This window comes from Loxodonta africana, chromosome 24, assembly GCF_030014295.1.
Source record: "Loxodonta africana isolate mLoxAfr1 chromosome 24, mLoxAfr1.hap2, whole genome shotgun sequence".
Lineage (NCBI taxonomy): Eukaryota > Metazoa > Chordata > Mammalia > Proboscidea > Elephantidae > Loxodonta > Loxodonta africana.
Window position 1 is genome coordinate 52,928,007 of NC_087365.1, and position 144,179 is coordinate 53,072,185.

The 144,179-nt window shown below is 43.5% G+C and overlaps 1 protein-coding gene across 1 annotated transcript; it reads right to left on the bottom strand.

Moving 5' to 3' along the window:
- Positions 1-5,289: 5,289 nt before the first annotated feature.
- On the bottom strand, positions 5,290-112,943 carry BCAS1 (brain enriched myelin associated protein 1). Its single transcript, XM_064276230.1, has 12 exons — positions 112,244-112,943; positions 110,338-110,416; positions 84,681-85,252; positions 57,681-57,839; positions 56,684-56,728; positions 53,837-53,971; positions 45,278-45,490; positions 36,857-36,898; positions 29,268-29,441; positions 21,353-21,418; positions 16,213-16,476; positions 5,290-7,063 (listed from the first exon to the last, which is right to left on the bottom strand). The coding sequence occupies exons 1-12, from the start codon at positions 112,313-112,315 to the stop codon at positions 6,989-6,991; spliced, it is 1,896 nt and encodes a 631-aa protein (XP_064132300.1). The 5' UTR covers positions 112,316-112,943; the 3' UTR covers positions 5,290-6,988.
- Between the last annotated feature and the right edge of the window lie 31,236 nt (positions 112,944-144,179).

Here is a 144,179-nt window from a genome sequence, read left to right on the forward strand (position 1 = left end):
CTGTGGCCTCTGGGCCTTTGCACTTGCTGTTCTCCTAGGAACTGCTTTGGCCAGCTCTCCCTCACTCTTTGTGCGTCAGCTCACATGCCACCTCCTCAAATGGTCAGCCTCCATTCCCGGTAGTTTCGGGGCATTCGCTTCCTCTGAGGCCCACAATGCCCTCCATTCACTTGTCTCTGACATTCTGTTATCCTTCCTTTTTGCCTGCTGGCCTCTCCCACGGACAGGAAAGCGTATCTTTAAGAGCATAGGTTCAGGTTCAACTTCGTCTCTGTCATAGCTGCCCTTCGGCAAATTTGCTTTTCCTCTCTGAGCCCGTTTCCTCATCTGTAAAACTGGCCACAAGCAATGTAAGCCATGTGAAGCACAATACCTGGCATATATATATATATATATATATATATATATATAAACCAAAACTCACATCTGTTGCCATCAAGTTGATTCCGACTCATAGTGACCCTATAAGAAAGAGTAGAACTGCCCCACAGAGTTTCCAAGGAGCGCCTGGTGGATTCAAACTGCCGACCTTTTGGTTAGCAGCTGTAGCACTTAACCACTACACCACCAATGTTTCCACCTGGCATATAGTAAGATGCAATATTAGCTGTTAATATCTTTGCATCTCCACGCTTGGTCATTGGACCCCTTAGTTGATGCTCATTGAAGTGGTAGCTCTACCTAGACCAGTGGTTCTCACTTTTTTGTTTTTGGATACATCAGAGTCATCCGAAGAGCTTCCATCAAAGTTTTTGATTCAGTAGGTCTGGAGTGGGGTTTAAGAATTTCCATTTCTCATAAGTTCCCAAGTGCTGCTGCTGCTGCTGCTGGTCCTGAGTCCATACTTTTGAGAATCATTGGGCTGGTCTCCAGGGGACGGCGGGTGCCTGATTAGAACGATCAAACACTTGGAGCTAAAACAAGTTCATACTACACCATAAGGCAGCCCACTTCCCAATGGATGTGGTCACAGAATATTTATCCATCCAACCAATATTCATTGAGTTGCTGCCACGCGTGGGCATTTGCTAGACACTGGCGGTAGAGCAGTGGGTGGCACAGACAAGAAGGTCGCTGGTCTTGCCATGCTCACCATCTATGGACCTTCTGTGGAGGGCGGAGCATCATAATTGCACGAGTCTGTCAATCTGGATCCAAAGGGCGTGGTTACTTTGGGGAATAGCTAATCTTAAAAGCACTGACTTTAATAATTGCTTTACTGGCATTGCGTCATGGTAGTTGCCTTCTCAACATCCATTTCACCAAAATGGTAAATCGAAACTGATTATAGTAATCCCATAATCCCCTTGCCTGGAACTGCAGCCGTCACTTGTCCTCAGTCTGAAGACAAAGTACATGGAAAAGGCTCAGAGAACAGAGCCAGGGCTGTGACGTAACACCTGTTAGATGAAATGATCAAGTCTCTTTTTGTTGTTGTTAGCCAATGTGAGTAGGGGTTTTCTGTTACCTGGTGCTAAAATTTCCCTACCACGTCATACCAAAAAACCAAAACCAAACCTGTTGCGATAGAGTCGATTCTGACTCCTACGGACTCTATAGGATAGAGTGGAGCTTCCCCATGGAGTTTCCAAGGCTGCACCCTTTTGGGAAGCAGACTGACACATCTTCCTCCCTAGGACCTTTGGGTTAGCAGCCAAGTTCTTTAACCCCTGTACCACCAGGACTTCTCAAGTGCTTGCTGTACGCCAGCCACTATACTAAGTGTTTGACATGCAACATCCCGCTCCTTGCTCACAGCAACTGCACGGAGCAGGTGCTATTATGAGCCCATTGTCTAGGGAGGGAACTGAGAGGTTAAGCCGTTTGCCCTTCAGCTCAGCGTGGAAAGGGTGAAAGGTAAGCTGCTTGAGGAGCTTGATGGGACCAGTGGGGATGACCTAAATGTTTTGCAATGACACCATCCTTCCTTGAGCTTCTTCCAAGATGCAGCAGATAAAAAGGGAAAAGCAAACCAACCTTATCATGGTTTGGATGATTGGGAATCATAGAAGGCCGTTGACTTGCCCAGTTCTGCCTTCTCGTTCTAGTTTTCTTTATTAAACGTGACCACCTTCTAGAAGTTAATGAACGAACATGCTCCTAATAATATGCTTTGTCCCAACCTCCTGGTTAGGCAACCAGGGAAAGGGGCCTATGGTTAAGAGCTCTGCTGTTAACCAAAAGGTTGGCAGTTCGAATCCCCCAGCTGCTTCTTGAAAACCCTATTAAGGCAGTTCTACTCCGTCCTATAGGGCCACTGTGAGTCTGAATCAATTCCACGGCAACAGGTCAGAGATTGTAGAGGAGCCCTGGTGGCACAATAGTTAAGCACCGGGCTGCTAATTTAAAGGTCAGTGGTTCGAACCCACCCAGTGGCTCCATGGGAGAAAAGACCTGACAATCTATTCCCATAAATATTATAGCCTAGCAAACCCTGTGGGGTAGCTCTACGCTGTCCTATATAATCACTAGGAGTGGTATCAACTCGCAGCACACAACAGAAATGGTAGAACCCCAGGTCCTGGAGCGCCCCCATGTGGCCAGATTCAAACTAAACCGTGCTTCAGTGAGTATAAATCTTGAAAGGGCTCACTCAGGGCAATTGTCAGAAGCAATGGGGCTAGGGCCATTTTGTCTAGAAAAGCTCATTTCGGGGGAAAAAAAAGCCATCCACAAGCATTCCAGCCTCCCCTCCCCCCGCCAATGAAATGCTATAATGAGGCAATTAAGATCAGTTAGGAGTATACAGATTTAAATTAGAGGAAGTATTCAAAAAGCATTTTATAAACTGTAAAGTGTGATAATGTAAGGCATTATTATTATCCTTACTCCCACGAAATTGGATGGATTGTTATTTCTGCGGTGGCAACTTAAAGGGCCAGGGGACGCGAGGGACCGAAAGAGGGGCTTTCTGGGGAAGGCAGACAGAGGCAGAAGGGTTAAACTCCCCCCAGAAAACCAATTTATGCAAAGGGCTGGATCCTGACTGGCATCTAGGCTGTAGCTGAAGATCTGAATTACAAATTCACAGAATTTGCTGCTCTGTAAGTAATTTCTTTTCCTTCTAATGGAGTCAGTGATTTCCAGCGGGCCAGTGTCACTTTACTTCCGCTGACTGAGAGAACAGAATCTTGACCACAGAGGAGCCTAAATCTGCTCACCATGCAAACTGCCTTTTAGGCTTCGGGAGGGGCACTGGAAGAACGGTTACAACCAACCCCTGTAATCTTACATTTCTGCAAGGCACGCTCCCGGCCCCCCTTGGCGCCCCCGGCCTTGGCAACTTGGGCCAGTGAATAATTGAAGTCATTTTCCTTTTCTTCTCGTTACGGTGGCTCATGTAGCAGATTGTCTTTCTTTAAGGCATAAGATCAATTTGGGACCATTCGACCTAAAAAATGACATTGTACGGTCCAGGCTGTGGAAATCTGGTCCCTTCCAGGCACTTTGGGAAAGAGCCAGCAGGACCTGGATTCTGGCCTCTTGGAGACTGATTTAATGGGAACCAGGGGCTGTGGACTGTTTGCAAACAAGGACAATCCAGCTAGTGCGGTGCGTGCATGCGTGTGCGTGCTCAAGTGTTTAACCTTCTTAACAATTTGTTTAAACAGCAGAGGAGGAAAACAAAAACACAAAAACCTCACTTCCTTTCCCTTCTCCTTCCTTTTCTGGTATTTACTTTAGGTGTACGTCTCCCTTCCCTGATTTCATGAGGGACCTCCCATTCCTGGCCACTGGGATCAACTGCCCTTGTGACTGAAGTCTGTTTTGGGTCATCAATCAAAAACTCACTATCGGCTGGAAAGCAAGAGTTTTTGTTTGTTTGTTTTTGCCATGGCAGCCATTTCAGCTCCTTAGCTCAGTTCTTGGAAAGGCCACTTCTTCTTGATGTTGAAGAAGACAGATATCCCCGGGCACCTAAGAGTAAATAGATACATATGTAAATAAAAGAAAATAAAAGGCACCTTTGCCCTTTCCCCTCCCTTCAGGTCTTAATTTCTTTTTCTCTTTCAGGGCCTTTTTTTTTTTTCGTTGTTATTTAGGCTTGGCTGTGTGCAAGTTTTGCTTCGCCTCTTGCCCACATTGTTTCTTCTGTCCAAACAGCATCCCAGGCTCTGCATTTTGAGGAACTTGGTCCCTCTATTCGTGCCTGTCCAAAGGGCTTTCCTGAGCTGGAGCTGCCATAGGCGGCTCTGCTCCTTATCAGTCAGTCAGCAGTAGGCAGGGAAGTTAGTATTTACTGCGAATGCATCAGGAATGGTTCTCAACCCAAAAACAGGGTTTTCACTTGTTTCTTAGGCTACAACTCCCTTTAGAATCTTCCAACTAAGTCTTAGTTCCCACTGGCTTAAATGTTCGTGCCTTAATAAACAACAAACAAGCAATTTCATTAAAAAAAAATGTTCTCTCCTTTGGCCCAGGAGGATAGGAAACCGGTTTCAGAAACTGTCAGCATTCTATGCAGAGAGAGTCTCAGCAGAGAACTTCTCTTTCTCTCTTTTCTTTTTTCCTGGTTTGGGTGGGTGGGGGGAAGGCAGACACCCTATCTGTCTTGTCGAGGAGGCCAGAGAACCTCAGCCTGCTTCTTTCCCTTTCTGCCTGGGGCATTTGCTATCGGGGCAAAAAGTCCCTGTGCCCAGTGAGGTGAAACTTGCAAATGATACTGTCACCTTTCTCCCTGTACTGCTACCAGAAGCTCACCCAAGCTCACAGCAGGCAGCTCCCATGGTGTTTGGAGACAAAGGAATAGCCAGCTGCCTGGTTTCCTTGACTCATATCCCATGATCTTAGATGGTGATGGCAGCAGGAAAATCGCCAAGGCCTCCCCAAAGGGTGTCACCTCCAGGTTTGGTCAAGAGGTTGGAGGGAGCTAACCCAGCTGCCAGGGAAAAGATCTCTTGAAATCTGGAACTCAGCCAGTCCAAGCTGAGAGCTAGCAGGCCCCAGCAACAAAGGACCCCCCAAAATCTTAGAGAGATTTTTCTGAACATATTTTCCAAATGTCTTTGTGCCAAAGCCACGGTTTTATTTGCTTAAGATGCAGACATCTCTCTGTCCTCTATGCCTGTGTCAGGAGTAGAGCCAATGTTTATTTCATACCATGTGTGATAGGCTGCATATGGGGTGGATCTGCACATGTGTGCGCCTGTGGCAGTGACAGATGTGTACTTGGCAGGCGTGTGACTAGGAGTGTGTGTGTGCAGGCATGTGACTCTGCATACAATGCATATTTATAAATATGAATGTGTGCACATGTCAAATGGGGGTATAAATACATAGAGCCAAATATACAGGTGTGTCTCAGTAGTGGGCACTGCCAGTGCACCCACCCCCAGCTTTTGTGGGTGTTGGCTGCTAAGGGACCCCAGCTCTCCCCTGCTTCTGAGCTCAGTGGGAGTAGTTTGTCCAGGTCGGACCCCACCCACCTCCCAGGGGACCCCTTTTTTCGTCAACAGAAGGTGCAAGGGCTGGTCTCCTTGCCTCAAGGTGGAACCAACTCTTTGGTGCCAGTCATGCTTCCGAGGCCCCATGGGATCAAGATGAAGCTCAAGTCCCACTGAGACCAGCCCTTCCTCAGCTCCTTCCCTGCTCCATGTGTTTCCCTTGCTCTCTCCCTTTCTCTGGGAACCCTCCCTCAGTAAATCACAGGCCCCTGGATCCCGGTCTCAGGTTGGGCCCTACATATGCAACCCAGCTGGAGACATGTGCATGTGTGAGCACCTACTGTGTGCTGGTGTGTGTCTGCACTTGTATGTGTATGTGCCTCCGTGTGAGGACACCCAGGAAGGTTTGGGAGAGAAGATACAATGAGAAATAGCACTGACTTCATACTGTGACATTAAGGGCAACCCAGACATAGAGTAGGAGAGGCCTGCTTTAAATGTTGAAAATGAAAAGATACTTTAGAAGTAAATGCATGTATAGATACATTTTATTAAATCAGAAAAAGAAAGGCACAGTATACATGACTGTCAGTCAATCATATCGACTTTGAGTTACATTATAATAGATTCACTTTCCTATTTACTCCTCTGTACAAGTATTAAAAAAAAAAAACTCAGGTATTTGAATAATCTTCTGTAACTTTTATTAACTGGGGTTATGGGGAGGGTTTTATCAGAGCACATCCTGAGAACATTAGGAAATTACAGACAGGCTTGAGATAAGTGTCAGACAGAACAGATGAAGCAAGCCTCTCAGCCATCCGAGAAACATTAATAATGTAAGATTGCAGAAGACCAAATCTTTGTTAGTGATACAGGATGCGGGATCAAAATGGAGGCCTTGGCGCCCCCTGGTGTTGCAAAATAAACTTGCAACTTCATTTACTTTTTTTTTTTTTGAAGTTGTAATCCCCGCCCTTGCCCCGAGCCTCAAAAAGCAATTGTTTTCTAAAATCATTTCAAGCCCTCTCCAGCCAGTCTTTTCCCTCTCATCAGTAATATTCAAAGACCCTATTTGAAAAACCACTCTTATTCATTCCTTTGTCACTCCTCACACATTCCATTCCAGGAAGTTGGCAACCTCCCAACGCACAGCCCGTGTTCTCCCTCTTGGAAATACGGACTTAAACAAATCGATTTTATTTTCCCCTCTTCAAACTCAGAGGATGAGCATGTATTTACGACAAAGCTTAATTTCTCCTAGCAGCCAAATTAATTCTGCAACATACTGTCACTGACATTTTTCGTAACTAGAATTGCCTTCCTCCACTTCCTCCTTCCCCCTGCTTGGCCACCATCAACTCTTCTGACCTAACTAGTGAACCTGCTGAACCATCTTTACAGTTATTTACCAGGAAAGACTGGACCAGAGACGTAAAAATACACCTCAACATACAACAGCTCAGGCTTAATGGGTAGGCAGAATTTCGTTTGATGGTCACAAGAATCAGAAATATATACATGGAGCGAGTTTGGGGAGGTGGCTGAAGAGGGAGAAGGTATCTTGATGGCAGGAGGACTTGGTGGGAACTGTGATGGTTTGTTTACTTGGATTTGCCAACGGGTCCGATGGACACTGGGTCTGTTTGCACTTCAGCGTCCAACATCCGCTTTGGTCCCTGAAGAAAAATAAAAAGAAGTTGCACCCTATTGAAGATGTATAACATCATGGCAACAAGTGTCACTTATTTAGCACTTCCTCTGAGCCAGGAGTCATCCCCGGGTGGCATAAACAGTTAAGCACTAGACTGTTAACCAGAAGGTTGGCCATTTGAACCCATCCAGAGGCACCTCGGAAGACAGAGCTGGCGATCTGCTTTTGAAAGGTCACAGCCTTGAAAACCCTATGGAGTAGCTCTACTCTGCACACATGGAGTCATCATGAGTCAGGACCGACTCGATTGCAACTAACAACAACTGTGCTAGGTGCTAAAAAAATACAACTAGTCCCTGACTGATGCCTGTATTTGAGTTATAAGGAACTGTACTTACAGAGCCCTGACAGCACAGTGATTAACAGCTCAGCTGCTAACCAAAAGGTTGGCAGTTCAAATCCACCAGCTTCTCCTTGGAAACCGTATAGGACAATTCTACTCTGTTCTATAGGGTCGCCAAGAGTCGGAACTGACTGGATGGCAATGGGTATTTAGAAATGTCCTTTTGTTTTTTTGTACCTCTTATCATTAGTAATATGTACTACATACAATGTTGCAGTGTGTAATTTGCTGGCTATTCTTCTCAGATGTTCACTCACAGATGTTCAATTTTATGATTTACTGTTCAAAACACTGCCATATAGCAGGCTGTATATAACCTGGTCTACAGTGAAGTCAGTGTTGGTGTTGGGAGTCGTAACAGATGGAAAACTGGGCAGTGATCAACTCCAATGACGTACGACAATTGAACCATGCATGCTCCCAACTGCCTTTATTAGCATTGATTTATCACCATTGCACAGCCGTCATGTCAAAACATGATTTCAAACTCAGCACGGATTCCTCAGATAAACAACAACTGATTAGTACTGGTAACATCTGTCAACTCATCAAGAACCAAGGAAATCCACTTGAAATCCTTTGCCTTGTTTTTTAATTAACTGTTGGGGAAAAAAAAATCCCTCTGACTTCACTGTTACAACACTGAGGCTGCCTTCATCGTAGACCAGGCTCGTAGTGTGGTCTTCTTCAGCATTTCGTACCTTAGCATCAGTTGTTAATCTGAAATATTCGATTTAGAACAGACTTAAGATTTTCTTAAGAGAAAATCATTGGAATGGAACCCCGTCATAAATCAGGACTATATCTTATTCATGAGCCATGGATAAGAGATTGGTCTCTGGTCAGATGCCCAGGTTCAAAGCTCAGTTATATTACTTTCTAGCTTTGTGAAATCTTGGACAAAATACTTGACTCTGTGTGCTTCAAGTTCTTCATCTTTAAAATGGGGATGATAAAACTGACCTCGGAGGGTTGTTCTCAAAATTAAGTGAGTTCATATGTGTAATGGACTTAGAACCGTACCTGGGGTGCCATAGGACCTCCCCCTTCCATCTACAGCTCACTTCGGCCACTTCCTCCCCACTCACCCTCTAACCGCATCACTCTGTCTTATTTTCTTACAAATCATATCACTCCCTAAGGTGATATTATTATCATTTTATTTCCTTAACATCTGTCTCCTCCACCAGAATTTCAGCTCCATGGAGCCTGCTGTATACTTCATGCCTAGCAAGTGCCTGGCACACAGTAGATACAGCTTTCCCCCGCTATTGAAAATGAGAACATTCCTATGGAACATTTCGTAAGCTGAAACGGCGTAAAGCGAAGAAGCAATTACCATTAATTTATATGGGAAAAATTTTTGAGTGTTCCCAGACCCAAAAATGACCTGCTGAATCATGCCAAATAACATAAAACCTAAAAAAACACACTAACGTATAGTGAAACAGGAACAATAGGATAAATACAAAGCCCACATAAAGCAGATGCCCAGTGCAGTTCCCGGGGGAAGGAGCTTGGCAAATACCACTTATGCTCAGGCTGCGCGCTGCCTCCTAAGGGCTCGCTGCAAAACAAATGCTGAAAGCTATTTCCTCTTTTTGCCTTTTTTCTTAAAAGTGAAAACCCTCTTCTGATTTCTTTCAGTTAGGGAAAACAGGTACTAATGTGGGTCTTTCATTAAAATGAAGTGGCATAAAACGAACTGTAAACCAAACCCACTACCGTCGAGTCAATCGTGACTCAAAAAGACACTATAGGACAGAGTAGAACTGCCCCATAGGGTTTCCAAGGCTGTAAATCTTTATGGAAGCAGACTGCCTCATCTTTCTCCCACTGAGCAGCTGGGAATTGCAACTGCCAACCTTTCGGTTAGCAGCCAAGCACCTAGCCACTGTGCCACCAGAGTTCCTCAGGGATACTTATACTCTTTCAATATTCACTGAATGTGGATAAATGGGAGCCCCAGTGGTGCAATGGTTAAGAGCTATGGCTACTAACCAAAAGGCAAGCAGTTCGAATCCACCAGCTGCTCCTTGGAAGCCCTATGGGGCAGTTCTGCTCTGTCCTATAGAGTTGCTATGAGTCGGAATTGACTGACGGCAGTGGGTTTGGTTTGGTTTTGGTGGTTCAATGAGCTCTGTAAGTTAGGTACTATTGTTATTATTTTATCCTTTGTCAAGTGTAATGTATATATAGTAAAATTCACTCTCGTTAGTGTACAGTTCTATGAGTTTTGACCAATACGAATAGTCGTGTAACCACCACCACATTGAAGGTGTACAACAGTTCAATCGCTCCTCAAAATTCCCTTGTGCCAAATAAAACAGCCAGAATGCAATTAAAGAGAATGTTGACACATTGTGAAAAAATGTAACTAATGTCACTAAACAACTCCTATAGAAGCTGGTAAATGGGAACCTAATTTACTGTGTACACCTTCATGAAAACACAATAAAATATTATTAGAAAACAAAAGCTTTCTGCCTTCTTGTGGTCAACTCCTACCCCCATCCCAGGCCTTGGCAACCACTGATTTGTTCTTCACCCTGAGACACTATATCAACGACAAATATCTCTATCACTGTCCTTGTTGTTAGTTGCTGTTCAGTCAGCCCCAACTCATGGTCACCACATGTGCAACAAAACAAAACACTTCCTGGTCCTGCTCCATCTTCACAATTGTTGGTAGGTTTGAGTCCATTGTTGCTGCCACTGTTCATTTTGAGCGCCTTCCAACCTAGGGGGCTCATCTTCCAGCACTGTATCAGACAATATTCTGTTTTGACCCATAAGGTTGTCATTAGCTAACTTTCAGAAATAGACCTCCAGGCCTTTCTTCCTAGTCTTAGTCTGGAAGCTCCACTGAAACCCGTGCACCATGGGTGACCCTGCTGATATTTGAAATACTAGTGACATAGTTTCCAGCATCACAGCAACACACAAGCCACCACAGGACGACAGACTGACAGACCACTGGTGGATCCGTATTGGTAACCTGTGGTTCTATGAAATTTTATCTTGTAAAACATCTGGATTTTGTGAGCTCTAAGGGCTTGCTTACAGTTCTTTCCAGACTTTCCATACGATACTAGTGGTCTTTCTGTTAGAATCCAAGCACCCTGACGGGGAAGGAGGAAGAAAGAGCTGAGTGAGGAGGGCGCTGCCAAGGATGAGGACCCTGTAGGGCCGCAGAAGCTGCGATGGTCTCACTGGGTTGGCTGTGGCTACCAGATATCTCTGTCGGGAAAAAGGTCAGGCAACCTGTGGGATATGCCCAGCTTGGAGGTCTCCATGGTTTGGTCTTTAGAAAATGTCAGCAAAGCTTTAGCCCCTCTCCCCCTGCCACTGTTGGAAGTCTCCTGACAATGGAAAGGGTGTGGGATTTGGGGTCAAGGAGGCTGGGACCAACTCCTCCTCTGCCTCTAACACCAGTACCAGGAGGTCATCGAGTTGACCCCAATTCATGGTGACTCCACGTGTATCAGAGTGGAACTGTGCTCCATACCGCTTACGAGGGCTGATTTTTTGGAAGTAGACCGTCAGGCCTTTCTTCCGAGGTGCCTCTGGGTGTACTCAAACCTCCAACCTTTCGGTTAGCAGCCAAGCATGTTAACTGTGTGTACCACCTAGGGACTCCCTGCCTCTTACCAACCGTGTGATATTCCGCAAGAGACATGTTGCTGTAAAAAAAAAAAAAAAAAAAAAAAATTAGCACAGCGCTTATGAAAATTCCTCATGGGGGTGGGGTGTGGCTGGCAAAAAAAAAGCATAGAATGTGAATGTTATTTGTGTAACAACATGATAACTTCTCTGAGCCCTGGCTTCCTCATCTGTGAAGTGGGGGTAAGAATTCCTACCTTCAAGGGTTGTTGTGGCAATTAAAAGAGATAGTATATGTAAAGGAGTGTGGTCCCAAAGGAGGCGTTCAGTGAATAGAGCTGTAATTATTGTCTCAAACCCTCCACTTCTCGTCATCTCTGCGAGCATCACCAGCCCAAACCACCATCGGCTTTCCCTGATAATGCTGGATGTGCATTCACTGGGTGTCTAATTCTGCTCTTGCCCTTGTATAGACATTTCTGTACTACAATCACAAAAGGAAAGAAGGTTTTAAAAATTATAAACAGCCTTAAGACTTCCTAGAGTAACGCCCTTTAACACCTTCCTGATTTCTGTTGGATTCTGTCTAAATTCTGACATGGCCTGTACAGCCTACATGAGCTGGTCCCTGCCCACATCTCCAATCTTAGCTCCTTCTGTTACTCCCCTGCCCTGCTCATTACTCTACAGCAACTCCTTCCTCAGCCTCAAACACCCCAGGGCCTTTGCACATGCCGTTCCTGCCTCCGGGAATAGAGTGCCTTGCTCTCTTCCTGCCTATTGTTGTTACGTGCTGTCAAGCCCGTTCTGACTCATAGTGATCCCATGTGACAGAGTAGAACTGCCACATAGGGTTTCCAAGGCTGACCTTTCCCCGAACAGATTGCCAGGTCTTTTTTCCTGAGGAACTACTGGGTGGGTTCAAACCACCAACCTCTCAGTTAGCAGCTGAGTGCTTAACCATTGCACCATCTGGCTTCTTTCTTCCTGCCTGGTACCTTTTAATTCTTCCTGTCTCAGTTCAAGCATTGTCTCTTCAGAGATACTTTCTGGATCCACCAATCCAAAGTAGCACCTGCTCCCTTCTGCCCCCTATATATTCAGACAAATTCTCTCATGTTACCCTGTTTACTTTCCACGCTCACATTTTTATTTATTAATTTATCTACTTTTCAATTCCATGTTTCCCCACTAGAATGTAAGTTCCTCAAGTCAGTGGTCTTATTTCCTTTGTTCACTGAATATATTCTTGGCATTTAGCTCAGGGGTTGACACGCATTTTCTGTAAAGGGCCGGACAGTACACATCTTTGGCTTTGTAGTCCATACAGTCTCTGTTGCAACTACTTAACTCTGCCATCGTGGTGCAAAAGCAGCCACAGACAATACGTAAAGGAATGAGCATGGCTGTGTTTCAACAAAACTTTATTTACAAAAACACATCACAGGCCTGATTTGGCCTGCTGGTTGTAGTTTGCTGACCCCTGGAGTAGCTCAGTGCCAGGCATCTAGAAGGCATTCTACAATTACTTGTTAAATGAATGAATGAATGAATGAATGGGGGTACTCAAACTTTTCTACACTGTGGTCTTTTTCCAGCCTTCATAACCATTGCAGAGGCTGGCTTCGATAAAAATAGTTAAAAACCACAATGGAAATCATTCCCTGGGTGCTGCTAATTTTAAACAAATGATCCTCTAAGTCATAGGCTGGGAAAAAAAAAAAAACCAAAAGAATCTCAAGTAATTCTTCAAACATCTTTTCTAGCCCTTTAGCAACTTGCTTCTCAAAGTGTGGGGACTCGGACCAGCAGCTTTGGTATCACCTGGGAGCTTGTTAGACGTGTAGAATCCCAGGCCCCACCCCACAACGACTTAACCAGAATCTGCATTTTAACAAGATCCCTGAGTGATAGGTGTGCACAGTAAACTTCGAGAAGCCTGTGCTAGCAAACCCATCCTGTCCTCAGCTGGGCAACTGAAGGCATCTCCTTTAAGTAAATACTTGGGCCTTTGACAGCCACTGCAGGCACGAACTCTCGGCCGCACAGACATCTGGACACCCTACCTCAGTGAAAACACAGCAAGAGCTGCCTGATTAGTTTGAGGTCTGTGCCGTGTCCAGAGAGAGGAAGGCTAATAAGGAACACAACATGTGGCATAGGAGAGAAAAACTATGAGTGTGAGCATGCTTCAGAGTCGGTCCTGGGCCACCCTCTTTCATATAACTTATCTCTTTTAATTATCACAACATCCCTTCAAAGTAGGAATTCTCCCCACTTCACAGTGAGTAAACCAGGCCTCAGCCGCCATGTCATGAGGAGACTCAAGCCGTCTTCAGGTAGTGAGATCTGAGGCCTCCTGCCAACAGCCATGTGAGGGTGCCATCTTGGAATCAGATCCAGCCCTAGTCAAGCTTTCAGATGAAAGCAGCCTCAGACAACATCATGATTTGCAGTGTCACGAGAGACTCTGTGCCAGAACCATTCAGCTAAGCCCCTCCCAGATTCCTGGCTCTTAGCAACTGTGAGAAAATAAATATTGGATGTTTTAAACCAATGTGTTTGGAGGTTATTTATTAAGCAGCAATAGCTTCTAAAGTGCCTAGAATACTACCTGATACATAGTAAGACAAAAAAAAAAAAAAAAAACCAAACCCAGTGCCATCGAGTCGATTCTGACTCATAGCAACCCTATAGGACAGAGTAGAACTGCCCCATAGAGTTTCCAAGGAGCGCTTGGCAGATTCGAACTGCTGACCCTTTGGTTAGCAGCTGTAGCACTTAACCACTATGCCACAAAGGTTTCCATAGTAACAGCTTGTTAAATATTTGTTGAATAATGCTTGCTTGCTAACAAACATGTCAATGTCTGACAAAATTTGTTCTGGGACTTATTTTTATCATACCATCCCACTGGAGCAAGGTGGTGGGGTAGACCAGTGCTTCTCGAATTTAGTGTGCAAAAAAACCAACTTGGGAATGTTGTCCTAATGCAGACTACACTTAGTAGGTCTGATGTGGGGCCTGAGATTCTGAGTTTCTAACATGCTCCCCAGAGATGTTGTTTTCTGGGGACCACACTTGGGACAGGGGAACCATTGCTGTTATCAGGTGCCATTGAGTCAATTTTCAATTCAGAGCCACCCCATGGTTTGGAGTAGAACTGATTCACAGGGTTTTTTTTTTTTTTTTGGCTGTAATATTTACGGAAGCAGATCATCAGGTCTTTCTCCCTTGGAGTGGCTGGTAGGTTTGAATCCTCAAACTTTTGGTTAGCTGCCGGGTGCTTTACTGTTGTGCGACCAGGGCTGCTTAGGGAAACCATAGCACTGACCAACCTCTATGTGCTGATGGTCATCAGCATCTACGGATACCTAGAGAATGGAGTAATTTTGAATGATCCAATAGGTTGAGAACAGTTTGCTTCACTTAATTGCCCCATTTGTATTGCAACATGGAGGCAAACTCCAGTTCATGGACCCCCACTTCCGGTGTCAATGTTATTTCCTTACCCTCTTGGCTGAACTCCTATTCCCACGAGTCCTAGATAGGCCTCACTTATTTTTCTCCTTAGTTTATGCTTGATCATTTTGTTTCTAATTTGAGTAATGGTTTTCCAGACTCTCCTTCTTGTTTGCCAGAATTTACTTTATCCCAAATATAACTAAATATTTACTAGTGTCATATTTCAAGGAGCTCTGGTGGCCCAAAGGTTAAGCACTTGGCTGATAACCGAAAGGTGGGCAGTTTGAACCTACCAACTGCTCAAAGGGAGAAAAGACCTGGTGAAGATTACAGCCTAGGAAACCCTACAGGGCAGTTCTACCCTGCTATATAGGGTCAAAAAGAATTGGAATTGGCAAACAACAATAACGGCAACAGTGTTATACCACACTTCATTCACTTATTCACTCAACAAATGTTTACTGAGTGTCTACTATGTTCCAGACCCAGACAGACACAGTCACTGCTCTCCCAAAGCTAACAGTCTAGGGGCGGAGGCAAAGAAGAAACAAATAAGATACAAAGAATACAAAAGGTATTAACCGTTTAATGTCTGGTAACCCCACTGGGCTGTGAACTCCCGAAGGGCAGGAGCTAGGTTTTAATCACCCTGTATACCCTGCACCCAAGGTGTGGGTCAGGGAAGTCTCCCTGGTTTACAGCTCTTCAAGGCCACTGGCTGCAGAAGCACATTGATGCTTGTTACTGCCATGTATTCCCTGCCAATCCTCCCATCTTGTACTCTATATTCCAACCAGACTACTCCCGTCACTCCACCACACCTTTGTACCGGCTGTTCCCAACTTTGCACTCACTGTTCCCATCTCTGCACCTGCTGTTCACACCCCTGTACCCATTGTTCACACCTCTGTGCCCACTGTTCACACCTTTGCACTGCTTTTCACACCTCTGCACCTGCTTTTCACACCTTTACACTCATTTTCACATCTCTGTACCTGCCGTTCATATCTTTGCACTCACTATTCATACCTTTGTGCCTGCTGTTCTCACCTTTGCACCTGCTGTTCACACTTCTGCACCTGCTGTTCACAGCTCTGCATCTGTGTTCACACCTTTGCACCCACTGTTCCCACCTTTGCACTTGCTGTTCCCACCTTTGCGCCTGCTGTTCCCACCTTTGCACCTGCTGTTCCCACCTTGGTATCTGCTGTTCCCACCTTTGCGCCTGCTGTTCCCACCTTTGCACCTGCTGTCCACACGTTTGTGCCTGCTGTTCCCACCTTGGTATCTGCTGTTCACACTGCCCAGAACATGCTCTGCTTAACCTCCTCCACGGTCAGATCTGGGGTCTCCCCTTGAATGTGACCTCCTCCGGGAAGCCTTCCCTGATGTGCCTCTCAAACTTGAGGGCAAGCCAGGTCCTCAGTCCAGGCTCCCCCATGCCTCCCTCCCCCCTCCCCCAGCTCTTACCATACTCAGCACCCCACCCCCTCAATCCCGCACTGGCCTCTGGGCTCCAGGATGGCAATGGCCATGTCACTCTTGCCCTCTGTGCGTAGCTCAGTGCTGGGCACACAGTAGTTGCTCGATAAATATTTGACAAATGTCTGGCCAGGCCCCTCCCCAGTCTGTGCCTTTGTGAGTAGGAACCATATCCCTTGCTTGAAAGCCCAGAGAGAAGAAGAGGTGGCAAGCCCACCTACCAGGCCCTTCAGGAAGCCCCCAAGGGACTGCCGCCTCTTCTCAGGTCTCTTCTGGGGTTTGTCCCCGTTCTGCAGAGAGTTCATCTCCACCACAGACTGCTCCGCACACGGGGCCGGTTCTTTGGCTTCTTGCTTGCGGCTTTTCTGCTTCTCCATCTCGGCTGGTGACTTCTTGTCCTTCGAGGAGCCCTCTTTCCCCTTCTGGACTACTGTGGTCAGCTCTGGCTCCAGTGGTGTGGTGGCCTTCTCTGCAGAGTCTGATGTCTATAGCAATTATAAACAAAGTACATTTTTAGTGGCTGCAAGTCAACTCTTGGTAGGAGGTGAATAACTGTGTTAAAAGAGATGTTCAAATGTTGGATGGTGTCGGTGTTTTCATGAGTTCTTGGGGAAATGAAAAAAAAAAAAGAAATTTGCAAACACTTCTCATGATGCAAGATCCTGGTAGGGGACATTTATTTATTTACTTAATAATTAATGAATTTCAGGCTTTCCCAGCAAGCACTCTTTCCCCCTTCTTCTGGTACTAGGACTTGGATTACCTTGGGGAACCATCCTTCTCGATCATCTACTCCATGTGGTCTAGGCAAACAAATTCCACTCCAGGACAAGGGTATGTGACTCAATTTGGCCAATCAGAGCACTGTCAGCTCTGTGATCGGGTCAGGATGGCCAAATGTAGATAAAAACTGAGCTAATTTCAGAACTTGGCAAAAATAACCAAGAGAGAGAAGCTTGCTCCCTTTCCACTTGGATTTGAAGCTGTGTAGATGTAAGCCTGGAGCTTCAGGAGCAACTGTGGCTTCCAGGGAAAATCTACCTGAAAATGAAGCCAATGCAGAAGAAAGCAGAGTGGAGAGAGAGGGGGAAGGAGGTAGAGGGAAAGGGAGGGAAACAGAGTGAGAGAGACATCAGGGACTGATGACATTGTGTGTGCTCCTGGATTAATCTCTTCCTGAAGCCGTTTTGTGCTTAAGCCAGCTTTGAGAGGGTTCCCCTCACTTGCAACCAGATGTGACTCTTTTCTTAGGGATGCCTATTCTTTTCTTCATGATTACATTTTTCTTAATTTTTGCTGTCAAACGATCCTTTCACTCCATGAAATAATGATAAAAGAACACGACTGTCTCATTATTGGTTTTGAATGCATATCCTCCCATGCCAAAATGAAACATTTCTAATTCTACTTGGCTCCCACAGCTTGAAGGGATGAGGCTGTAAAATTCAAAATTCTGGAAAATGCTAGGTAAATTACAGGTTAAAGAAATCTGTCAGGAGTAGAAACCCTTTCCCCATAATTTACATAAACTCAAATGTCTGTGGGGCTAGAGAGATGGTGTAAAAAAAAAGAGGAGGCTAAGAGTAAGAATTATCGCAGAGTTCTTATTTTTCCAGTTGTAAAAGAAACATAGCTCTGAAGGAATGCTTCTCTAGTATAAGATAAACACCAGTGCAAGCAACACTGGCTTTGATGTTGGGGAGACAATTTGGAGTAGTGGCGACTGTGGCAAACTGCATGTGACATGCCCTATCTAAAGTGGCAATGGTGTTCAGACCCAGCTGAGAGATCCCATATGGAATGCAGCCTGTTAAATCTTCTGGGTTTTTTTTTTTTTTTTTCCAAACAGGAATTTGAATTTAAAAAAATGCAAAACATCTCAATTTTTAAAAATTGACTTGAAATGTTTTAAAGCCCTGTTCAGGACAAACCACCACCACAAAGTCCACCTATGGGCCACATTCAACCACCAGACACAGGTTTACAGCCTCTGACTCACAGGGTTATGTGCTGTCCCCAGCTCAAAAAGCTCTAGGACGAAGCTGCAATTTTGATCGAAAAGGTCAGAACTGTCATTTCGCGCCAGTGACTCAACCACACCCCTTAGAAATAAGAAATAACGGACAAAGCTCCCAGCCCAGAAGGCTCCCCAGGTGGCAACTCCCGAGAAGGCAGACATCCTGGAAGAAATAAGCATCAGACGTCCCGTGCACCTGGAAGCACTTCTGTAACTGCGTGTCCTGAATATTTCTGTCAGAGCCTGGCTGCCAAAGTGAGAGCAAAAGCTAAGATACAGCCATCCCAGAACCTCAGACAGCCCAGAGCAGATACTCGCTCGGGGCGAGACAGAAAATCCCACCATGGTGCTCTTCAGAGAGACAGAAACCAGCGGTCCCTGTTCAGACACCTCGTTAGCTGTTTTTGTTGCAGAGAACATTTTAAGGCACAGTGAGCAGCTAGGAACTCAGTGTCTGGAGCCTGAGGGACCTGGCTTGATCCGAGCTCTGTCGCAATCTTGCTGTGACCAGGAAGAAATGGCTTGACCTCTCAGTTTCCTCCTCTGAATAGAGTAATAATAGAAATTACAGCTCATAGGGTGGTAGTGAGGATTAAACGAGTGAATAATGCAAAATCTGCTTAGCACTGTGTCTGGCCCCTATGAAGTGCCATCCACAGGGTGACCAAGAGTCTTGGTTTGTCTGGGAATGACGGGGTTCCCTGGAAGTTAGACTTTCAGTTTTAAAAGTAGATAAATCGCAGGCCAACTGGGATGAGTTGGTGACCATAGCTTGTATTGCTCTTTTAAGAAAGACTGTACCAGTCCCTGGGTGGTGGAAACGGTTAATGAGCTCAGCTGCTAACCAAATGGTGGGGGGTTCGAGTCCACTCAGAGGCACCTCGGAAGAAAGGGCTAGTGATCTACTTCTGAGAAACCAGCTATTGAAAATGCTATGAAGCACAGCCCTATTGACACCATGAGTCGCAGCTGACTCGATGGAAATCTGCCCTGATTATGTGGATCTGAAAGGAGCCCTGGTGGCACAGTGGTTAAAGCACTCGGCTACTAACCAAAAGGTCGGTGGTGTGAACTCACCAGTGGCTCCAGGGTAGAAAGTCACGGCAGTCTGCTTCTGTAAAGATTGCAGCCTTGGAACCCTATGGGGCAGTTCTCCTTTGTCCTATAGCATTGCTATGAATCAGAATCAACTCGTTGGCGATAGGTTTGCTCTTTTGGTTTTTATGTGGGTCCGAGTCCCAGCTTTATTTCTGCATCCTCAGCCTTCATCACAGTGCCTGGTACAGAGGAGGTACTCGGTAACCACTTGCTGAATGTTACATGACGGAGTTCTCCTGGGTCTCTTCTACCTCTCCCCATGCTGCTCCTTCTGCTCCAGCCACAGGGCCCCCTTCTGTTCCTGAACAAGCTTGTTTCAGCACTAGGACTTCGTGTTTGCTGTTCTTTCTGCCTGCTGTGCTCCCAGAGCCTCAGAGAGCAGCTGCTTCTCTTCCACCAAGTCTCAGTTCCAATGTTACCCTGTGGAGATACAGTCCCTGGCTATCCTGTCTAAAGAAGCCTAACCTCCTCTCTTGGGTAACTGTGCTGTATTCTCTTTCTAGCATTCGTCACATGTGCGGTCATCCTGGGGATTTCCATGCTCGCTTGAGACTGGACAGTCTGTCTCCTTCCCATGGAAGGTGGGCTCCAGAGAACGACACCCTTCTCTGCTTCTTCCGCTGCCTTGTCCCAAATACCCAGGGTGGCAGACACATAGTGGGTCTCAATCAAAATGTGCCGAATGGCCAAACCAAAAAACCAAACCCACTGCCATCGATTCCGATTCATAGTGACCCTATAGGACAGAGTAGAACTGCCCCATAGAGTTTCCAAGGAGTGCTTGGTGGATTTGAACTGCCGACCTCTTGGTTAGCAGCTGTAGCGCTTAACCACTACACCACCAGGGTTTCCGCTGAATGGCCAGCAACCAATTATTGTAGAAATAGGAATACTATAAATTATTTAGAATCATCAGCTGCCATTTTTGAGTGTGCGATATGAGTAATATTACCCATTGCCGTCGAGTCGATTCTGACTCATAGCGACCCCATAGGACAGAGTAGAACTGCCCCATATGGTTTCCAAAGAGTGGCTGGTAAATTTGAAGTGCTGACCCTTGGTTAACAGCCAAGTACTTTAACCACTGCACCACCAGGGCTGTGACATGAAGAACATTAAACGAAAAAACCAAACCCATTGCTGTTGAGTTGATTCCGACTCATAGAGACCCTAAAGGACAGGGTAGAACTGCCCAGAGTTTCCAAGGAGTGCCAGGTGGATTCGAACCGCCGACCTTTTGGTTAGCAGCTGTAGCTCTTAACCACTGCACCACCAGGGTCAGGATAATAATTTCCTACTGGAAGTACAACAATAGCAAAAGTAACAAAACCATAGCAACGAGCCCTCTGTACCAGGCATGTGCCACCTAATCATGACAAGTCGGCCAGGCAGTACTGTGACTAGCTCCATTATACACATGAGGACACTGAGGCACTGAGAGGTTTGGTGATTGGCTTCAAGTCACGCAGATACACAATGGCTAAGCCAAGATTCAATCCCAGGCAATTTGAGTCTACAACTCATGTTCTTAGCCACTTCACCATACAGCCAAAATTGAGAAGAATATTTAAGGACATTTTCATGAAGGTATATTTTTCAGCTAAAAAAAAAAAAGAAGTACAGATTATAAAATAGGGTGCTGAGCATGACTTCATAAAGAAAGCACAATACAGTTATATAAATCTAATAGCTACATTTCCTTAGAAGAGAGAAAACACTGTAAACAAATCACAAGACCCTGAGTCTTTCACTCATCGATTCAAGAAATGGCTCCTACTGTATGCCAGGCACCCTCAATGTGATAGAAAAATACAAGAGGCTCCCTGGTCCATGACACCCCAGTCAGGGTAGGAGAGATTGACAGCTAACCAACCAGTGAATCTTTACAATTGGTGGCAAGTGCCATGAAGTAAGAGAACAAGACCCAGTGGTGACAGGCGGGCATGGAAGGTCTCTCTGAGGAGGTGATGTTCGTGCCAAGACTTGAACAAGGGAAGGGAATGTCCATGGAGAGAAGAGGGAAGGGCATACGTGAAAGTGTTGCAATCAGAAATAGCTGAGGAGCCCTAGCTTGTTCATGCTTCTATCTGCAGAGTGCAGTATAGTGCCTGGTATACAGTAGGTGCTTAATCTGGATTTTTTAAATGAGTTGGCTGTGGCTGAGAACTGCCTTGAAAACAAGGCTGGGAATTAAGGAGAACATGCCAGCTACCCCCACCACCAAACCGAGGTCACAGATCACTTACTTGGTAGTTCGAATCTTTCCCATTTATTTCTTCTGAATGGGTGTTCCCTCCTTCCCTTTTCACTGACTAAAATAACAAACAGACAATGGCCTTTCAGCTATAACAAGCATGGCAACACGGAGAATGCAAGGGAAGTTCTGAAATGGGTGGCCTCAGACATTTAGTATTGAGATTTGGGGTCAAAACAAACAGAAGACAGAGCAGGACATGTATTACTTATGAGATGTACGAATTTCCACGTGATCTGTAACCAAAGTCTGGTTACATTCAAGTCTTGTTCTCCAAAAACAACAACAAAAAAAAGTCATAAACTTAACAGTACTAAACTCAATTAGTATGATGAGAATTCTAATGTTGGAATAAAGAGGTGGTTGAACGTATCGAATGGATGAATAAATGAATGAACAAATGGGTCCATGAACAAATGAACCCTTAGTGGCCTTCCACTGGTAATATTTAGGTTTTGAGTGTTTTTCCTTGAGGCATTCTCCCCACCCCCGTAGTGAGATGGGTTATGTCAAACAATCCATTTTCCATCCTTTAGCCCCCCCCCGCCCCATGGCCAGTGGCATGCATGACAGGGCTGAATGGGGTTGAATTCACAGCTTTGGCCCCGTAAACTGAGCACTGGCTCCGTAATGCTCCAAACTATTGGCCCTCAAAGTCTTGGTTCCAGGTCAGCAGCATCAGCATCACCAGGAACTTGTCAGAAATGGAAATTCCCGAGACCCACTCCAGATACACAGAATCAGAAACTCCGCAGGTGGGCCCAGCAATCTGTTTTAAAAAGCCTTGCAGGTGATTCTGATGCATGCTGGAGTTTGAGCCTCACAGCTCTAAGCTCACAGAACACAGACAAATTCAGATCCATACAGGAATCTGTAGTTTTAACTGTGTGCTTAGTAAAGCCCTATGCTTGATGGGAGCCCTGGTGGTGCAGTGGTTAAGAGCTTGGCTGCTAACCAAAAAGTTGGCAGTTGGAATTCACCAGCAGATCCTTGGAAACCCTATGGGGCAGTTCTACTCTGTCCTGTAGGGTCACTATGAGTCAGAATCGACTCAACAGCAATGGGTTTGGTTTTAGTTTTATGCTTGATGCTTGGAAAAATACCCAAGAAATCTGGAAACAACTTTCTTAGTTCTCATCAATAATATCGACTCAGGTTTAATCCCTGCAGACCTGCACATGTACTTGCTCATTGCTTACTGTCTCCTCTGCCCTGCTCTGAGGGAGTGTAGGGATCAGGGGTTAAGCGATGTGGGGCTGGGAGAAAGATTCCAGATTCTTCCGCCGTTCTTATCTTCCTTCCTCCCTCCCTCCCTCTCTTCCTTCCTGTGTTCCCTCCTTTCTTTCTCCCTCCTTCTCTCCCTCCCTTTCCTCCTTGCAAAGCCCTTGTTCAGAGACAAACAAGGATAATTCATGTTGGGTCTTGTTATTTAAAGGACCATAACCACAAAAGCTTATTTTCCAGTTGTCAAAAATAGCAGAGTTACTGTTTAAAGAGGCTGAAGTTCTTTTAGAGACTATTTAATACTTTAAAGAGTGGTTTTTGAAGGCTATTAAGTATTTTCAGAGATCTTGCAGTGTGATACTGAGCAATTTTCTTTAGGGAGTTGATTTTTATTCATGAGAGCCAAAGGTGAACTGTCTTGGGGTATTCCTGTAGAGTTTTAAGAGGGGATCTTGTTGTGGCATCCATGCTTGTCATGGTAATGAAGTCACTTCTATTTCTTTCATGTGTCACCCATTTCTAAGGCTTGATACTCTGAGAAGGTTGAAGCACCTTCAACATACATTATTGTGTGCCATCAAGTTGATTCTGACTCTTAGCGACCCCATGTGACCAAGTAGAACTGCCCCATAGGGTTTTCGCAGATCGCCAGGTCTTTTCTCCGGTGGAGCCACTGGGGGGTTTGAACCACTGACCTTTCAGTTAGCAGCCACGCTCGCTTAACCATAGTGCCACCAGGGTTCCTTCTCTAAAACCTACCACTTAGATATTGAAAATTCTAGTAGAAATGTTAGGTGGTCAGTTCACACTTCTTTGAAAGTAATGCAAATGCATTTATTTGATGTTATCTTCTCATTCCGCCCCAGTTGAGATTTAAAAGAACTGGAATGAAATTTTAATATAGTGTGAGCGTGCCAGCAAACTTACTAGAGCAACCTCATTACAACAAACCTAAGGAAGTCGATCTACTGGGAATTTCCAGGATAACCAAAAGCTATGAGTCCAAGTTTTACGTTTTACCAAGATCCTTACTTGAAATGGAATTGGACTATTAAGACAAAATTATGCAGCCAAGGTAAATCTCATTTTAGTGACAAGTCTATTCAGAAAACCTGGGTCTATGATTTATGGAAACCAGGCATTCATTTTCCTCTCTTTTTGTCTTCCTGTAAGTTCAGAGAAGTGTAACAGCCCAATAAATAAAAGCGACGTTTCCACCAAAAACATGACTGAGGGGATCCCAAGCATGGAGCTTGTGGCTGGTCCACCTCCACGGCTCGTGTTCTCAGAGAGAACTGGTGGCCAGAAGCCCAGGAAGCAGCAAAGGCACAGAAGTAAAAGGACGGGCTTTAGGACCAACAGGTTTGCCACCTATCAGTTCTGGGGTCTTGGGACCTTGGGCAAATCGTCTAAACACTCTAAGCTTCCTTTCCGTGGCCTACACAGTGGGGCAGTGACAGTACTGATCTCAGAGGGCTTTTATATTCATAAATGAGAAAGACATGCAATATGCTTAGCACAGAGCTGGCCATGTCAGAAACCTGAATTAAATAAGCGGTAGCAATTATTTTTATTAGAGTCCCTCAGTGGTCCCTATGGTTAGCACACTCAGCTGCCAACCAGAAGGTTGGAGGTTCGAGTCCACCCAGAGACGCCATGGAAGGAAGGCCTGGTGATCTACTTCTAAAAAATTCACCGATTGAAAACCGTACGGAGCACAGCTCTGCTCTGACATACTTGAGCACATCGTGTGTTGCGACTCAGTGGCAACTGGTTTGGTTTGGTTTATTATTGTCATTACTACTAATAGCTAAGGAGAGCCAAATGACTAGAGAATCCTCTTTAAAGGTAGCAAGGAAAGCAAGGTATCGGTGGAGACAGGAATTGCCCAAATAAATGCTTCCTTTTTTTTTTAAATTGTACTTTAGATGAAGGCTTACAGAACAAACCAGCTTCTCATTAAACAGTACGCAGATTGTTTATGACATTGATTAGCATGTCAACACTCTCCCTTCTCAGCCTTGGGTTCCCTATTAAATGCTTCTTTAGGAAGCTTTTCCTTACAGAGTAAATCAGTATTGATATTTTAAGTGTCAGGGAAGAATGCAAGATCAAGACCTTTGGCTAGAAGACTTCTGTTTTTTTATTTTATAAATACCATTACAAACCACCCTCTTTTTCCCTCCAGATAGTAAATTTCAAAGGTCTTACTAGACTTACTGGATTGAATGTAATAAAGAAAACACTATACTTCCGTGGCTGTCTTCTCATGTGGGCCTTTGGTTTGCTCAACATTAAGGCTGTCAGTCTTTCTCTAAGCCTGAGAAAGTTCTTCCAGCAAACGGTATCTTATAAAACTAATGGTCCAAAGAAAAAGTAAAAGACACTGGGAGGGTTGAATGAAATGAAGTATGTGCAAATAGTTTGGAGGAGGAAAGCACTTTTCAAGTGCAAGGTGTTAACAACCTTGGCAGATTCTAAATCTGCATCATATACTTCTATCTACCACCTTTAAGGTTCACCTGCCTACCTGGTTTGTGAGTACATGAATACAGTAATCTACCTACTCACTTTTTAAAAATACACCAGCACTTCAAACATCCAATTTTCTGACATACAGTTGAATTGATACATACGAAGATCTTTTTCTATTTAGGGCGTGGCAGATGTCTTAGATATTCTTTGTGATTATTTTAAATTCCTGTAGGTGCCCATAGGGTTTTTGTGAAGTGGTACATCTATCTGTGTAGAAGACAAAGCTAGGACTTACAAGACTCTTTTTTGCCCCCCCCCCGAAATTGTAGCTATTTTTAAAAATGATATTGTTTTTATTTTTATAAGAGGTTAATTTCTGGAAAGAAAAGGTCTCTTTAGGAATGGACTGGGCAATGCATTTTATTAGTTACTTCAATGAAAAATATTCAGCCAAGTACAGTAAAACCTGTGAAAGCCAGAACCGGTGTGAGGTAGAAAACTGGCAAGGAAGGAAAACGCAAATATTTTCCACAAAAATGAGCAAGAGAAAAGTGGTCAGGCTGTACCCTGCCAAAGGCGGAAAACTTGCGAGACCCAGAAAAACAAGGCAGTTCCGTCGAGTTCTGGCTCTCATAGGTTTCACTGTAGTTCTTTTGCCATCAGGTGGTAAAATGAGTTATCTGAAAGGCCCTTGAGGGAGAGCAAAGGATACCAGAACCAAACCAAACCCATTGCCGTCTAGTCAATTCCAACTCATAGCGACCCTATAGGATGGTACAGAACTCCCCCACAGGGTTTCCTAGGCAGTAAACTTTACAGAAGCAGACTGCTGCATCTCTCTCCTGAGGAGTGGCTGGTAGGTTCGAACCACCAACCTTTGGGTTAGCGGCCAAGTGCTTAATCACCGTACGTCCAGGCCCTCTTTGGCAAAGGGTAGAAGTTGGAAAAATTAATGATTTGATTAACGGAGAAAGTGAATACAAAATAGAGGTGACACGTTTGAAACTGAGTTTCCTCTTCTACAAAATCAATTGTTTAAAAAAAAAAACAACATTATTTTGCTAATAAGATCTAAAATCAGTTCAAAGCATTCACTTATATGGCTCAAATAACCCCGCAGTGATGGTCCAGATGCTGTCTAGATTTTCAAGCCCTTAGATAGTAGTGGAGCAGTTTTTTTTTTCCCCCTGCATAAACCCAAAGAGTTTAAATCAGCTCAAAAGCCGTGAAAATGTTACCAAAAAGCATTTCCTGAAAAGAACCACTGGAGTTGACTTCCAAGAATCTATGCTAGGGAGATATTAACAGACATGCATAAAAGTAGGTATACAGGCCATTTCAAAGCAGGCTAGTGAAGCAGTTGAGATAATGCCTGTAAGGCACAGAGCACGTGCTCCCTGAAGGCTAGGACAAAGTTAAAAAGCAAACCTCTCTTTTCCGCCTTAGGCTTATTCTGTTTATGCTCATTGTTGTATCTGTAGTGCCTGAAATTTAAACCCACCACAAAAAATCAAGCCCATCGCCAGAGTCGGTTCTGACTCCGCAACTCGATAGGATAGAGTAGAACTGCCCCGTTGGGTTTCCTAGGCTGTAATCTCTATGGAAGCAGACTGGCACATCTTTCTCCTGCAGAGCACCTGGTGGGTTCAAACTGCCAACGTTTTGGTTAGCAGCTGAGCGCTTACCCACGGCACCGCCAGAGCTTCTCACACCTGGAATTTAGTGGCTACTCAATAATTATTTGTTGGAAAAGTGAATGAATGAATTATGAAAAGTTGCAAGCAACCCAAATGTCCGGCAACAGGGCAATAGTTAAGCAGATGGATCCAAAGACGTTATTATAAACAATGAGGTCGTTCTGTACCAGGGGTTGCAAACTCAAATATCCGTGGGGACCAGGCCAGTAACATAAATGAGGGAGCCGGGCTGGATATGACAATAGGGAGTGGTGGGGAGTGTGTTAAACTGGAAAGCCCAGGTCTTCTGTGTATTCGAATTAATTACAACAGCACTGTAATATTCTAGTGAAAACAAAACAGAATAAAAGACAAGGATAATTAAGATATCTGGAATCTTCAGGGGAAATTCTATCATCGAAGTTTTGGAGCAATGTTTAAACACCGAAAAGGAAGAATAATGTTAGGTTCCCAGGTCTTGCCTTTGTCATGGGCAATAGGTAACAATAAAAATGGAAATGATCAGATCTGGTGATTCGAATGCATCGAGGATTTTGAAAACTGTGTCTTCTCCCACCTCTATCCCTATCCTATGGACCATCAATTCCAAAGGACTCTTCTATTTCCACTTTGCTACCCAAACAATTCAGTCTTTCCCAGTTTCTACTGCTAGGAAATCTCCCCCAAGGATGTGTAACGAAAAGCTTGGGGGGATGAATTTCAGTAACATGGGACCTCATTCGAATGTAAGGATTTGTCACGTGTGGGTGCAGGGCGTGGTTTAGAGGTTTTTTTCATGCTTTATTTGAAGTTTCTGGCTATTTCCTCCTCTTTCAAATGAAGAAAGCTTCATGTTGATTTTTGGAAGACAACATCATTCTATCTTTTTTTTTTTTTTCCTGTATTTCTCAACTGCACTCAGAAACAGGAAAGTTGGATCACCCTCAATATCATGGCAAGCTATTTGGGGATCCCATTTGTCATTCAGATGAGTTGCCAGAAACAGGCCAAACATTCTTTTCTTTCCTGACATTGTGTAAAAATTGGTTTAAAAGCCACAAATTCTGATAGCCATTCTCAGCTCCGCATTGCAGAGCAAATGACCAGCAATTCAGGTGGTGTTCTAGCTGCATGAACTGCCCACTCTTACTCTACACTTCTTATTCCATGAGAATCTAACAAGAAAAGAAAATGATTCCGGTCAACAATTCCTAATAGTGATTTCTAATAGGCCTCAACTCCCACTGGCAAGGATTTTGTTTGTTTGGTTTGGTTTGGTGGACAAGAAAGAATCTGCGAACAGGGTGAGCCTGCGAAATTCAAGAGTTGCTTTCTCAAAGGATTAAACCTCCAAATACTCTTGAAAATAAAAGCACGCTATAATGAAATTCTTATTTTTCATTAAAAGGGAATTAAACCAATGACCTCATACATGTTTCTCTTTTTCTCTCCCTCCAACTGATCTGAGTTTGCTATGTTATATTATTGAAGTTCCTGACTCTTTAGATACTTAATGTACATGACTCTTAATTAAAAAAAAAAAAAAACCAAAAAAAAAACCCAAATCAGACCTATTACCGTTGAGTTGATTCCGACTCATAGTGACCCTACAGAACAGAGTAGAACTGCCCATAGAGTTTACAGAGGAAACCCTGGTGGTGTAGTGGTTAAGAGCTATGGGTGCTAACCAAAAGGTCAGCAGTTTGAATCCACCAGGCACTCCTTGGAAACTCTATGGGGCAGTTCTACCCTGTCCTCTAGGAACTGACTTGACGGCAATGGGTTTGGTTTTGGGTTTTAATCTTTACGGAAGCTGACTGCCATGTCTTTCTCCTGTGGATTGGCTGGTGAGTTTGAACTGCCAGTTTTTCGGCTAACACTCCAGCGCTTAACGCTCCACACCACCAGGACTCCTTCTTTCTACTTTACACAAATTAAAAGCAAGGCCATTTCACCAGCTAAGCTATACCTATTCACTATTAGAAAACTATTTTGTCATTTTTCTTATTTGAATTATCTACAAGTCTGCTTTGCCCAAATCTTCGCCTCTCACAGATCACCTTCAAAATTGTTGCCACGTTAGCATGTAACTTGAACTATTGATGAGTTTTTAATCCCTGAGAAAATTACCCCATGTACTTTATATAAATAATTGTATTTTCAAAGGAAGCTTCATGTCATTAACATAATAAGAAAAACAGTATCATTGGCCATAAACAAAAGGAAACTTTAAAAATAAGTAAGAAAGTTAATGCTAATATTAACTTCTAGGGGATGCTGTGGTCTGCCAAAAGTCTTGAGCCAACGTCAGCTCCTTGTTAAAGAGGGGGATTAGCCGGGGTTAAAGAAGGCTTAAAGACTATTGGCAATCAAGTGAGGCTTTCTCTGTGACTGAATCAGAGGATGGAGAGGAATTATCCCATATATACCACCCGCAATTACGTCTCCTGCCACCTGTGGCCTATGTCCTCTGTTCAGGGAAGCCCTGAGCTATGTATTTCAGTTTTGCAAAACTGAAGGCAGGTGGCTTACCATTTGCCTGAAAAATGCCATCAGGGTGGTTCTTGGTGGTTTGCTGTCTTCTGTTTTGGGTTTTACTTCTGCAGGTTCAGGTGTCGCATCTCCATCCTCGTTGAGATCCACTGTTTGTAAGGCCGAGTCTACCTCCTTGGACTTTGTAATCTCTACTGGGGATTCACACACCACCTGGATCTATTTTGCCAGGTAATAAGACAGTGAAGAAAACAGCACTCTTCTGGAAGACGTTTTATAGAGTGGGGTCCTGGTTGTCCCCTTGTCCACAGGGTCACTGTGGGTTGGAATCTACAGCCATTTCTACGCAAGCACATTTGTGAGCAGTAACATTCACTTCAGCTAAAGTGCTCCCAAACAGCTGGATTTCCAACAACCGACTTGGAAGTGCTCCCAAACAGCTGGATTTCCAACAACTGACTTGGAAGTGGCAAAATTTCTTCCCCATGAAGGTACCAAGCTTAGATAAGAGGTCCCAGCATTTTGGGGCAAATTCCCTCCAAGGAGGTCCCACCATTTTGGGGAGACTTCCCTCCACAGCATACCCAGTACTTCTTACATTCCAGTAGGCCCACCTCTTTGGGCTGCCACAAAGGTGAAGTACACCTGGCCCATGTGGAGCCTGCGAATAGCCGTTTCCCTAGGAGTCCAACCTCAGAGAGTGACCAGGATACCTTCCATTCCTAGCCTCCTTCCCCTGAAACTGTGGAGAAGCTGCTCCTTTTGTAGAAAGGACAGTGTAAAAGTCACTCAATTAGCAGACTTAACTTCCTCATTAATTAACTGATCCCAACTCCCACCCCAGACCCGTCATTCCCAATTATTACTTAACCGAAGTTTAGGCTTTAGGAAGAAAAATGAACCTGGCAAAGAAAACAATGGCTAAATTGTTTCCTGCCTAGTGAGCTTCCGAAAATCTGTTGCTGTTGAGTTGATTCCGACTCATAGTGACCCTACAGGACAGAGTAGAACTACCCCACAGGGTTTCCAAGGCTGTAATTTTTACAGAAGCAGACTGCCATATCTTTTTCCCACAGAGCGGCTGGTGGGTTCAAATTGCCAATCTTTCAGTTAGCAGTTGAGTGTTTAACCACTGCACCACCAGTGCTCCTTCCTAGTGAGCTCACTACCTATTACAGTGGCTATGAGGGAGAAACGGTAGCCAGCGTGGGGGTTAGATGGAAAGTCCCATTTACCCCAAGTCTGATTCCAAGCCAGGTGTCTTTGCACTCCCTCCCCCTACTTGTCCTGTGCCCAGTCACATCTGGGATGGTTTCTGCACTTGCCTTTGTCTCTGGAACAGGACAGAATTAATTGACCCGAAGAGGAGTTTACATTTTGTTGTTGTTGCTATTTCCTCAGGCAGAGGTCAGCAAACTACTGCACCTGGCCAAATCCAGCCCCCTGCCTCTGTCTAAGAATGGTTTTTACACTTTTAATGAGTTTAAAAGCAAACAAACAAAATCCAAGAAGATGAAGAATACTCAACAGAGACTTTATGTGGCCTGCAAAGCCCTTTACCACCTGGCCCTTTACAGAAGGAGTTTGCCAGCCCCTGCTTCAGAGGAAAGCACTACATAGCCAAAGGCATCCTTCCATTTGCCTTTGCTGGTGCCAGACCCCCAGCTTCCTTGGAGCCTTGCTTTTACTGTTAGGGGCAAGAAAAGAGGCTTAGTTAGGACCTTAGCTATTTCCCAAAACGGTAGGTTTATGGAAAACAATCTTCCCTTCCTTAGTAAAGAATATACCACTGGCTTGCAAATGCACCAAGTATCCTGAATTGGGAAGACTCTTTAATCTCTGTATTGTCACCTGAAGCAGAGATGAGGCCATCAAGAAATCAGCACCCAGGAACACCCCCAAAATACGACAATTATAGTCAGCGATCTCTCTTCCCCTTACTGCTCTTTAAGACATTGACAGGGCTTCTAGAATTTTCCACTTGTAAATAAAGATCTAGGTTGGGGAGTCACAAACTCAAAGGTCCCCAGGGGGCAAGACAGATAATATCAGCATGGACTGACCAAATGTAAAAAGGAGCTGTGGGGGTTATGGGGAACAAAAGTCAAGTTGCCCCATCTAAAGGCCTTACAAGAATAAAAACCCTGGACTGGCCAAACAACACATATTTGTGAGTGGGCTTCTGCTGCTGGGCTGCTGGTTTTTGACACTGGCCTATCTCTAGGAAACCAGGCTGAGACTGGAGCCAAACAAGAGAGGGAGGTTAGAGGTTGAACGTGGACATGGATTTCCAAATCCAGGCCTGATTTAAGCCAATTGCATTTCCGCAAAATAAGCTTCGGCCAGAAAAGCCCTTGGGTTAAGCGTGCAATGTAGGTAGTCTGTGGAGTGGTTATACTCAGAGCCAGACTGCCTGAGCCTCAATCCTGACTCTACCCATTTCTGGGGCTCTACAAGGATTGGTAAAGTAGAGGGTCAGCGAAAAAGAGGAAGATCTTCAATGAGATGGATTGACACAGTGGCTGCAAGAATGGGCTCAAGCATAATGACGGTCATGATGGTACAGGACCAGGCTGTATTTCGTTCTGATGTACACGGGGTCACTATGAGTCAGAACTGACTGGATGGCACCTAATAGCAACAATAAAAATACAAGGTCAAGACTCAGTGTCCCTGTGTCTTTGTTTTCTCCTTTCTCAATGGAACTAGTACACACTTCAGGAAGTTGCTTTGAGGAATAAATGAGGCAATACATGTAATGTTCTTAGAACAGCGCTTGGCACATGATATGCCCTCAGTTAAGGCTAGCGACTATTATTTGTGTTAGTGCTAGAGCTATTTACCCCACGGGCATGAATTTTCTGAAATCACCCACCATGTACAGGTCTAATATTTACCCATACCCAATGCCATTGAGTCGATGCTGACTCATAGTGAACCTATAGGACAGAGTAGAAATGTCCGTATAGAGTTTCCGAGGCTGTAAATCTTTACAGAAGCAGGCTGCCATGTCCAATAGAGATGATTATATTAATATCTACCTCTTACTGTGCCAGCATCATGCAAGGTATTTTTTATATATTAACTCAATAAATAGTTACAAAAACAGCTCGGGGTAGATAACATCATCCCGATTCTACAGATGAAGAATCTGAATGGTTGAATGACCTGGCCAAAGTCACATCATAGGTAAGTAACCATTTCAATGAGGATGGAGTTGTTTGCCAGTAGCTGAATATTTAAGAGTGGCTTAACCAATGAAAACAAGAAACAAGAAGTTTGAAATTAGGAAGTTCTGGAGTTGGTTGAGTAACTCCACAATGTCTCCCAGAACCCTGGCTTTCTCTTCTTTGGCTCAGTCATCCTGGCATACTGAATTCCCATTTTTTACTTTTGCCACCTCATGGTCATAAAATAGCTGCTGCAGTTCCAGGCATCACTTCCTCAATCTAATGTCCTAAGAAGGAAGGAATGGTGTAGAAAAAGATTTGCTCTAAATGAACTTCTGTATTTTGATCCCCTAAGTCAGGGTAAGTTTTCTATGCCAGAACTGGGTCACATCCTTACCCCTAGACTAATTGCTGGTGAAGTGAACAGGATTACTGGTTTAGGTGAATCACAAATACTTTAGGGGTGTGGTAGCTGCCAACTTGCATAAGATCCAAAGAAGACGGCTGGAGGGGTTGGAAATAGCCTTTCTTGTAGGTAACGAACAGGGTCTACCTGACCCTAGATTCTGAACTATTCCGTCTTTGAAGCTGGCTCATTTATTGTGTGCAAGGGACTGGAAGGAAAATTATGTAATAGAATGGTGAGATTTCATGGCAATAGCTTTGCAAATCGACATTATTTGAATGCTAACGGTTCCCTTCCCGGGCCTTTCCATTTCTAGAAATGTCAACTCACAAATCCTAGGCCTCTAGTCCATTCTCCAAAACACAACTATTTCAGCAGGCCAAAAAAAAAAAAAAAAAAAAGGGACTTCTAGAGACTCACACTGGCTTTGAAGTCAGGCCAAGAAGTTGGCTTTTGGCAGCCAAGGAAAATCCATTGGCATCCGGAGTGGAAAACCCAGAACAGCTCGGGGTAAGTGTTGATCTAATTTGCATACACAGACAAATGAATTCTATTTTTATTTGGATCATTTTCCAATTTCCTTTCAGGCTAGAGCTTTGGAAGAAGCCGTACCTTATTAAAAATATATTACTGCATCTGCACATTTTAATCTGGGGTATGATGGACACTATGAACACCAGATTTGTGCTGTATTTTAGAATTAAATCCCCACTGTTTGGGTTTAATAGGGGATATGGTATACACAGCAGGAAGATGGCTGGTATATTTAGTAGAAAAAAACAGAAAAAAAAAAAAAAAAAACCCTGTTGTGGTCAAGTTGATTCTGACTCATACCAACCCTGTAGGACAGAGTAGAACTCCGCCATTGAGTTTCTAAGGAGCACCTGGTGGATTTGAACTATTGACCTTCTGGTTAGCAGCCATAGCACTTAGCCACTACACCACCAGAGTGTCTGTGTTTAATAGAGACAATATAAATTTCAGGAAAGGGTTTTACTTTTTGCTTTATATTTTGTATCATACTGACTTGGTAAACATAGGTCTTGCATCGGTAAGTAGGTGTGTTTTAGAAAGTTGCAGGTGGAAAAATTCAATAAAATGAACTCAGCCATAATTAAGCTATGAGACCTTATTAGTTAAAGAATTCTTGCAATATGCTTATGGTTGTTGCTGTTAGCTGCCGTTGAGTCAGCTTGCAACTCAAGCAACCCCGTGCACAACGAGATTGGATGGTTGTGACCTACGGGGTTTTCACTGGCTGATTTTTCAGAGGTAGATTGCCAGGCCCTTCTTCCTACTCTGTCTTTGTCTGGAAGCTCCACTGAAACCTGTTTAGCGTCATAGCAACACACAGGCCTCCACTGACAGACAGGTAGTGGCTGAGCTTGAACACAGGTCTCCTGCAGAGAAAGCGAGAATCCTGCCACTAAACCACCACTATCCCTGTTACGTCCTTAATCACACCTGTTTAATTGTCTTGTTCTGAATGTTTGACTAATCTCTCTCTCTCTTTTTGAGAGGAGGACATTAAAAAACTCTGTTTTGGATATGCCTTCCCTCCGTGTGGGCTCCGGGTCAACTGTGAGAGCTACCATTTTACAAGGAAATGTGATCACTGATGACTAGGAAGCACTCGGTCGTTATGGACCGTCTCCTGCTCACTAAGGATTCTGCAGCGGTCAGCAAGCTGTTTCCTGCAAATGGCCCCGCCGATCATAGAGTCTCTGCCGCAACTACTCAACTCTGCGATGGAAGCATGAAAGCAACCACAAACAATAGGTAATATTGTAATACGTGGCTGTGTCCTGATAAAACTTTATTTATGGGCATTGATATTTGAATTTCATATCATACTTACAAGTCACGAAATATTCTTCTTTTGATTTTTTCCCCCAACTATTAAAAAATGTAAAAACCATTCTGAGCTTATGAGATAGACAGAACCAGGTGGTGGGCCAGATGTGGCTGTGGGCAGTGGTTTCCCTTCTCCTGGGTGAGTGATTTCTATGCTTCAGGCACTGAACCAAGCACAACACGCATTATCTCGTTTAATTCTCACAATAACCCTAAGGGGTAGTTAGCATTATTGTTGCCATTTAATAGATGAGTAAACTGAGGCTGAAGAGGTGGCACAGCCTGGAGTTGATGGGACCAAGATCACAACTTTTTAGCCTCATTCCACCCAAATGGTAAGTTGTTAGGAGATGAAATATCAATACTTAGAAGCATCATGTGTAGGGCTAAGCAATTTAAAGCAATAATTACAATGTTTCTTTATTTTCCTCAAAAAATACTTTTCTGTCTACCGTATCCCTATCCTCTTTGTGTTATCTTTCACTCTCAATTCAGGCTTTTATTTCTGTTTTAAATTTCACACTGGAAATGAAATAGCTTCCATGTGCCTGTTAGAAAGCCACTCTGTATTTTAGAATGGGAGCTGTAGGAGACACAGTTTTCTTCAGAAGACCAACTACGTGCTAACATCCAAAAAGAAGTTTCTCTTCAAAGAACTCAGGACCTCAAAGCTAACTGACACTCTGGATTTAACCTGCAACTTTTTAATTAAAAAAGGGCAGGAGATTCGTGGAGTTCCTCTTTGCAGGTTGCTGAAATAACTAGAGATTCTGAGTCTCTAGAAAATGGCTAGTAAATTCACGAGAACGTTCTGGAATTGAGAGGCCTGTGCTTTGCTGAACTCTTAGGTTTGAGTTCCAGTTGCTCCAAAAAAAAAAAAAAAATAAATAAATGGAAAGATAACATTAACAATTTTTAAAAAAGCAGATTTCAAAGATCTTTCTCCTATAAAGGATCATACTCAGCACCTCCGTTTTAATTTCCATCCCACTTGACGGGTAACATTTCTGGAACGTGTTTAGATTTTCAGTATCTGTTTAGTTTCAGAGGGATAAAAAGGAAAACACAAGCCCCACTTCTCGCCAAGTTACCGAGAAACACTCAGAAAGAGCGAAAACAAATTTTGCTTTGACAAAACGGTAACGATCAGTGTCTATCTTGAGGGGCTGTGAATTCACTTATTCCCACTTAAATTTTTTTCCAAAGACTGCACTTTAGGGCGGAGGGCTGCTATTTTGGGTCTGAAACTCACAAGGCCAATTTTTTAATCGCCCTGAAAGATTTTCTGGGAAGATACATTTTTGTGGGTTTTCATCTGGAACCATCTCCTTCAGATACAGACATTGTTTCTTGAAGTTTCAGACCATCTTTACAGAAGGTCAAAGACCAAAAAGATGATGAGGCTCAACCTATCTGTCTCAGACACAGACCCATGGTTTTCAGCTCTCCAGTCTGAGACCAACAGCCTCAGCATCTCTGGCCGCAAGATGCTCTCCTGCCGGACTCCGCTGCCTGCCCCGGATACCTCCCAAAGTTAGTAGAGGATCTGGGTCGCCATGGAAATAAAGATGAAAGAAGCAGTCAAGGTAGAATGAAGGAAAGGATGTGGTATCATTGTCTAGGAAGAAGTGCAAAGCTGTTCTTACATTTAATAGACTCTTTCAGCCCCTTAATGATAACAAATTATTAAATGCTCTGATTTTCCTTTTGTTTTCCACGGGCCCAACGGGAGTTAAGGAGCACTGGCAGTGCAACCGTTAAGCGCTCGGCTGCTAACCGAAAGGTTGGCGGTTCAAACCCACCCAGCAGCTCCATGAGAGAAAGACCTGGTGATATGCTCCCATAAAGATTAAAAAAGAGCAGGAGATTCGTGGAGTTCCTCTTTGCAGGAATGGGACAGCTTAGGAAACCCTATGGAGCAGTTCCACCGTGCCACACGGGGTTGCTATGCGTTGAAAATAGACTTGATGGCACCAAACAGCAACAATAATGAGAGTTACAAATATTCATTCTATGTCATTCCCCAGGGACCCCTAATTACATGAAAGGATGAAAGAGTCCACAGCAGATGGATAACGCTTGAATCATGGTAACAGTTGGATCATGCAAGGACACAGGACCCCAGAGCTGGAAGGACCATGGGCCCAGCACACCAAAGATGAGAATGGAATGATTCTGTCATTTAACACGTAACTTACATTCTCCTCTGAACCTGTGGGGACTGATTCCTCTTTAATTGACTAAAGGGAAGATAAAAACAAAAGCAAGAGTCAGGATGTTGGCAAAAAAAAAAAAAAAAAGCAGAATGTTACAAAAAGTGAAGGGTTAGTTAAGCTAGCATTACCTCCTGGTGCAACTCTTTGACATTGAATTGTTTACATGTATACTTTGTTCTAAACAGAACTTGAAGGAGGTTTACAGAAATGTAAACAGTATAGAAGATGATATAAATTAAAATATGTATTCTTAAAATGCAACGAAGGGAAAACAAACCTACAAATGCAATGGAGTCAGGAGTGGGTTATGGCAAAAACACAAACCACAGAGCCTTAGCTGGTGTGGGTAAGACTCACATTTGCCTGTATGTTTTCTAGACATCTATGAAAAGAGGAAAATAATGATCCATCACTCAATATACCAAGACTGTTGGGTAAACACAAATGAGCCGCTCAGGAAAATCCTGTAACAGACTAGAGAAATTCATTCCACGGTCCCCATGGAGCAGGCAGGCAGGCCCTGTAACGTCAGCCTTATTCTAATTACAGCACAGTGACCAGCATAGGGCTGTTTCTCACATCAGCCCTCGCTCGGCGCCAATTTCATCAGGCCAAAGTTCAATTTGGCTAAAACGCTTCTATGGAAGGCCAAGAGCTGGGCTCCAACACATCCAACTTCAAATGTGTTACTCCCTACAGTAATTCTGGCATCTACAGTCCTGCCCCAATTCTATCAAAGGTCAACGCCACAGTCAACACTTCAGCTGACCAAGTCTCAGCTTTGGAGTTCCTCTTTGTGTTTTTTTCTTCAGCGGTTCTTAAATTTTTTTTTTTGGAGTGGAGGGGTGGGTCACAGACACTTTGAGACTCTTTTGAGAGATGTGGACTCTCCTCCCAGAAAAATGAACATAAAATATCATGCAAATGATTTCAGGGTGCTCACGGACCCTTTGAATCTCATCTCTTGGATTCCAGATTAAGAGTTTGTGATGGTTAATTTTATACACCAACTTGGCTAGGCTATGGTGCCCAGTTGTTCAGCCAAACACTAGTTCAGATTCAGTAATGAAGCAGTTATAAGAGATTAAATCAGTTAGCCTTAAGTAAGGCAGATTGCCCTCCATAATGTGGGTGGGTCTCAACTAATCGGTTGAAGGCCTTAAGAGCAAAAAGGGAGTTTTCCCTAGGACATGATGTATTCTGTCTCCAGACTACAAACAGACATTTCCCCCCAGAGCCCTTACTCTTCACTCTTCCCGTCACCTGATCTGTGAGGTTTGAGACACAAGGCAGCAGGAATCTCTAGCCTGTCATCTTACCACGATTTTGGACTCACCAGCGTCCCACAATCGCATAAGCCAATGCCTTAAAATAAATCTCTCTCTCTCTCTCTAAATATGAAACCAAACCAGTTGTTGTTGAGTTGATTCTGACTCAGGGAGACCCCCTATGTTTCAGAGTAGAACTGCAACTCATGGAGTTTTCAATGGCTGAGTTTTCAGAAGTAGATCACCAGGTCTTTCTTCCAAGGTGCCTCTGGGTGAACTCAAACCACAAACGTTTTGGTTAGTAGCCTAGCACGTTAACCAATGGCACTGCCCAAGGACTCCATCTATGTCCGTCAGTCTATGAAACTTGCTGAATATTTGATATGTGAAGGAGCCCTCGTGGGCAATGGTTAAAGAGCTTAGCTGCTAACCAAAAGGTTGGCGATCTGAACTCACCAGTCGCTCTGTGGAAAAAAGATGTGGCAGTCTGCTTCTGTAAAGATTACAGCCTTGGAAACCCTATGGGGCAGTTCTACTCTGTCCTGTAGGGTCGCTATGAGTCGGAATCGAATCAACCGCCATGGGTTTGGTTTGGCTTTTTATATATGTAAAATATTTTGCACAGTGCCTGCACATAGTAAGCATTCAATTAACAACAGCAATTTTTATGAATGCTGGGAAGAAGAGTTAAAGGCTAATTGTATTAGACCTATTTAAGACTCTTCTTAAACTCTTTCATATTGATTTTGAAATCTCTTTAAGTCTGCTCAGGTCAAATATATGTTTTCTCCCAAACCCATTATAAACAGATGTTTTTAACACCATCCTCAGGCTATATTAGGTTCCAAGGGCAGGATGGGGTAGGGAGATGCAGGTCTCAGTTAAAATCCCGAGGACCTGTTCCCTTACAGTACAGTGTCATGTTGACCTTTGTAAAACAAAGATTCTGGAACATACTAATTTTCATATGTTGTGATAGTAGTTTGAGGTCTTTATCCTTTTGACTGCACTGATGAACCTGCCCAGTGTGTAAACTTGATAGGTGTGCCTCTTATGCCATTGCTCAAGTGACTGATAAAAACTTCAAATCAACAGGGCCAAGGCCATGTTCCAGAGGCCTTCCAGGAAAGAGCTTCTTGCCATGTGGTTTTATTCCTTTAATAAATATTCTTGGGGGCTTGTACCACTCCATCTCGTTGACATGCATTAGATGCAACTCTACAGAACTAAAAGGTTAATACTTACAAAGGTAATAATAATGTCGCAACCCACGTTGTTGGGCTGTGTCTGGTGGTAGATTTAAAGCTTTACATTAGTATTCCAAGTCGGTGTTCAAAATGGAAGCAGATCATCCCTAATTTCTAGGGTTCTGCTCCAACATCTATTGAACTTTTGATGCACTCTAAACCATTCCTCCCTTGAGGGTTAGAGGTGTGTCCCTATCCCCCTTGAAAGCTGACTTGTACACCACAGCGTCCTCATTGAGCCAGTTCTTTCAGTCAAGCATTTGGTCTGTGTTTGTACTTAGCAAAGTTTCCACGCTCAGTGGTGGTGTTCTTGTCGTTAGTTGCCATCGAGTTGGCCCCCAATTCATGATGACCCCATGCACAATGCAGCCCAGTTCTGCACCATTTCTGTGATTGGTTATGGATTGGACCATTGTGATCCACAGGATTTTTACAGGTTGATTTTCGGAAGTAGATTTCCAGGCCTTTCTTCCTAGTCTGTCTTAGTCTGGGAGCTCTGCTGAAACCTGTTCAGCAGTATAGAACACACAAGCCTCCGCTGACAGAAGGGTGGTGGCAGCGCGTGAGGTACATTGGCCAAGAGTCAAACTCAGGTCTCCTGCATGGAAGGTGATAATGTGTCCAGTGTCTCAGCTCAGTACACAATGGTAAATGAAAGCCTCATGCACCTTCTTCCTTTCCTCTTTGTTTCCCACACGGCAGTGGGCCTATCAATTCAGGAACCAGGGACCATCAGAATCCAATTCACCACTTTCTGCTGCCAATAAGGTGTGTGTTACGGTGGATAATCTTTAAAGCAGGACTCCGAACTGGTTTGTTCCCCTTCGAACCCCTGATGAGAATTGGTATTTCACCCCAGATATACTGAATCAGAATCTACATTTCAACAAGATCCTCAGGTCATTCTTTTGTATAACACATTTCGAGAACAACTGATCTACTAGCAAGGCAATAGGTTTGGTTTTGGTTTGATCTCTTAGTGGTTCTCAGAACTGGTCCCTAACCAGCCGCATTCGCATTGCCTTGCTATGAATGCAAAACCTCAACAGGGGCTCAAGCCTGCAGGAACCAGTTCCAAGCCCTGCTTCAAAGACGAGAAAAGATGACTTAGTTTTCCCACACGGGGAATGTAATGCTTAGAGAGAGAACAAGAATGATTTCAAAGTTCAATTTCTGTAAACCAAGAGGCATTTATCAGGTTAACAAGATCCCAGTCAAAGGAACATAATATGTGAGGCTCATCAGGAAACAGAGTGTGAGATTCTCATTCACAGAAAAAAAAAAAAAAAAAAACGGAAATAATTTTGTCTTCTTCAACGAACTGGGCAACTGGTTATTATCTGGTAAATATAAAGACAGTCCAACCGCGTCAACAATGGTTCAGTTTGTAATCTGAAGGGCCCAGCCTGGACACTTCTGTTCCTGAGCACAAGGAGCTGAATGGCACATAAACTTCTCAGTATGAACTTGAATAAAATGCTCTCTTCTCCTTTAAAGAGGCAGCACTTTAAAAAGCTCAGCTGTTAACCAAAAGGTCAGCAGTTCGAGTCCACCAGCCACTCCTTGGAAACCCTATGGCCCAGTTCTACTCTGTCCTATCAGAATCGACTCGACAGCACTGGGTTTGGTTTTTGGTTTGTCCTTTAAAGAGCACATTCAATTCCTAAAAGAAAGTTTCTTTTACTTGCTCTCATGTGGTAGCACTTCAGCCAACAGATGGCCTGCAGCCAGTGGGCCTTCCGGAAGCTTCGCTGTGATCCTGGGATAGCTCTCCTGCACTCTTGGATTTCACAGAAGCCGTAACATCTCTACGCTTAAGCCCAGATTTTCCAGCCCATCTTTCAGGTGTTTTCATACAGCCCAGACCTTCTTAACGGGAATCCCGGTAGGAGGGAGGGTGTAAAAATCTGTCTTTTAAGCAAATACCCCAGACGATTCAGAGAAAAGTTAACGTCCTCTTTATCTATTTGGACCTTCAATGCTTGCTCCCTCTTCTCAACACCCATAGTATTTGTCACCTGCGCCCATAAATTAACGCTGTTGTTATTGGTTGCCCTCAGGGCGATTCCAACTCATGGTGACCCCATGTATTACAGAGTAGAGCTCCCCCACAGGGTTTTCTTGGCTGTAATCTTTACAGATGCAGGTCACCATGTCTTTCTCCCACAGAGTTGCTTGGTGGGTTTGAACCGCCAACCTTTAGGTTAGCAGCCGAGTGTTTAGCTGCTCGCGCCACCAGGGTTCCTTCCTTGGCTATAATCTTGATGGAAGCAGATCACCACGCCTTTTCTTCTGCCACTAGGTGGGTTGAAACCACCAACCTTTAGGTTTGCAGTTCAGGGCACACCGAATACTGGATTGCAAACTTCATTGTTTTGGGATGGGATGATCACTAACTGAATGCCAGTCACTTTGCATTCATTGTCTTACTCAGTCCTACCAATAACCTGGAAGGCAGGTATCACTGGCCAGTTTTACAGCCAAGGAAACAGACTGGCAGGGTTTATGTGGTCCATGCCGATTCACACAGCCAGTGACTATCAGAGCTGAGATCTGATTATGTGTCTCTTTAGCTTCAGAGCTCATATTCTTTTTCTACCCCTCATTTGACTCCTCCAAAGGAAAGCAGGAAAAAGGCAATTTCAGGCAATATTCCAAATACATTATTTTCTAATTGCTTGCATGCACGTGAGTGTGCGTGTGCACATGTGTGCATATTTTGTGCCTCCAAGTGGATTTCAAGTCTTTTGATGATAGAGCAAAGGGGTCTCATACTTGTTTGCACCAGGGTGGTAGTACTGCCACCAGAAGCCACACTTGGACATCAAGATCATGACCAGCCATTGTTCATACTTGGAGATATTATGAGGACACCATTCACTGTGTCTCAGAGAGTTCTCCGTAGAATTATTTTATTCTCATAACAATGCTGTTAGATAAACATATTCCCTACATTGTTGTTGTTAGGTACCACCGAGTTGGTTCCAACTCATAGTGACCCTACATACAACCAAACGAAACATTGCCAGCGCCTGCACCATTCTCACAATTGTTGCTAAGTTCGTGCCCATTGATGCAGCCATGGTGTCAATCCATCTTGTTGAGGTTCTTCCTCTTTTTCGCTGACCTCCTACTTTACCAAGCATGATGTCCTTCTCCAGGGACTGGTCTCTCCTGATAACATGTCCAGAGGAAGCAAGACAAAGTCTTGCTTCTAAGGAGCATTCTGGCTGGACTTCCTCCAAGACAGATTTGTTCATTTTTCTGGAGTCCATACTAGTCAATATTCTGCTACAGATGAGAAAATAGGGGTTCCAAGGTTGTCCAAAGTCACACAACCCCGTCTTTCTGATGCCGGCTGCTATGTAAGACTTGCCCTACACAAGATTTTGCAAGATCATCTGTCCCAACCCTTTCATTCAACAGATGAGGAAAGAGAAACCCAAACAGGGCAAGTAAATTTTGCAGGGTCACACAGAGCCAGTGGCAGCCCAATTAACCCAGAACTGTAAAGCACAGGTTTAATTCAGTAACTGGGTTCTAACCATTTTTTGACAAGTACGCCGTAACGTGAAGTTGATTTCTTCAAAGGTTATTGTTGTTAATTTTTATATCTATATAATAAAAATTATTTCACTAGTCAAGACCATACCTTCAAATGACTTAGAGTTTCATATTCAAAGCCTGTTGTGGGAAAAATCCATTTCTGATGTTCTTCATTATAGACTTTTAGACTCCAAAGTCAGCTTACTTAAAAGCTTCTCAATCAAAAGAAAGAGAAGAAAGAGTGCGCAGCGTTAGTTATCAGTAAAAAGATAAGAATTTCTTAGTGTTCCTCCCCATTTTTTAAAATTTTTACAAGTGTGATTTTTATAGTTAGAATTTGTTCCACTTCAAGGAAAAGCAAACAAAGGTCCTCATTTTGTGTTCCACTTGAACATAAGCTGCCCCACAAGAATATCAGCTATGGGTGTGCAGGGTCTGGGACACTTCAGCAGAAAGGATTTAGCACAAAGAAAGTGAGTATGAACACAGCAGAATGAGTGGATCGTCCCTATTTTACTGCCATGTGGAGCTACATTTTTCTGACTGGGAGAAAGAAGGAAAGACAAGATTTACAGGTGATTTGGTGTTTACTTTCTCTTAATGTCATTATTTTTACAATCTGCTAAAGAAATAAAGTTGGATAATGATGCAAAAAACACCCAAAACAACGGGACTGAAATCAATGGCTTCTGCCGTTAGGGCGATGAATGAACGTCAAGCTATCCCCATTGAAAAGTAAGGATCACTTGAATGAACATATCCCTTATAAACCCCAAAGATGAGGAAAGAGAAAGCCCTGGAGGCAATGGTTCAGTAGCTTCCAAAAACTGGACAGAACAACAGGTGATGAAGCGGACGTGGTCAGCGCCTCAACCTTCCCCAGCACAGTGGAAATAAATTGGGTAGTTAACAGCCAACACTCATCGGCCACTTTTAGAGTTCAAAGGTGGTCACCTAAGCCATCTCTCCTGGCCACCGATATACACAAATAACTCACTGGGAAACGCTTCCCTACATTATATTGCTGATAAAAGATTTTAAAAAATAAATAACTGGTGGTTGTTGAGGAAGGAGTATCAGAACAGAATGCCAACCAACACCCACCAAGGCTTTCATTAAATAGTGGAGTTTGCGTTCTGGGCAGAAGGGAGAAGGAAGGTTTCTGAACAACAGGAAACAAACACGGAAGAAGCGCAGGAAACCACCTGGATTCTGGACAAGAAAATACAGCTAACACCGCAGTGCCATCTGTATTTGTTGCCTGCCTTCCTTGAGCTAAGTGGCATGGATGTTTAGATGAAATTACTGGGTTGGATTTTCCAGCGCTATGAATTCACCCCAATCCTCCCCACACATACGTCTTGCTTGTCCTTTGGCCAAATATGAAACAGGCAAAAGTTTGAAACATGTGTGGCACTATGATTTACTCAGCAAGAGTAATTAGGCAATAGCTCTCAGAATCACTCAGCCCATCTCCCCCGTTTCCTTGTACAGCACATGCCACAGACTCTTTAATTCTAGGGGGGTGGCGGGAAATAATCAGTGATTTGCATTTTCCTATAGCCCACCACGTGACGTGGTTGCCCAGGTGGTGAACTGGTGGACACCCTCCCTGGCTTTTCCAAAGGAGAGTGACACCTAGTGGCTCATGATGATTGTGCCTGTCTGGGGAACAGAGAAGATTAAAAACAGGGCTTCCAACCTGTTCCTTCCAGTTCAAAGCCTGGCTGAGAATCGGCATTTCTAATAAGCTCCCAGGCGATGCTCAGGCGGCTGGTTAGGGACCAATTCTGAGAACCACTAGTACAGCAGTGGGTCTCAGAATTTATTATACATAAGAATCACCTGATGATCTTGTTACACTGTAGATTCTGATTCAGTATATCTGAGGTGGAAATGCAAATTCATAGCAGGGGTTCAAACTGGTTTGTCTGGATAAAAAACCCAGAGGCGGTTCATCTTGCTAGGTAAGAGCTCTCAGAAGACACCAGGAGGAAGCCATCAGTAAAACAAACCATTTCAGAAAAACAAAGCAAACGAAATCATGCTATACCACGGCCCTGTGTCAAGAACCGGAATCATTCTAAGAATGAAAAATTCTACTTGTCCATTTCCCTTTCTTTTGCATGAAACCCATGTGTTTAACATGACAGGCATTTCATTTTTCCTGGGAGTAAATCAGAAGTCTTCAACCTAATGGCAAGTTGAATCATTGCTGGAGCAGAAAAAGAAATCCCACGCCTGGTTGAATACACTGATAGACCCAACAGTAGTAATTTCTCAAGCCATCCCAGCTCAAAAGGACTCTGTAAATCTTGGAGAGTCTTGAAAACAAGACTTACCTTTTTCCAGAACAGTTTGCCCAGAGGTGAAGAGGTGGGTCCTGCTTTCTCCTTGCCACCTTCCTTTGCTGTCTCAGCCGATGCTGCAGACGGCACGTGACCCGGGGGGTTGCAGCTTTTAGGATTCCTGGCTGCCCCTTGGGCCTCCTGAGGTATGAAGTTGGCCTTGTCTGACTTGGGGTCAGCCAAAGCAGGGGGTGACTTTTCAGCACCCTACAGTGTTAGATATATATGAAGGAAAAAAATTCAAAATGATCTCAAGAATTCAAAACTGAAAGATCACTTTTTAAAAAAATAAACATGGGTTGTGGTTACGTGTGATGTTGATTGTCTTCTTTGTAATTTTCTGCATTTTCCAAACGTTCTACTATGAACATGGATGTGTTAAAATCTTGGAGAAAAAAAAAAAGTCAAGATATTTTTCCTTTGGAAAAAAATTTTTTTTTTTTTTTTTTACTATGTTCATGTAAATAATTAGTTAGCAATGAAGGTGATGTTCAGAGCCACTTTGCTGTTAGAAGATAGCATTCTTATCTAGCCCACTGGTCTCCAAGCAGTTTTGATCACGTCCCCAGCAGTACAAACATTTTGAACATGCACCCCAATAGATGCATATTCGTTTATTAGGTGTTATAAGCATGCACTGATTATCTAAAGTAGAGTTAAAGAAGGGTTGAGATAAATATAACTTAAAATAGAAGTTCTGAACTTTTCTTCCTACATTCCATTTTGGAGATCACCGTTGTAGGCTCAAAGTAAACATGTGAAACCTTTGAAAGCCATAACTCGACAGGACTGCCTTGTTTTTCCGGGTCTGAGAAGTTTTCTACCTTTGACAGGGTGCAGTTTACCACTTTTCAATCACTGGTTTTAGTGGAAAATATTTGAGCTCTCTTTCTCTGACAGGTTTCCGCCTTGCACAGGTTCTGGCTTTCGCAGGTTTTACTGTATAAGACAGCTAGCCTGGAACTCAGGGAAGGCGTGTGAATTGGAAGAGCATCACAAACCCCATTTCTTTACTTAGATCCAGCCCCCGACATCCCACAATTAGCACTTCTTTAATTAAGTGCTATTCATGCAATTCATGTGGTCCCTAGTCTCTCTCTCTTTCAGTCTCTCTCTCTCCCTTTCGGTCTCTCTCTCCCTTTCGGTCTCTCTCTCCCTTTCGGTCTCTCTCCCTTTCGGTCTCTCTCTCCCTTTCGGTCTCTCTCTTTCTCCTCTCTCCTCTCCCTTTCTCCCTCCCTCCCTCCCTCCTCCCCCCCAGGCCATGCTGAGATCCAAGTCTGACATCTGACATCCCATATCTTTTAGTGACCACGCTGTTAATTGCTCTGCTACCTCCTGAGTCCTGGCATAAAGAAAGGTGTGGGAGAACTATAGTTGAAATTTGTATTAACATGAGTAAATATTAGCATTAAAAAATTTAACACTAGGTTCCTCTTACCAAACCTCTTTGTCTTAAGCATTTTTGTTTTTTACAATGTTTGCTCCAGGGGCCTATGACTCAGTTCCTGGAAATTCCCAGGGATGTCAGCTCTTTGACTACATTTTCTTACTAAAGGGTGGGGAAAAAACCTGGCAGTAAAAATGGGGTGTGGACAAGTTCAGGAAGTTCCATAGTATTTCTGATGCTGGAAAGAGTCATAGAGACCTGGTCCAATGGCTGCAATTTCACAAATGGAGAGATTGAGGCCATGCTCTGCCCAACATTAAGTGGCACGACCTAACTCCAGCCTGGATTCGTGGCTCCTATCTAGCGAGCTTTCTACCACAACACTTTGCCTCTCCAAAGGGTGTTTGAAATAACACAAAATTTGATAAAACATAGTATCTTCTGTATTAACTTTTTTTAGTAATAAGCAGGACTCGTTTACTGAGCAGACTCTGAGTTCGAATCAGCAGTTAAAGGGCCAAAGTATAGAAATGACTTTTGTGATAGGTGAAAATTAAAGGAGAATGACAGTTTCATTTAAAAGAGTACAAAACTGCACAGTGCTTGAATTTAAAATAACTTCTGCATTTTATAGACCGTGAAGTCCAAATGACCTATGCCAAATCCTCATTATCAACATGGTTAGGTTCCAAAGACCAGGTCATTATGCAGAAATAGCGAATGACCACATCAGATAATAAAAAGGAAAGTGTTTACATCATTACACTACTGCCAAACTGCTGAGAAGTATGGCCCAGCCAAGCTGACACATAACCATAACCATCACAGCCAGCGTTACTCGCTCCTGGCACCTCGGCATTTGTTACTGCCAGGCATAAGTCTTCAACATGCAAAACAGTAGGATAGAAGATTTTTCACTATTGTCACAAACGGAAGTGTCAGACAATGAGATGGTTGATAAATGAGGAGCAGGTGTAGTTCATGAAGTTCTGTGTTACTGTATGTTCCAAATGGTCTTGGGCACCTGGTGCTGTTTTAGCCCTAAATGGTGATTAAAGGGGACTGCCTAAAGGGTAAGTACCTTTTTTTTCAGAAAACATGAAAAAGAAAGTAGTATTTATTCATTTACTTACCCTTCCTCCCCACAAAAATGCACTGAGTGCTTTCTATGAGCCACAATGTATACTAAATGCTAGGGCTTCATGTGTCCTAATGGACTTTGGAGCCCTGGTGGTGCAGTGGTTAAGAGCTTGACTGCTAACCAAAAGGTCGGCAGTTCGAATCCACCAGCCGTACTTTGGAAACACTGGGGCAGTTCTACTGTGTCCTATAGGGTTGCTATGAGTCAGAATCGACTTGCTGGCAACAGATATAATGGCGTTTACTATCCACTAGGAGAGATAGCTATTAAACAAATAATTCCGCAAATAAACATAGAATTTCAACCGTGATAAGTGCTACTGAGGGAGAGAGAGAGGGCTTGGTAGTTTTTTTTTTTTTTTAAAAAGCTGAAATAGGGAAGTAGATCCAGTCCTGACAATCAAGGGAGGTTTTGCTGAGAAAGGACGATTGTGCTATGATCCAAAAGATGACTGGAAATAGACTGGGGAGGGTGGAGGGAGTGTTTTGTGCCCAGGGAACAGCGAACTCTATGGCTCTCTGGCAAGAGGAAGCGTGGCCTGGGAAGGAGGCAGAAAAAGTGAGGCGTGGTCCAGCATGGGTGCCTCCCTAACATCAACCTCCACCTTCTGCTTTCCTGGGAGAATCCCCATTTGTTCAGGGATTCACTTCAGACAATGTGCTCGGGCATTGGGACTGGCTCCATTTCTGTCTCTGGCTTAGGCCAATCATCAGTCCTGCCAATGGCATTGGAATAGAGGCTGGATTATTTTATGACCCCATGCCGCTTTGACTTAATTCTGTTGCTTGGCTTTTTATACTTTAGAGGCTAAGCATCTGTCCAGCTTATAAAAAAAAAAAATGCACTCAGCCTTCTCACCCAAAGCCACGCTGGGGTGAGAAAAAAAGTCTCCAGATGCCGAAATTCTAGAATTTTTTCTGGATAGGTCCAGTTTACCAAATCCTTCTGGTTTGGCTGGTTTCCACATGCCATTTCACCCCCTCCCCCATCTTCCTTTCTCTGCCTCCTCCACTTGGACCACAGTCTCTTTTTCAAGATGAAATTTCCAGCCTTTAACTTTGATTTAATAGTAACGCTGTTCCCAGCTCTTGAATGCCCTAACAACAGCCCTGTGAGGAAGGAACTAGTTATGCCTACTTCACAGATAAGGAAATTCGAGTTCTTCATGGTTAAATAACTCATATGTGGTCATACAAATAAGGGTGCAGAGTTGACATTTGGCTCAAGGGAGGTGGATTCCAAAATCAGGCTCTTAATACTCACTGCCTTGGAGTCGATTCTGACTCATAGTGACTCTCTAGGATGGGGTCATATTGACCCTGCTCCTAGGGTTTCCAAGGAGCGGCTGGTGGATTCCAACTGCCTGCCTGTTGGCTAGCAGCCTGAGCTCTTGACCACTTGGCCACCAGAGCTCATAAACACTCTATACCCCACTGTTTCCAGTGAACCAGAGTGTCCTCCCCCAGCTCTATTCTACCATCAACGGTAGGATCATTTCCACAACGCATTTTCAACAAGGGCAGTATCACCCCTTGAAACTTGGTTCTTGGTGTGGGAGTATGAAAAAATAGCTTAACTATTCAAAGGGTCTGTGGCCCTGCAACATGTCATATCTGTGGTACTGAAATTTCCCAGTGGTATCAGGGAGGGCAATTAGCAAAAAATGTCTAAAAGGTCTTCATGGTGGATGCCATATTGAAGAAATGTTGAGGTCTACACCTACCAGTTTTACTGAGTAATAGCCACTTCTGTCTACAGTGGTCAGAGGCCCTGAGACCCTTGCAAAATATTTCAAGGGTCTATCTCATCTCTATTATATTTATAATAATATAATACCTCTATTATTGTTAGGTGTTATCGAGTGGATTCTGCTGACTCATAGCGGCCCCATGTGATAGAGTAGAACTGGCCCACAGGATTTTTCAGGCTGTAATCTTTATGGGAGCAGATGGCCAGGTCTTCCTCCCATGGAGCCACTGGGTGCTTTTGAATCGCCAACCTTTTGGTTAGCAGCTGAGTGCTTAACTTTGTGCCACTGGGCTCTGTGTAATTATTTGTTGAAAGTATACCTCCCTTTCTAGACTGTGAGCTCTGTGAAGGTAAGAACCGTTACACTTTGGTCCCCCTTATATTCCTAGCTCCCACAGGGCACAGCATCTGGCATAAAATAAGTATTAAATGAATAATTATAGGGAGGCAACCAGAGAGAGATACCCATGAAGTATCCTGTCAGGTCATGTTTCCACCTATTCGCTCCTTACTTGGCTACAGAGTCACAATCAGAAGTCGTTTAGCCTTTTCCTCTTTCCCTGCCCACACCTCTCCTTACTTCCCAGAGAGGTTCCCCAGATGGCATCCTACCAGAGTCAACTGGCTTAATACTCTTTATCTGAAGTACAGAGACAACAAAATTCTATCCGTGTTATTAGAGACAATCCCAGGAATAGGGTTGCCAGATTCAGCAAATAAAAATACAGGTTGTCCAGTTAAATTTGAATTTCAGGTAAAAGATGAATAATCTTTTAGTATAAGTATGTCCCAAACATTGCATGGGACATACTTATATTTATACTAAAAAAAAAAAAGACTCGTTTGTCCAAAATTTGAATTTAACTGGGTGTTCTGTATTTTATCTGGCACTGCTACCCATGAAATCCTAACGTATCGGATTTGGAGACCGTGTATCAACAGGCCTTACCTTCTTCCATCATAAATTTTCATCTTGTCTTTGCGTTTGGGTTGTGGGAGAGGGGCGCGTTTGTAGGATGAAGCATTACACAGAGAACTGAAAAGCAATGAATGTGCGGCAGAGCTTATGAATCAATGAGCCAGCTCAGCTGCTAACCTTCTAGCTGCCTTGCAGAGAGGGTAGGCATTGCGAAAACCCAAGTGGGGACAGGAGCATTTCTGGTCATGCCAAGAACATTTCAAAACAATGCCTGGCCTTGTGTACATGTTGTTGTCAAATGCAGGAGGACATGTGAAAAGTATCATTCCACAGGCAACCCATGTGATTAAGCCAAGGAAAAGAGATTCAGATTCACCAGAGGAAAGCTGACACTTTTATTTATAACAATAGACCTACCTCATTATGTCATCTTACCCCTCCACCACTTTTTAAACTAACAAAATTCTTTTTATAAAATTCTTTTTATAGAGAGGGAAAATGGGATGTAGAGAAGTGAACCTAGTATTTAGCCAGAATTAGTACCCATTGGATTTTTCTCGGTAAAAACAGAAGAGAGGGTTTTAACTTTGAATTGGCTTGGATTCCCCTTTTTCTGTCCTAGGTTACAACCACATGCAGGGACTGAGGGTAAATATCACACCTGTAATTGTGTAACAGGAAGCCCTGCTGGTGTAGTGGTTAAGAGCCCCGGCTGCAAACTAAAAGGTTGGCAGTTAAAATCCACCAGGCGCTCTTTGGAAACTCTATGGGGCCGTTCTACTCTGCCCTATAGGGTCGCTATGAGTCAGAATAGACTCGATGGCAGTGGGTTTGGTTTTTTGATTTTTGGAATCACATAACACAGTCCACTGATAGAATCTGGTTGGCCCGTTTTAATGGCTCTATTTTCCTAACTTTGCGGATGACAATAAACAAAAGAGGAAAAGAAAACCTGTCCCGGTTGTTGTTGGATGCCATTGAATCGATTCCAACTCATAGTGACCCCATGTGACAGAGTAGAACTGCCAGAGCCCCTGGGTGGGCTCGATCCACCGACCTTTCAATTAGCAGCCGCACGCTTAACTGTTGTGCGGCCAGCCAGGGATCCTCAGGGGTAAAAGTGAATCAGTTCTACCAAATTGCTGCATAAATGAGAATTCAGAACTGCTGGGATTCATCCCCTTACTTTAATTCACATTCACGTAAAAAACAGGTTGAATGTAACTCAAGGCAAAATGCTCAAGTCCTTGAGTCTGTCTTAGAGTCCCTGAAAGGGATGCTTCTTGCCCATATTCCCAGTTTCCAAGAAGCCAATCTTTCCCCAAAATGCACCTTCATGGCAGGACACGAGGCCAATGATTTTGGGAAGCCCTGGGAAGGACAACATTGAGCTTGGGTGGTCCACTTACAGGCGGGAAGAGATTCCGCAGATGTGGAACTTCGTAGTGCATGAAACAAATGCCTTAATGAGATGCAGATCTCGGGGGGAAGTCATAAACTTCTTAAACTTTCAAGGCCCCCTACTCACAAAAGCTCCACGTGGGAGTTAAGCTAGCTAGATCTCCTTTGTATGACATGTTTAACTAGCAGCTACCAAACTGTCTTCCCAGCTACCAAACTGTCTTCCACATACAGTAGTACCACTCTTTTATTCCCCTGTCCCCCATTGCAATATCTATTGCTCTACCTTCTCCCCCTCATTAGAGAACAAAATAAGTCTATATGGAAACCAAAGGGTGGCTTCATAACATAGTTTGTTTACGCAAATATAGATTCAGCTACGAGAACTTTCTGCTAAGTTTTTATTTGCATACACAATCCTGTATCTATAATATCCAGCTGGGGAAGTTTCTTAATAAGTTGATTCGACTTAGTAAAGAATGGATGAGATTTTCAACAAATTTCCAAGCAGACTGGCTCAATTCAGGGGCCCTTTTAATTGATGCTTTCAAATCAGCCGTGGCATCTTCTAAGACACTGGAGGGGTGATAGCATCCCAAACTGCCTTCTGTGTTGTTCCGGCTTCTCAAGCACCCTGAGATATCACTTGCTCTGCCTTCAGTCATTGCTTTTTTGTTTGTTTGCTGGTTTGTCCCTGCTTGGGCATTTATTTAGGTTCAGTATAAGCATAATTAGCACTGAGGACGGGTGGAATAGACCACAGAACAAGACAATTGTTATCTTGAGGTTAGAAGAGCATTTCCCAAAGTGTGGGAAGCATACCCAAATCAGCGATGATTTTAGGTGGTGCAGAGATACGACATTAAATAGCATTTAAATAGTGAAAACACGGTTCCTTTGTCAATTCTCATCTAATCCTTCTAAAAGCATTTGGGACTAAGTCTCAGCCTAATCACCTTTTAATAAAGAGGGAGTGGGCATTAGACCCAAGGCCTGAGACAACAAGGTAGCTAGAATGCAATGTGTTTCTTTTTATTCATTATTTGGTTTTAATACAAATAAATAACAACTAAAAAGAAATACTAACATTAAGAATATTATTGAAATTCAGCAAATATCTCATTTATGACCTAAAATTTTTGCATACTAATCAAAGATATTACACCTTACAATTCACAATCTGTTTCATGGTTTTAAATTTTAATCACAAATAAATTCCCAATATTCACATACAATGACAGAATCATACTAACTCTTGCTTCTTTGGTGTAGTATCCTTTTTTTTTTTTTTTTAATTAGCCCTACTAATTGTTTCTTTTCTTTTATGAAAAACAATTCTGGATTTCCAAGTATGGGTAATATAAAGTTTCCTTTTAAGGTAAATTTAACCAGGAAATGGGTCAATTTAAGGGAAAACATCCCATAAGTAATAGTATATCTGGCAAAAATGGTGAAGATGGTATGCAAACAACTGACATTTGGGAAACACTGGGTTAGAAGAATAATTTCAGAACCCTGGTCCACACTAGGAAGAAGCCAGTCTGAGGTGTTTACAACTATGGGGACTTAGAAAATCACTGAAGTTTGATTCACATCACCTTTGCCAGTTGCCATTGAGTCAATCCAACTCATGGCGACTCCATGGGTGTCAGAGTAGAACAGGGCTCCACAGAGCTTTCAACGGTTGGTTTTCTGGAAGTAGATCACCAGGCCTTTCTCTCAAGGTGCCTCTAGGTGGACTTGAACCTCCAACCTTTCGGTTAGCAGCAGAATACATTAACTGTTCGCACCACCAGAGACTCCTTGAACTCCCCTTTCATGCTGTCAGTCACCCAAGACTCTTTCTTCATTGAAGCAGAGCTGGGTGGCTGGAGAACGGGCTCATGTATTACGTGGTGAAGACCAGGGTTCTTTTTTTCCTTCTAGTACAACAAGATACTACAACAAGATACAGACCTTATGCCTAAAGAACCTTCTAAAGGCAAGTCCTAGCCTGGGGCTATCCAGGTGCTTTTTCTTGGTGCCTTTTGCCTGGCTCTCTGATGTCTTCTGACCAGCTTGTCCGTCACAGATACTCTCAGCTTTGGATGCCTTTCGGGCAACAGCAGTCGCAGCTTACAATTTGTTTTTAAACAAAACCCTTTTTTAAATTTTTTTTCTGTTGTTTCGAGGTACATTAACAGACTTTGTCAATCAATTGACACCATATGACTGTTTATCTTTTTTAAACCCTCAGAGACAATTCGCTAAAGAGAACATTCATGGACGATTCCAGGTACATACTAATTTTCAACAGGGCGACCTATTTAAATGACCCAGATTAACTCAACTGCATTTGCTAAAGAGAACAACAGGACATTTAAGCTCTGCTCACATGCCATAAATTATTCAGGTGAAAACAGGGGGAAAAAAAGCAGCCCATACTGATAGTTTAAATATCCAAAAGCTCTTGTGAATTTGGAAAAGAAACAATACTTAAAGACCAAGGATTTATTTTTAGATCCTGGAATCAAGGCCAATACTGCTGCTAATGACTTTCATTGTCAAGCTAATCTCCTTTTATTAAATATAAGAAACGTAGTACCAGCAGCAAAAATTTCAGCTGATATTCCAGGCCAAGGAAGTTTCTAGTGTGAACCAGTTCACTGAGACAAAGTGGGCTGAGACTGGGACCAAAATAGCCCACTTATAACCACTCAAAAGTGCTGACCCAAATTACAAACAGCAGAGAGTGTGTCATGGGCTCCTAGAGTGCAAACATACCCCCCGGGACAGATGGGAAGATGGTCCAACAGTGCAGACATTTCAAAAGCACAAATCTAAGAACTTCAATAGAGAAGATGTGAAAAAGATAAGGTATGAGAACCAGGTTTGCAGAAAAGAGGTCTCCTTGTGACAACAACCTACATTCATACCCTCTTTGGAGACCCAGCTCCACTAACGGTGCTGTCTGTGAGATGCGTTCAGCTGGGACCACATTCTGGATCAAGGAAGAGTCTAGTCGAAGGGAGGAAGTGTATCTCTCGGGAAGCCACACGACACACCCACGTACCCCGCTGTGTAAAGGCTGTTATGCTGACCGTGCGGCTTCAAGCAATGCAGCACACTGACCCAAAAGAGAAACTTTTAACTCAATCATTCAATGAACTGGCTCTTAGCGGCTCTGTAGCAAATAGATCATTTTATAGAAAAAATGCATTTGCATGACTAGGATATATGTATATGTTTTCTTACTAGAAGAAGAAAATCCTACTGAACCAATCAATAAAATACAAATACTGTATGTATAGTGAAGCCTGTGAGAGCCGGAGCTTGACGGGTCTGCCTTGTTTTCCTGGGTCTTGTAAGTTTTCTGCCTTTGACAGGGTGGAGTTTTACCACTTTTCTATCACTCGTTTTAGTGGAAAATATTTGCATTTTCCTTCTCTGATAGGTTTCCGCCTTACACAGGTGCCAGCTTTCGCAGGTGTTACTGTAATTAACAAATGACGTTTAGCCCGTTTTTGCACATGATGGTAGAAATGAGGATCACCTGCATTTGAATAGAGCTCTCTGGCTTACAAGGCATTGTCACACCTTCACTCAACCCTGGGGTTGGGTAGGTAGAATTTTTATTGTACTCATTTTACAGATGCTTTGGATTAAAAAAAAAAAAAAAAAATTTTTTTTTTTTTTTTGAATTTACTTGGATTCAGGCAGGGTAGGACTGCACAGCTATCAAGTAACAGAACTGGAGCTTAAATGCAGGTCTCAGAGACAAAATTTAGACTCTTACACAACTTAGCTGCTGCAAATATGGGTGGCAGATGTATTGGCTGGCAACCCCATTTATTTAGTCCCAAGTGTCTTCCAAAGCACTTTCAGCTATGAAAAGAAGGATGCAGGCCACTTAGCTGTCACCAAGTTAAATGTTCTTCATGGTTCCCATGAAATTTAAACCATGTGTTCCATTAGAGGTCATGGGTCCCATCATGTGAAAGGGAAAACATCTTTGGAAAGTAGTTTTTCCAAATCAAATTTATTTTGAGGAGAATTGCTTGCATTTCTAGAGTAGTGAAAAAATCTACTCCCTCTCAAATCTACACGTGTTGCCGTCAAGTTGATTCTGACTCATAGTGACCTTAAAGGACAGAATAGAACTGCCCCCTAGGGTTTCCAAGGCTGTAATCTTTACGGATGCAGACTGCCCCATCTTTCTCCCACGGAGTGGCTGGTGGGCTCAAACTGCCGACCTTTTGATTAGCAGCCAAGCGCTTAACCGCCACGCCACCAGCGCTCCTACGCTGTCTAGGGCATCCTTGCTCTTCTACATCTTCCTTCATTGGGCAGATGTCCAGCGGAGGCTGCTTTATCTCACCAAACAATTGCATTTGTAGTGAAGGGTTATTTTTTCAAATTATGTGAAAAACACCAAAAATATAGCAGCTTTCTGCTACTTTAATTCAAGTCTCACCTCCTTCCCATTTCCAGTATTAATTTTTACTACATGCCCTGGGTCTCTCTACACACAACTAAGAATAATAAGGTGATGATATGATTATTAGTACTCTCTTTTTTCTTCTTATTCTAGATAAGAAATTGGTTATTGTGACATTATTTAGACAAAATTGATGTACATTTCAAGCTTCCTCCTAAAATTTTCATTAAAATACCATTAATGTAAATAAAACATTTAAAAGACAAACAGCAATATTAAACCTCTAAATAAGTATGTAGATATATAAAATCCAAGACAAAAGCAAGCAAGTGAAAACCCAAACTGAATTCTATGCACGAACACAAACATATACACACTTCACCTACCGTGTCTTCAGGGTCTTTCTTTGTTTCAGCTTTGTTAGGTGAAACCTTAAAAGTTTGAGAAAACCAAAGTTAAAAATCATAGTTCCTTAGGGTGATTTTTAGTTCATAGTTCACTATAAAGATAAAGAATGAAATGAGAAGTCCAGTCAGATTGGTAGAAACCCAAGGACTTATGGGTAATACCTAAGTATACAAAAGGTAACATTTAGGTAACAAAATTCATTATTTTACAAGGAAATGCATCAGATCTTACACACTCACCAAGAGTGTGACCACATCTAAAATTATCCCCCTGGAAGGCCACATACTCTCCATGGAGTTTACCGTTACTCCAAACAGATGCACTAACTTTTGGAGTGTGGCACATTTTATTGACTTTTTGTTGGTTAGTTTTATCTTTTGACTTGATATTTGGAAATAGCTTGAACATATTTGGAGCTGCCTATTTAATTACACATTCTCTCATTCCATCCTTTCTGCATATCTGGCTTGTATCAGGCCACAGGTTCTCAGGAATCGACAACGAGCAAGTGAAAGAAGACATGGTTCCTGCTCCCATCTGATTAAAATGGTAGACTTAGATGTAGCAATATAGAAAGTGATTTCTACAAAGTGTTTTATCTGTCATTTTAGTCGCAAAACTGCTTTGATAGGTCAATAACATAAGGAGGGATTTTCCAATTACTTTTATGATCAATGACCATAAAACATCATCCAATTCCAGTAGAATTCCATTATGACACAACTCGTGTTACACAGTTGTTACATGTTACATACACCCACTGTTCACATCATGGTTCCCAACACCAGTGGCTCCTTCACTGAAAACCTGATGTAAAACCATTCTCCAAAGAAGCGTACCTTGTTCTAGTTCTACAGTGTTCCAGCTACGTCACGATGCTTACCCATTCAGTGCAGTATCACTCAAATATACAATATTCTTAGCTCAGAACTTTTGAGCAATAGAGTTGAGAAAACAGGAAAAGAAACTACTTACCAGAGTTTTAAAGAAACTCATGATGGAATTATTATTCTCTGTTGTATTTGTGGTCTGGGGGTTCTCCTTTGCAATCTCCAATTCTTCTGGGGCCTCCGGGACAGAAGAGCTCCAAGTTGTGATTTCCTGTCCTTCTTTTGCCTTGCTGTCAACTAGGTCCTAGGAGCAAAACAGAGTTTTCACAGTTGCAACTAGTTGAGTGTGGACTCTCAAAGTTATTTTTGCTTCACACCCCTTCCTCCTTTACCCCCTAATTCCAGCCATACTTCTTCTGCCCACGGGCATGCAGAACAATCAGGAACTTATAAGAACCTCTCTTCCTTCCCCTCCCCCTCTTTCTAACATATTCGGCATTTGCAGTTGGTTGGAGGGACATTGTTCGGAGCCACGGGTAACAAACGCAGCAGTGCCTGTTGCACTGCAAACAAAAACCCCTTTCTCCTCATTTTGCAAAGAGGTTGTGTAAGACGCCAATATTTTCCATCGCTGTGGCCTCCTTGTCTAATGATTTGTGCTTTATCCCCAGAGATACCTCTATTTGTTTTCCCACAATCCCCATAGTGGTGAATTATTGCAACTAAAAAAAAAAAACAAAAAATGTGAGATTGCTTTAAAATAATAATTCTGCTTTCATGAGCCAGGAGTTTATCAGTGTGAAGAATATGATATGGGGACAGAGACTGTCCTCTGTGTTCTGAGTCTGTCCTCCTTTCCCCATCTCTACCCCCATGACTCTGGGCCAAACCACTGTCATCTCTCAAGACAGGAACAGCCTCCTGTCCTGTCCCTTGGGACCTTGCTGCCCTTCAATGCATTCTTTATTCAGCAGATCCCATCTTCACAGTACTTCACACCCCGCATTGGCCTCCCATTGCCTTAGGATCAAGTCCAAACTCCAGTACAAGGTTTCCAAGGTCTTTCAGTGACAAGCGAGGAAAGAGGCAGATATTAAGCAAGTCAACAAAAATGTTGTAAAGAGCTAAGATGGAAAAGGGCAAGGCCCTTGGAAATGAGGATGGCGTGATTTCGTCTCATGTACTTTGGATATGTCATCAGGAGGGACCAGTCCCTGGAGAAGGACATCATGCTTGGTAATGTAGAGGGTCAGTGAAAAAGAGGAAGACCCTTGACGAGATGGATTGACACAGTGGCTGCAACAATGGGCTCAAACATAGCAATGATTGTGGGGATGGCGCAAGACCAAGCACGTTTCGTTCTGTTGTGCATAGGGTCGCTGCGAGTTAGAACCGACTCGACGGCACCTAACAACAATAGTATAGTAGAGGTGTTAACAAGGAAAGGGGGCCTTAAGTGAATGGTTAGGGACGACCTCTTTGAAGAGGAGATATTTAAGACCTGAAGGGTACATGGAAATTACCCAAAGGTGTACAAGACGGGAAGAATGTTCCAGACAGAAAGCTCCGAGATTGGAAATAACTTGTGGTATGCATGAGAAACTCAAAGAAAGGTGGCTAGAAAGAATGATGTGAAGCAGACAATGACACAGATAGGCTGGATTCGTCCTCATGTGGCCTAGAAAGGTTCTGAGCACATGGTTGCCTTCAAGAATAATTGCCCAGGAAAGATGAATTGGAAGACCTACAATGTATATAAAGGAGCCCTGGTGGCACAGTGGTTAAGTATACAGCTGCTGCCCAAAAGGCCAGCAGTTTGAACCCATCAGCAGCTTTGCTGGAGAAAAGACCTGGTGATTTGCTTCTGTACAGACTGTTGTTGTGTGTATCAAGTTGATTCCTATTCATAGCGACCCTAGGAGTCACTATGAGCCATATGGATTATAGCCTAGGAAATCCTATAAGGCAGTTTTACTCTGTCCTACAGGGCCACTATGAGTTGGAGTCAACAGCACAAAAGAACAACAATATATGTGATTTCTAAATAGCTCATGTACCCCAGTGGGGTGGTGCTGGTGCTGGTTGTGGGTGAGGATAAAAAAACAAGACAAAACTGTTGCCATTGAGCAGCACTGTGCCATAGGGCTTCCAAGGCTGTAAATCTTTACTACAGCAGACTGCCACATCTTTCTCCCACAGAGCGGCTGGTGAGTTTGAACCACCAACCTTTCTGTTAGCAGCCAGCCACTTAACCACTGATCCACCAGGGCTCCTTGGGTGAAGACAGGGGAAAAAAAACAGAGAATTACATAGAGTTCAATTAACAATGAGAAATGGGCTTCTTCTGATCTGGCTTTTGAGCCCCTGGATTTAATTTTTATAATGTTGAATTTCTACTGCTTACATGACACAAGTTTGGCTAAGCTGATACTCATAAAACTATACCTGGAAGTTACCTAGGCACTAGATATTCATAGTCTATGAAAAAGTCAATAACTTAAAAAAAAAAAAAATTTAGTTTAGTTTTTGTTGAAAACATACACAGCAGAACATACATCATTTCAATAATTTCTAGATGTACAATTCAGTGACATTGATGACATTCTCTGAGTTGTGCAACCCTCCTCACCCCCTCCTTTTCTGAGTTGTTCCTCCTCTATTAACATAAACTCACTGCCCCCTATCTAATCTTTTGAGTTGCTGTTGCCAATATGATCGCATGTAGATAGTTCTTTAAGTCAATGAGTACTTTTAACAGCTTTATTGGGGTGTAATTGACATACAATTTCCAAAGTCCTTGACGTGGAGTAGACGCTCAAGCATTTGTCGAATGGAAAATGAAGAATGAGTAGTTTCTTTCCCCCATGTCCTTGTGATCACTACGCTCTCTACTAGGCTTCCACCTGCTCTCTTCAGATGCCCAGTCACTTCAAACCTGTCCATTCCTGTGGCTTTGCTTCAAGTCTGCCTTCTTCCACTGCAGTGTTTCTGGGTCATGCCACCCATCGCAATCTATTCCCTTCTCTGAATTTCCACGTCATTGTTCTCCTCAGCCCTCACTTAGCACTTAGGTTATATACTTAAACCCGTTGCCATCGAGTGATGCCAACTCATAGCAGCCCTATAGGACAGAGTAGAACTGTCCCACAGGGTTTCCAAGGAGTGGCTGGTGGATTCGAACTGCCGACCTTTTGGTTGGTAGCCAAGCTCTTAACAACCACACCACTAGGTTATATACTTAGCCCAGCCTAATGCCAAAGCCCAAATAGGAATTGTTATTGCTGTTAGCTGCCATTGAGTGGGCCCCTGATTCATGGTGAGCCCATGCACAACTGAACAAAACACTGCTCAGTTCTGTGCCATCCCGTGATTGATTGTGGCTGGGACCGTTGATCCCTCGAGTTTTCATTGGCTGGTTTTCAGAGGTAGATTGCCAGGCTTTTTTCCTAGTTGTCTTAGTCTGGAAACTCGGCTGAAGCCTGTTTAGTGTCACAGCAACACACAAGACGCCACTGACAAGACGAGCAAGCAAGTGGTGGCTGCATATCAAGCGCATTGGTCAGAAATGGTACCCAGGTCTCCTGCGCGGAAGGCGAGAATTCTGCCTCATTCAGGTAGGAGTAGTCTGCATTAAAAATGAAATGGCTACAAAAATAAATAAGTATATTTTTGTGATCATATTTATGCCTGTTCCAAAGAAAGGTGATTCAACCGAATGCAGAAATTATTGAACAATATCATTAATATCACACACAAGTAAGATTTTGCTGAAGATCATTCAGAAGCAGCTGCAGCGGCACATGGACAGGGAACTGCCAGCAATTCAAGGTGGATTCAGAAGAGGGCGTGGAATGAGGGTTATCATTGCTGATGGCAGATGGATCCTGGCTGAAAGCAGAGAATACCAGAAAGTTGTTTACCTGAGTTTTACTTCCTACGCAAAGGCATTCGACTGTGTGGATCATACAAATGATGGATAACGTTGCAGAGAATGGGAATTCCAGAACACTTAGTTGTTCTCATGAGGAGCCTGTACACAGATCAGAAGGTAGTCATTCAAATAGAACAAGGGGATACTGTGTGCATCAGGGTTGTATCCTTTTACCATACTTATTCAGTCTGTATGCTGAGCAAATAATCCGAGAAGCTGGACTATATGAAGAAGAACGGGGCATCAGCGTCAGAGGAAGACTCATTAACAATCTATTGTGCATATGACACAACTTTGTTTGCTGAAAGTGAAGAGGACTTGAAGAACTTACTGCTGAAGATCAAAGACCACAGGCTTCAGTATGGATTACACCTCAACATAAAGAAAACAAATATCCTCACAATTAGATCAATAAGCAACATCATGATAAACGGGGAAAAGGTTGAAGTTGTCAAGGATTTCATTTTAGTTGGATCCACAATCAACACCCATCAAGCAGCAGTCAAGAAATCAAACGACCATTGCATTGGGCAAATCTGCTGCAAAAGACCTAAAGTGTTAATAAGCAAAGATGCCACCTTGAAGACTAAGGTGCGCCTGACCCAAGCCATGGCATTTTCAATCGTCTCATATGCATGCGAGAGCTGGACAGTGAATAAGGAAGACAGAAGAAGAATTTACACCTTTGAACTGTGGTGTTCGCAAAGAATATTGAATATACCGTGGACCGCCAAAAGAATGAACAAATCTGTGTTGGAAGAAGGACAGCCAGAATGCTCCTTGAAAGCAAAGATAGCGAGGCTACATCTCATATACTTTGGACATATTATCAGGAGGAATCAGCCCCTGGAGAAGGACATCATGCTTGGTAAAGAGTCAGCGAAAAAGAGGAAGACCATCAAGAAGATGGATTGACACAGTGGCTGCAACGATGGGCTCAAGCATAACAATCGTGCGGATGGCTCAGGGCCGGGCAGTATTTCATTCTGTTGCACACAGGGTCACTATGAGCCCGAGCTGGCCGTACAGCACCTAACAATAACAACAATATTTTAAAGATGAGGAGCCCTGGTGGTGCAGTGGTTAAGTGCTTGGCTGCTAATGGAAAGGTTTGAACCCACCAGCGACTTTGTGGGAAAAAGACCTGGCGACCTGCTCCCAGAAAGATTACTATGGGGAAGTTCTACTCTGTCCTTTAGGGTTACTATGATTTGGAATTGACTTGATGGCGAACAACAACATATTAAAGATAATAATATCTGTATCCCACAGTGGTTTGATTCTGCTCCAGGACTCTTTCTAAATGACGAGGTACTTCTTGAATAACATCTCATGAAGAGCTAGAGCTTCATGAAGCTAAAACCGGGTAAAAGCCATGGCCTTAATAATCTCGTTAGGTTTTCTGGTTAATTCCAGGCAAAAAGTCTTTTACTTTGGAAGAGATATACTTTTAAAAAACAGGTACTAGTATGAGTTGAACTTTTTATAATCCTAAGGTATAACTCAGATTATACCTTGTTAGGTGTGTGGATAAGGACAACGGCTGAACATTTCTGTTTAAACCAGACCAGCGTTGATATACCTACAGCTGGTGACGAGTTATTATCTGTGCATTAAAAAAATACTTCTAGTATCAAGCTTTCAAAACTCTAGATATTTTTGCTTAGATGAAGCTGAGTAAAAAGCAAACTGAATCATTTTAGATTGAAATGTTTAAATCATTGAAGTCTTACACAAATAACTGAACAGGTGTTAGGAAGAGAAATCATTTCAAAAGTGGTACAAAAAATAAATGTAGACTAAGGAATACCCCGCTAGGCTTTGTTAAGGCACAGCCTAGGAACAAGTCATTTATGTTCATCCATTCATTTAGTTATCTTGATTTAATAAACATGTAGTGGCATTTTAACCAAGTACAAACTGTATAGAGGCTATGGAGAGTTAGCCTGAGCTCTGGAGCCTGCCAGCCCCGATTCAGCTCCCTGCTCGGCCATCCAGACCTGTGAGACCCTGGGCACATTCCCAACATCTGTGTCCCCGTTTGCTCATTTGTAAAAGGAGAACAATGAGCAGCACCTGCCTCCAGGGTTATTGGAGGAGCAAATGGGATAATTCACACAAAGGATTTAGAACAATGTCTTCTAAATGTTCGAAAATGTTAGTTATTATTATTTTTTAATTACTGAGCATTCTGCTAGGCCCCGTGAGATATACAAAGATGAATCAGACATGTTCTTCTCTGGTGGTGCAATGGTTAAGTGCTCAGCTGCTAACTGAAAGGTTGGTGGTTCAAACCCACCCAGGGGTTCTGCGGGAGAAAGATCTGGCGATCTGCTTTCATAAAGATTACTGCCTAGAAAACCCTACAGGGCAGTTTTACTGGGTCACATGGGGTCGCTATGAGTTGGAATTGACTCGTTGGCACCTAACAACAACAACAGGTCAACAGTGGACAGAGGCCCATAGAGAGCTATCAGTACTTTGATAACAAAGAGAAGTGAGTTCCACTGCGTTACTTGCATATTAGAATCGCCTGGGCAGTTGTTTTTTTTTTTAAATAATGTCAATGTCAGACCCCACCCAGGCCATGTTATCAGAATCTCTGGAGGGATCAACAATTTTAAAGATCCCCAGGTGATTCCACTGTGCACCAAGGTTGGAGGGATGATGGAAGGCTGAAAGATGAAGCATGGTTCACCCTTGGCCTTGGAGACTAAGTTACATTTAGACCAGCAAGGGCAGGATAGGGATGGGGTTGGATGGAAGAACTCCAATCACGGAAAAGACCGTGATAAAAGGTTGGAAAGGATGAAGTGGGAGTGGGCAATGCAGAAGTTTGAGGGATAAGCCACTCAGTTCAACTGAGATATAAACCAAAAAACCTGTTGCCTGTTGAGTCGATTGTGACTCACAGCAGCCCTATAGGACAGAGTAGAACTGCCCCATAGCGTTTCAAGGCTCTAATCTTTCTGGAAGCAGACTGCCACATCTTTCTCCCACAGAGTGGCTGGTGAGTTCTAACAGCAGACCTTTCAGTTAGCAGCTCAGCACTTAACCACTGCTCCACCAGGGCTCACTAACTGAGCTAAGGAGAACATGAAAGGCAAGATGGTTAGAAACATAATTTGGAGACAGAATGAGAACGTGTTGAGTGCCCACCTAGGAAGCAGGCACCTGAGAAAGTGTTTGGGCTCCAGTAGTATAGGGTTTCTGAGGAGCGGCTGGTGGATTCCAACTGCCAACCTTTCGCTTAGGAGCCATAGCTCTTAACCATTACACCACCCCAGATATACTGAATCATAATCCATTGGGGGAAGGTGGGTAAAGGGATAACCCTGTATTATTTCTTACAACTGCATGTGAACCTAGAAATATCACAAGATTAAAGTTGTTTTTCTTTTTATTTTAAGCTAATAGGGTGGGCCAGAAGACGAAGAACAAAGAACTTTTCTTCTTTTTTTTTTTTTAAGTTTAACAATTCTGGAATTATTAAATAAATTAGCATGTAGTATTAAAGAAAAAAAAATCCCACCACTGTTGAGTCGATTCCGACTCAAAGCAATCCTATAGGACATTAACTTGTGAAATTAACGTATGACCATATGATGGAATATTTTGCAGCCATAAAGTATCGTTGTTTTGAGGAATGTGTCCATTCCAACAAGGAAAAATGTCCACGATGATAATAAAAATAACCAACATTTATGGGTCAGGTCAAATACTAAGCTAGTTAGTGTTAAGAGGATCTCATTTAATTCTTACAATGGTTATCTCTAAGTTTTACAATGATCTCATGAAGTCCGTACTATTTGTTATCTAAGTTTTCCTGATGAATAAATGGATGTCTGGCAAGAATAAATAACTTGTCTAAGGTCATACAGTAGAGCTGGAACTTGACTCTGTGCCCAAAAAGCTCTTAGGCTCCATGCCATATTGGCTCAATCATTTCCCTTTCTTTAGGTGTCTACTCAAATATCATCTGTGCACTGAGCGCTTTTCTATTTTAAGCTCCCTCTTCTCTGCTATATTTTTCTCCACTTTATCATTATCTAATATACAATATATTTTCCCCGAAGATATACGGAAATTTAGTATGTGAGATAAAGATGACACCTCAGATCTACGGAAGTAAAGAAGAATGCATTAATAAAAGCAGGCATAACAGGGTGGCCATCTGGAAAAGAAAAAAATTAACTTGGTGTCACCACTCAGCCCTACACCAGGATAAAATCCAAATTGATAAAAAAAAAAAAAAAAAAAAACTAGAAAAAAAGCATGGAAAAAGTATTTTTTAAAATTGTGGATTTAGGAGGCTTTTGTATCTATGGTTGAAAATCCTGAAGCCACGCACACACAAAAGATTGATAAGTGAAAAAGTCCAAATGTTTACGAAAACATTCAGTTGGGAGGCGGGGGCGAAGCAGCCACTTCCATATGTTGCTCTTGGGACTATAGATTAATTCAACTCTGATGGAGGGCAATTTGGCAAAGTGGTTAAGAGCTCAGGCTGCTAACCAAAAGGTGGGCAGTTCGAATCCATCAGCTGCTCCTTGGAAACCCTACGGGACGGTTCTATCCTGTCCTATAAGGTTGCTATGAGTTGGAATTGACTCAACGGTATACAACAACAACCCAAATTAAAAAAAGAATATACTCTGTACCTAGCAATTCCAATTCTAAGAGTTGATTTTAAGCCTAAATTCACTCGTGTGTGAAATAAAAAATGCAGGTTAGTCACCGCAGCAAGGCTTGGAATAGCAAAACACTGGAAACCACCCTGTGTCCATTAATAGGGCCCTGGTTAAATAATGGAACCCTGGTGGCACAATGGTTAAAGCACTTGGCTGCTAACCGAAAGGTCAGTGTTTCGAACCCACCAGCCACTCCTCAGGAGAAAGATGTGGCAGTCTGCTTCCGTAAAGATTACAGCCTTAGAAACCCTACAGGGGCAGCTCTACCCTGTCTTATAGGGCTGCTGTAAGTTGGAATTGCCTCAGTGGCAACAAGTTTGGTTTGTTTGGTTAAATAAATTAGGGTACATTCTTTCAAAGGAATCCTGGGCAGACATTTCAAATGAAGAAGGTAAGGTCTCTTTGCACAGAGAAAGTATTGTTGACTGAAACCAAGTATGGACAGGAACAGTGTACATGGTAGCACCTTTTTTATTTTTGAAAAAGAAGGGAAAATAAGAATTTATGACTGAATTTGTTTGTATGTGCACAAAGAAACTCTAGAAGGATACAGTGAAGATGACATTGGTGGGGAAGATATTGTCCTGAGCAAAGTGAATATAAATCAGAAAAAACAAACTGGTTGCCATCGAGTCGATTCTGACTCATAGTGACAATACAAGACACAGTAGAACTGCCCCCATAGAACTTCTAAGGAGCAGTTAATGGATTCCAACAGCGAACCTTTTGGTTAGCAGCCCAATGCTTAACCACTGCACCACCAGGGCTCCCACAGGTGAATATATAATTTATTAAAATTGGAAGTGAGGACAAAATTTGGGCAACCAATTCAAAATTTTAAAAAACATCCCGAGGGAATAGGATCAGCCAGCAGGCCACGGCCAGGTGTGGCCACTGCCTTGCGTGTTACAGAATGAGGTTCGTCCTTAATGGCAAATATGTTTTTGCTTTTCTCGCCAGGTCTCCAGACCATCCTGGGTGAACAAAAATTTTAGACAGAAGTAGAAATGTTCTCCAGGAATATTTGTTCCTGGTGTTGGCTTGCTTTTTCATCTGGTTGGAAAAAAGCTCCTATTTTTTCCCTTTCTGTTGGCTTCAACAGGCAAGAACACTAGTTAAATGATCACAATTTGTCATGTTGAGTTGAGAAATAATGCCACCTTGCCATAATTTGAATGTCTATCTTAAAACCCACATAGAGCTTCTGGCACCTTCCTTCAACTGTAAATTGTGAAGTGGATTCCAGCCTCCCTTAAGGCCTACAGTAGAGTCTACAGGGTCTACGTTGTCAGAGTGAAAATGTAGGTAGGGCAGGATGATTAAGGTGGAGTAAGGAGTTGTCTGGAACTAGTTGCGAAGGCTGTCTACCTCAGCTAGACTTCCTCATTGATCATCCCTCACTAATTTCATTTTGAATATTTATCCCAAGAGTGAGTCCCTGAAGTACAGTTTAACCCAAAGAAATTTGTCTGAAAAGCACTGAACTGTACAGAAAGCTATTACCCCACCATTTTCCATCTGTTAAAAATCAGAGCCACATACTCTCTGGGATAAAAGAGAAAGTCCTGTTTCCTTTTCTGCTTGGGTGTCATAATAGCACAAGGGTATTGTTAGTCAGGCAACAGTGGTCTGCAGACAATCATTAAGTCTCTTCTTCTGAGAGCATAGTCACCTGCCTGTAGCCATGGTCAGATGTAAGAAGAAAAACGGAGTTTGGTTAACTCTCTTTTAAATTTCTTGTATTTTTGTTGTTTTTCTTGAGACTATTCACAGCAGAATACGCACCAATTCAAAGACTTCTACATGTACATTTCAGTGACATTAATTATATTCTTCAAGTGGTACAACCATTCTCACCCTCCTTTTCTGAGTTATTCTGTCCCCATTAACACGACCTTGCTGTCCACTAAGCTTTCTATTTAATCTTTCTAGTTGCTGTTGTCCATTTGATCCCATAGAGATAGATCTTAAAAGAGCACAATGCTCAAGGCAGACATTCTTTACTAGTTAAGCTAAACTAGTGCTTGGTTTTAAGAAGACTTCAGGGGATATTTCTGGTTTAAGGTTTAAAGATTATCTCAGAGCAGTAGTTTCAGGGGTTTATCCCACCTCCATGGCTCCAGAAAGTCTGGAGTCAAGGAGAATTTGAAATTCTGTTCTGCATTTTCCTGCTTTTGATCAGGATTCTTCTTTGACCAAAATGTTCAGTAATGGTAGCTGGGCACCATCCAGTTCTTCTGGTCTCATGGCAAAGGAGGCAGTTATTCATGGAGGCAATTAGCCACAGGTTCCATTTCTTCCTTCTATTCCTGACATTCCTTTTTCCTCTGTTTCTCCAGGTAAATAGAGACTAATTGTTGTACCTCGAATGTCCAATTGCAAGCTTTTAAGACTCCACGTACCAGGCAACAAACTAGGAGGTTGAACAGAGGCACCAAAAACACTATTAGGTCAATTAACAGGGATGTTCCATGAAACCATGACCCTAAACCTCCAAACCGAGGAACCAAATCCCATGAAGTGTTTGGCTGTACATTCATAGGCTGAGCAGCTACTCTTTTTGTTGTCTTCAATATATCTATCACACAAGGGGTTTGGTTAATTCTTGAAGGTAGAATCCATTCTCCAATTTGCCTAGAAAAAAAAAACCTAACCTAATTTGCCTAGAACGGAAAGCAAATTAATAAACAAGCGGAGGGACTCCGAAACTAACGGTTACTAAAGAGGGTTTGTCAAACTTCAGATTCCTTAGCTGACTGAGTTTAGAAAAAAAAAATTTTTTTTTTTTAACCTTTGTTCTGCTATAAAGCTCAAGCCACCTAAGGAGGAGCTATAAATGTATATCAACATAGCTAATTTTTCATTTTTATTTTTCCCTGTTGTTCCTTTCCAGTTTATATCAATTCATAAATAAGTTAAAATCTTTAAAGCCCATGACAATGACAAGGAAAACACACAAACAGCACAACTATAACCAAACTGGAGCCCTGGTGGCGCAGTGGTTTAGAGCTCGGCTGCTAACCAAAAGGCTGGCAGTTCAAATCCACCAGCCACTCCTTGGAAACTGTGTGGGGCACTTCTACTCAGTCCTACAGGGTCCCTATGAGTCGCAGTCAACTAGATGGCATTGAGTTTTTTTGATAACCAGCTACCATCAAGTAGACTCCGACTCATGGCAACCCCACGTATACCCCCACAGCCATCCAGTCGGTTCTGACTCAGAGTGACCCTACAGGACAGAGCACAACTGCCCCCATAGGCTTTCCACGGCTCGGAGTCTTTACGGAAGCAGACTGCCATATCTTTTTCCCACAGAGTGGATGTGAACCACCGACCTTTCAGCTAGCAGCCGAGTTCTTTAACCACTATGCCACCAGGGCCCCTTTCCCATGAATTCTAAACATCAATTATAAAAGGGCTTCAAAAACTATCCATTTACAACAAAATTTCTCATAATGTCTTCCTAGAAGAGATTATTGCCGAGATTAGTACACATTAGCTATAAAAAAAAAAAAAACCAGTGTCGTTGAGTCAATTCCGACTCATAGCGACCCTTAGCTATAAGTATATATAAAAAATCAGTGTTAGAAGGGGTTGACTCGAAAGCTCTGGGTTGAATACCTCGGGATTTACTGTGAAATAAAAATGAAACTCTTGTTGAAGCCACTGTTACTTGCAGCCTATTACATTTTTAACTAGTGCAATTTAAGATGCCTCATGTCATATAGGGGGAAAAAAAACCTGTTGCCATCGAGTCAATTCCAACTCATAGCGACTCAGCAGAACTGCCCCACAAGGTTTTCAAGGAGCAGCTGGTGGATTCGAACTGCCAATCTTTTGGTTAGCAGCCAAGTTCTTAACCACTGCCCCACCAGAGCTCCTCATGCCATATAGCAGGGTCTAATGGAGGAATGGAAACACTGGTGGCATAGTGGTTAAGAGCTACTGCTGCTAACCAAAAGGTCTAGCAGTTCAAATCCACCAGGCGCTCCTTGGAAACTCTATGAGGCAGTTCTACTCTGTCCTGTAGGGTTGCTATAGGGTCACTATGAGTTGGACTTGACGGCAATGGGTTTTTTTTTTTGTTTGTTTGTTTTTCATGGAGGAATCAGTGGCTAAGAGATTGACTGCTAACCAAGAGGTCAGCAGTTCGAATCTACCAGCCACTCCTTGGAAACCCTATGCAGCAGTTCTACTCTGTCCTATGGTTCTACTCTGTCCAACTGCAACCGGTCTTTGGTTTTTTTTTTTCAGGAAATTCCCTAGATTGTGGTATTTTCTTTCTTTTGCTTAGATAGGGGTACATCAAACTGCTCCTTTTATAAAAAAGAGAAAATATAGATGAGCAAGTAGTAAAAATAATAATAAATGCACCCATTATCCCATCACTGAAAGACAACTGCTACTAACAATTTGCAATTTTTCATGCCATACTCCACTTCAGGTGGATGGATGCACACGTGGGTGAGCAAGCAAACCTAATTTTTGGCCAGAAGGGATCATTTTGAAACCTGCTGTTCTCATTTAATGTTATTTTATGACCATCTTCACATGTCAATAATTCTATTTCTATGTCATCATTATTTACGGCATCCAGTGTAAGAAGGTCCCATATAATGAATGGCCCACCTCTCTGCTCCTCGGGGTCCTCCCAATTTTTCTCTTACAAACAATGCTGAGTTAAAAAACAAAAATGAAACAAAACAAAAAACCCCTCATGGATAAAATTTTGCTCACATCCTTAATAAATTCCTAGATGTAGGACGGTTCCTTCAAAAAGCACATACGTTTCAAGACTTTAAAATTATGTGGGGCCAAAGTGCCATGATTGATACAACCTTTTTAGTGATCCTGGTAGCTGACTGAGAAGTCACCAGAGACTTCAGAGGAGAAAAAATAAAAGTATTCAAGCACAACATCTAGATTTTTGTTGTCCTTGGTATGTTTTCTAAAAGGGGAATTTAGGCTGGATAACACAGATCACAAAATGCTCCACATATCCACTTTCCTTCCTGTTTTTCAGAAGAAAGAGGCCCCATTATTTGTTTTAGCTATCTATACTAACTGAGGAGCCTTCGTAGTGAAGTGGTGAAAGCAATCGACAGCTAACTGAAAGGTCGACGGTTCTAAACCACCAGAAGCTCCATGGGAGAAAGACGTGGAAGTCTGCTTCTGTAGGGATTTACAGCCTTGGAAACCCTATGGGGTCGCTATGAGTCAGATTCGACCCAACGGCAGTGGGTTTGCTTTGGAGTGGCACAGTGGTTGAAGTGCTCGGCTGCTAACTGAATGGTCGGCGGTTCAAACTCATCAGCCACTCCACAGGAGAAAACTGTGGTAGCCTGCTTCCATAAAGATTAAAAACCCAAAACCAAACCTGCTGCCATCAAGTCCATTCTGACTCACAGTGGCCCTGTCGGACAGGGGAGAACTGCCCCACAGTGTTTCCAAGGCTGTAATCTTTAGGGAAGCAGACTGCCACATCTTTCTACCGTGGAGCCACTGGTAGTTTTGAACCGCAGACCTTTCGCTTAGTAGCCAAGAGCTTAGCTACTGCACCACCAGGGCTCCTTCTGTGGGGTGGTTCTGTTCTGTCCTGTAGGGTTGCTATGAGTCAGAATCGACTTGATGGCAATGGATTTGATTTTTGGTTTATACTAATTGCACCAAGGAGCCCTGGTGGCACAATGGTTAAGTGCTCTCCTCCTAACCGAAAGGTTGGCAGTTAGAACCCACCCACCGGCTTCACAGGAGAAAGACTTGGCAATCTATTTCTGTAAAGATTACAGCCAAGAAAACCTTATGGGTAACTCTACTCTGGTTAATATGAGTCAATATGGGTCAATATGAGTGGAAAATCAACTTGATAGCACCCAAAGACAATAGCTAATTGAATCAAGCTAGGTTGGACCAATTATCCACTGTGATGCCCTTTGTCTTAAAGCATAAGATCTATTTTAACACTGTGTAGACACAACTGGAGGATGTTAAAAACTGATCTCAAATCTTGGCAGGAGTTTGAGGCAGAGCCTTTACATGGTGAATTCTCATTAGTCCATAGTTATTGACTGACATGGAGACATTACATTTGTAAGATTAAATGAACCAGACATTACATTTGTAAGATTAAATGAACTTTTTACAACAGTTGTACACTGTTGTAAAAAGTGGAGGGTGGAAAGAAAGCAATTCATCCTTGCTTCCCATAAATAAGCATTTTCCATTTTCTCTCTCAGCAACTCCTCTACTTGAGGGGTAGGTGAATTCATCATCTCGATTTCTAATGGGAAGTGAGATGTGGGGAGAGAAATAACTGAGAATATGTTCTTCTTTTGCTTCATTTTTGGCACCAGTCATTGCTTTGGAGATATTCTTAAGGACACCTGAATTTGCACACTATTAAACAAAGTCCATTCCTGTATGCTTTAAAACAGAAAAATAATTTGCTATGGGAAAAGGGTGAGTGGAGAGTGATTCCCAAGCTAAGTCACGATGGGCTAACAAGGGATTGTGTGACGATCCTTCTGTTCTGTGATTATTTCCAATGTGTATGACCTCCAGAATGGCCCAGAATGGTCAACTTCGCTTTAGTGGAAACATATCCATCATGTAAAAACATTCTGCCTTAGATACAAAAGCTAATAACCAATAGTCTAGGATATATTTGTCATCTGTTTAACAAACACTCCCAAACAGTGAGGAAACAGTTTTGAATGTTGCCAAAGTCAGACCGTAGACTTTCCAAGAATTATTTGGCCTTATTTGGGGAGGGGGGCTGGCAGATCCTTTGTCCTGAATTTTTAGATTAAATCAAACCTTTCCTGACTCTACCCCCCACCCAGTTGTATCAGCCTCCTCTCTATTTTCTATCTCAAAACCTTTTTTATTTCCTTCATAGCCTTTTATACCCTGGACCTGTTATTTTCTTTATTATTGGTCTCTCCACTAGCATGTAAGCTCCTATGAGGCGCAGATCTTGGTTTTATTCACCATTTTACCGCCCCCACCTCCCCGAACAAAAAATCATGCCCAGCACATAGAAAGCGTGCAAGCATTTGTTGAATGAATAAATGAAAGTATCCATGTCTCCTATTTATTGTTCAACACCTGCTGACAGATTGACTCTCAGGCTGGACTAACAGTCTAGTAAACAGATGGTGGTGTAAACAGTTTGTGTTAGACTACTCAGTGAAAGGTTGGTGGTTCAAAACCAACCAGTGGTGCCATGAGGGCAATGCCTGGTAATCTATGCCTGTAAAGATTACAGCCAAGAAAACTCTATGGAGCACATTCCTATTCTGTACCACATGGGGTCCCCATGAGTCAGAATTGACTCAATGGCTATGAGGTTTTTTTTTTTTTTAAGCTAAACAGATGACCACCTAAATAGCTTCAAATTATGATAATTGCTAGGATGGAAGTAAAGTGGTCTGTGATAGAAGTATTTTACTTTACTCTCAACTCCACCACAAGGAAAATAGCAATAGTTAGGATGAAGGATGATCCAAATGACTGCACTGTTGGAGGACAATAGGGACTGGTGGGGACTGTGGTGAGTTAGGAAACCCTGGTGGTGTAGTGGTTAAGGGCTCAGCTGCTAACCAAAGGGTCGGCAGTTCAAACCCACCAGACACTCCTTGGAAAGTCTAGGGGGCAGTTCTACTCTGTCCTATAGGGTCACTATGAGTTGGAATCGACTCAGTAGCAACGGGATTTTTTTTTTTTTGATGGCGAATTAGAGAATGAATGCCCCATCTCAAGGGGCAGGCATGACTCACATCCCATCTGGGAATATAGGTCAAATCTTCCCATTTTTCAGAAAAATAAGCAATGTAGAATTATACTGAAACCTCATAATTTGAAAGTAGTATCAACTTTAACTGACAATTTAAAAGTATTATCAGTTAAATAAAGCGTTATTTAAAACACTGTATAGATCCACCAAACGTATCTGTGGCTTCGTATAGATGACCAGTGTTCAATTTCTGGTCTAAATGTCTAGCTTAGCATTTCCTGAAAGAATGTTCTTTGGAGGTTATGTCTTACTTGTTAGATGGCTAATAGTTAATAGATAAATAAGGTTGAGGAGCTTGGTTAAACAAAGTTAAATAGATATGCTTACTGTAGGACTTCTCAAAGCCTTTAGTAGGCTAATGTCCATTGTGAACCTTCAAGATAGTATACAGCATATAGCATTTTCTAAAATCATTTGATGGTGGGGCCTGTTCCTAGGCCTATCTTATTGGATTGATGTTCTACAGCACACTAGTTTGGGAAAGAGCTGGCTTCAGAGATTTTAAAATGTATAACGTGTTTCCTCTTCTTGAACTTACAGATACAGTATTTAAGCATGTAGGTAAAAAACCCTATGCACTGCCGGCGAGTCGATTCTGACTTATAGTGACCCTATAGGACACAGCAGAACTGCCCTATAGGGTTTCCAAGGCTGTAATCCTTACAGAAGCAGACTGCCACATCTTTCCCCCATGGAGCGGCTGGTGGGTTCAAACCACCAACCTTTCCATTAGCAGCTGAGTGCTTAACCACCGTGCCACCAGGGCTCATTAGCATGTAGGTACTGATGTCACATCCCAGCTCTGGTACTTTCTAGCCATTCGATCTCGTGCAAGTCATTTTCCCTCTTTGTGCATCACATAGAATGGGGATAAAATAATAATAATAATATGCAGTTCTCAGGATGGGTGTAAGAATTAAATACATTATACACTTAAAGGGATCAGAACGGGGCTTGGCACTCAAGAAATGTTAGCTTTGAACCAGTGGATCAGGCTGGATAACACTAAAGGCAAAGACAACTCAAAAGTTACCTTGCAAATTCACTGCAAAACAAGAACCACTGTTATTTCTACCGTAGTTAACACCATAACACGTTGTTAAAGATGGAATTAAAGATAGCAAATACATGGTATAAAACCAAATCCAAAACCAAACCCGTTCCCATCCAGTTGATTGTGACTCATAGCGACCCTATAAGTAAGTGATTCTGTGCAGTTTTAACTGAAAGGAAATACATCATCTACGCATTTTGAAACTCCTTTCTGTTGAAGTTGTGTTAGGCAGAACTGATAACAACATTGCAGTAACGTATTCTCAAACCAGTCCTTGAGAAGTCACAATATGATGACATTTACCATCTTTATTCTTCTCGGATTCATCTCACAAACATCATTGCATGCCAACACGTGCCGCTTGTGCCAGGCGTAGGGAATGCGTGGTTGCAAAAAAAAAAACAAAACAGTCGTATCCCTTAGTATCACTGTCTCATATGTGAAAAGGGGAATTGTGACAGAACAGGGTTTTTCAAACTCTAGATTGCGAATGTTAGTGGATTGGAAAATAATTTAATGGGTCAAAACCAGCATTAAAAGAATTAGACTAGACTAAGAAAGTATAGAAAACACCAGCATGCATTGTATGTTGTATTGTATTACTTTGGGAATTCTTTGTTTCACGTATGGGCACGGAGACAGGGTCAAGATGTAAAATCTATTTTTTACTGTTCCAAAGCTAGTACAGTGAGCATATTCAAATAAATTTTCACAGGTGGATACTGCGGCAGTTTCTACTAGCTCCACTCAGTGATTTCAGGATATAAAGTTGGGTAGAAAAAAAACTATCTGGTTTCTTCCTATGGTAGACATTGTTGATAGCCTACCTAATAGCCTTACCCATCCATGGACCCCTTCTTCCCATATTATCTTTGCTGACTGCTTTCCACCAAAGAATGTGGCGCGGTGGTTAAAAGCTCGGCTGCTAACCAAAAGGATGGCAATTCAAATCTACCAGCCACTCCTTGGAAACCCTATAGGGCAAGTTCTACTCTGTCCTGTGGGGTCGCTAAGAGTTAGAATCCACTCAACAGCAATGCGTTTCCACTACAGAAAGTGAAAATGCCAGCTCTTTATTTCCCCAGCCTCCCTTGCACCTGCACAGGTGACTCAGTTTGGCCAATGAGATCTAAGAGGACATCCTAGGAAACCCCTCTTTCATTTGGTTGGACATTATGACTATATACAATACCTGGAACTGTGGCAGCCATCTTAAAACCATGAGTGACCAAGTTTATGAACCAAACCACTACACAGAGGAAGTGCAGAAGAAAAACTAAAGCATCTTGGGGCTGAAGATGTTGAGCCAACCTCAACCCACCTATCTCCAGAGTTCTTATTATGTACAAGAAATTACACATTCTCCTCACTAATTAAGCCACTATTCGTTGGGTGTTTGTTTGTTTTACTTGCAGCCAGAGGCACCCCAGGTGATATACTACTCAAACTTCATCAACCTGGAGGCCATTTGACCTATTTCATAATTAAAGTAGCTGCTCACTTCTATTGGGCAATTTAGAAAATGGATTATTTCTAGTTTGCTCTGTAAACTTTCATCTAAAGCACGATTAAAAAAAAGAAAATGGGCTTTTTAATTGAACATTACTAGTATTGATGGAAACCCTGGTGGGATAGTGGTTAAGATCTACAGCTGCTGACCAAAAAGGTCTGCAGTTTGAGTCAACCAGGCACACCGTGGAAGCTCTATGGGGCACTTCTACACAGTCCTATACGGTTGTTGTGAGTTGGGATCGACTCTACAGCAATGGATATAATGGTGTTTACCATCCCTTAGAAGAGATAGTTACTAAACAAATAATTCCACGAATAAATGGTTAGGATTGATGGTGGAGCCCTGGTGGAAACCCTGGTGGTATAGTGGTTAAGCACTACAGCTGCTAACCAAAAGGTCAGCAGTTCGAATTCCACCCTGACAACTCTGTGGGGCAGTTCTACTCTGTCCTATAGGGTCACTATGAGTCAGAATTGACAGCAAGGGTTTTTTTCTTTCTTTAATCATTGGTGGACTACATTGCCTTTTATCCTTACAATCACCCTTAGGGCAGGTAGTTTCTTCTTTTCGTGGATGAAAACACAGTGTTTTGGAATGACCTAGTGCAACAGGTTTTACATAGATGGATCTTGATTCTGGTTTTACCGCTAATTAGCTGTATGGCCTTGAGTAAGTAACTTAACCTCTCTGAGCCCTTTTCCTCATCTGTTAAATGGCAATACAAATATCAGCCTTGTTGTGTATTACAAAAATCAAAACAGATAATGCAGGCAAAATGCTTATGACATGGCCTAGAAACAATGAATTATTAACAACTGGGAGAGTTATTAGGAATCGACTGTAACACAGAGAGAGTAAGTGGTAATGTCTGAACTCACACCCAGGTCACTCAGGCTGCTAATACTCCCATGTAATCTCTACTGCTGTAAATATCTCATCTCGAAGGTTTCTTACTGCTAAATTCATAAAAATCAGTGTCATAGCTCAGAACTGTGTCTACAAGAGTATCTTCTTTTATATTTAATGGGCAGAATAGCACAGTGGTTAAGAGTGTGAACTCAAGTGTTAGACTGTGAGAACATGAATCCAACTCTGTAACTCAGTAGGGGTGTGGCCTTGAGCAAGTAAACTTCAATAAGCCTCATTCTGCTCATCTATAATATGGGCATAAGAACTACCCCTTAAGGTTGTTGTGAAGGTTCAATAAGATATTGCAAGGGAATGTGCTTAACTAGTGCTTGTGCATAATATACGTTGCCCTGTATGACTAAAGCCATCACTACCACTGCTGCAGCTACCACCATGACCATCACTGTCACCACTACCACCACCGCCATCGTCACTACCAACACCACCACCACCGTCACTACAACTACCATCACCGCCATCACTACTACCACCATTTTCATCTCTACAACCACCATCACCACCACCACCATCATCACCACCACTACCACCACCATCATCACTACAACTACCGCCACCACCACCGTCATCACTACCACCACTACCACCACCATTATCACAACTACCGCCACCATCATCACTACAACTACTGCTACCACCACCACCACCACTACCACCACTACCACCACCACCATCACTATCAATACCACCATCATCACTACCACCACTATCATCACTACCATCACTACCACCACCACCATCGCTACCAACACCACCATCATCACTACCATCACTACCACTACCATCATCACTACAACTACCATTACCACCATCAAGACCATCACTACTACTACTGTTGCCCATCACATGTAAATCGTGGAGCTGGTTGCTGGAAATACAAAGACGTCACACATGGACTGTCATCTCTCTTCAGTTCTAGCATGTAGAGAGGACACTTCTTAAGGAACATCAGTCACAACGTAGGACATATAAGGCATTTGCCTTTTATGAAAAAAACCAAATCCATTGCCATGGAGTTGATTCGGTGATAGCCATCCTATAGGACAGAGTAGAACTGCCCCACAGGGCTTCCGAGGCTATAAATCTTCATGGAAGCAGGCTGCCCTATCTTTCTCCTGCAGAGCGGCTGGGGGGTTCAACCAATGACCTTTCAGTTAGCAGCCCAGTGCTTAACCACTGCACCAGAGGGAGCTTTCCTGGAGACCTTGCTTAACCCCAAATTTGCACAATTCAAGATGGATTTTCCTTCCAAACTGACAGTCCTCAGGACAGATAGTTCTTCTTAGCGGTTGAAATGGCACTGCCTTGTGGCCGTAGACAAAACAACAGTAACAACAAAACACAGTTTCAAATTCACTTGGCCTTCCAATGGTGGAATTAGACAATTCTTCTTTTCTTTCTAATTTAGGATTAACTTGGTACTTCCAATGTTGCATGTAATCACATGTTTGAGTCACACTTTCTCAAATTAACATTATTCAAATTTGCATAAATTGCAACCTCACTGGACCAAGTTTCAAAACAGTTGAACATTTGAGTTTATGGACTTTGAAGAGGGGAGAATCTGGCTTTGCTGCTTTTTACCTGTGCAATTTAGAGTCTGTGTCTTGCTTTCACCCAATCTTTGTTTTCCTCATCTGTAAATGCACAGAATTCTAAGAATTACCTTGTAAGCTTTGCTGTTTCAATGAGACGATTCCTTCAAAGTGATTTTATCACTGAGTGTGACGTAACGAACGGCATACAGAAAGTACTTGGGGGATGCTTGTCATCAGAAACCACCCAGGTATGGGAACATCTAGTCAGCTTCCAGGAGAACCGAGCACTTGAAGGTGAAGTACAGAGACAGGGGGAGAAAGAGACAGGCAGAGAACACACTGGGAAGCAGATGGCACCTGCCCAGCCGGATACGCTGGCCACATTGACTGGAGAATTTTAAAGGCATAGTGGACAATGCAGTTGGAAAAGTAGGCAGAGGAAAGGTGTGGAGACCCTTGAAAGTTAGACTAAAAAACTGGGGATTCCAGGCATAGGCACTTAAATTCTTTTAATCCATTACACAAAATCATTATCCACCTTTTGCACCTTCTTCCCCCGAATTAGGACTCTGGCCTTTGGGAACCCAGTTTTCAAATTTGATCCAGTTGTGATATCTCAGTGAGTTCTGGCTGAGGACAATGGAAGAGAAAGGTAACCAGACTAAAATTTGGAGTAGTAGGGAGAAAAACCATAATACTGATAATAGTTACCTTTTCTTTTTTTCTCAAAAAGCAATTTCTCCATGCTATGTACTCTACATGGCTTAACTCATTTAATTTTCATAAGTGTGAATAACGTGAAAATGTTCTAGATACTATGATTACCCCCATTTTACAGATGAGATAATTGAGGATCAGAGAGGCCAAGTCACTTGACCAAAGTTGAAACCCAGATTACTTGACTGCAATACTGCTGCTTTAATCCACAACTTCATACCATGTAGAAAAGAACTCTGGAGATCTTGAATCTTTAATTCCAGTTCTATGACTAATAAGCAGAGGCAGGATGGAGCTACATTAACTGAGTGGAGGAAGGCTGTGGATTGAACAGGTGGGCGTTTACATTGCTGTTTTAAGCGTGAATCAACAGTTTAGTTTTGGATGTAGCGAGGTTGAGACGCTCATGGAATATTCAACAGGACATGCAGAAATTCAAGAAGACATGTAGAGGAGGCAGCTAGATATTTAAGTCCAAACTTCAGGTGGTAGGTCTGGGCTTGAGTTGCAAATTTGGGACTTGTCACCTTTGGGACTGAAGGAAATCTGCAAGGAAGTCAAGTGTAGCTAGAGAAGAAGTCCAAGGACTGAACCTTGGGCAACCCTAAGGTTTAGAGATGTGACCCAGCAAAAGAGATCACAGAAGAGTGGCCAGGTAGGTGAGAGGACCTGGAAACTAAGGGAGGAGGAGGTTTCAGGAAGGCAGGGTGTCGGATTTGTCCGGCAGGTCTAGGAGGATAAGCAGAGAGACTTCGTGGATTTGGCAGCAGGGGTTGGGAGGTGGGGGGAGATACAATATCATGGTGACATTGACAAGGGTAGTTTTGCGGAGACAAAAGACTGAATGGATTATGTTCAAGGGAGAAAAGGAGAGGAGGAAGTGAAAACCCTGACTGTTGTTAATAGCTGTCATCTGAGCAAATTTGAGGACCAATACGCTTATCACAATCTCCCTTAAAAAATGATGACTCCTACTAGATTACCTGCTCCTTGAAAGACTAGGACCATAATTTATCTTTTACACGCCTTCCATGGGTTGGTGTTTATACAGTTGTAAAATTTATATTTTAAAGGTAAAGGAACAGTCTCATTGAATCTCATGAAACGGCGCTTGGCAAAACTTTAAGCAACCTCTCCTACAACACAGACCCTTCTGGAAGTACTATATGGATGATAGATTGTTTTCTTAAACTGATCAAGGTCAAATTTCCATTATGTGACCAACTTTTTTTTTTTTTTTTTTTGGTGATGAATCTTTTAAATGCATATGGTTTGGTTGTGCGGGGGGGGGGGGGAGTGGGGGAGGGAGAGAAAAAAAATCTCATTCCTGACAGTGCATTGGTGTGTGTGAATCACAGCTCAGTGAAAGCTTTCAGGTCAATAATTTATCTTTTCTTTGGCCTATGTAGTAAATGCCTCATTTGTTCATGAATTCTTGCCTTGTTTTAATTATACTATGCTCTGAATGTAGTTTTTTAGGGCACAAAAATAAGATTGTCGTTCTGCAAACACAGCCGATTTTGTGTTTCCCCCCAGAATGAAACGGTGGCATCTCTCTCCCAATTCATGGCTCTCTTGGGTTGTGGTTGGAATTCCAATCCAGCAAGGAGCAGGCAGTGAAAGTGGGGGAAGGGCTTGTGGGGGCGGGAGGGAGAGACAGCTGACAAGGCTGAGCCCCAGGCACCACTTACCCTAAGAATTCTGAATCAATACATTGACAGCCATCTCTGCAGAACGTGATCCTCCCACCAGAAAGCCACTGATCGAGAAGTTTCATTCTCACCACTTTCTGACGGCTGGATTCTCTCATTACGGACGAGAGAAAATGATACCCCTCTCCCCCTAATACAGAACTGTGCAGCCAGAGGTCAGAAGGGAAGCCTGAACAATCAGAAAGCTGTTTTTTGTTTAAAAAAAAAAAAAAATTATTTCAGGCATATGTATTTGAATATCCACAAGTACACAGGCTGAAGGAGAAATAGCTGCTTTCTAACTTTTCTGTGTTTTATGTGCACACAGGGCAGGGGAGGCACTCAATATTTCAAATTCTAATGACACCTCCAACAAAAAATGGAAATTTGCAGGATACCAAAAACATGCAGATCTCACTGGTGAATCTGCGGGATGGAACTCATTTATTCAGGAAGGAAAACAGGTTACCACCTTTACGTCTTGCTGAGAGATGGCTATAACTTCAAAGTACCAGCCACGAGCTTGGCTGTATTAAATACCTGCCACATTCCCAACACAAACCCCTATCCGGTGACTCAAATCTCATTTTGGAATTCATTCTACTCAAATTGAGATGCTGTCCCTAAGTACCTTTCAGTGAAGGAAACTGAGCTGATAAAGTACAACTCGAAAACTTTTCCTCAATTTTCTTAGGCATGGATTGAGTGCATTGGGGTTTTATGGTTAAATACGTTCAAGATGCTGAACAGGTTTACTTAATGAAGATGGGGATTTGGTAAGGTAAAGACAGGTGAAGCACAGAGGTGCTTTCTTGTCCTTCAATCTCTTCCCGTAAAGAATTCAATCTTTTTCCAACTGACCAATGGGTTGAGTTTAGATGTCCATGCTAAAGAAATGTGTGATTATTAAAAAAATCAAAAGGTCAGAAGGGCCTGAGAAGCCCATGACCAATAATGAGAACTCAACAAGAGTTTTTTCACTAGGGACAAGGTACTAAATAGTTTCTCAAATATTCATGGATATTGATGACCAGTTTATAGCCTTTTTTTTTTTTTTTTTTTATGGAGCCCTGGTGGCACAGTGGTTAAGAGCTCAGCTGCTAAACAAAAGGTTGGCAGTTCGAATCTATCAGCAGTTCCTTGGAAACTCTGTGGGGCAGTTCTACTGTGTCCTATAGGATCACTATGGGTTGGAATCGACTCGATGGCAAAGGGTTTGGTTTTTTGGTTTTTGGTTATAGCCCCCAAGACCAGGGAATTCTGGGCTTCTGGTTTGTACCTGGTGGAGTGTTCCTTGGGCCAGCTAGGCTATTCCTCCTTGTGTCTGGGTGTCCTCTCCAACACTCTTGATACCCTCAACAGAGCACTTGGCCCCCTGCATTGCAATCGCCTGCCCACTTGTCCCTCTTCTCTCCTTAGGCTGCAGACTCCACGAGGGCAGGCAGTCCTCGCCCGGCCTACCACTGTGCTCTGCGTCTCACTTGGGCCTGGGTGCATTTTGAATTGTACAGAAAACTACTCAACAGGCTTCTTGAACTGGTGCATTTTGGGAAGTGGGCATTCGAAGGGAAAATTTTTAAGGTTTTAAAGGAAATTTCGAAAATAAGTTCTTTGAATCAAAATGCATAGAAACAGCAAAAGTGCTAATCCTAAGAGCCTGAACACCAGTACCAGTTGCCCTCAAGTCAGTTCCTACTTATGGTGACCTCATGTGTGTCAGAGTGTCAGAGTAGAGCTGTACTCCATAGAGTTTCAATGGCAGACTTTCTAGAAGTAGATTGGCAGGCCTTTCTTCCAATGTGTCTCTGGGTGGATTTGAACCACTAACCTTTTGGTTAGCAGTTGAGTGAGTCAACTGTTTGTACCACCCAGAGCTTAAGAACATGACACTTATTATCTTGCCCCAATTTTAACTGTCCAGAGTTTTCAGTTAGTATCCAGTAATACTAACTTGAGGCCACCTGTGATGTAGTAAAGCTACAGGTTAACATGATGCTCATTTTCATTAAAGAATCTAACACAAGTAAGTGCTTCAAACAGAGGCTGGCCACTTTAAGTGCTCAATAAATGACAGCCTGTATTACTGTCATATTCTCTCTGTGGGGCATAGATATTGCTGTGTATTGTCCTGACTCATAGTGACCCCATCTGCAGAGGAGAACTATCTTATCAGGCACTCTAGGTTGTAAACTTTGTGGGAGCAGATCATCAGGTCCTTTTTCCTAGGGAGCTGCTGAGTGGGTTTGAACAGCCAAGATCTTGGTTAGCAGCTAAAACCCTTAGTTGCTGTCCCACCAGGGATCCTTCTGGAATGCACAGCTACCTTGTCATTAAGCCAAATACATCTATGGCTTCAATAGCCAAGGTTACTGATGGCTACAATGTGCAACAAGGTAATATAACACCGAGCCCATTTTTAATTGTTTTCCAGTTCCAAACTCAACTAGAGGTACCGAACTTTCTTTCCAGCTTTTGAAAAATGTTGCTATTTAAAAGTCTATTAAGGGAGGGACAGGTGCCTTAAAGAATACAATGCATCAGCTTTTGTTTCTTCTTCGTTCAAGGAATTCTGGCCCAGAATACAAATAAGCTCTCAAGGTTAACAGCAAATGTTCTTTTTCAACATCAAAAAGGGCTTGCTTTTCATTGCCAAGGGGAGAAAGCAACCGATTCAGGGATACCTCCTTAAATTTTTAAAAAAAATCTAGCTTTTACAAAGATATTGCTCCAGCCTGGTAGAAAATAAGTGAGTACCTAAAAAAGCCTGCCCAGAACTGTAAAAGCTCTTTATTCAAACCCAGGCCTTAGTGCCAAAGATAGCTAAAGATCAATCCAGGCCATGAAAAGCAGGGAAGGAAATGCGTTCCAGCTAAATCCTATAAACCATGCTGTATGTCAAACAAGACCAGGCAGGGCGTTTAAGTCTTTCAGGAACCATTTTTATTCCACTAATGTCTTTCCCTCCAAACTCCACTGATAAGAAACACAACCTGTCTATCTCCACCTTTGATAAATGGCAGGGCGAGCTCACCTGTGTGTGACGCAGCTCCTCTTTTACACAAAACAGATGCCACAGCTGCTATTGTTCTTCCAACAGATGTTTCTGCCCACAGAAACACCAGGGAGACACTACCCTACAACGTGCTATTTGTTCTAGAAGGGTCAACAGCTTGATACCTTGTCAAAGGCCCTCGGTGACTGCAGCCAACACACATGCAGTCTGGGTCTTCCCCAACTTGTGCCCCCGCGCTCACCTTAGGTGTGAAACAATCCTTTGTAAGCACTTGCCTGCTCTGCGGGGCCATCGTCGGACGGCCTGGGTAACCCTGCAGTTTCAGCAGCCTCTTCCTGACGCTCTGCAGGCCGGGTTTCTGGTTGGTTATCAGCTGGTGCCTTTTGGCGTCCCTTGTCCAGTTTGAAGAGTTTGTCGAAAAAGCTGGTGTCCTTGGGCTTGGAGGGAGCTGCTCCCCCTGACTCAGGGGGGAGAGGGGCTGGTCCCCAAGAGGAAGAGGTGGCTTCGTCTTCAGCGGGGGTCTGCTCTGGGGTGTTATCGGGGCCGGACCCCGCTGCAGCTGCCACCGGGAGTGCCATGCTCTCACTTGGGGCTTTGTTCACTGGGGCCTTATTGGAGCTGACATCAAGCTGTACTGATCCAATGGATGAATCCGTGGCTTGGTCTCTGGCACGTCCTGGTACAGGCCGAGAGAGTGTCAAGAAAAAACGAGATTTAGCAGCTGGTGCCTCGGGTTTGGCATCTTTCCCAAGATTCTTTCCGCTGGCATCTGCAACACTGCTTATCTCCATTGTCTTGGGGGAAGAAGTGGCCACATTGTCCTCTTGGACACTTATTCCCAAATCGACTGTAAACACAAACATAAACAGCAGTTATTCAACCAAGCGAGGAAACTCAAGGATTCATAATGGACTCCAAACGCTTCATAGACAAAGGCTGTGATGCACACTGGGACTGTGTTGTTCTCTGGTCACTCTGGGGAGCAGCAGTTAGCTACCTAGACATTTCCTGACCCTGCTCCTCTCGGAAGAGGGAAAGGGAAGGTCAGCGAGGAGGGAAAGCCAATTGCCGCCAGCCCACTGGCTTCTGGAGCTGGAGTATTCCCTGGCACCCTAAGTCTCCACTTTGACCTTCGCAGGAACCCCGGGGAAATATGTTATCACCGCTTCAACTGGGAGTCAGTACAGCAGTAATGAGTGTGGACTCTGGAGCTAGAACAAGGTTTCTCAGCCTCTGCACTGCTGGCATGTGGGGCTGGATCATTCTTTGCTGGGGGGCTGTCCTTTGTATTATAGGATGTTTAGCAGCACCCCTGGCCTCTACCCATTAAGTGCAGGTAGCATCTCCCCAGTTTGACAACCTAAAACTGTCAAATGTCTTGTAGGGGGCAAGAACTACTGAGCTAGAATGTCTGTCTGAATCCAAGTTACCTAGCTTTTCTCTGCCTTAGTTTTCTGGTCAAATGAAGCAAATAGTAGAACCTACCTCACATTTTGTTACCAGGGTTACATGAGTTAATACTTTTAAAGCATGTGGAACAGTGCCCAGAATACAGCAAGTGCTCAGTGAACATCATGAACGTTACACCTAGCGTCATACGTGAGTGAGAAACGGGAGAGCCCGAGCAGCAGATTCACCTTCCCCAGGCTACCCAAACCAACGTCGTTGCCCTCGAGTCGATTCCAACTAATAGCGACCCTATAGGACAGAGTAGAACTGCCCACAGAGTTTCCAAGGAGTGCCCGGTGGATTCGAACTGCTGACATCTTGGTTAGCAACCATAGCTGTTAACTGCTGTGCCACCAGGGTTTCCCAGGGCTGCCCAGAGGTTGGTAAGTAGCGGAGTCTGCTTATGAGCAGAAGAAATCCAACTCCTAAGTTCCCGCTCACTCTATTTTACCATATCTGTTATTAGTTGCCACTGAGTCAGCTCTAACTCAAGGCGACCTTATTTATAATGGTAGGCCATGTTGCCTGGTGCTGTGCCATCTTCATGATTGTCAGGTATGTTGGAGACCATATGGCCTGTAGTTATATATTCTGTTGGTAATACTGGAAGATTTTAGCAAGTGATACTAGGGAAGCTTCTGATTTGAAGGCTGGAAGACCAGATGTCCGCATAAGGCAAATTAGACCTCAGGCTCATGTGGACTAAAAGGTGTAGGCTGAGCTGTCCAAGATGGTGTGTCCCGAAGCAGGTTCTGCCTTCTCCAGGGAAGGGTGTTGTTTCTAATAGCTGCCTATTCCTGTTCTCACCCCTGTCTCAACCTAGAACTGAACTGCCTTTTTTCTAGGTCCCTTGTATAAAGCAGGGTAATATTAAGGGGAAAAAAAGTATACCAAGAAATACTGAATCACATTTAAAGATTGAGATTCTCTACTGGTAAGCTTGTGATATTAGAGAAGTCACCAAAAGTCTCTGAATTTCCTCATTTGTAAAATGGGTACAATAGTAGCTCCCCTGCAGGCTTGTTGTGGTACTTAAACAAGAAAACTCAGACAAAAAATTCTGGCACAATGCCTTTTCCCAGGGTCAAAAAAAAAAGTAGATGCCTAATAATTGACAGATATTGTGTGGTACAAATGGCTAATGTGCTCAGCTGCTAACTGAAAAGTTGGCAGCTGAGTCTGCCCAGAGGCACCTCAGAAGAAAGGGCTGGCAATCTACTTCCAAAAAATCAGCCACTGAAAGCCCTATAGAATGCAGTTCTACCCTGACACACGTGGAATCGCCAGGAGTCCAAATTCACTTGATGGCAACTGGTTTGGAGATTATTTTTAAGGTTCTTCCCATGTCTTTGCCAACACTGCATTTTGGTTTTACACAGTTGTAGCCAGACACTCCTTAATATCTATTTGGAGAAAGAGAGGAGAGAAAGGGGAGAACTGACATTTCTTTTGGAGGGCTTGTGTCTCTCATCAATATGTAGTAGGAAACACGCACACACGCACACACACACACACACACACACCAGCAATTGTTTTGCCAAACACACAATGTCTAGAGTGAGAGACCCTCTGAGAGAGCAAGAGAGAGAGCAGAGCTAGATTCTCAGGCAGAATTGCAGTCTCCTCATCAAGCACTAAGGAGCAGATAAGAAATGGCCAGGATGCCCAGTGACAAGAACTAGGGGCTCCTCCCAAATCCAGATCTCAAGGAAATCAGTGTGCCAGCACAATGGCTCTATCTTCCAGTTCTTCTTAACCTTTTCTCTGTGGCCCAAGAATTCCTAACAGTGGCAAATATTCTCATGGAGGGAAGAGACAGAGAAACAGCAGGCAAGGGAGACAGAGGGAGAGTGAGGAAGTGATGGATGGAGGTGTCAGGGAGCCAAGTCAGCAAGTGAGGCAACTGAAGTGTCAGGGTGCATATAAATGAATTGTGGGACTGGCCCATGCCAGGAGAAGAGGGAACAGTTGACAAAAAAAGGAGAGGCTAAGATTCAAAACAAGGAACGGCTTTTCGAGATGCTAAGAGCATCCACTGGTTTCCTTCAGCCTTTTCCTCCCTTCTCCACCCTCTGGCCAGGAACTAAAGGAATTACTGGTAAGCAATAGTGTTATAAAGCCGCTGCCATCAAGTCTGGCTCTCAGCAACCCTACAGGTCAGAGTAGAACTGCCCTAGAGGGTTTCCAAGGCTGTAGTCTTTACGGAAGCAGACTGCCACATCTTTCTCCCATACAGCGGCTGGTAGGTTCAAACAACCAAGTTCTCAGTTAGCAGGCGAACTCTTCATAGTCAGAGAAAAAGTCTTTAGAAAAAAAAAAAAATCTTCCTTTGGATGGATTTTTTAAAAGTGCCAAGCTATTATCGCTTTGATAAAGAATAAGTCCTTGCATCTGGGTCTCTGATCTAGACTTCAACACAGAGATTTCAGCAGATGCAAAAAAAAAAAGAAAAAAGCTCTTGCTGTCAGAGAATGGGTTAAAATGTTTTTGAAAGCTTGTTAGAACTAGGACTTCTCAGATGGCAAATTTCATGACAACTGAAGCTCTGTCCCCCAAATTTGAGTGGGTACATACTTAAGTCTGTTATTGGAGCTTGTAGTTTCCAGGCTAAGATGCTCATCTCCCAGGTGGACACATGACCTAAACTAGACCGATAAAAATTATTCCTGAGACTTTGGCTGGACCTATTAGAAAAAAATTGTATTATTTGTGCTTGGTTGCCAAATCAGTTGGGTTGGAAGTGTTGGTGGTTTTGGCTATCACATTGGGAAGTAATTGCTTGAGAATGAAACCAACAGAAACAGAAGGAGAGCCAGGTGATCCAAGGAGCAGATGCCCAATGATATCATACAGACACCTAGATCCAGCTATGCCTGAAGCCAATTTTATTGTCAGGCTTTACGGTTACATGAATCAATAAATCCCCCTTTTCGTGTATGCCTGTTTAAATTGAGTATATACTCATTGACTGGGAGAAAATTTCAAGTACCTGTTCGTTTGCCAATTACGAGCAATCGATCTTTTTCTAGCAAAGCTGTCTTGGGCTCCTCAAGCCTACCTCGTAAGCATTAGGACAAGAGGGAAGATGGCAAAGAGAACAAAATGAGTGAGTTCTGAGAAACTGGATAGAAATGAAAAACACTCACTAACACTTTGTCTTCTCAGTAAAAGCGAAGGAAAAAAATCCACTCAGGGAAAAGAGATGACAGTCATTTGAGACCTTAGGTAAACATAAAAATAAATAAAATATGCTCTAAAACATGGACTGACAGAAGAACAAACAAATCTGTCTTGGAAGAAGTACAGCCAGAAAGCTCCTTAGAAGCAAGGGTGGCGTCATGGATTGAATTATGTCCCCCCAAAAACATGTGTATCAGTTTGGCTGTGCAATGATTCCCGATAATGTGATTTTCTTGCATGTTGTAAATCCTGCCTCTATGATGTTAATGAGGGAGGACAGGCAGCAGTTGTATTAGTGAGGCAGGACTCAGTGTACGAGAATGGTTTGTGTCTTGAGGCAATCTCTTAAGATATAAAAGACAGAAGGGAGCAGAGAGACAGGGGGACTTCCTACTACCAAGAAAGCAGTGCCAGGAACAGAGCGAGTCCTTTGGACCCAGGGTCCCTGTGCAGAGAAGCTCCTAGTTTGGGGGAAGACTGGAGAAGGCTGAAAGAGTGAGAAAGGCTTCTCCTGGAGTGATGCCCTGAGTTTGGACTTTTAGCCTGCTTTACTGTGAGGAAATAAATTTCTCTTTGTTAAAGCCATCCACTTGTGGCATTTCTGTTATACCAGCACTAGATGACTAAGACAGATGGCAAGACTTCGTCTCACACACTCTGGATGTGTTATCAGGAGGGACCAGTCCCTGGAGAAGGACATCATGCTTGGTAAAGTAGAGGGTCAGCAAAAAAGAGGAAGACCCTCAGTGAGATTGGATTGACACAGTGGCTGCAACAATGGGCTCAAGCATAGCAATGGTTGTGAGGATGGTGCAGGACTCGGCAGTGTTCTGTTGTACATAGGGTCATTATGTGTTGGCAACTGACTTGACGGCACCTAACAACAACAAAACAGTAAACACACACAAAAGCAATCTGTGTGAGTGAGTAGGGAGAAAAGTCCACCGGAGCTACAGGTTTTGCCTTCTTGCAAAGATGGGCATCACTTACACGCCTTCCTCACATCATTATGGGAAGAACAAAGTCCCTTCTAGAAGACCGGATCTACGCTTTCAATTCATATGAAAAATCTTGGGAGAAAGAAGCCCTTCTTGAATCTGGTTTCAATAAAAAGTTTCCTCATAAAGCAGACGACCAGATGAAATACCAAAGAGATTTTATTTTTCATGAAAAAAAAAAAAAGTCTGCAAGAGCTTAAGATTAGGGGAGATGAAAAGAAATCAAATGAGAGTGTATGTGGCAACTCCCAAACATTTAGGGGAGAGAGTTGACAATTTTGATCTCCTCGTTGCAGGAAAGATATTTTGCATTGTATGTGTATGTAAAAGGAAAACATTTTATCTAGATGAGTAATCAAGAACTTATTTCCAGTGGGAATTTAGCAGAATTCTTAAGAATTTAGACTGTAGGTCAGAAGGAGCTGGCTTTGAATTTTAAACCCTCATTTATTAAATATGTGACTTGGGATAAGATACTTCATATAGCTATGCCTCAATTTTCTTATAAAATGGGTACAAAAATAATGTACCTTACTTCAGAGCGCAACCGTGAGGATTAAAGTAAAATATTTCCCACAAGGTTTGTAACACAGGCTGTATATGGTGGGTGTTCAGTGAACATTAGTTATTTTGTTATATTTACAGTCATCCCTTGGTAGCCGAGGGAGATTTGTTCAGGACTCTCCACGAATACCAAAATCCGTGGATGTTCAAGTCCCTTATATAAAACGGTGTACTGTTTGCATACAATCCATGCACATCCTCCTGTATACTTTAAATCGCCTCTAGATTACTCAGAATATCTGTTGTTGTTGTTGTTAGGTGCCGTCGAGTCAGTTCCGACTCATAGCGACCCTATCCACAACAGAGCGAAACAGTGCCTGGTCCTGCCCATCCTGCAATCGTTGTTATGCTTGAGCTCATTGTTGCAGCCACTGTGTCAATCCACATCGTTGAGGGTCTTCCTCTTTTCTGCTGACCCTGTACTTCGCCAAGCATGTTGTCCTTCTCCAGGGACCGATCCCTCCTGACAACATGTCCGAAGTATATATGACAGAGTCTCACCATCCTTGCTTCTAAGGAGCGTTCTGGTTATACTTCTTCCAAGACAGATTTGTTCATTCTTTTGGCAGTCCGTGGTATATTCAATATTCTTCACCAAAATTACAATTCAAAGGCATCCATTCTTCTTCAGTCTTCCTTATTCATTGTCCAGCTTTCACATGCATATGATGCAATTGAAAATACCATGGCTTGGGTCAGGCACACCTTAGTCTTCAAGGTGACATCTTTGCTTTTTAACACTTTAAAGAGGTCCTTTGCAGCAGATTTGCCCAGTGCAGTGTGTCATTTGATTTCTTGACTGCTGATCTTCCATGGCTGTTGATTGTGGATCCAAGTAAAATGAAATCCTTGACAACTTCAATCTTTTCTCCGTTTGTCATGATGTTGCTCATTGGTCGACTTGTGAGGATTTTTGTTTTCTGAATGTTGAGGTGCAGTCCATTCTGAAGGCTGGTCTCTGATCTTCATTAGTAAGTGCTTCAAGTCCTCTTCACTTTCAGCAAGCAAGGTTGTGTCATCTGCATAACACAGGTTGTTAATGAATCTTCCTCCAATCCTGGTGCCCCGTTCTTCTTCATATAGGTGCATCTTCTTGGATTATTTGCTCATCATAGAGATTGAATAGGTACGGTGAAAGGATACAACTCTGACACACAATTTTCCTGACTTTAAACCAATCAGTAACCGCTTGTTCTGTCTGAACAACTGCCTCTTGATCTATGTAAAGGTTCCTCAAGAGCACAATTAAGTGTTCTGGAATTCCCATTCTTTGCAATGTTATCCATAATTTATTATGATCCACACAGTCAGATGCCTAGTCAGTAAAACACAGGTAAACATCCTTCTGGTATTCTCCGCTTTCAGCCAGGATCCATCTGACATCAGCAATGATATCCTGGTTCCACATCCTCTTCTGAAACCTGCCTGAATTTCTGACAGTTCCCTGTCGATATACTGCTGCAGCCGTTTTTGAGTGATCTTCAGCAGAATTTTGCTTGGGTGTGATATTAATGATATTGTTCTGTAATTTGACATTCGGTTGGATCACCTTTCTTGGGAATAGGCATAAATATGGATCTCTTCCAATCAGTTGGCCAGAAAGCTGTCTTCCATATTTCTTGGCATAGATGAGTGAGCACCTCCAGCACTGCATTTGTTTGTTGAAACATCTCATTTGATATTCCTTCAATTCCTGGAGCTTTGTTTTTCACCAATGCCTTCAGAGCAGCTTGGACGTCTTCCTTTAGTACCATCCATTCCTGATCATATGCTGCCTCTTAAAGTGGTTGACCATTGACTAATTCTTTTTGGTACAATGACTCTGTGTATTCCTTCCATCTTCTTGTGATGCTTCCTGCATCTGTCAGTTTGTTGTACTGTTGGAGTTTGTGTGTTGCTGTGATGCTGGAAGCTATGCCACCGGTATTCAGATACCAGCAGGGTCACCCATGGAGGACAGATTTCAACTAAGCTTCCAGGCTAAGACAGACTAGGAAGAAGGATCCAGCAGTCTACTTTTGAAAAGCATTAGCCAGTGAAAACCTTACGAATAGCAGCGGAACATTGTCTGATATAGCGCTGGAAGATGGGCCCTCCAGGTTGGAAGGCACTCAAAAGATGACTGGGGAAGAGCTGCCTCCTCAAAGTGGAGTCGACCTTAATGACGTGGATGGAGTAAAGCTTTTGGGACCTTCATTTGCTGATGTGGCACGACTCAAAATGAGAAGAAACAGCTGCAAACATCCATTAATAATAGGAACCTGGAATGTACAATGTATGAATCTAGGAAAATTGGAAATCATCAAAAATGAAATGGAATGCATAAACATCGATATCCTAGGCATTAGTGAGCTAAAATGGACTGGTATTGGCCATCTTGAATTGAACAATCATACAGTCTACTATGCTGGGAATGACAACTCGAAGAGGAATGGTGTTGCATTCATTGTCAAAAAGAACGTTTCAAGATCTATCCTGAAGTACAACGCTGTCAGTGATAGGATAACATCCATACGCCTACAGGGAAGACCAGTAAATATGACTATTATTCAAATTTACGCACCAACCACTAAGGCCAAATATGAAGAAATAGAAGATTTTTATTAGCTGCTGCAGTCTGAAATTGATCGAACATGCAATCAAGATGTGTTGATAATTACTGGTGACTGGAATGCAAAAGTTGGAAACAAAGAAGGATTGGTAGTTGGAAAATATGGCCTTGGTGATGGAAACAATGCTGGAGATCAAATGATAGAATTTTGCAAGACCAACGACTTCTTCATTGTGAATACCTTTTCACCAGCATAAATGGCAACTATACACATGGACCTCGTCAGATGGAATGCACAGGAATCAAATTAACTACATCTGTGGAAAGGGATGATGGAAAAGCTCAATATCATCAGTCAGAACAAGGCCAGGGGCCGACTCTGGAGCTGACCAGCAATTGATGCAAGTTCAAGCTGAAACTGAAGAAAATCAGAGCAAGTCCATGAGAGCCAAAATATGACCTTGAGTATATCCCACCTGAATTTAGAGAACATCTCAAGAATAGATTTGACACATTGAACACTAGTGACTGAAGACCGGGCAAGTTGTGGAATGACAACAAGGACACCATACATGAAGAAAGCAAGAGGTCATTGAAAAGACAGGAAAGAAAGAAAAGACAAAATGGATGTCAGAGGAGACTCTGAAACTTGCTCATGAATGTCAAGCAGCGAAGGCAAAAGGAAGAAATGATGAAGTAAAAGAACTGAAAAGAAGATTTCAAAGGGCGGCTCAAGAAGACAAAGTATTATAATGACATGTGCAAAGAGCTGGTGATAGAAAACCAAAAGGGAAGAACACGCTTGGCGTTTCACAAGCTGAAAGAACTGAGGAAAAAATGCAAGCCTCGAGTTGCAATAGTGAAGGATTCTATGGGGAAAATATTAGACGACGCAGGAAGCATCAAAAGAAGATGGAAGGAATACACGGAATATCTAATACAATGTAAATGCTATGTAAATCGTTGTTACACTGTATTATCTTGGTAATAATGACAAAAGGAGAGGTGAGCAATCTCAAACTACGAGTGCTGGAGAGAGACTAAGGATCTGTTAGATGGCGGAGGCTACAGCAGGGGACGCCGCACATCAGTTCATTCTCGTGGATTCAGCTCAGCACTCAGCACGTGGTAAATTCAAGTCTTGCTTCTGAGAACTTTTTTTTTTTTTTAATATTTTTGATCCAAGGTTGGTTGAATCCATGGATGCAAGACCTGTGGATACACGAACACAGAGGGCCAACTGTATATATTATTACTATTTACAGTCCTAAATATCAGCCCTAAGGAAAGAAATGATTCCAATGGTTTAGCCTACACACTTGAGTCCTGTGGAAAGATTTTTAAAAATAGCAGCAATACAAATCAATTTATCCTCAGAAACCCAAGAATCTGGGCCAGAGATTAAGCACTAAATATATATTGTTTTTATTTAAAACAAGCTGTTTCATCAGAATTCTTATTATATGTTAAATTTAAAATAAAGTTTGTATTACGATTCTCAGAGCTCCCGAGGAAGGGCCATTTTTTGTTTTATTCTGACCTTGTGCCAAAGTTAAAATTTTTCACTTGGTAAAACTGCAGGAATAATAGTTAACATTCATTGAGCGCTTCCCCTGTGCCAGCCATAGTGATAAATTCTGTAACAGGAGATTTCATTTAAGTGTTACAGCAATCGTACAATTTAGGTACTATCAGCATTCCCATTTTGTAGGCTGGGAAACTGAGGCTCTGAGAAGTAAAGTCACTTTTTTAACGTCCAGCTCATAAGTGGTATAGTCTGGACTTGAAGCCGTGTTTGCCTGATTCCAAAGCTCAAACTCCTAGCAATAGTGCTGGAGCAGAAGAAAAAACAGAAGAGAGGGAGGGAGGAAGAGAAGAGAAGAAGGAAAGATAAATGAAGCAGATAATAGAATTAGTGGGTTTTCAAGAAAAAGCCATGCACAAGAAATAAACTAGGTTTTCTCACATATGGGAACCATTGACAAGGCTTCTTTTGGTTTGTTTTAAACAAAACTTAGATCATATTGTTCATCTGCATAAAATTATCTAATGAGGGCCCCACCATAATTAAAATCAAATCCAAACTCCTTACCGGGGACCAAAACCACTGTAGCCTTAGCTCTTACTGAGATCTTCTTCGCCATCTCTCAACACGCCAACCTTGTTCCCACCGTACAGCCTCAGTACTAATTGTTCTTTCCACATGGGAATGCTCTCCCTCCTGATCTTCCCATGGCTCCCTCCTTACCATGCGGGTCTCAAGTCAGTCCTTCCCTGACCACCCTATCTGAAGTGACCCCACCTCCAATCCTCAGAGCATTCATCACTCTTGGAAATGGTCTCACTGATTCATCGCTTACTTGCTCCTCATTTGTTTTCCACTAGAATGTAAGCCCCAAGTGGCCAGGGACTTTGTGCGTTTTGAGGACAGCTGCATCCCCTGTGGCTCCCGTAGTGCTTGACATATAAGAGAATTAAGTCAGGGAACATGGGTAAGGCAGGGAGCACAAACCCTGGGGCATAGCACAGCACTCAGAAAACAGCCACAATTATAACAGGGGCAGGAGAAGAATCCCTGACATAATGCTAGTCATGGTGGTGGTGGCGGCGGCGGCGATGTTTTTTCCTGACAATTCATTATCCAGACCCCTGGGTGACTCAGACTGTTAAGGACTCGACTACTAGCCAAAAGGTTGGTGGTTCCAACCCACCCAAACGTGCCTCTGAAGAAAGCCCTAGTGATCTGCTTCCAAAAGGTCTCAGCCTTGAAAACCTTACAGAGCCCAGTTCTACTCTGACACACATGGGTCACAATGAGTCGAAATCGAATCGACCATGACTAATGACAACCACCTAGTTAAGAGGTTAAACAGCACGGGAAGCTGCATCGTGATTAATTAATTACTTTTGTGTGTGGCCTTTCTAGCCATGGTCTTACAACTTCCACCCAGGTGACTGAGCAGGACTGTGTGAGAGGGTAACTGTGCCCCACCGACGGGACTGGTCAGTTTTGCTTTAAAAGAGAGCCTATTCCAGAACAGAGAGGAGGGTCCTACCACCACCAAGGAAGAACATCCAGGAGCAGAGAGTCTGTCCTTTGGACCCAGGATCTCTGTGCTGAGAAGCTCCTGGAAGCAGGAGACCGAGAGAGAAGAAGCTGTAATCCTGAAGAAAGCGGTGGCAGGAGAGACCTCGGAGCAGGAGACAGCCCAGTGGGCTTCCTGGCCCACAGAGAGAGAAAGCTGAGTGCCTTTGGGCAGAGGCCTAGGGCCAAGGAGAGGCCTGCCTGCGAGCATAGTGGGCAAGAGGCTGTCCTGATGGAAGAACTGTACGCTGAGTGTTCTTGAACCTGAATTGCAACCTGTTACTTCCCTGATAAACCTCGTAATCGTGAGTGTTGCTGTGAGTTCTGTGTGGCCATTGCAAGGAATTACTGAGCCCAGCGGAGAAGTAGAGAGCTGTGGGAGGGACGGTTGGTGCCAGAGTTGGTAAAGATGGCCAAGATAGAAGGCATGTCTGACCTCCACCTCATAGGGTTCAGCCTTGGGCTGTTGATCATGGTTTTCCTTCCACCTTGAAGGGTTGGAGGACGTCAGACACTGCCCCCAAGCTGCTTTTATAGGAGCAGACACTGTCATAATAATTTCATTCATAAATGAAGTGACCACTTGTGAAAATCATTCCCTGTTCAACCATCCCTTCCTACGTGACACTGTCCTATGTGTCAATATCCTCGTCTATCAAAGATAAAAGGTAAATGAAGTGAAAATATAATGCAGGCCAATTGCAAAGGGAAACTGCAAGTCTTGCAAAAGATGTAGGATTCTGTAGAGTCCTGGAAGGAATGTCTGGGGGTTGCTGGGATCACACATACAACCATCGCTGGACGAGGACATGGTATAGTTAAAACAGTCACCAAAGAAGAAGGCAAATGAGACCAGGATGACAACACAGTGTGCTCTTCAAAAGAGAACAGTATTTGCATATCAAAGGCTTACAAAAGGCCCTTGGGAACACTGAGGAAGACCTCAGAAACTTTTGCAGAAATGACCTCTTTAGGAGCATGCTTGCAGGAGTCAGATGACACTTCAAACAACTGTGGCTTCCTGTGTTGTGGAAATGCATGTGTTGGTTTAAAGGCCTCAGAGTAAGGATTCATGAGGCAGATACTTATGGCTTAGAAGAAGTGCTAGATTTGAAAATTTCACTGGGTGATTAGATTTCATGCTTTTCATCTTAATATTAAAAAGCCAGGATGTCCTCTCCAAGGAATTATCGCATCAATCAAGGAATGGGTTTTTGGGTCGTGAGGGGGTGGGGGATTCTCAACCATCGGCTTGATGTGTGTTGGAACAGTTAGTGATGAAAATGTTGAGTTCAAGTGGCATGTGGGGAAAACATAAAGCGTCCTCTAAAGTCAGCAGCTCTTTGCACATGTCAAAAGACACATTGCATTGGGTGAATCTGCTGCAAAGGACCTCTTTAAAGTGTTTAAGAGCAAAGATGTGACCTTGAAGACTAAGGTGTGCCTGACCCAAGCCATGGTATTTTCAATCACATCATATGCATGTGAAAGCTGGACAATGAATAAGGAAGACCAAAGAAGAATTGACGCCTTTGAATTGTGGTGTTGGCAAAGAATATTGACTATACCATGGACTGCCAAAAGAATGAACAAATCTGTCTTGGAAGAAGTACAACCAGGATGCTCCTTAGAAGCAAGGATGGCGAGACTGAGTCTTACGTACTTTGGACATGTTGTCAGGAGGGATCAGTCCCTGGAGAAGGACATCATGCTTGCCAAAGTACAGGGTCAGCGGAGAAGAGGAAGACCCTCAACGAGGTGGATTGACACAGTGGCTGCAACAATGAGCTCAAGCATAACAACGATTGTAAGGGTGGCTCAGGACCGGGCAGTGTTTCATTCTGTTGTGCATAGGGTCGCTATGAGTCGGAACTGACTCGATGGCACCTAACAACAACAAGAACATTCCACTGTGTGAATATATCATAATCTGTTTATCCATTCATCCGTTGATGGGCACCTTGGTTGCTTCCATCTTTTTGCTATTGTAAACAGCGCTGCAGTAAACATGGGTGTGCATATATCTATTCATGTGAGGGTTCTTATTCCTCTAGGATACATTCCAAGGAGTGGGATTGCTGGATCGTATGGTAGTTCTATTTCTAGTTTTTTAAGGAAGCACCAAATTGATTTCCAAAGTGGTTATACCATTTTACATTTCTACCAGCAGCACCTAAAACAACAACACCAAAGTCAGCAGAAGGAGCTCTGGTGGTGCAGTGGGTAAGCGCTGGGCTGCTAACTGAAAGGCCAGTGGTTCGAACCCACCAGCCATTCCTCAGGAGAAAGATGTGGCAGTCTGCTTCCATAAAGATTACAGCCTTGGAAACCCTGTGGGGCAGTTCTACTCTGCCCTGTGGGGTTGTTATGAGTCGGAATCCACTCTACGGCAATGGGTAAAGTAAGCAGTGATTATCAGTCACTGTGGGGTTACTTGTCATGATGTCCATCCTCCCCTTTCTCACGTATATTCTATCATGTATAAGGCTACAAAAGGCTGGGGCAGACAAGTTAAATTCAGATGCGCAACCAGTCTTTGGTCCAACACGAGCAAATGTTGTCACTCGAAGACACATTAGATATTCGATTTGTTCTTTCATGTTTTAATAAATTTGAAAATAATACACATCTAACATGTGTTTGGAAACCCTGGTGGCATGGTGGTTAAGAGCTATGGCTGCTATTCAAAAGGTCAGTAGTTCAAATCTACCAGGCACTCCTTGGAAGCCCTGTGGGGCACTTCTGCTTTGTCCTTTAGGGTCGCTATGAGTTGGAATCAACTCAACAGGAACATGTTTGAGGTATTTTTTTTTTAAACATGTGTTTCAGAAGCCCTGATGGCACAGTGGTTAAGTACTCCTCTGCCAACCAAAAGTCGGCAGTTCAAACCCGCCAGCCACTCGGCGGAAGAAAGGTGTGGCACTCTGCTTCCCTAAAGACTACAGCCTTGGAAGCCCTGTGAGGCAGCTCTCCTCTCTCCTATAGGGTCGCTATGAGTCAACGTGGGAGGGAAATTTGAAGTTTAATGGTGGTGTCAGAGTTAGGGTAGAGATTTTTCTCGATTCTACCTTATGATATACGTATACTGTTTACCATGCTTGTGGTGTTATATGCAAAGCCCCACCCAATCCTATGACATTAAAAAAAAAAAAACTACAAATAACGAAAAGAAAAGAAAAAAAAGGGTTGGGGGAATGAAGGGGCCTAGAAACCAAAGGTAGGATTACGCTGACTGAAGAAACATTTGACCTAGCTCCCGTTTTGCCTGGGGCTGGCCCAGCAGTGGAGCCAGGCTTAGTCCAAGAAATTCTGGTTAAAATGGACCCGGGAAAAAGAAGTGAGTTGGCATGCAATTGTCTTGTGACGTGGTTTCTCTTTTCACTGTTTTTCATGTTTTCTCTTGGTCTCTCCCTGGCTGTCTTACTCTACCCTCCAAGTGAGGGGCAATTTCACATCACTCATGATCCTGAAACCATGTGGACATTTCTATCTTTAGAGCCAAACTGTGCTATCTGGTTTTCTTCTCAGTTCAAAGAGAGAAGGAGCAGGTTGTGTATTATTTAGCAGCAGCTGTGTGCAAGCTAATCACATCAGATGGCATGAACCGTGGAACTACAAGTTGTGCCCAGAGTGTCACCCATAGCAGGCACCAAAACATTACACTGTTTAAGTGTGCCTACTGCAAAAAGTTCAAAAAATATACTTTTTTTTTTAAGCATTTTTAAATAGGTAATAGACACCCTTGGTATAAAATTTAAAATGTACAAATATCTGGTGAAAGAGAAGTCTCCTTTCCTCTCCCACCCTCTGGCCATTCATTTTCCCTCCAGAGAAGCAACCTCAGCTATGAGTCTGTGTGTGTGTTTAATTAAATGCGTGTGTATCTTTCCAGATCCACTTTATACATTTACAAACATATACATATTTGTTCTTTTTCTTTCACATACATGGTAGAATACTAGATATATTGTTCTGTACCTTCCTTTTCTTATGCCACTTAATAACAATGTCTAGCACTTATACAGTACTAACTATACAGCAGGTACTGGTCTAAGCCCTTTACATTTGGTAACTCATTTAATCCTCACCATAACCCTTTGAGGCAGATTACCCACATTTTACATTTGAGGAAACTGAGACTAGGAGTTGAGTCTAGCCACCCTGGATCTACATGTTACTCTTAATCACTGCCCTGTGCTTGTATAATATTAGCAGTACCCATAAAAACCAAACCAAACCCATTGCTGTTGAGTCAATTCTGACTCATAGTGACCCTATAGGACAGAGTAGAACTGGCCCACTGAGTTTCCAAGGAGTGCCTGGTGGATTCGAACTGCCGACCTTTTGGTTAGCAGCCACAGCACTTAACCACTACACCACCAAGGTTTCCATTAGCAGTACAGCGCTTCCTTATTTTTTATACCAGCTGCATAGAATTCCTTTGTTTGGAGGCACCATAATTTGTTTAAAAAATATATTTTTCAATACTGCTCTGAGATCATGTCACATGTGGGTGCTGCTTTGCCTTTTTTCTTATCCCCCAACTCCATATATTTACATATATGAATAAAAGAATAGCCTTCAGATCTAATTATATGTGCACCATTAAGTAAGCCTCTCACAGAAGACAGCATTTTATTCAATGGAAAGTTAACATAGACTGGACTTTGACTAATAGGATAACGGCAGAAGAAAGGCTCGGAGCTAGAGGTGGGGGTTTTGAGAAGGCCCCTTGAAGTGAAGGCTGTGGAGAGCTCACCAGGAGAGGGCTGTAGCCAGTTGAGGGCAGAAAACGGGTAGGAGCTCTGGGACCAGGAACTTTGTTTTGACAAGAGGTTTAATGCTTAGGACCTAGGAAGCACAGAACAGTCCAGTCAAGTTTTAAAGGAGATTTTGGAAGAAAAGCTTAGATTGAACCAAAAGCTGAAAAGTTGGAACGTGAAGGAGGGTGAATTTAAGCTGGCAAAATAGACATAGGCGTAGCTGAATTCCGTCACCACATTGTATACCAGGAATTTGCTGGCATGAAAGTCTCTACACTATAACCACTATAATCTCACACTTTATAATCTACCTTCAATTGTCTGTAGTTGACACCCTCTACAATCTATAAGGAGCCTTGATAGCACAGCAATTAAGCACTTGCCTGCTAGTCAAAAGGTTGGCAGTTTGAACCAACCAGTTGCTTCCTGGGAGAAAGATGCAGCAGTCCGCTTCCATAAAGGTTTACAGCTTTGGAAACTCTATGGGGCAGTTCTACTCTGTCCTGTACGGTCACTATGATTTGTAATTTGACTCAATGGCACCATGCACTATAAACTGTAACCTCAAATGCTGGAGTTTGTGATAACTGATGCACTTGAATTACAGTATCCTGAATATACCATGGACTGCCAGAAGAACAAACAAATCTGTCTTGGAAGTACAGCCAGAATGCTCCTTAGAAGCAAGGATGGCGAGGCTGCGTCTCACATACTTCGGACATGTTATCAGGGGGACTAGTTACTGGAGAAGGACATCATGTTTGGTAAAGTAGAGCGTCAGCAAAAAAGAGGAAGACCCTTAATGAGGAAACATAGTGGCTGCAACAATGGACTCGAACATAGCAATGGGTGTGAAGACGGTGCAGGGCCAAGCAGCATTTCGATTTGTTGTGTATGGGGTCACTATGAGTCAGAACTGACTCAACTACACCTAACAACAGCAACAACCTAACTTTTCCGTGCTTGCTATATGGCAGGTAATTTCATTATTTCAGACAGTGTCCATAACAAACCTATTACATAAGGTAGGTGCTGCTCTTATTGTCATTTAATAGCAGACTTTAGGCACAGAAAGGAGAAATCCTGGACAGCTAGTGTGTGGATGAGTCCTTGTCGCTGCTGCTGCTGTTTCTGTTGCAAGTTTTCCCTTCTTTCCATCACACCCCTGTGCAAAGGATCAATCGGTTCAAAATAACAACTTTTATTGAGAACCAACACCAACATCACCCTAGTGCAAGCCACCATTTTCTTCTTGTTTTCACACATAGGTTATCCCAAGGGCTAAATCAACATGCTGAGGTGGATGAAGCAAAAAGACAAAACGAGCCTGGTGCCTTGATGACCTTGTTGAGCGGCTACGCCAAACCTGGAACCATCTACTTCCAGACTTCTCATAACTAAGAGCAATTTTTCTGAGTCAGGTTCTGTTATTGCAGCTGAGTCCATGAAGAGAGAGAGTGCTTCCCTTCAGCCTCTGCTGCCATCAGGGGTGGATTACCCAATGAGCAAGGTAAGCATGGCCTTACTTGTGCTTACTTACTAATCTGCAGTGAACAATTTCACGCTTTTTAACCTCACCAAGGATTCAGCTTCTAGGTATGGCTGACATCTGTTTCTTTCCCAACTCCACAGCCCCTTCCTACAGTTTCAAAGCCTCTTTTCAAATTTATGGTCCTGACAGGGCCAGATGACCCAGTAAGCAAGGTAAGCACAGCCTGACTTGTGTGTACTTACTAATCTGTGTGAACAATTTCACATCTTTGATGTGGTGAAAACCAAGTGGAATTGTTCACACAGATAAGTAAGTACTCACAAATAAGGCTGTGCTTACCTTGTTTATTGGGTAACCTGCCCCTGGCTGCCACTGACCTGAAATGCCACTGTCCATATGTTCATCATGCATTTCCAAGCCCTTGGTGTATCTCGGGTGCCCTGGTGGCACAGTGGTTAAGAGCTTGGCTGCTAACCAAAAGTCGGCAGTTTGAATCCACCAGCTACTCCTTGGAAACCCTATGGGACAGTCCTATAGGGTCCCTAGGAGTCGGAATCAAGTTGACGGCAATGGGTTTGGTGTATCTCAAATGTTCCTGGGGGGCACGAATGGTCTGTGCTCATCTACTAACGGAAAGGTTGGCAGTTCAAACCCACCCAGTGGCACTGCTGAAGAAGGCCTGATGCTCTGCTTCCATAAAATTTATCCTCCGCTGCCGTCGAGTCGATTCCAACTCATAGCGACCCTATAGGGCAGAGTAGAACTGCCCCATAGAGTTTCCAAGGAATGCCTGGTGGATTCAAACTGCTGACCTTTTAGCAGCCATAGCACTTAACCACTACGCCACCCCCCAAAAAACAAAAACCCTATGGAATAGTTCCACTTTTAAAAACACATGAGGTCACCGTGAGTTGGAATCAACTTGATGGCAATAGATTTGATTTTTTTTTTTTTTCACTGGTGTATCTCAGACCTTATACTAAGCTCTGGGACTTCTGCAGTGATGACCAAAAAAAAAAAAGGCAAGCATTCAGCTCTCGGGAACTTTTATTCAAGTGGGGGAAATTTTATCCAAAAATTTAAGTCAATCAGGGGGAGCCACCAACTCCATTGCCGTAGAGTTGATTCTGAGTCACAGCGACCCTACAGGGTTTCCAAGGAGCAGCTGGTGGATTCGAACTGCTGACCTTTTGGTTAGCACCTAGCCCCTTAACCACTGCGCCACCAGGTCTCCTGGGGGGGGGCAGTGGCTGCTAAGAGCCCACATACATCTACTCTCTTCCAGCCCAGGACTGTTAGGTGCAGATTTTTCATTGTATCAGATGAAACCATCCAGGACTGTTGGCACTGGGCCCCACACCAGGCCCAAGCATCAACATTTGCAAATGCTTCTATCCTCACTCCCTATGTTACAACAGTTCTTTGCTGAAGAAAGAGATTTCAATCCAATCATATGATGCCACTGATATATTTTTTTTTAAAGGGGCCAAATCAGGCAATTCCTCTTTTTATGAAAAATTGACTACAAACCCACAAGGAAGCTATTAATTTTTAGAAGCTTCTTATCCAGGTGAAACAGAGACATTCTTCTGCTCCTGAAAAATGATGTTCCCTGGCAGAGAAATCATGCCTTACGCTCAGCCGCCATCAGCAGGGTGGGCTGAGCCATTTTTTTAAAAGAGAGGATTAATGTGATAAATTCGGTAGAAAGAAATCAGAGGAGGAGAAAAATGTGGATTCTCATTCCCCCAAAGATCTGTGACACTTTAGGCATCAATATATGAACAGGGAAAATCTGGTAGGTGACACCAGGAAGGCCAGTGACAGGCAGCCAATGAGATAGTAGTCCGCCCTTTAGTGTTGCCCTGTCTCCTTGATTTCATTGAGGAGTTCACTCTGAGCCACCCTGCTCTTAGAGCTCCTCTAGGCAGTCAGTGTTATTATTCCCATTTTATAGATGAGGAAACTGAGTCTCTGAGGGTACAAATAGCTTACACAGATAGTGAGCGCCAGACCAGGATCTAAGCTCAGGTCTCTGTTAGACTCCAGAGCTTGGCTATACTCTGTGGCCCAATAAATAAATAAAGTTGTATTCCCTAATGCTCGCATTCTAGGTGGGGGAAATATTTCCAAGCCTAGTGCCTTGATGACCTTGACTTTGACGACCTTGTTGAGCTGCTGCCCAAAGGGGCAAAAATTGGTACTGGGAGGATTGAAAAAAAAAACTTATACTTTTTATATATAAAGTCCAGATATACATATAGTACATAAACAGACATATCTGTGGTGTTAACATTTCATGGGGGCAATCAGGAAAAACATTTCTAAAAAAGCTCTTTGGGGTAAGTGCGATAATGACAATAATAATAATCACCCCATTGCCGTCTAGTCAATTCCAACTCATAGCGACCCAGCAGACCTGCCCCATAGGGTTTCTAAGGAGCAGCTGGTGAATTCGAACCACCAACCTTTTGGTTCGCAGCTGAGTTCGTAACCATAGAGTTGACTCTGACTCATAGCAACCCTATAGGACAGAGTGGAATTGCCCCATAGGGTCCCCTAGGCTGTAATCCAGGAAATCTAGGGTCTTTTCACCAGGTCCTTTCTCCCATGGAGCCGCTAGAGGGTTCGAACAACTGGCCTCTTGGTTAGCGCTGAGCACTTAGCCACTGTGTCACCAGGGCTCCCTTCAATAATAATAATTTTTTTAAAGGTTGAGAAACACTACCCTGAAGCATTTAAAAGACTTTTTAGATATTTCCTTTCCCAAATCTATAGGATCAACTTCTACCCTCACTTTTAACTCTTAATTAAATATGCAAGCAACAGTTATCATCACCTCCACCTTATAGACGGAAATATCGAGAATTAGGAAGCATTTGAAAAAAACAAAAGAACCAAACCCTTTGCTGCCAAGTTGATTCCAACTTACAGTGACCCCCTAGGACAGAGTAGAACTGCCCCCATAAGGTTTCCAAGAAGCAGCTGGTGGACTTGAACTGCCTACCTTTTGGTTAGCAGCCAAGCTCTTAACCACGAAGAGAGAAAACTAAGCGGGCTGGCGAACTTTCCAGCACCTTGAGATGGTGAATTCTCCCAATGATGGGTTGTGGCTCCTCCCCTTTATTTAATTACTTATTTAAAGATCCTTCCACACCAGCTTGCACACAGCTGGGCACAGAATAATCCCTTGGGAAATATACTCCCCCTTTGAGTAACTTAAGGGCCCCTGGTGGTACAAGGAATTTGCAATTGGCTGCTAACTGAAGGGTTGGTGGTTCGAATTCACCCAGCAGCTCCATTGAAAAAAGGCCTGGCAATCTGCTTCCATAAAGATCACAGCTAAGAAAACATTATGGGGCAGTTCTACTCTGTAAAACATGGGGTTGCCATGATTCAGAATCGACACAGTGGCAACGGGTTTGGGTTGTTGTTGGTTCTAGTAACTTAGAAGATATATTTCCTGAGTGTTTCCAATGTACTTCGAATGGATTTAGCTCTTAATATATTATCTCAATTAGGCTCACAGCCATCTTGTGAGGCCACCTGTCACCCCTATTTGCTGACCTCCCCCCGTCGTCCCAGCTATCTGTGCCGTGGGTACCCCCCAGACGTTCCCCAGTGCTTCAGCCCTTCTTTAGTGAAAGGTGAGTGACTCGGGGTCCTCCCCAACAGCAGCTGTGGCTTTTTAAACCATGTTTTTGTTACTGAAGAACAAAATGTTAATTAAACCATCACAGCATTATCTTGGCTCTCACAGAGCTTGGTTTTATGCTAATAATTGCCATGTCCCTCCTTAGGGGGGCTGTGCAGAAGTCTTCTGTGAAAAATGAACTAGAAAACAATTACATTCCCAAAGCTGTTAATAGCCTTTTCAGGTATTTCCTTCCCAGAATCTACAGGCTTAGCTTTTTCCCTCTCCTGGCAGCTTCTGGGTGAAAAAAGTAAGCGGCAGCTGTCATTCTCCTACTTTACTGGTTGGAAAAGCAGTTTGTGAGTATTAATAAGGTTGGCATTTCTGTCAGGCGTGCCCTACTAAAGGGAATGGCACCTTCTCTTTCTGAGACAATGAGTTTGATCTGGCCCAGAGGTGGCCGTATGGGACTCAATATTCAGTCTCTTCTAAGTGCCTGGCCTCTTAGCCTTCCTGAAATGTAGTTTCTCCTTTACAATTAGTGTAAACCCTGGTGGCACAGTGGTTAGCACTCGGCTGCTAACCAAAAGTTGGGCAGTTCGAACTCACCAGTTGTTCTGCGGGAGAAAGATGTAGCAATCTGCTTCCATAAAGATGACAGCCTTGGAAACCCTGTGGGGGCAGTTCTGCTCTGCACTATAGGGTTACTATGAGTTAGAATTGACTTGATGGCAACGGGTTCGGTTTGGTTTTACAATGAGCCCAAGTCTGTGTGTGAGCAAAACACACACAGGGATCCCTGCATTTGATAGGAGGGGGGATGTGAGCAACCGTGAGGTATCATCCACCTCTAAGATTGTCCCCTTCAATGAGATTCAGTAAATTGTCACATCACACATTGGTGGAAGGTCTGCAAGTGTCTCCTGGGGTCTCCCTCTCCCGGGCTGTGTACAGGAGCCACGGAAGAGTCTCACGAAGTAGCTGAGTGATGTCTTCTCTTCACAAAATACCTTCCCCATCACCTCACTTTCCTCCATGAAGGTCCCCTCTGCCCCTGGAATTCAGACGAAACAACAGAACCAGGAAGCAGAATAACTGTTGCCGTCCGTAGCAACCCTGTAGGATAGACTAGAACTGCCCCACAGGGTTTCCTAGGCTGTAATCTTTACAGAAGCAGGCTGCCACATCTTTCTCCCAGGGAGAGTTCGAACTGCTGACCTTTTGGTTGGCAGCCAAGCACTTTAACCACTGCACCAACAGGGCTCTTGGTGAGCAGAATACATCCCTCTAAAACAGCAAATGACCTTTTTTTTTATTTCATAGAAAAGATTCTTTCTTGAGTTTGATTTTTTTCTCTCTTTAGTTGATGTGAGTTGCTTTGGACAATGCTAGTTTTTTAAAAGTTCATCCTATTCCCAATAGCGTTTTTAAATCAGATATACTGAGGTGTAATTTACATATAATAGCATTTACCATATTTACTAGCACAATTCAATGAGTTCTGACAAATGTATATAGTCATGTGTGAATCCCTGGGTGGTACAAATGGTTAGCGTGCTCAGATGCCAACTGAAAGGTTGAAGGTTTTAATCTACCCAGAGGCTCCTTGGAAGAAAGTCCGGGCAATCTACTTTCGAAAAACCAGCCGTTGAAAACTCTCCGGCACATGTGCTACTCTGATACACACGGGGTCACTGTGAGTCGGAATGGACTCCATGGCAACTGGTATGTGGGTGTATGTAAAGTTAGGCTATCCTGGAAGGTGACTATGGGATGGCTTCTGGACATTCAAGTTTTTAATAAGCTCCCTGGGAAATTCTAGAACCTCTGTGAACCAATGAGATGATTTATCTCCTCGTTGTTCAGGATTGGGAACTGAAGCCCAGAAAATTACACGTAAGTGATCATCACGATAACCGTAAGATTATAATAATCACTAGTACATACAGCTGGACCATATGAAGAAGAATGGGATATCAGCATTGGAGGGAGACTCATTAACAACCTGCGATATGCTGATGACACAGCCTTGCTTGCTGAAAGCAAAGAGGACTCGGAGCACTTACTGATGCAGCTCAATGACCACAGCTTTCAGTATGGGTTACACCTCAACATAAAGAAAAGAAAGATCCTCACAATTGGACCAATAGGCAAGGTCATGATAAATGGCGAAAAGACTGAAGCTGACAAGGATTTCATTTTACTTAGATCCACAATCAACACCCATGGAAGCAGCAGTCAAGAAATCAAAAGACGCATTGCATTGGGCAAATCTGCCCAATTTAAAGTGTTGAAAAGCAAAGATATCACCTTGAGGACTAAGGTGCTCCTGACCCAAGCCACAGTGTTTGCAATAACCTTATATGCATGTGAAAGCTGGACAATGAATAAGGAAAACCGAAGAAGAATTGATGCCTTTGAATTCTGCTGGCAAAGAATATTGAATATACCATGGACTGCCAAAAGAAGGAACAAATCTGCCTCCCAGGATGCTCCTTAGAAGCGAGGATGACAAGACTACGGCTCACATACTTTGGACATGTTATCAGGAGGGACTAGTCCTTGGAGAATGACATAATGCTTGGTAAAGTAAAGGGCCAATGAAAAAGAGGAAGAGTTCCAACAAGATGAACTGACACAGTGGCTGCAATAATGGTCTCAAGCATAACAACGATTGTGAGGATGGCGCAGGGCCGGGCAGTGTTTCATCCTGTCGTACATAGGGTCGCTATGAGCCAGGACTGACTCTACTGCGCCTAAACCCACCACCTAATACCAATACTTACAGAACATTTACTATGTACCAAAAACAAACAAAAAAACCAAAACCTGTGGCCACCAAGTCAGTTCCGACTCATAGTGACCCTATAGGACAGAGCAGAACTGCCCCACAGGGTTTCCAAGGAGCAGCTGGTGGACTTGAACTACCGACCTTCTGGTTTCACTGTGTCTTCCTTCACCATAGCTCTTAACCACTGTGCCCCCAGGGCTCATTACTACGTACCAGGCACTGTTACATGTGCTCTCATTATAGCTCATATCTACTCTGTAGGTACTATTATCCCCACTTTACAGACAGGTTCAGGGAGGTTAAGTAACTTGCTCAAGGTCACACAACTAGTAGGTAGCGAAGCCAGCAGTCTGCTCCCGGAGTTCTTACCCTTAATCCCTGCACCATGCTGCTTTGATTTGTATAATTTATATGTTTTCTTCATATCGTAGAGCCTGGTCACTTTTGACACACTGAATTTATAGCTTTATAAAAAATTTTTTAAAAAGTGAGTCTGTTGCCGTCCAGTTGATTCCAACTCATACCGACCCTGCAGCCTTATACTCCAGGATAAAGTGAAACTCCCCTCATGGAGGACAATGTCTGTTGTCTTGTGCGTTTTACCAGATTCTGCGGAATTCGTAAGTGCTGGGTACTAGGCAAAATACTCTAGGCATGATATCTCCTAATCCTCTCAAGGAGCCTGGTAGCACAGTGGTTAAGTGCTCTGCTGCTAACAGGAAGATCAGCAGTTCAAACACACCCAGTGGCTTCTCAGGAGAAAAGACCTAGTGATCTGCTCCCATGAAGATGAACCAAACCAAGCCAAACCCATTGCTGTCAAGTGGATTCCAACTCATAGCAACCCTATAGGACAGAGTAGAGCTCCCCCACAGGGTCTCCAAGGAGTGGTGGTGGATCTGAAATACCAACGTTTTGATTAGCAGCCGAGCTCTCAACCACTGCGCCATCAGAGCTCCATCCTGTATTACAGCCTAGGAAACCCTAGGGGGCAGTTCTACACTGTCACACGGGGTCGCTAGGAGTCGGAATTGGCTCAATAGCACACAACAGCCCCCCAAAATCCTCTCAGCAATTCTCTGAGGTAGATATTCTTATCCCACTCTGTAGATGAGGAAACTGAGGCTTGGAACATGAAATGACCTATTCTATGTCACACAGCTAGTCAGTTGCAGAACAGGGATTTTAAACTAGCATTTTCTGACTGCAAATCCCAAGCTCTTCATGTTTTTGCTCCACAGGCTTTTAATTCACTCACTTTAAATCCTCTGCCTCTCCCAGCTGTCATACACACGTGGGAGAGAAGAGAGCTTTCCGCATGGGCTTGGGCCTGGGTATGCCTTCATCTCTCCCTGGACCAGCAGACCCTTTTCCCCCATGAGCATCCCACTACCCAGGCCCCAGAACTTCACGGTGCAGACTGACCTTCATCGTAGTGTTGAATGGTGCACGTTGACACAATCACAGGCACCCCGTTGGTGACACAATTGTTCTTAGATGCCACCTGAAACATAACACGTGGCATTAGTGGAGTCTTCTGGGAAAATCAGAAGAACTGATTACCTCAAGGCCCAAGGGTGCGTCACACAATCTAACTACTGCATTTCTAGAAAAGAGTAGGCTTTCTGTCACACCTGAGGACAACAAAATAACCCACTCCACGAACGGGCTTCCTATTACCCTCAGGGCACTCCACTGTTCATGTTTCAGTCAGCTCACGTAGCCCTCATAACCACAGGCAGGTAACGATCGATCCCATTTTACAGATGGGACACTGAGGCCCTGATGGGGCATCTGTCCAATAAATGACAGAACAAGAGTTTTAACTCACTGATCCAGAAGCCTGTGAGGTTAACCTCACTCCTCTGTCATGTGCACACAACGTTTGCTGGCCCATCTTTAGCCAACAAAAATGTCAAACACAGAAGTTTGTTGTCCTTTTCCCCCGCTCCACACCCTCTGTGAATGCTGACTATATCAGGGGCGGCCAGAACAAACACATCTGTCTTGGAAGAAGTCCAATCAGAATGCTCCTTAGAAGCAAGGATGGCAAGACTACATCTCACATACTTAGGACATGTTATCACAAGGGACCAGTCCCTGGAGAAGGACATCATGCCTGGTAAAGCAGAGTGTCATCAAAAAAGAGGAAGACCTTCCATGGGATGGACTGACATAGTGGCTATAACACTGAGCTCAAGTTCTGGCTTTTGCAGGTTTCACTGTATCTTCCTTATATAGGGATCTTCGTGTTTTAACAAGGCTCCAAGTCTTAAACTGGACTGTCTTACGTAAGTACCAAAAGCCATTGCTGTCGAGTTGATTCTGACTCATAAGGACCCTATAAGACAGAGTAGAACTGCTCCATAGGGTTTCCAAGGCTGTAAATCTTCAGGGTAGCAGACTGCCACATCTTTCTCTCATGGAGCAGCTGATGAGTTCGAACCTCTGACCATTCAGTTGGCAGCAGAGTGCTTTAACCACTGTGCCATCAGGGCTCCCTGATACAAGTACCGATGGAGGAGATTTAATTAAGTTTTCTGCAACTTGGTTGTAGAAGCCCTATTTCGGTCTCCCTGGTCTGGGTCCCTGAGTACAATCTTCTAAAAGAGGGATTCCTAACCACGTAGTTCTCCACCTTGGCTGCCCATTGCAATAGCTGGAGAGCTATGAAAATACTGACACCTGCCGGTGGTCCCACATCTCCTGGGTTCACCGGTCTGCCTGTGGCTTGGGCATGGGGATGTTTTAAAGCTTCCCAGGTGAGTCTAGGGGCAGCTCAGTCCGAGAACTACCACTCTAGACTGGAGACTCTCAACCCAGTATTGTCACTTGGGACCAGATGATTCTCTGGGGTGGGGGCTATCTGTGCATTGTAGGATGTTTAGCAGCACCTGGCCTCCACCCACTAGGTGCTGGGAGTACCCCACCTCACAAGTCATAACAACCAAAAAATGTCTCCAAATATTGCCAAATGCCCTCTGGGAGGGGCAAAATCACAGCCGGCTGAGAACCACTGGCCTAAAGCCGCCTGGCAGCAGGCAACAAATTGCTTCACCGGAATCACCTGTGGCGGTAGTGAAGCCACTGCTCCAGAGACTCACACCCCTGCCATTTCTGATTCAGTGAGTGTGAGGTGGCACCTCAGAACCCGCATTGCTAACAAGCTCCTCGATGGATTCCAGGGGCTGGAATCTAACCGCACAAGCCCATGGAAATACCAGCCCATCACCGACTGGCCCTGGGTGATGGGCGCCCGTGGGCAGCTTATTCTCTGTCATCTAGGATGACACCTGCTGATAGCTAAGGCTCCTGGGACTGTAATTGCTACCTGGTTAGTGGCTGTCTCCGATTCGTCCTCTGGGTCTTCAACCCTTTGTGGGACACTCATTTCGTTACCCATTGTTGCTGTAGTAGAGAAAGAGAGAGAAATCAAAACCTGAAACCGAGTAACAGAAGTCTTCCTTCTAGCGGAAAGCTAAGGTGCAGAGAGAGACCCAACAAGCCATTCGAGCGGGTAGTATTGTCACAAGCCCAGGGGGGACAGTGTGTATTTGTCTTGGGGAATGATTGGGATTTGGAGCTTGCACTGGCAACAGAATCAAAGTCAACTGCAGCCCCAATTTTCAATTGCACTTCATTGCTGGGGGAGGATATTCATCACCATGCAAAGGGTATTCGGTACAGACGACGTTTCTTCCCCCTCGGCTGAAGTCACGGCTATTACATCACGGAGTCTTAGAGCGAGGATAATTACAAAACAATGCTTGTAATTCTTAGGTTTCTTAAAGCTAAAAACTAAATTAGTTCTCCCTGCGAAAACCTCCACAGCACTGGCATTTTTTTTTTTCATAGCACTTAGTACTACTTGTAAATATCTACAGTGAAACCTGGGGGAGCTGGAACGCGACAGGCCTGCCTCGTTCTACTTGGTCTTGAAAGTTCTCCGCCTCTGACAGAGTGCAATCTTACCACTTTTCTATTACCCTTTTTAGTGAAAAATATTTGAGTGTTCCTTCTCTGAAAACTCAAAAGCGGCCCACTAGACCCTCACATACTACGCCAGCCAGCTGGGCTTCTTACCCTTTTAAAGTTTGAGAACAGGCTGTGATTGTTTCGGCCCCAAGCCCTCTATATCATTTGCTTTATCAGATAAAACTGCATGGGTTTTACCGTGCAAGAGCACCAGCTATCCTGAGGGAAACTTTGAGGGAACCAGCTACTAGATGGTTCGATTAGTCTTTTGCCAGGGAGCCCTGGTGGTGCAGTGGTTAAGTATTCGGCTGCTAACCAAAACGTCGGCAGTTTGAATCATCAGCCACTCTGGAAACCGTGTGGGGCCGTTTTATTCTGTCCTGTAGGGCCACTATGAATTGAAATCAACTTGACGCAACGGGTTTCCTCTGACAGGTTTTGGCCTTACTTAAGTCCTGCTTTTCCGGATTTTACTGTATCTGCTTGAGTATGTTTTTCATTCATTCACTCAACAAATATATACTGGGCACCAGCTTTGCCAGGCACTGAAGTTATAGCAGTGAATTAAACAGACAAGGTCTCATGACTTCACAGAGCTGAAATCTGGTGGGCAGACAAACAATAAACCCACAAACAAGGCCATTTTCAATAGTTCAAGGCAGCATGCACAGTGGTTAGAGCCTGAAGCAAGACCGCCTGAGTCTGAATCCTCCCTCTGCCCTTTATAGCTGTGCACCCTTGGAAGAGTTATTTAACCTCTCTGTGCCCCAGAGGACTGCTACAAGGATCCAATGAGTTAATGCTTGCAAAGTGGTTAGAATAATGTATGACTCAGTACGTGATATATAAAAAGAAAAGAAGGACTCTTAAGCATGTGTTAAAAACATATAGTGCTTTTTGCTATAAATCAAAGTAACATGAGTTGGGGTGGGGATGACAGACGGCAGGGCGTGGCAGCTCTAGGCAGGGTGGTTCTGGGAAGAAGTAACATCTGCCCCAGACCTGCAGGGCGAAACAGGATATTTAACTTACGCCTTCCTTCCCCAATTAACTGTAAGCACCAGGAGGCCAGGGGCTGTGCCTGCCTTTACCCGCCACTGTATCTCCTATGCTTTGCCTTTATTGGGAGTTCACTTATTATTTATTAGTTGCACGGATTGAATAATCATCGATAACTCCCTCTTGCATGCCTGGCACTCAGCTGGGCACATGACCTGTGTCATCACTGACCCCTTGAAAGCCTTGCAATATGACAGAGGTGATAGTAACAGTTACTTAGCAAGTTTTCAGTACCAAGCACTATTTGCACACGTGCAGATGATGTCTTTATCTAAATTCAGTTTTCAAAAAATTTAAAAATTAATATTTCACACAGAGTTTACAAACTTTTTATTAAGCTCCTGTTTTTCAGTTTAAGTCCAACCCAATCTAGGAGCTACTTTCAATAAAAATGTTTGAGGCTATGAAATATCTTCAAAAGTTTTTTCTTGAAAGTAGCTCCCAGGTTGGACTGAATTTAGCTCCAAGGTGTGTGACCTGTGCAGGCAGGAGAGAGACGAACTGGGGTTAGGTGATCCTGATCACAGTACATTTTACGTTGTGCCAAATGGGCTAAAAGATGGAAAATCCAGCCACGCGTCTCTGGCGGGGATCATCTGGGTTCAGATACTACTGCTTTCCCAGCAGCAATTAAAACGCATCTGTTATGAGACTGCTCCTGTCTCATCCAAGTTTTCAAACACATAGCAGGGTTTACATGGAACGAAAGTAAAAAGGTTACTGCCACCTATTGGCCAACGTCGGTACCACCAGAAATGAATTTAGCCTACCAGACCCCATGGAATCGACTCGATGGCAGTGGGTTTTGTTTGCTTTGGTATCAGACCCCATAGCAAACTTGGTGGCGTAGTGGTTAAGAGCTATGGCTGCTAACCAAAAGGTCGCAGTTCGAATACACCAGGCGCTCCTTGAAAGCAAATGGAGCAGTTCTACTACGCCCTATAGTGTCGCTATCAGTCGGAATGGACTCGAAGGCAATAGGTTTGGTTTTTTTGTTTTTACCAGACCCCATGGAAACCCCGGCGGTGCAGTCGTTAAGTGCTCCACTGCTAACCCAAAGGTTGGTGGTTCAAACCCACCAACTGCTCCATGGGAGAAAGATGTGGCAGTCTGCTCCCATAAAGATTTACGGCCTTGGAAACTGTATGGGGCAGTTCTACTCTGTCGTACAGGGTCACTATGAGTCAGAATCAGTGGCAAATGGTTTGTTTTTTGGCACCAGACTCCACTGCAGTGGAGTCAGTTCTGACTCCCGGTGACCCCATGTGTTACAGGGTAGAACTGTGCTCCACAGGATTTTCTTGGCTGTAATCTTTATGGAAACAGATCATCAGGACTTTCTCCCACAGAACTGCTGGGTGGCTTCAAACAGCCAACCTTTAGGTTAGTAACTGGTCACAAACCACTTTCACCACCCAGGGACCTTCAGCCTACCAGGGCTGGGTCAGAATGACTGGAGAGGCCAACCAAACCAAACCTGTAACTGCCCTATAGGGTTTCCAAGGAGCACCTGGTGGATTTGAGTTGCTGACCTTTTGGCTGGCAGCAAAGCTCTTAGCCACTGCACCACCAGGGCTATGGGTAAGCCAAAAGGAGAGCTTTTATGTTTTGCAATTAAATCCCCCATCAAATGTTGGCAAGATGATGGCAAGTCTGTCAATGCCCAAAGATACTGCAACTCATAAAATAATAACTATAATTGTATCTACCATGTATCAGGACTGTGCCAGCCCTATCCAGAACAATCTACATACAAGAATGTGGGCTCTGGAGACAAACTTGCTGGGTTTGGAATCCCTGCTCAGACAAGTACTGAATGAGTGACTCTGGGCAAGTTACTGAGCCTCGCTGGGCCTCAGTTTCCTCTTCTGTACAGTGGGGATGATAACAGTACTCAGCTCAAGGGGCTGTTGTGAGAATTAAGTAAGTTAACATCTGTAACTTGCCACGGACAGGTTTTGACACATGAGAAGCATGATGCAAGTGTTAGCGGTGACTAGGATTATCATCACTATTTTGAGTCAGTCTTCCTCAAAGTTGCCCGATAGTGAGAATCAACTGAGGAATGTGGCAGCACTTCTGGGGCACACCACCCTCTTTTAGCACCTGCCCAGGTGATGCTCATGATTGAGTGTGTTTGGAAAACATGGTGATGGTGACCATCTGTCCAGATTTTCCTGGGAATGAGGAGGCTCCAGGAAGTGGACTTTCAGTGGTAAAACTGAGAAAATCCTGGGCAAAACGGGAGAAGTTGGCCACACTAAAAGCCTCCCAAGAACTCTCAGAGTTGGGGACTCTTGTTATCCCCATTTTACAGATGGCAAAACTGAGGGTCAAGGAAGTTCAGACAATAATTCCTGTCTACGAAGACGTTTTCTGCAGTTCCCAGTAAAAGAGGAAAAAAAATTTTTTTTTTCATTAAGATAAACTTATTCTATTGGAAAAGCTGGCTTTCATTTTAGGAAAAAAAAAGTGTGTGTGTGTGTGATGTTGAGATGCCCTTTCTTTTATGAACCCGTGGCGTTGGTTGTTTTGGTTTTATGACCTTACTTGACATTAAACCTCAGTCACCACGTGGCAGGGAGCTTTGTTTTTGACATTGGACACGTGTTTGAGCCTTGTTGCTCTGGGACCTTGAATTACGTCATTTGCTGGGGCTCCTTCAGAGAAGGTTGTCCCTTTACTTTTCCTCCTCTTACCTACGTCCCTGAGCGTTAGTCCTCAAACTTGGCTGCAGGTCAGAATCACCTGGGGAGACTTTAACCCCAGCCCCTGCCCAGGCCAAAGTCCAGACCAAGCACATCGACTTTCTAGGATGGGGTCTGGGCATCACTGTGTTTTCGAGATCCCTGGGTGACTCCCATGGGCAGCTGAGCCTGAGATACTGTTACTGATATTTCAGGGCTGAGTATCTTCCTGAGTCAGGTTTCTCCCGGGTACTGCTTGCCCCGATACAGAGAACCAGGCTCAGCTCTCCAAGCCTTCTTGGATGGAAGGCAGGCCTCCACTTTCAGGGCCCACCGATCTTCCAGGGCACTCCTTTGGGGGCCCACAAATTTGTCAACCTGCAAATCAAGAGAAAATCATTGAGTCTCCAGCTCTCCACCAACATGGCTTGCTAGTTCTTAGATGCCCCAGCCTTTCCGGTTGGCTGTTTAGAAGTTAAGGCACGCATGCCCCACGGGAGGGAGGGAGGAAAGGCTGCCTGAGTCAGGAGCAATTACACTCTCCTTCTTTGCTGGGACACCCTCTCGCTGCCTCTCAAGAAAAAGAGCTCTGGGGTGAGACAAAAAGAACAAAAACCAAAAAACCAGTTGCCATCGAATCGACTGACTCATGGCAACCCATGTGTGCCAGAGTAGAACCGTGGTCCATAGGGTTTTCAATGGCTGATTTTTCAAAAGTAGATTACCAGGCCTTTCTTCCAAGGCACCTCTGGGTGGGCTCAAACCTCCAACCTTTGGGTTAGCAGCATTAATCACCTGCATCCCCCAGGGGCTCCAGAACTGGCGCAAATCTCATGAGTCACGTGGCTTTGGACAAGACACTTCTCCTCTCTGCATACTTTTCTCTTTTTGGGTAAAATGTGGGATACACCATGGTATTGTGAGGAGGGTTTCATGAGGCAGGTATCAGAGGCACTGAGCATGGAGCCTGGCACTTGTCAAGAAAGATGGTGTGATCTAAAGTGAGGAATGCAAAATTAAATAACCATAGACAATCGGTGTAACAGCTCAGCACAAGGGCGTGGCAGGAGTTACAATGGTAAACGCTAGTTATTACTATTTCTTTCTGTTCTGGTGTCAGCATCCCAGCAGCTCTGAGTTCCAATCCATGGAGTTTTTATACCATGACTGATCTCCATGGTGCCTCACTATAGCCTCCCCTTAGCCACAAGTTAACAGTAAGCCCTCCTTGTGGACCAGCCAAACACCAAACACGGTGCAAGCTGGTGGGGCAGTAAGAGCAGGTCTGCTGCTTCTTCCCAGCAGGTGGTTAAATGGCTGTCAAATGGAAGGGGGAGGTCCTCGAAGGGTGGAAGGGTGACAAAACTAGTCACTGAGTAAACAAGGAACACCTTCGATCAATGCAATGGAATGTGGGCCCGCTTCACCCCCCAGCTGTGGGCAATGCCAACATGGTCAGGCTGGCACACCCGGCCGGACAAGCCCTCTGCCTCCCAAAGGCAAGGCTGGTGCACGGATGAGTAAAGAGAACGGACCGCTCCGCCAGGTCCCATACTCCCACACCTCCCTCTGTTTGCTGTCACAGGTCAAGGAACATGCTAGGTGTGATCAGGGCAACCACATCCAGGAGTACAGGCTGCTTGCTGCACAAGGGGGACCCGGGGACTAGAATCCAGCCCTCAGTGTGCTCCCCAAGCCCTGCACCCTGGTGTGGGACTGTGCGGGCCCAGGGGCAGGGTGCAGGGTATTTTACTGACATGGTGCTGGGTGTTTCAGGAACACTTGGTAATGGATATGTTGCCACTGGAATGCTTCCATTGTGTTTGCATAAATGGTTGATGTTCCTAGAAGGCTTAGCGCCTTTTGCCTTATTCTTAAGGAGCACTGGTGATGCAGTGGTTAAGCGTTTGGCTGCTAACTGAAAGGTTGGGTGTTTGAACCCACCCAGTGGCTCTGTGGGAGAAAGACCTGGCGATTGGCTCCTGTAAAGATTACACCCTAGGAAACTCTATGGGGTAGTTGTATTCTGTCACCTGGGGTCACGACGAGCTGGAATCCACTCGACAGTGCCTAAGAACAGCACAACATCTTATTCTTAGTACTGCACCAGACATCTTTAAGCTGATGATAGCTGGTGGCATTTATTGAAGTCCCACTATGTGCCAGGCAGAGCCTGACCTAGGGTGAGGCAAGAGAGGCCCCCACGTGCAGACTATGAGAAGGCCTCACTCCTGAGGTCACGCAGGGCCAGCACTGAGAAGGATGCCTCCCTACATTTTGTCCCTCATCCTCCTGTCTTCCTCACCCTAGTCCTGGCCCTGGGCACTTTCCATCCATTGTCTCCTGTCAGCCTCACCAAACAAACAAGCAAAAAACCCAGACCCGCTGCTATCCAGCAGTCCATTACTCCCCCATTACACAGATAAGGAAACTGAGACTTAGCGATATAATCCCTTTACCCCTAGAAGGCAAACTCCATGAGGGCAGGAACCTTGAGTGCCTTGCTTGCACACTGTGAGTTTTCAATTCACATTTGTTGATTAAATAGATAAAGAAAAGTAGCCATCCCCAGATCAGAAAGCTGAAGAGGCAGAGCTAGGGTTCCAGCCCGGGGCCACGTGACTCCAACACTCAAAGCCTCACCCACTTCACCACACAGCTCTTGGCCAAGGCAAGGGGATCTACTGACCCCGTGACAAGGAGCAGATGTTTAGCACTCGAGCAGGACGGATACATTGGCGTGGTGCACAATAGTCAGCACCCCCTGAAGTCTCTCAAGCCCCCTCCCTGGGCGTCACTTGCCATCATCAACCAGCTAGGCCTGAGCACGTGCCTTTTCCTAAGATGACAGCCCTTTCCAGGGTTTCAGAACTCTTGAGGAAAAAAGAATCCTTTGCTATTTAGGGCACTGGTTGGCCTTCTCCACCCCCTTAAAATAAAAACTGCTTGAGAATGCCCCCTCTCTTGTCTTTTATTTAGGGAGAATGCATGGTACAGGCCCCAGGCCCTGAAGCCAATGCAACCATAGGAGGGCTGAGATTAAGGTGAGGTGGGTGAGGCCAGGGCGAGGCACTCACCTCAGGAGACACAAAAAACTCAGTCACCAGGCAAATAACATTTTAATTGCAACATAGAAACAATAACAATGAATGCCATTAGTGATCCTATCTTTACTTAAAATGCTGGTATTTTGTTCATGGTGGATGTTTCGGCATTAATTTTTTTAAATATTGCATTAAAATATAATTTCTTTTGATTTCCGAGCTTTTTGGCATCCCCTTAATTTTGCACCCAAGGTGCGTGCCTTACTTGCCTCACCCACATCCCAGCCTTGATTGAATCCAGTTTCACAACTTAGTTTCTGTGAGACCTTGGAATGAGTTCCACAAACACCCCCTCTCTCCACCAGTCTCGTTTTCCTAATTGTAAAATGAAGGTGATGTTGTAACAACCAAGCCCATTGCTGTCAAGTTAATTCTGACTTACAGCCACCCTATAAGACAGAGTAGAACTGCCCCATAGGGTTTCCAAGGCTGTAAATCTTTACAAGAGTAGACACATCTTTCTCCTGGGAGCAGCTGGTGGGTTCAAACTGCTGACCTTTCGGTTATAACAACAGCAACTAATATTTATGGAGTGCATAGGTGTTCGTGAGCATTAGTCCTCTCAGCCCTCGGGAACATCACTTTGACCTTGGTACTATTATTTTACAGATAAGGAGACTGAAGCCCAGAGAGGCTAAGAAGCTTGCCCCAGGCCACCCAGTTAGGCACAGGGCTTGTGGTGGCCTGAGCCTGGAATCCTGAAGTCTCGCTACAGGGCCAAAAAAAAAAAAAAAAAAAGAAATACAACCCGTTGGGGTTAAATCGATCCCACCTCACAGTGACACCATGTGCACAGAACAAAACTGCACTTCATAGGGTTTTCAAGGCTGTGACCCTTTGAAAGCAGATTACCAAACCTGTCTTCTGTGGTGCCTCTGGGTGGATTTGAACAGCCAAAATTTTCAATTAGTAGTCAGACGGTTAACCATTTGTGCCATTCAGGGCATCCACCCTCCAATCATTGCGAGTCTTCAGAGGCAGAAAATGGGGTTTGGAGGACAACATAACTTATGGGCATTGCTGTGCAACCAGGATCTGAATCCAGTCCCTACCCCAAAGGGTAGTTTTGAACGTTAAATAATTTATGTAAAGAGTCAGATTCACAGAAGGCACTCACTAGTCCTTTTCCTTGCCTCCTCCACTTCCTTAGACAATACCCAGAGGCTCAGACCAAAGTCAGCTTGATGATGGGGGATTCTTGCTCTGACAGTGGTCCCCACATCAGACAGCATGCCCCTCGTTAGTCAACTGCCCCCCAATTCCCACAGCTGGGATGACCCTCAATGGCTCCATGCATATCAGAACCATTTATTCTGCTTTGTATACCTGACACTGCACACACAGTGGCTTCATCCTTGTAAAGCCCCTTTAAGTAAGTGCTGTCTTTGGCTCCACTTCACAGATGACAAAACTGAGGCTCACACACACCCAAGATCATACAAGGAGTCAATGGCAGAGCTGGGGTCCAACTCACTTGTCTCTGACCCATAGCCTCTGAATTTCACTGCCTACCCCCAAACAACACACCCTCCCGTCCTGCTTGAAGAGCCTGGAACGGCTTACCTGTTGGGCCCCTGGTTGGAAAGTCTTCAGTCCCCTAGTGCCTGAGCTGCTGCTGTTCAGGGTTCTGCGTCTCCAGCTGGTGCTGCCCAGTGCCAGTCTGTCGGCTGAGCCCAGCTCCCTGCCCTTTGCTTCCTTGTCTGTAGCCTGCTGGCTGAATACACAGAGCAGGGCAAACACAAGCTGGGGTGGAGTCCTCTCCCTGGCCGCTGCCAGTCCTATAGAAATAGGTGCTCTTCCTGGCTGCAGAGACGGCCCTCACCTCTCCAATCCACACCGAGCACCTGATTTCTCTGGGCTAGTGCCTCCCTGGCACTCCAAGCATCCTGTCAAGGGCCCCTCACCCCCCACGCTGCACCTGTTGACCTGAATGACTAGTCCCCTCCCCAGTAACTGTGGGTCACGGTCTGAGGTGGGAAAACATGTTCTGTAGGATTCTGCAGTTCTGTCTGCCTTTTCACCTTCATGTATTTCCGAACACCGCCGCCACCACCGCCTAGCCACGTAGTTGGAAGGAAGTGGCGTCTGGCCCACTGCGCGGCCCTAATCATGTAAACATCACTCCCAAAGTGACACCGGAGAACAGGCGACTGGGGGGTGGCTTACTGCTCTGGAGACAGGGTATGACATTTTTTAGGTAAAGTATTTTTATATGTTTTTGGTCATTTGTATTTCCTCTGTGACTTTCCAATTTATAAGTTTTGTCCCTTTTTCTATAGAGTGTGCTCGTATTTTTCTTACAGAGATATAAGAAACCATTACATCGAGAAGAGTAACTCTGTACCTATCGCAGGCATTGCACATTTTCTAAGACTTCTTCTGACATTTAATTTTGCGCTGGTATTTTTTGTGTGCAACTCCAATTTTTTATGTTACTACAATATGCTGATCTACTAATTTATGATTTCTGCCTTTAGCATCATGGTCAGAAATTCCTACCCATACCAAGGTTAGGTACATATTTCTCTGTATTTTCATCTAGTACATTGTGGTTTTGTTTTTTTCTTCCCCAGGTGTCTTTTTTTTTAATTTTTATTGTGCTTTAAGAGAAAGTTTACAAATCAAGTCAGTCTCTCATACAAAAATTTATACACACCTTGCTATATACTCCTAATTATTCTCCCCTTAATGAGATAGTATACTCATTCCCTCCACTCTCTCTTTTCTAGTCCATTCGGCCAGCTTCTGACCCCCTCCACCCTTCCACCTCCCCTCCAGACAGGAGATGCCAACATAGTCTCTTGTGTCTACTTGATCCAAGAAGCTCACTTTTCACGAGAATCATTTGGGAAGGGCATTCTTTTTCTCAGCCGGCCAGAAATTCAAGGCAGCCTATATAATTTATCTAATTCCAGGAAGAATTTTTATTAAAGTGTTTTCATAGGACATGTGCCATACAGCGTGAAAGCATACACTAAAATAAAGCAAGAGAAGACAGAAAAAACAAGGGTGGGTACATAAAATGGGACCTGGATCAGAAATGAATGTGCATGTTGATTTACCGACTTGCTATGAAGGGGTCACAGATTTGGCTTTGAGCCTCCTAACAGCCAGTGCAAAAAGGGAAATCTGATACATTGCAATGTTGAGTGTTACTGACAAAGCATTCAGGAGAAACACAAGTTTACAAACTGGTAATTTTTGTGGTTTATTCATTACTATACTCAGCCAATCATCCATCGTGAATACTTGTTGGGCGAGCAAAAGAGGCCCCAACCTACCCTCGTTGGATCCATCATTACTGAACAGAATCCTACAAATAAATATAAAATTACAGAGCATGATCCTTGCTATGAAAGAATAGCCAAGGCAGCTAAAAGAGAAAGAGGGAGAGCCAGAGAAGGACCTTTCAGAAAGCAACATTTAAGGGGCAGAAATACTATCTAAATAAATGCTGAATTCACAAATAGGACGTACCATAATTAGGTGCTGTGAACTAGATTCCAGCTGAGTGGTGTGCATCTAAATCTGGAAGGAAATAAACCTAAATTATTCAGCAGCAACCACACACACAACATTGTGCCAACATAAACCACAGGGCAGTCTGGCCTGGAGGTGCAAGAGCTTGAACTCTGGCTCTGGGTTCAGACAGAGGGTCAAATCTTGACCCATACTTACCAGCTGTGCACCTGTGAGCAAGCTACTTGGCCTCTTCAGTCTCTGCTGGCTGGCTTGATGGAGAGCTTCTTTGTGTTTGGTGTTGTATCCCCGACTCCTAACCAGCTGCAGTCCAGTTGACTCTGACTCATGGCGACCCCATGTGTGTCAGAGTAGAACTACAATCCATAGGGATTTCAGTGGCTTATTTTCTGAAAGTAGATTGTCAAGACTTTCTTCCAAGGCACCGCTGGGTAGACTCGAACCGCTAATCTTTCAGCTAGCAGCTGAGCGTGTTAACTGTTTACCACCCAGGGACTCCTCCACAGCTCCTAACATACTGCAAAATCAGGTTGGCAAGTGCTCTACCACACAGTAGGTGCCGGAAGAATACTAGCTGATTTGGCTTGTTTACTTTTAAATTATTCAGGATGATAACCGCCATTTGCATGGCCCTTTACTCTTCAAAGGAGCCCCGGCAGTGCAGTGGTTAAGTGCTCAGCTGCTAACTGAAAGATCAGTGGTTCAGTGGTTCAAACCCATCAGCTGCTCCAAAGGAGAAAAGACCTAGCAATCTGCTCTCATAAAGATTACAGCCTAAGAAACCCTATGGGGCAGTTCTGCTCTATCCTATAGGGTCGCTATGAGTTGGAATTGACTCAATGGCAAAGGATTTTTACTCTTAGCAAAGCCTTTTGCATCCATCTATCTCATTAATGTCCACTCCGTGTACGAAAATGGTGTGGGGGCAGCATCTGACCTCCTCTAACTTCACAAGGGGGAAGAATCAAGACCAACAGCCAAGTCTGATTCCTAAGAGGCAGAGGTCAGACATGCCTCCTTTCTCTGCCATCTTTACCAATTCTGACACCAACCGTCCCTCCCATGGCAATCTCAACTTCTCTACTGAGTTTGATAATTCATTGCAATGACCACACAGAACTCACAGACAGTAACAGTTACAATTTAGGCTCAGGAACATTCAGGATACAGTTCTTCCTTCTGGACAGACTCTTCCCAGCCATGTTTATAGGCACGCCTCTCTCTGGCCCTCATCCTCTGCCCAAAGACATTCAGCTTTCTTGCTCCGTGGGCTGGGAAAGCCACCACGCCATCTCCTGCTGCCAGGCCTGCTGTCTTCAATGTTACAGCTCTCTCTCTCGGTCTTCTGGTTCCAGGAGCTTCTCAGTGAGGGATCCCTCGTCCAAAAAAAAAGGACATGCTAGCTCTTCTTCCTTGGTGGTGGTGAGATTCTGCATTTCCCAGCTCTGGAGTGGCTCATTTCAAGCCCATGAGGTGGCAAAACTGACTAATCCCTTTGGTGGGCCACAATTACCCTATCACACAGTCCTGCCCAATCACTTGAGTGGGAGTTAGACCATGGCCAGAAACGCCACACAACAGCGACCCATTCTACCTCACCACGACTATGACGATTGCACTCATTTTATGGCGGAAGAATCTGAGGTCCAGGGATATGAGTGATTCAGGCAGATTAAGGAATTTTATTCAGGCAGGGCACCTAGCAGCTGTCTGGCCAAGTGTATGTAGACCATTATCAAGTGTTAACTGGTGTGATCAGTAGTAACAATGGAGGCAGGGCTGGATATGTAATTTTCAAGACTCAGTGTGAAATGAAAATGTGGAAACCCTTTGTCAGAAAGGAGCCCTGGTGATGCAACTGTTAAGCTAATCTGCAGGAGAAAGACCTGGCAATCTGTTTTCATAAAAATTACTGCAAGAAAACCCTATGGGTCAGTCCTATTCTGTCACATGGGGTTGCTATTAGTCGAAATGGACTTGATGGCACCTAACAACAACTTTAAAGTGTAGAAAAGCAAAGATGTCACCTTGAAGACTAAGGTGCACCTGATCCAAACCATGGTATTTTCAATTGCATCATATGCATGTGAAAGCTGGGCAATGAATAAGGAAGACCGAAGAAGAATTGACACCTTTGAATTACGGTGTTGGCGAAGAATATTGAAAATACTGTGAACTGCCAAAAGAACAAACGAGTCTGTTTTGGAACAAATACAACATGAATGCTCCTTAGAAGTAAAGATGGAGAGACTGCGTCTTACATACTTTGGACATGTTGTCAGGAAGGAATCAGTCCCTGTAGAAGGACATCATGTTTGGTAAAGTACAGGGTCAGTGGAAAAGAGGAAGACCCTCACTGAGATGGATTGACACAGTGGCTGCAACAATGGGCTCAAGCATAACAATGATTGTAAGGATGTCGCAGGATGGGGCAGTGTTTCCCTCTGTTGTACATGGGGTCACTATGAGTCAGAGCTGACTTGACGGCACGTAACAACAACAATAACTTGTTCAAAAGGCAGGGAAAAGTATCATTCCGAACTGAAAGTATCATTAAAAAAAAAAAAAAAATTCATTAAAGGCTGTAAAATATAAAGCTTTTCTTTTCTTCTTCAATCTACTTGTCATGTGTGATGGTTAAGATTATGTGTCAACTTGGCCGGGCCATGATTCTGAGTGGTTTGGCAGTTGTGTGATGCTGTGATCACTTCCATGTTAAGATCTGATATAATGTGATCACCCCCATGATGGGATCTGCTGTGAGTAGCCAATTAGTTGAAAGGGAGTTTCTTTGAGCATGTGGCCTGCATCGAATATATAAGTGGACTTTCTGGCAAGACTTGTGGGCTTTTGCTCTCTCTGAATCCTGCAGCTAGCTTCTGTCATCTGACCTCCAGTTCTTGGTACTTGAACTAGCAGCTTACCTGTGGTCTTGCCTGCTGATGTCGGGATTCATCGATCTTTGCAGCCTGTGAGCAATGGTCTTGCTCTCTAACCTGCCTACCTTGGGTTCACCAGCCCCTACAACTATGTGAATCAGGAGAAGCCTCCAGCCTGACCCATGGACTTTGGACATTCCAGTCTCTACAACTTTTTGAGCCTTTTCCTTGATATAAACCTCTCTATGTATATTTATATACTTTACTGGTTTTGCATCTCTAGAGAAGCCAGCCTAAGACATTTGGTACCAGTAGCAATTTTAGAGAAACAAAATTGTAAAGATGAGTTTTCTAAATTGGTTCTCAAGTCTGGTTAGTCTTAAAGATGTTGATAACTCTGTTTCTAGTAGTAAACAGGGCACTGCTAATCCATGGTGTGATGTGGCAATACATATATGCAAAATGTCACCACCAATAGATCAGGTATGGGTGAAAGGAGAGGCTCTGGGTATTTGCATGTGTGCTACCTTTCTATAATTTTGTCACAATGAGAAGAAAGCTGGTTGGTCCTACTTTTGCCTGACAAACTGGTGAAAGAAAGAGATGAGCTCTGGACTTCAGACTCAAAGCTCAAGTGCTGCATAAATGAGCTCAAAGTTTCCACTTGTGCCTTGAAAAAAGCCTTATTTCTTGTACTAACAGAGCTGATATTGCTGAAAACCAAACTCAGAGTCTTATTTTAAGAGTGGCTGAATTACAACACCAACTCAATCGCCAAACTCGAGAGGTATCTGAAGTTCAAGTAAGGGTACTGATTGGGAAGAAATGGGATCCTGAAACTTGGGATGGGTGTTTTTGTTGTTGTTAGGTGCCATCAAGTCAGTTCTGACTCATAGCGACCCTATGCACAGCAGAACGAAACACTACCCAGTCCTGCACCATCCTTATGATCATTGTTACACTCAAGCCCATTGTTGCAACCACTGTGTCAATCCATCTCTTTGAGGGTCTTCCTCTTTTCCGCTGACCCTGTACTTCACCAAGCATGATGTCCTTCTCCAGGGACTGATCCCTCCTGACAACATGTCCAAAGTATGTAAGACACAGTCTTGCCATCCTTGCTTCTAAGGAGCATTCTGGTTGTACTTCCTCCAAGACAGGCTTGTTCCTTCTTTTGGCAGTCTGTGGTGTATTCAATATTCTTCACTAACACCACAACTCAAAGGCGTCAATTCTTCTTAAAAAAAAAAAAAAAATTTTTTTTTTTTTTTTTTAGGTCTTCCTTATTCACTGTCCAGCTTTCACATGCATATGAGGTGATTGAAAGTACCATGGCTTTACTTTTTTTTTTTTAGGTCAGGTGCACCTTAGTCTTTAAGGTGACATCTCTGCTTTTCAACACTTTAAAGAGGTCCTTTGTGGCAGATTTGCCCAATGCAATGCATCTTTTGATTTCTTGACTGCTGCACTCATGGGTATTGATTGTGGATCCAAGTAAAACGAAATCTTTAACAACTTCAATCTTTTCTCTGTTTATCATGATGTGGCTTTTTGCTCCATTTGTAAGGATTTTTGTTTTCTTTATGTTGAAGTGTAATCCATACTGAAGGCTGTGGTCTTTGATCTTCGTTAGCAAGTACTTCAAGTCCTCTTCACTTTCAGCAGGCATGGTTGTGTCAACTGCATAACGCAGGTTGTTAATGAATCTTCCTCCAATCCTGATGCTCCATTCTTCTTCATACGGTGCAGCTTCTCGGACTATTTGCTCAGCATACAGATTGAATAGGTATGGTGAAAAGATACAACTCTGACGCACAACTTTCCTGATTTTAAACCACTCAGTATCCCCTTGTTCTGGATGGGTACACATGATAATTGGGAAGCTGGACACACTGAGCCCCTAAATTCCACGGAATCACTCCCACCAACAGAACCAGCCCTCTCACTCCCATCTAAAGAGATTACTCTATGTTTGTCCACTAAACCACCCTTCCCAGTAAAACCATTAGCCTCTCCAATCCCATCTAATGAGATTAGCCCAGCTGCATCTAAAGAGCCTTTGCCTGAGTCACTGCCTGGGGCATCACCTGAGGCAGATACTTTATAAGCTGATGTCCAATGTTCTCAAAACACTTCCCCACCGATTTTGACTTCTAGGCCTATAACTAGACTTAAGTCCCAGTGAGCCCCAAAAGGTCAAGTACAAAATGTGGCCCAGGAGTAGGTATGCTATACTCCAAAAGAACTGTTTGATTCTTCTAATATGTACAAACAGAAACCTGGGGAATATGTGTGGGAATGGCTATTAAGGGTATAGGATAATGGTGCAAAGAACATAAAGATGGATAAGTCTGAGTTTATATATCCGGACTCACTAAGCACAGATTCTTCATTCAGTGTTTCAGCTTGAGAAGTTAGGAAAGGATCTAATAGTTTCTTTGGTTGGGTCACTGAAGCTTGGATTATGCTGTGGTCTACACTAAATCAAGTTTAAGTACCAGACCTGCCTTGGTATACTATAGAAGCAGGTATCTAAAGGCTTAGGGAAACAGACATGCTAGAGTGAATTTATCAGGTTAGGCCCATAGACCCACAGATGGAGTGCCCAGACAACATACCTTTTACCACAACTGAGTGGAACAAACTTGTGAAAGGAGCCCCAGCATCCTTGATGACTGCTGTGATTGCTATTTTATGTAAGTCAGATTTGACAGCGGGAACTGCTCTAAATGAATTAAGACACCTAACTACAACGGGGTTGATTGGATCTGTGGTAGTAGGGGCCAAGTGGTAGCACTCAATTGACAAAGACAGAGTGGGTGTGGTTACCATAATGGACAAATGATGTCAAAGCAGTAATCAGAATATTATGACTTGTATGGACTTATGGCATTGGCTACTTAGTCTTGGTGCCCCTAGAAGTGAAATATATAGGAAATCTACTAAGAGTTTACTTGATCTGTACGAGTAGATGAATTCTAGGTCAAGGAAACAGCAGTCTAACTCAAATCACCGGAACAGACAGTCATGGCCCCTCAATCAATTCCCAGACTTGAGTGAGTTTGAAGACCCACAGTCCCTTGAATGAAGATGAGGCTGTGTCCCCCAAGGAAGGTCTCCAATACACTGCCCAAAGCTTACACTGCTAATCTGTCTGCCAGCCTTCCCCAAGGGATCTACGGCCTTTTACGAGAGTGTTCATTGGGGAAAAGGAAATAATCAGACTTTTCAGGGATTACTGGATACTAGCTCTGAACTGACCCTAATTCCAGGAGACCCAAAATCTCACTGTGGCCCACCAGTTACAGTGGGGCAATTGGAGATCAGGTTATTAATGGAGTTTCAGCTCATGTCCATCTCACAGTAGGTCCAGTGGGTCCACAAACCCATCCTGTAGTGATTTCCCCAGTTCCAGGGTGCACAATCGGAATAGATGTACTCAGCAACTGGCAGAACCCCCACATTGGATCCCTGACAAATGGATTAAGGGCTATTATGGTAGGAAAAGCCAAGTGGAAACCATTAGAAGTGCCCTTACTTAGGAAAATAGTAAACCAAAAGCAATACCACGTTCCTGGAGGGACTGCAGAGATTACTGCCATCATCAAGGACTTGAAGGAGGCAGGGGTAGTGATCCCCACCACATCCCCATTCAGCTCATCTATCTGGCCTGTGCAAAAAAGAGATGGATCTTGGAGAATGACAGTGGATTATAGAAAACTTAATCAGGTGGTGATTTCAATTGCTGCTGCTGTCCCAGGTGTAGTTTCATTGCTTGAGGAAAGTGGCACATCTCCTGGTACCTGGTATGCAGCTGCTGATCTGGCTAATGCCTTTTTCTTCGCACCTGTTTTGAGCAACCATCAAAAACAGTTTGAGTTTAGCTGGCAAGGCCAGCAATACAGCTTCAGTCGCCTGCCTCAGAGCTACATCAACTCTCCAGCCCTATGCCATAATTTAGTCCGCAGGGAATTTGATCACCTTTTCCTTCCACAAGATGTTACACTGGTCCGTTATGCTGATGGCATCATGGTGACTGGACCTAGTAAGGAAGAAGTGTCAATGACTCAGGACTTATTGGTAAAATATTTGTGTGCTGGCGGGGGGGTGGGGGGAATTAATCCCACAAAAATTCAGGTGCCTTGGTGAAATTTCTAGGGGCCCAGTGGTGTGGACCATGTTGAGATATTCCTTCTAAAGGGAAGGATAAGTTGTTGCATCTGGGTCCTCCCACAACTAAAAGGAGGTCCAACGCCCAGTGGGCCTCTTTGGATTTTGGAGGCAACATATTTCTCATTTAGGTGTGCTACTCTGGCCTATTTATCGAAACCAAAAAATGAAACCCGTTGCCATAGAGTCGACTCTGACTCAAAGTGACCCTAGAGGACATAGAAGAACTGCCCCATAGGATTTCCAAGGAGTGCCTGACGGATTCGAACCGACGGTCTTTTGGTTAGCAGCCATAGCTCTTAGCCACTATGCAACCAGGGTTTCCCCTATGTATCAAGTGACTTCAAAAGCTGCTAGTTTTGAGTGGTCCCAGAACAAGAGAAGGCTCTACAACAGGTTCCGGCTGCTGTGCAAGCTGCTCTGCCTGGTGGGCCGTATGTTTCGGCTGATCCAATGGTGCTCGAAGTGTCAGTGGCAGACAGAGATCCTGTTTGGAGTCTTTGGCAGCCTCCAATTGGTGCTTGCTGAGGGCAAACGGAAAATGGAACGGTTAGTGGAAGAAGGTAGTTCTAAATACCAGATACGACCACGTGACCAGTTGCAGAAATGAGGACTGTAATTGTTACTAGTATTTCTGCTTTGTATGTGTGCATCAAATATTTTCATTTTCTTCACTTATAGAATATAAGATGTAAACAGGGCTAGTGCATTTTGAGTTGTATGTGTGTTCATTGTATCATGTTAGGCACAAGTATGTATGTCTTTGTAATTGCTTTTATTCGGGGATTGTGTATGATTTAAGGAGATGTGTACAGGTCCCAAGTTGACACGGGTAGACTGTGATGGTTAAGATTGTGTGTCAGCTTGGCTGGGCCATGATTCTCAGTGGTTTGGCAGTCGTATGATGGTGTGATCACTTTCATGCTAGATTTGATATAATGTGATCACCCTCTTGATGGGATGTGCTGTGAGTAGCCAATCAGTTGAAAGGGAGTTTTGTTGCACGTGTGGCCTGTATTGAATGTAAGTGGAGAATCTGGAAAGCCTCGTGGCTCTTGCTCACTCTAAATCCTGCATCCGGCTCCTGTTCGTCTGATCTCCAGTTCTCTGGCCTCCAGTTCTTGGTACTTGAGCTAGCAGCTTACCTGCAGTCTTGCCTGCTGATCTTGGGATTCATTGATCTTTGCAGCCCGTGAGCAACAGCCCTGCTCTCTGACCTGTTGATCTTGGGTTCGCCTGCCAGTGTGGCTACGTGAATCAAGAGAAACCTCCAGCCTGACTTACAGACTCAGGGATGTTTCAGTCTCTACAACTGCGTGAGCCATTTCCTTAATGTAAATATATGTATTTATACACTTTACTGGTTTCGCTTCTCTAGAGAACCCAGCTTAAGACATCATATATTTTGTTTGCTATTCAGTCATTCTAAGTAAAGAGAAATTAAAATTTAAAATTATTAGCATGAATTTTACACTTGATCTTTACATTCTTCCATGCCAGTTTTAAATGCAAATACAAGAGCATTGAACTCGTGTTCGGAATCACTGAAAACACACAATTCATATTTCACAGCTTGTACGTGTGTATTTCATTTTTACTATAAAAGTGCAAAAGCTGCGTTAAACTAACTCACCTGTTTTTTGTTTCACTTCTTGATACTCGCACGTTCTACAACACACTCCCTTCCAGATCCTGATGGCTGCTTGAAACAATGTCTGGTTTGACGGGAAAGGGCTGCCACACCTCCACATACTCAGTTGTAGGTGTAGCACACTTACTTTGTACTGGCTCTTAGTGTCACTGAGCTCCCAAATGTCACAGCTCCTCTGGAAGTCTGTGCTCCTGGGGCATTCTGAACCCTACATCCCCATGGGGCGAAAGAAACAGCGACGCACATCTTGACCACCTTTCTGCTCCTGACCACCTACCATGTGTATCCCCCACCAAGCGTGCATCTTGCGCCCTTTTCTTCTGCTCGTGCGTGCATGTTGTGCGCCCTTCCCCGTCCCCCCGTGCGCATCTTGCACCTTTCCCCTTTGCTTCTGTGCGCAGCTTGCGCCCTCCCCCCACCCAAGCACTCATATTGCACATGTCTGCTCTGGTCATGCCGTTCTACAGGTGTGTGGTCCACTCTTAGTAACTCTCCATTGTCATATCAGACCGTATTTACCAAACACATGTTCAAAGATAAAAGTATTAAGAATTTAAAGATAATGACTACAGAGTAACTAAGCCAAGCAGGGCTCCTCTGGGCTTAGGGCCCCCCGGGACGGCCCAGATCCTGCCTGTGAGGCCAGCCTGGGTGAAGGTAGCCCTGGGCGAAGGTGGCCGTGAGTACTCACAACTCCTTGGTGGCAGCCTTTACCTTCTAATGTTGATAGAGCAGGGCGTTCACGAATAGTGAGTTCTTTCTCCACCATCCATACTGTAGGTGGTGACCAGCAAAGGGTTCCTCACATGGTTTGCCTCTTAATCTTCTCACTTTGCAGCTCCACCCTTCTTCAAATATTGACAAGCTCATGAAATTGTCAGCTGCTGTTATCAGGCTGCAGTCCAGAGCATGGGGCCTGGAGCTGAGCATTGAGCTGGAGTGAGTCATGGGAAGGCCCTCCCCAGGCCAGCCCTGCAGATGTCCCAGCCTCCCATACCCGGGCCCCTCTCTCACTCTGAGCCAAGTTCAGCCGTGTGTTTAATCACTAAGCCAGAGCGGGGCATGGCCCAGACACACAGCGAGGCCACACACACACACGACTTATTAGTGACGGTCTTCTCCTGCCTGGCCAGAAGGTCCACCCTGCCATGGCCAAGACACTGCATCTTCCCACTGACATGCACCTTGGTCTTTTTGTGTCCACGGGTCACTTGGAAACCCTGGTGGCATAGCGGTTAAGTGCTACAGCTGCTAACCAAAGGGTCGGCAGTTCGGATCTGCCAGGCGCTCCTGGAAACTCTATGGGGCAGTTCTACTCTGTCCTCGAGGGTCACTACGAGTCGGAACCGACTCGACGGCCCTGGGTTCGGCTTGGTTTGCTTTGGTCACTTGGCATCTCAGGGCGTGTGCTGGTGCATTATCCGGTATGCTCCTTGTTATAATCCTATGTCAGAGAACGTGTCCATTTCGAAAAGGAGGAAACGGAGGTTCAAAAAAAGTCAAAAGTCTTGCCCCAAATAATTTTTTTTTCAGTTGCCATCAAGTTGGTTCTAACTCCTGGCGACCCAGTGCGTGTCAGAGTAGAACTGTGCTCCACTGGCTAATTTTTCAGAGTAGATCACCAGCCTTTCTTCAGAGGCACCTCTGTGTGGACTTGAACAACCAACCTTGAGGTTTGTATCCAAGTGTTGTACTGTGTGTTAATGCCGGAGTTGAATGACCTGAGGCTAAACCCAGGGCTCAGCCTTTGGTTAGGGACTCAGACTCTGGAGTCCCGCAGCCTGAAAAAGAATCTTGGCTTCAGTAGCTGCTTTGCTGTGTGACCTTGGGAAGGTAGTGTGCCCTCTCTGTGCTTCAGTTTTGTCATCCGTAACATAGGGATATTTGCAGCACCCAAGTCTTGGGATCATTTCAAGAATTAAATGAGATAATTCACAGAAAATAGTTAACACACCACTTGGCACATGCTGACTAAATGGTACAGCTACTAAGGGGTAAGGCTGGGATTTAAATACAGACCATCTGACTTCAGAACCTGTACTTTTAGCAACTAAACTTTCAACGTGTGTACAGATATACACACATGCATTTAAAAAATGCAAATAAACATAATTAAAGGAAAAGACCACCACTCGTCTGTCAGTTTGTCATTCTGTTGTGGCTTGAATGTTGCTGTGATGCTGGAAGCTATGCCAGCAAAGTCACTCATGGTGGACAGGTTTTAGCTGAGCTTCCAGATTAAGACAAACTAGGAAAAAGGACCTGGCCGTCTACTTCTAAAAACATTGGCCAGTGAAAACCTTATGAAAAGTAGCAGAGCATTGTCTGATATAGCGCTGGAAGATGAGCCCCCCAGGTTTGAGGGCACTCAGAATACTACTGGGGAAGAGCTGCCTCCTCAAAGTAGGATGGAATAAAGTTTTCGGGACCTTCATTTGCTAATGTGGCATGAATCAAAATGAGAAGAAATAGCTGCAAATATCCATTAATAATCAGAACATGGAATGTACAAAATATGAATCTAGGAAAATTGGAAGATGTCAAAAATGAAATGGAACACATAAACATCAGTATCCTAGGCATTAGTGACTTGAAATGGACTGGTATTGGCCATTTTGAATTGGACAATCATATAGTCTAGTATACTGGGAATGACAGCCATCTCACTCATTGTCAAAAAGAACATTTCAAGATCTATACTGAAGTATAACGCTATCAGTGATAGGATAATACCCAAACATCTAAAAGGAAGACCAGTTAATATGACTATTATTCAAATTTACCCACGAACCACAAATGCCAAAAATGAAGAAATCGAAGATTTTTACCAACTTCTGCAATAAGAAATTGATCAAACAAGCAATCGAGATGCATTGATTATTACTGGTGATTAGAATATGAAAGTCCGAAACAAAAAAGAAGGAATAGTAGCTGGAAAATATGGCCTTGGTGATAGAAAAGCTGCCAGAGAGCACATGATAGAATTATGGCGGGCCAATGACTTATTAATTGCAAATACTTTTTTTTCAACAACATAAACAGTGACTATACATGTGGACCACACTGGTGGAATACACAGGAATCAAATTGACTACATTTGTGGAAAGAGATGATGGAGAAGCTCAATGTCATCAGAACAAGGCCAGAGGTTGACTGCGGAATAGATCATCAATTGCGCATATGCAAGTTGAAGTTAAAGCTGAAGAAAATTAAAACAAGTTCATGAGAGCCAAAGTATGACTTTGAGTATATCCCACCTGAATTTAGAGACCATCTGAAGAACAGATGTGCCATATTGAGCACTAATGATCAAAGACCAGATGAGTTGTGGGATGACATCAAGGACATCATACATGAAGAAAGCAAAAGGTCATTAAGAAGACAGGAAAGAAAGAAAAGGTAAAATGGATGTCCGAAGAGGCTCTGAAACTTGCTCTTGAATGTGTGTTTAATCTACTGCTAAAGCAAATAGAAGAAACGCTGAAGTAAAAGAGCTGAACAAAAGATTTCAAAGGGTGGCTTGAGAAGACAAAGTAAAGTATCATAATGAAATGTGCAAAGACCTGGAGTTAGAAAACCAAAAGGGAAGAACCTGCTCAGCATTTCTGAAGCTGAAAGAACTGAAGAAAAAGTTCAAGCCTTGAGTTGCAATACTGAAGGATTTTATGGGCAAAATATTGAATGACACAGGAAGCACGAAAAGAAGATGAAATACAAAGTCACTGTATCAAAAAGGATAGGTCAACATTCAAGCATTTCAGGAGGGAGCACATGATCAGAAACTGACCATACTGAAGGAAGAAGTCCAAGCTACACTGAAGGCATCAGCGAAAAACAAGGCTCCAGGAATTGACGGGACACCACTTGAGATGTTTCAACAAATGGCTGCAAAGCTGGAAGCACTCATTTATCTATGCCAAGAAATTTGGAAAACAGCTGCCTGGCCAATAGACTGTAAGAGATCCACATTTGTGGCCATTTCAAAGAAGGTGATCCAACTGAATATGGAAATTATCAAGCAATATCACTAATATCACACACAAACAAAATTTTACTGAAGATAATTAAAAAGCAGTTACAGCAGTGCATCTACTGGGAACTGCCAGAGATTCAAGTTGGATTCAGAAGGGTTTGCGGAATGAAGGATACCATTGCTGATATCAGGTGGATCTTGGCTGAAAGCAGAGAATACCAGAAAGATGTATACCTGCGTTTTATTGACTATGCAAAAGCATTCAACAGTGTGGGTCATAACAAACTACTGGTAACGTGGAGAAGAATGGGAATTCCAGAACACTTAATTATGCTCTTGAAGAACCTGTACAGAGACCAAGAGGCAGTCGTTTGAACAGAACTAGGGGATACTGCGTGGTTTAAAATCAGGAGAAGTGTGTGTCAGGGTGGTATCTTTTTACCATACTTAGTCAATCTGTACAGTGAGCAAATAATCTGAGAATCCAGACTATATGAAGAAGAACAGGGCATAAGGGTTGGAGGAAGACTCATTAACAACCTGCGATATGCAAATGAGACAACTTTCCTTGGTGCAAGTGAAGAGGACTTGAAGCACTTACTGATGAATATCAAAGATTACATCTCAACATAAAGAAAACAAAAATTCCTACAACTAGACCAATAATCTACATCATGATAAACGGAGAAAAGACTGAAGAGGTTAAGGATTTCATTTTACTTGAAAACACAATCAGCGCCCATGGAAGCAGCAGTCAAGAAATCAACTGACATATTGCGTTGGTAAATCTGCTGCAAAAGACCTCTTTATGTGTTAAAAAGCAAAGATGTCAATTTGAGGACTAAGGTGCTCCTGACCCAAGCCATGGTATTTTCAATTGCCTCAAATGCATGTAAAAGCAGACAATGAATAAGGAGGAGCAAAGAAGAATCGATGTACTTGATTTATGGTGTTGGTGAAGAATACTGAATACGCCATGGACTGCTAGAGGAACAAACAAATCTGCCTTGGGAGAAGTACAACCAGTATGCTCCTTAGAAGCGAGAATGGCAAGACTTTTTCTCATGTACTTTGTACATGTCATCAGGAGGGACCAGTCCCTGGAGAAGAACATCATGCTTGGTGAAGTAGAGAGTCTCCAAAAAGAGGGAGACTCTCAACGAGATGGATTGACACGGTGGCTCCAACAACGAGCTCAAACAAAGCAATAGTTTTGCAGATGGCACAAGACAGGCAACATTCTGTTCTGTTGTATGTGGGGTCTATGTAAGTTGGAACTGACTCAATGGCACCTAACTACAACAACAAAGGAAAAGAACGAATAGTAATAAAACCCACAAATGATTTAGAAAATAAATGCTCACTTGATGATTTTCATCTGTTTGAAATCTCTAAGCAGTATCTTGGGAACCACATTGGTTGCATTCTCATTCCCAGGGAGACTAGTTATCCAGCCCTCCCCGGAACACGAGAGTACTGTACAGAGAACAACAACAAAAAATTTGCCCTGGAGTCAACTCTGACTCATGACAACCTGGTATGTGTCAGCATAGAACTGTGCTCCACAGTTTTCAACGGCTAATTTTTTGGAAGTTGATCACCAGGCTTTTCTTCTGAGGTGCCTCTTGGTGGACTGAAACCTCCAACCTTTTGATTAGCAGTTGACTTGATGGCAGCTGGTGCAAAGGACAGACCAGGAATCACACTTGGGTCTGGAACACAGTGTCTCCTATTCACCTCAGTCCCCAGCTCCTGGAGAAAGAGTCGGATGTCTTGCTGGTCACCTGCAAAGACCACATCTTCCATATCTAGGTTATCCATCATGCAATGCCCCTCTTGGTCTCTCTGAGGGGCCAGAGGATTAGTAGAGTGGTAAAGAGCAGGGGCCCTGGAACCAGACCCCAGTTTGAATTCTGGCTCTTAATTATGTGTTGTCCAAAGTAGAGTATGCTACACGTCCTCACTGTATGTAGAACTCTGCAAACAGCATTTCTTCCTTGAGAGTTGTTCTGAGGATCGAAGGAGGTGAAGAGTGGCCACACAAGCACAGACACTGGCACTAGCTACGGGCTCAGTCGGGGTGACCTGTTGTTATCGTCGTGCCTCCTAGGCACCGAGGCAACGGGGATGAATAAGACCATGACGCAGCCATGTGTTCAGAGAGACTAAATTTGTCTTCCCACTCTGATGCACATTCTTTTATTGCAAAAATAGTATCTTGTTTATATTTATAACCAGTGTTCAGCTCTGTGCCAGCCCAAAGTCGATGTTTGCCTCATGTTTTACATGACTCATCAAATGTTGAGTACAATGTGGCACCCATTGCATAAAAGTTAGATTTAGCTCCCCAGAACTTCTGATGGCAGAGGACAGGAACCATCCCCGAAGACAAATCATCAGCCATGAAAAGGACTGGTCAGTGAGGGGGAGAGAGATACTGATGAAGAGTGAGCTAATTAAATCAGGTGGACACGGGAGAGTGTGTTGGCAACTCTTGACTGGAGGGGGGATGGGAAGATAGAGAGAGAGGGAAGATGGTAAAATTGGCACGAAACGAGAGACTGTAAGGGCTGACTCAATAGGGGGAGAGCAAGTGGGAGAAGGGAGTAAGATGTATGTAAACCTGCATGTGACAGACTGATTGGAATGGTAAATGCTCACTTGAAGCTTAAAAAAAAAAAAAAAAAAAAAAAAGTTAGATTTAGATCCCACACTTGCCTCTGCTCTGCTGTGATAATGTGAGCAAGCTACTTAACTTCCCGGGCACTAGATGTCTGTCTTTGCTGTGAAATGAGGATAGAATCCCTTATATATAGGGTTCTGTGAGCCTTTAAGAGCCTTGGTGGCACTGTAAGAAGCCCTGATGACGCAGTGGTTAAAGCCTTCGGCACCTAACCAAAAGGTCTGTGGTTTGACCCCTCCAACTCCTCTGCAGGGGAAAGATATGGCAGTCTGCTTCCTTAAAGATTACAGGCTTGGAAACCCTACGGGGCAGCTCTACTCTGTCCTTTAGGGTTGCTTTGTGTTGGAATCAACTCGACGGCAGTGGGTTTGGTTTTAGTTTGGTGTGAGATTTTAATGAGACAATGCGTGTGAGATGTTTTGCACACTACCTGGTACACAGCTTGTGACGGTACCAGCAGAGCTGAGCTACTGTTTATTGTTATTATCAATATTATTAAGGTATGAAAAAGGTACTATGGAAAGAGAGAAGGCAAACATGCTGGTTGCGGTAGACCAGGGCTTTTCAACCTCAGCACTGCTGGTATTTCAGGCCGGTGATTCTTTGATATGGGGGACTGTCCTGTGCATTGTAGGATGTTTCGCAGCACCCCTGGCCTCTGCCCACAAGATGCCAGCAGCATCTCCCCACTTGTGACAAACAAAAATGTCTCTGGACATTGCCAAATGACTCCTGGGGAGCGAAATCACCCCAGTCGAGAATCACTGATGTAGAAAAAAAGATGTAGAAGGATGGGAGAAATGTTGGCAACCACTCTGCAGCATCTGCACCGCTTCCTGAAAGCTGAAAGTTGGTTTGTGAGAAGGATAAGAGGTTTGGAGAATGGGGGCCAGAAATCCAGAGAGGAGAAAGAAGTAGAGAAGTACCCGATGGACTCTGGGATTATCAGATCACTCAGTTCCTGGAGCAGAGGATGTTATTGTTACAGTGATTAACATTGTTCGAACCAATGGATAAGGCTGTGGATGTGGCCAGGGCCAGACTGGAAAGCTGTGTCCTGAAGGAAGTCACCGAAGGTGTTCACACTGGGCAGAAATTTGGGGTAGTGTTGCCAGATAAAATACAAGACACCCAGGTAAATTTGAATTTGAATTTCTGATAAACAACAAATAACATTTTAGTAGAAATGTTATCAACATCTATGTACTGCATTGTATAGCATGAGTATATCCATGCGATATCTGGGAAATGCTTTCACAAAACAAGTATTTGGTGTTCATCTAAATGTCAAATGTAACTGGGTATCCTGTACTGTTATTTGCTAAATCTGGCAGCCCTGACTTAGGGTCATTCTTGAGGATGGGCTGGAGGAGAAGAGAATGGCAGCAGACAAACCAGTGAGGATGCATTTAGCAGCAAGTAGCAGGGAACCCTAAAACACAATAATTTTTTTTAAAAGATAATTTTCAAAACAAGTAAAAATCATGACTTATATAGAAAAAAACTTCTGTCCATGTGTAAATGGACAGCAAACAGGCACACTTGAGACTCACATCAGGACTCACAAACTCAAGCGTCAGCAGGGGTCAAGAAGACCAGGGGACACAATAGACACCTTGGTATACATTCTCCATCTAAAAAGCTTTTGAAGCCTAGGCATTTTTTTTCAGAATTTACATTAGAAAAAAAAAAAATCCAGTAGTTATATATTGGGTGAAAAATCATACTCGCTGTTTTTAACCCTGGCACACTTTGCACAGTAATCCCCGTTGCCATCAAGTCGACTCTGCCAGCGTTAAAAACAGCAAGCATGATTTTTCACCCAGTACGTAACTATTTGTTTCAAAGGAGCAGTTAGTGGATTTGTGTGGCTGACCTTTTGGTTAGCAGCCGAGTTCTTAACCACTACCCCACCAGGGCTCCTCAGTAAGCACACATATCTATAATTTACAGTAAATATTATAAAGATTGCATTATATGAAATACGTAAGATACATTAATATCGTAACTTCACTTTCACAAAGATGTTCTCACATTTTCATGGAAAGATAGGGCCCTTTTTTTTAAAAAAAAATAATATTTGTGGTGTTTTCAGTGAAAGCTTACCCAGCAAATTAAGTTTCCATTTGACAATTTCTATACAAAACATTTAGTGGCATAAGTTATATTTATCACGATGTGTCAACATTCTCTTTGTTTATGCTCTGGTTGTTTCATTCCCAGTACTCTAGTTTCCCTGCTGCCTTATCATCTCATCTTTGCTTTAGAGTGATTGTTGACTTTTTGGTCTCATATAGACTTTTTCACAGAAACTTGAGTATAAGAAATAGTTCATGTTTGTAATAAATCTGTACTAAGAAAATGGCAGAGTCCCTTGGGTGGTATAAATGACTAAGGGCCTGCTGCTAACTAAAAGGTTAGCAATTCAAGTCCACCCAGAAGTGCCTTGGAAGAAGGGTCTGGAAATCTACTTCCGAAAAATTCTCCATTTAAAAACCCTTCGGAGCATAGTTCTACTCTGACACACTTGGGCTTACCATGAATGGGGGTTGACTCGATGGCAACCATTTTTTTTGTTTGTTTTTGTTTTTAAATAAATGGTAGTTCAAGGAAGATGACAAATGAAAACTGATCCTGGGACTAAGGCTAAATAAAGAGGATAGAGTGGTGGGGACCGAGGTGAACTGGGGAACACAGTTCTTTTAAAGGGAGCAGCCACTACCCAGTTTCAGCCAATTGTAAGAATGTCGCCAAACCATTTTATTTTTTCATGAGAAGTTAGAACTTGAATTGTTATATCTGGGTCCCTGCTTATTAAATGCTAGCAATTAATTCCTGCTTTGTGAAACACTCTGCCCTCTAGCAAGATGATGAGAAAAATCAATCACGAAGAGCCTGCCCCTAATGCCACTTATTTTTCCCTGACTTGGTCGAGTCATGCAAATGGATCAGTAAGCAGGCTATGTGCTGGCAGATGAAAGAACTGGGTGCCGAGAGTCAATGGTTGTGGCAGTTCACAGGGGATAAAGACAAACGTCCAATAACCAACCAGTTGCTGTCAATTCAATTCCTACTCTTAGCGACCCTATAGGACAGACTGGAACTGCCTCATAGAGTTTCCAAGGAGCGCCTGGTGGATTTGAACTGCTGACCTTTTGGTTAGCAGCTGTGGCAGTTAACCACTATGTGACTAGGGTTTCCAAATGTCCGATAAAACACATGAAATGTTTCAACTTCATGATAATCAAGAAAATGAAAATTACAACACAGGCTTACTCATGAGAGACCTTTTTTTCTTTTTCCCACTAAGCAAAATACAAAATAATTTTGTACCTGTTAGTACCTCATTTTAGCCTGGGTACAAGAAACCCTTTCTGAAGAGTAAAAACAAATACTGCGCTGACAGATTAAAACAGAAACTGAGAAAAAGATGGCAGGCTTTTCATGGGCAGATTTTAATGGTATCAGTATAACCATCATCTCTGTGTTTTCCTTTCTAGTGTAGGGTCTCTCCACTTTTATTTATTCACACATGCATTTTGCCATAGTCCCCATGCCAGCTGAAATACTACTTACATATTTTCTTAAAATTGACTGACAATTTTACTTAATTCATTTAAAAAGAAAATTGAACATGACTACAATACATGGAAAACCAGTAGCATGTCCCACAAATAAAAGGTAACATTAGAAAATAAACCCAGGAGCCTGGGTGGTTGTCTTAGTTATTTAGTGCTGCCATATCAGAAATACCACAAGTGGATGGCTTTAACAAAGGGAAATTAATTTTCTCACAGTCTAGTAGGTTACAAGCCCAAATTCAGGGCGTTGGCTGCAGGGAAAGGCTTTCTCTCTCTGCTGGCTCTGGAGAAAGGTCCTTGTCCTTAATCTTCCCAGGGTTGAGGAGTTTCTCAGGTGCAGGGACCCCGTGTCCAAAGAATGCACTCGGCTCCTGCTTTCTTGGTGGTATGAGGTCCCCAACTCTCTGCTTGCTTCCCTTTCCTTTTATCTCGTGAGAGATAAAAGGTGGTGAGAGCCACACCCCAGGGAAACTCTCTTTACATTGGATCAGGGAGGTGACCTGAGTAAGGGTGGTGTTACAATCCCACCCTAATCTTTTTAACATAAAATTACAGTCACAAAATGGAGGGCAACCACTCAATACTGGGAATCATGGCCTAACCAATTTGATACACACATTTTGGAGCGGACATAATTCAATTCATGTCAGTAGTGCAAGCAGTTTGCGATCTGCTGCTGACCAAAAGACTGGTGGCTCAACTTCTACCCAGTAGCTCCATGGAAGAACGGCTTGGTGAACTGCTTCTGTAAAGATTACAACCAAAAAAAAAAAAAAAAGCCCCTACAACAAACATAAATGTCTTATATTTTAGCTAAATCCTGTCGCTTGCCTAAGATCCACACCTGAGGGCTGCTCTGTTTAAAGATGTTAAGGAAATTCTAGCATCACACTAAGACTTTCTCCTGGACACATTCAGCAGCATTAGTTCATAAAATTGAAAGGAAATATGCCTTCTCACTTATTGACTATCTTGTTATCTAACACTTCACATTTACGACAAAAGTAAAAAATCTACTACTTTACACATTAACAATGAACATCCAGCAGTAATGAATACCGAGGTGCAAGGCGAGAGTAACACTGGCTGTGATGGTTAAAGTTATGTGTCAGCTTGGCTGGGCCATGATTCTCAGTGGTTTGGCACTTATGTAATGATGTGATGTGGCAGTTACGTAATGATGTAGCCATCCTCTATTTTGTGATCTGATGTAGTCATCCTCCATTTTCACATAACCCCCGTTGTGCATAACAACCTGATCTTTGGAACCTAACCATGTTGATTAGTGAGGAGAAGGTGTAGCTTTCTCATTTTCTCAGTTAGTGATTCAATGTTATTTAAAGCTTACTTTATAGCCCAGTGCCGTTGACAAAGTAAAATTATTTTCCATAGAATTTGTTGTGAATCAGCTGTCCTAGTATACTATTGATCATTTATTAATTGAATTGAATATATCTGGATTACTACTTGGTCTGTTCCCACCAACCAACTACTATGCCAACCTATCATTGATTCAGCTATTACTACACTGTGCTATTTTTCCTGCATCCTAACACAACCCTTTGAATTATTCTTTCATACAAATTGTTTAATCATTCTTACTCTCCATTTTAAGGATGAGAAAAAAAGGCTTAGAGTAATTAAGAAACTTAGCCAAGTTCATACAACTACTTAGTGGTAGAATTGAAATTCAAATCCAGATGTGATGTTCTTTTAATAGCTTGAGATTGTTTGCCTTTCAGGCCAACCCTCAACTTAACGAGGGTGTCACCCCTCAATCCCCACTCCCATGACTTACAAAACAAATGGTACTCAGATAGCTTTCCTCTGTCAGAGAGGTAGAAGAAAAACACTTCCTACAAGTGTTATTTTATTCTCAGGAACAAGAAGGGTGGTGGCGGTGGGGTTTTAGACTCTTAAGATCAATCCAAACTGAGCTATATTTTTACCCACATGATTAAAATTAGCAGCCAGCCCATCTTTAAGGAGAACAAGTGTCCCTAAATAAAACAACATGAATTCTGA

Excerpts from the sequence above, each read along its gene's own strand:
- BCAS1 (XM_064276230.1), bottom strand. The coding sequence starts at position 112,315 with ATGGGTAACGAAATGAGTGTCCCACAAAGGGTTGAAGACCCAGAGGAC. Across the intron at positions 53,972-56,683 it reads AGAAAGACCCTGAAGACACG|GCATCCAAAGCTGAGAGTAT; the intron begins GTAGGTGAAGTG and ends GTTGCCCGAAAG. Across the intron at positions 21,419-29,267 it reads TGGCATTTTTCAGGCAAATG|TCAGTGAAAAGGGAAGGAGG; the intron begins GTAAGCCACCTG and ends TTGTTATTTTAG.